The 116959-nt window shown below is 47.1% G+C and overlaps 4 protein-coding genes and 2 long non-coding RNA genes across 6 annotated transcripts; all 6 read left to right on the top strand.

Annotated features, from left to right (window-relative positions):
• The first annotated feature begins 7608 nt into the window (after positions 1-7608).
• On the top strand, positions 7609-13899 carry LOC142930585 (uncharacterized). Its single transcript, XR_012946541.1, has 3 exons — positions 7609-7779; positions 11351-11564; positions 11707-13899. It is a non-coding gene; the product is annotated as an uncharacterized LOC142930585 (long non-coding RNA).
• Positions 13900-55707: 41808 nt separating this feature from the next.
• Positions 55708-72957, top strand: LOC142930580 (protein-arginine deiminase type-2-like). Its single transcript, XM_076073441.1, has 4 exons — positions 55708-55960; positions 69092-69263; positions 70254-70326; positions 72535-72957. Exons 1-4 carry the CDS (start codon positions 55869-55871, stop codon positions 72627-72629), a joined length of 432 nt encoding a protein of 143 aa, XP_075929556.1. The 5' UTR covers positions 55708-55868; the 3' UTR covers positions 72630-72957.
• A 1236-nt stretch (positions 72958-74193) lies between these two features.
• On the top strand, positions 74194-80749 carry LOC142930579 (protein-arginine deiminase type-3-like). Its single transcript, XM_076073440.1, has 5 exons — positions 74194-75295; positions 76987-77106; positions 78374-78555; positions 79058-79161; positions 79671-80749. The coding sequence occupies exons 1-5, from the start codon at positions 75028-75030 to the stop codon at positions 79789-79791; spliced, it is 795 nt and encodes a 264-aa protein (XP_075929555.1). The 5' UTR covers positions 74194-75027; the 3' UTR covers positions 79792-80749.
• LOC142930630 (protein-arginine deiminase type-4-like) lies at positions 80258-96130 on the top strand. The gene is made up of 7 exons (XM_076073625.1): positions 80258-80356; positions 82126-82280; positions 84071-84218; positions 86686-86791; positions 87664-87746; positions 92596-92721; positions 93430-96130. The coding sequence occupies exons 1-7, from the start codon at positions 80258-80260 to the stop codon at positions 93667-93669; spliced, it is 957 nt and encodes a 318-aa protein (XP_075929740.1). The 3' UTR covers positions 93670-96130.
• A 1553-nt stretch (positions 96131-97683) lies between these two features.
• LOC142930581 (protein-arginine deiminase type-4-like) lies at positions 97684-99830 on the top strand. The gene is made up of 2 exons (XM_076073442.1): positions 97684-98198; positions 99022-99830. Exons 1-2 carry the CDS (start codon positions 98196-98198, stop codon positions 99259-99261), a joined length of 243 nt encoding a protein of 80 aa, XP_075929557.1. The 5' UTR covers positions 97684-98195; the 3' UTR covers positions 99262-99830.
• Positions 99831-108715: 8885 nt separating this feature from the next.
• On the top strand, positions 108716-115264 carry LOC142930582 (uncharacterized). Its single transcript, XR_012946540.1, has 3 exons — positions 108716-109144; positions 112716-112929; positions 113072-115264. It is a non-coding gene; the product is annotated as an uncharacterized LOC142930582 (long non-coding RNA).
• Positions 115265-116959: the final 1695 nt, after the last annotated feature.

Here is a 116959-nt window from a genome sequence, read left to right as displayed (position 1 = left end):
AAGTTTGGGGTACCACTACTTGAAAAATATACTGTACCATTGAAATTAGTTTAATGTTTAGTTCGATTTAGAACATCTTTCCAATGGTTGCTTAATTTGAAACCATCTTCTCGGTTGAATTTGTGTCTGTGTTTGTAGATCTGAATTGCCTCGTGAACAAATCTCTGATAAAAACCCTGGTATCGGAGAATTTGTTTGATTTGTACTAGGTGCCTCGGTGAATGTATATGCTCTGACTTTAACATAGCTATTTCTGTGACCAGTTACAAGCTAATCACTCAGCTATTTCAATGCTAAATTCTATGCTAATTCCTTTGTCAAGGGGTGCCTCTGCGGATGTGTATACTTTAACTTAGCTATTTCAATGAGCCATTTCAATGCTAAATTATATGCTAATTCCTTTGTCAAGGCGCTTTGTTTCTTCTCACACAGCTTAAAGGTCGTGATCTGAGCGTGGCTTTTTTCACTCCAGCGCTGTCCTCCAGACAGTCTCGTCCCTTCACCCGATGAAGGCCGCTTGTGTTGTGGCCGAAACGTCGTGATTTTTGTTATTTTATTTTTTACCTACGTGACTTTACCCAATAGAACCAAAGAGTATGGATCCTAGCAGTCACGAAAGCTTTAAATCTAGAACCCTAACAATATACAGTGTCAGTTTTAAGTTGATTACAGTGTTATCAAGTTGTACATACCTACGCATGTCTAGTTCAATTGTTTGTCAGATGCAGTTCCAACATAGTTATGCACAGCAAAGAGAAATGCAAAATCCCTCAAACACTTTTATTCAAACCAATATATTTACATAAAGTCACAAAAAGGGAGCTTGTTTACCCTCCGCAATAAAATCACATTTCAATATACCAATTATTGGGCTCTTAATAGCAATGCGTCATAGAAAACCCTGGTGAGGCTTTGTTCGCCTCTATGTCTCTCTCTCCCCGTGGGTACGTGGATTTTTCTCCGGGTCCTAGGGTTTTTCCCTCCACATTTAGAATCAACATGCGCTTAAGGAGTATTTGGCTGCTATCAATTCCCACGTGACGATCAGCCACTTCGTTGAGCTATCATTTGTGGCCAGGTCGCTTCTTAAAATAGCTACCACAGCTCAGTGGGGCCTTACCTGGTAAAATAAAAAATACAATGGTTTCTTTATCGTTTCCTCGAGTCTCATCAGGAGGTTGTGCCCTGTGTAAAAAAAACTTAGGTGTACAGTACCACGGAAGTCGATTGTCCATCAGCATGTCACTGTGCGCAGTTTATGGTGTCCGTACCGTGTGTGCTAATCCACGCATATGCATGCCCCCTCAGGGCCTGTGGCTTATAAGATTTGGCGAGAATGTCATGCGGCCACATGCACGGTTATAGCGGAGGCGGTGGCTTTACTGTGCATGCTTCACAATGGTTTATGTTTCCTAGTTACCTTCCCACGCTTCAGCATCGCTCTTGGCTAAGGGATGTCAATGTTCTGTAATTCAAGATATTTCAGGTCTTGTGTAAATTGCAAAGTGAATAGTTGATGACATTTTCTTCGCAATAAAGTGTACTTTCTAACAATGCCCAAAACCCATTCAAGTTGATTACTGATTTGCAACTTTCTGTATGTGCGATGAACTTATTTCGCACCGTATTTAGCCAATGGTGCTAATCGGAGGTGTGATTAGTGCAGAGGAATAATATCCTCTCATTCATGGATATACTGTTCTATTTGTCAGGTACAGCCCACTGAGCTATGATCTGTTCGTCAAAGGTGATTTGGCCGGGCCTGAATTACGTTTTGGTAGAAAGGCAGTTGCTCTTGATAACTGAGGGATAATTCGAATTTTTTTCGGACCAAATATCACTACAAACTGCCACTATCAACACCAGAATCGGACCCAATGGAGTGCATTGGGAAATCACCTGCTTTTTCACACACACAGGGACGAATGCAATGCTTTTGGCTTTTCTTGAAGCACTCCTGTATCAACTTACTAAAAAATGTTTTTTTTTTACCAGGTAAGGCCCACTGAGCTGTATAGCTCTTTTTCAGACGTGACCTGGCTATTACAAATGACAGCTCAACGAAGTGGCTTATCACGTGGAAATTTATAGCAGCCAGAGGACCTAGGGAAAAAATCCATGGGGAGATAGACACGCAAACTCCAAATATACAGCAGGCATCAGGGTCGGGATCGAACCCACAACCCCCTGTATACCAGGCGAGGTAGTTAACATCTCGCCACCGCAATGCCCTTGCTGTCAATTCCATAGCTACACATAAATGTTACTGAGGGGCCTTGCTGTGACTCATGCTGGTGCCCATAAGAATTTAAAGTTACGTGAATGACTGTCATATCGACTTCCGTGGGCTGATGCCCAGGTCACTCTTGCAAATGAGGCTCTATCCTAGCGTCTTCAATCCTCACGTGGTTAAACAAAATAAACTTGAGACTTGCATTCTTAAATGCAGGGAGGTTGCGATGCTGTGTTAAAGTACAAAATGGATACTGATGTCTCGTGATGGAACATCAATAGTAGAAGAATCAGGATATCATTTAGGGGAAGAGGCGCAAGAATGTGAATAATATAATTCAAATGTATAATGCGCATTCCATCCTAGGTTCCCAATGCGCAATGCATGAAAAGCAGGAAACAAAAATAAAGACAGGCCAACTGACCAAACTATAGAGGGTAGGCCACTTTAAAAAGAGATGGGTTTTCAAAGCAGACTTAAATGTCTACCGACTGCCTGATTTCAAGTGGCAAGGCGTTCCAAAGCTTGGGTGCAAAGCTAACAAAGCCGACTGACCACTAATTCCAACTGCAGCAGAAAATAACTTCAACTCGTAACGCGCCGCAGTTATTCACTCGCTCTTGAAGCGAGAGAACGTCTCGAGAAGAGCGTGCAGGAACCACAGACAAGTGGGAATGCAGCAGCAGCCAAGCAGTGAGCCGGCGCCAGCAAATGCTCAAGCTCTGGGATCCTCACTATATTGGGGAGTTGTAACTAGATTCGTGTTTAAGTAGGAGGAAACGAGCTCTTGGAGAAAACCCATATATGCACTAAACCAAAAACTAAAGTTGATTTATTTATTTTACCACTTAAGGCCCACTGAGCTGTCAGAAGCGACCTGGCTACCACAAATGATAGCTCAACGAAGTGGCTTTGTCACGTGAAAATGTAAAGCAGATAAATAGTTGATTATCGATAATCCGGCTGCTTCCAACATTATCCAGCTGTCCCGGGCCAATCCGACAAAACCGCTCCAAAGGCTGTGACCCAGTCCAGGTATCGCCACCGTGTGCATGTGTAGAGTAGTGAAATACGCGGTGCGCACAGTTAACCCAGGGCAACTGAGGGCAAACAGGTGCGCATGAGGTTTGCACGGGCAAACCGCCAGTTGTTAAGGGGCAACCAGGTGCAAACGGAGTCGACCGGTTGTGCACGCTGAGACCGGAGGTGTTGCCAGGGAGACGGGAGATACTGGTTGATTGATGGGCTGACAGGCGCTAGCCTGGCGACAGCTTAAAGAGACGCACGAGAGGTCTTGGATAATTAGCAGAGGAATTAAAATAAGGGAGTGTGCGTGAGCGGAGCGGGGGAGTTGTTGCCGGGGACCAAGTGTGAAGACATCTCGCCGCAGCCGCTCCAGCCGTCAAAGGAACCTCAACCCTTATGCCGTCGCCAGGCGGGTGATAGTGATTCCCTCACCTGGGACAGACGGGTGAGCGGGTCTGAGGGAGCGTAGGTGAGGGCAGCGGTCGAGGTGTAGAGTTGCTGTGTGTGGAGACGCTGCATGCGGAGACCCTGTGTGCGAAGTTGCTGAGAGCAGAGCTGCTGAGCGCAGGATAAGGGAGGCGAAAGGTAGATAAGAGTGGGGAGAAGTTAACCATAAGTGATCATATAGATTAGTGGTTCGTAACCTTATTGGAGGTACTGAACCCTGCAAGCTTCATCAGTGCATTCACCGAAACCTTCGTAATTGGAAAAATAAAATATGATTTCTTCAAAACATAGGTATATATTTTATTAGTGCACAAAATTAACCATGCATCAGTTGCACACAAAATCACTGTGTTCAAAGAACAAAACCAACAAAACATGAATTTCACACAAAAACATAACTCAATGAATATTTACTGCAAATCAATGTGGCTTTTGCTGTTGCCTTTCAGATACAAGTTCAGAAATGCGCGGCTTCACCTTGGCAAGTGCCACTCTCATATCATTTTCGCAACAAAGTCTGTTCCTTTTCTTAGTTTTGGTCTACCATCCTCGAAAAAGATTGCTCGCAAAGATACGTTGTAACAGTGTGAGTATCTCAAGGGCTTTCTTAGCAATTAGAGGGTATGGTACGATTTGGTGACACCAAAACGTTGAGAGCGTTGTTGTTCTGAAGAGTTGCTGTTGAAGCTGGCTCTGCTGAAGTTCAATGATTTCCTCGAGGTATTCATCGTTGACATCTGCTGTCGCAACACTAAACGTGAACGGCTGTCTCACCCATGCTGGATATGACTCTGTGGTGGGGAAGTATCCGTCGAGAGACTTTGCGAGCTCATCTAAGTGCATGGCAATTGCTTGCTTCAGCTCCCCAGGTACAGAAATGTCTCCAATTCCAGACACGTCTTCGATCTTACTTACACAGTCGTCCAGCAGGGAGAAGTTTGTGAAGTTATCATTCTCTGTTCGTCATTTCCATAAAGGGAGCTTTTTTTTAAACTCCTTCAGGTTTTCTTCCGCTTCAATGATGTTGACTCCACCACCCTGCATCTGTCGATTGAGATGATTGAGAGCATCGAAAATATCGGCCATGTACGCCAAAATGAGAACGAACTCAGAATTTTCGAAGCAATCTGCGTGACAATGTTGGTACTCTCGCAAAAACAGGACTAATTCCACACGCATGGCAAAAACACGATTCAGCACCTTTCCCCGGGATAACCACCGAACGTTAGAATGGTACAGAAGTATCTAGAATTCAGAGCCCATTTCCTTACACAGCTCTTTGAAGATGCGGTGCTTCATAGCACTATTTCGCACGTAGTTCACACACTCAACTACAATTTTTAATACTTCTGGCAGTTTTGGAGGCAAGGTTTTTGTTGCCAACGCATGCCTGTGCAGAACACAGTGCGTAACAATGATGTGTGGTGCATCGGATTTCACCAGCGCTCCAAAACCAGTGTCGTCCCAGCATGGCTGGAGCTCCGTCCGAACAAACTGCAGAAACTATATTCCACGAAAGATCGTTACAAAATAAAAAAAATATTCCTTCATCACGTCGTCTTTCATATTGCCCACGAATACAAGCTGGCTTAGATTGGAAACGTCAGTGGTCTCGTCGAGTTGGAGGCTGAATTTTATTGGGCTTGAAATCAGAACTACTTGAGCCAAGCTCTCATCGCTCATGTCGTCTTATCTTCAGCAGCTTTTCCCAGCATGATATTCGCCATCTTCAACGCAGCTGGTTTTACGAGTGTTTCACCAATGGTGTGTGGTTTGCCCTGCTTTGCGATCAGGTACGCAACTGTGATGCTGTGACGATCGGTTTGTCGATGGGTACAAAGCCGAGAACAGGCAGAGTAGCCTTTTCATCGAATCTGGCTCTCTTCACCTTGAATTCAGCGAGCGTTGTGTTCTTGTATTTCCCATCTCCATGCAGCTTTAGGAAGTGTTCCTTTAGTTTTGCCGGTGCTAGACTAGAAATGCTCAACTTGGCATTGCAAATCATGCATTGAGGACGCTGACTCCTATCACGTTCCTTTATACACGTGAATCCATATTGTACATATTCGTCCAACCACTTTCTTTTTTTGCTCGACATAGTTAGTATGAAGGGATTGAAAGATTAAAAGAAAATCACAAATGACGTAAAATCACAACAGCCACAAGTCGACTACTGAGCACACCAAGTTCCTGATCACGCAATGTGGCGTGATCAGCTGCAGCCAATGATGGCCAAGCGGAGCGTGACGTCACGACTAATACAAGTGGGCTGAATTTATTTTGTGTAACACTTGTAATCTAACACAGCGAAGAAAAATTGTGTGTTGCCAATTTTTTGACGGCTGACAAAAACGGCCCGACATTGCTAGTGCGAACCGGGCTGCTATACTGTGTGTGTCTTGACCCCTGCCGAACCCCGGAGAGTGACTCAACGAACCCCTGGGGTTCGATCGAACCCAGCTTAAGAACCACTGATATAGATAGTTATAGGAGTGCCTACAACTGGTGCAAGAATAGGTGAATAAAGTGTAAGTAGGTGACTTGTTACGTGTTGGTGTGAGTAATTTTTGAAGACACTACACATAGTTCCATTGATAGTTCCATTTATTAGGTATAGCCATGTGAGTCATTCGGCTCGTGAATCGGGTGCAACCGCAACAAACACAAAAATAAACAAGAAAACATCTTAAAGTGACTATGCGACTGTGCAAACAGAAAATGCAGGAAAAAACATCTAAATATTCCTGAAAAAGCACCGTACACCAACACTGTGTGCAAAAATCCCAGTGGGATGCAAGTCAAACAACAACAACCACAAGACAACTTAGATTAAGGCCATCAGTCTAACTCCGTACTACAATAAACAAAAACATGGCCAAACCAAAAAACGTTTTCGAAATCACCAAAACATGACACACAAAGTAGCTATGCTTGATTTCAGTGTCAAATATATACACTACATTATACACTACATACAATAATACTGCGCTCATATACATAAACCCATGTAGTCTTCGAAATTGGAGTGGTAAGTACGATACAGTAAATAGAGTAACTTTTTTTAAAGTTGGATGTTCATTTTTGTCCATTGTATGTTAATGTCTGACAATTTCATACAGTAAACAAATAAAAAAAACATATAACACCTAAAAACATGTCATACAAGAATGTGCAAAAATCATCTATTTTAAATAATTATTTAGTGATTAATTATCCGGAGTTTTTGAAAATCTGGCGTCCCCTCCCTCGTGGATAATCGATGATCGACTCTAAACGCGTGATGTTGATTTTAAATGTGGAAGGAAAAACCGGAGGGCACGGAGAAAAATCCATGCGACCACGGGGAGAGAGACACTGCAAACTCCAAATATACAGCAGGGGTCAGGGTCGGAATTGAACCCACGACCTCCTGCATACAAAGCGAGGTAGTTAATATCTCTACGGGGAGAGACACGCAAACTCCAAATATACAGCAGGGGTCAGGGTCTAACCCACGACCTCCTGTATACCAGGCGAGGTAGTTAACATCTCTACGGGAGGAGAGACACGCAAACTCCAAATATATAGCAGGGGTCAGGGTCGGGATCGAACCCACGACCTCCCGTATACCAAGCGAGGTAGTTAACATCTCTTAGCCACCGCGACGCCCTCTATCTCACACAGACGGAGCAGGTGGAGTCCACGTTTGACGGCCTCAAGGTGCACCTAGCCTGGCACAAAAGGGGCCGTGGCCATCACGGCCGCAGGAACAGCCCACGGGAGACGAAACGCCATCGATTCAAGAATCGCGATAGCGAGTCGCTCACACCGAACGCCTCGGAATCGACAGTCGACGCCGTCGAGTGGTGACGTCACGCACGTGCGACGGCCACTCGGAACGCCAAATGACATCACCGATGACCTCGAACTTCCGAGACCTGAGGGGAGTACGAGGGTCCGCGTCAAACCGCGCGTCTGGGCACATGCATCGCCGCTTTTGCGTGCCGTCACGTGAGCTCGCCAGCCGTGCGGGCTCGCACCCTGGCCACATCGAAAGCGAAGGGCGCGGGGCGAGTGACGTCACAGAGTCACAGGTAAGACGTGACGTCACGTTGTGCCCCCCCCCCCCCTAACAAACATGCCAGATTTTGATTTAAAGCTTTCGTGACTGCAGTAATTCATATTCTTAGTTTTTTCGGTAAAGTCACATTGAAGAGAAACAACAAAATAATAAAAAATATATAAAACAATAAAAAAAATCTCACGACGTTTCGACCATAACTCAAACGGTCATCTTCAGGTGTGTTGGTTTGCATAAATTTATTTTTAAACGACGCATTTATTTATTTATAAAAAAAAAGACGTTAGCGTCACGCGCAGCGATTTGGCAGTTTACCCAGGACTAGTCCATCTATATTTTGAAAAGAGGAGGGGGGAGACGAAATTTTATAATGTATGCTGTCTGAAAGCCAATGTAAGCGTGAACAATCAATTAAGAACGAAATGGTTTATCAAATCTTTCCATTTCAGTTCTTAATTGATTGTTCATGCTTACATTGGCTTTCAGACAGCATACATTATAAAATTTCGTCTCCCCCCTCCTCTTTTCAAAATATAGATGGACTAGTCCTGGGTAAACTGCCAAATCGCTGCGCGTGACGCTAACGTCTTTTTTTTTATAAATAAATAAATGCGCCGTTTAAAAAAAAATTTATGCAAACCAACACACCTGAAGATGACCGTTTGAGTTATGGTCGAAACGTCGTGAGAATTTTTTTTATTGTTTTATATATATTTTATTATTTTGTTGTTTCTCTTCAACGTGACTTTACCGAAAAAACTAAGAATATAAACATGCCAGATGTAGAGGTTTTTAACCTCTTAAAGCTTTCGGTCTAAGGGGCCGTCTCACGGCGTCACAAAAAGTCAGACCCCCCTCAAATATGACGTCACAAAGCTCTGCCCCACCCCCCAAAACCATATTTTCATTTTGAAAGTAAAACATGCTTCAAATCGCTTTAAACTATTGTCATTGTAGTGCGTATTTAATGTGGCGCTGCACTCTGATGTTGTAGGAGAAAAAAGTCTATTTAATTAAGTAGAATGTGTCTATATTTATTTAAGTTGCGCATTTTGATGTGACGTCACATTTCTCAACCCCCCCCCCCTCGTCACATCGGCACAAATGTCTGACCCCCCCCCCTAGGTGCGTGACGTCATTTATGGACGGCCCCTAAGGTCACGTTGCGGATGAACATTTACAATTTTCCCGTGACAGTTTACGAAAAAGTTTTAGGGTCATTTACATATTTGCAGCATTATAATAATTGTGGTAAGGGAGCGATTTTGACTTAAACTTTAGTGACTGCAGGAATTCATATTCTATGGTTCTTTCGTTAAAGTAACTTTTTTTGGTAAATTCACTTTTTAATCGGTAAAATCACTTTTTAATCGGTAAAATCACTTTTTAATCACTTTTTATATTTTTGCTATCTACCTGACTTACCGAAAGAACCATCGAATAATGGAGACGATGTCACGGGCTGTTGGCTGTGAAAATAAACACGATTCGGAATTACGGATAAATCCGAAATTCAGAATTGCATCCTGAGTACAGATCATTGGCGACAGCCCCAACGTTTGATAAGCTTACAATTATAAATGCTAATCTACAGCCCTTTGGCGATTCACTTCGTTATGAAGGCCGCTCCCCCCATGCAGTGTCTCTCGCGGGGGTTCTTCACCATATTTCACCACGGCTGCTCTGTGTGGGTCGATTAAGGCGCGGAGCATAGAAGTACAGTACAATGATGAATCCTGCTGCACTGTCCTCCTTTTGGCATGGTAGACACAGGGCGGCGAGACGCTGCATGAAGATCGAATAAAAATGTGTCAATAGCGAGTTTAATGCTAGAGATTCATACCTGTCAACCCCTTATCAGTGCCCTACCTTATTACAGACCAATTCAGACATTATTGATTACCCAGTGTCCTTATAAATCTCAACGTTCATCCTACAAAGTCCCATCATAAGGGAGAAACACAAACAAATAGATATTTTGTTGCCCGTATTTAAATGTCTGTATGCCGTACGGACCTGAAAACTCAATTTCCCTGTACAAGAATACGGAGAGAACTGTATGGGTTGACAGGTTTGTAGATTTAGAAGGAAAAAAAAGCAAATTTAAAGTCACGGTTATTCCGACTAATAACGTAGCCTTGTGTTACAACACGCGGTGCATGACGGGAGCCGGCACACGGGGCCACGTCACAGTGCGCGGTGCATGCTGGGGGCTGGCTGTGTGAAGCCGTTGAAGCTATGCACCAAGGCAGGGGGATTTCACACTCCGCTGGTGGTGATGTTTATTTACTGGGCCTGGCAGTTGGTTAAAAAAAAAACACATTCATTCCAACTGAGGTTGAAAGCGTTAATGCGGTTTCATTCACCGCAAGGCCACCGCGGGTGCCCTGGTGGGCCCCAGGGGCCTTAGTCCGGCACCTGACCTGCGGCCCCCACCGACGATACACAAAGAGTGAAAACACCCCCCATTGTCATCATTATCGTGCTGCTGTAAAACCCAACAATGGTTTCAAATGTGTGGTGGCCCTCACCACACTCCCGATGATGTCTTATCGGCGAAAGTGGGCCCCTCCTTCTGAAAATTACTGAAGAACACTGCCATTAATGTATTCCCTCTATTCGTCTATTTCTGTCCGTCTGTAGCGGTAAGTCTCGATAACTCCTTATCGATCCAATACGAATATATATTGCTGTGATTTGTAGTGACTCGCCCTTCAGGAAACACGGCCAGATTGATCAAATAGTTGCCTAAAACTGCACTAAATATAAAAGCCAGCTTCTCACGCATTAACAGACAATGTTCCATCCTTTGACTGCCACTCCACCAATAAAGTGGGTATCATGAACCCAACAATCTCACCTCCGATTAGCACGGTTGGCTACGTACGGTGCAAAAGAAGTTCAACATACATATAACTAGCAGCAGATCTATTAAGTGGTATCACCAATTTATCCCACAAGAACCACGTAAAAATATATAATTTACGACCGAACATCACAATGCAGGACCCTCCTAAATGTGTGTCTTGGTGATTCATTGAGGTGTTGCTGCATAAACTTCGTGCATTTGTTATAGGCCAGGTGTGTCCAAACTTTAATTCCATAAGTGTTTTCAGAATCACCACCACCTCTGTGCTACAGTCCTCACACCTCAGGCCTGCACCTCCACAACACATTACAACACAGTCGATATGGTGTCCAAGACCATTCACTAAATTATATCACGCACTCGCACAAACGAATTAACTTTAGCACTGTCATTTAATTTCAGAGCCACGGTGGTACTTTTTTATATATGTCCTCAGGTTTTTCCCTCCATGTAAAAAAAAAACATGCGTTTAAGAGTATTGGGCTGCTAGAAATGTCCACGTGATAAGCCACTGTATGAGCTCTCATTTGTGATAGCCAGGTTGCTTCTGAAAAAGAGCGTTATAGCTCAGTGGGCCTTACGTGGTAAAATAAAATATAGTTTATAGTTTAATGGTACGATGAAGGGACGCGAGTTCGTGGGCCAGATTTTGCCTCTTAAGAGCCCTGTTGTTGCAGGTGTAGATGATGGCGTTTCCACTGCCCCTTGTTCCCAGGTCGCGGATGCTGCCTCCTCACCCCTTGTCCGGCGCGGCACGTGGCGCCGTTCCCTGTCCCCAGCCGCACGCCTCGCCATCCTCCTGGGTCCCCAGAGCTTCAGCCCTGATGCGGAGTCTGCGGGACAGGAGGCACAGGGCCAAGGCAGCCATCCGTCGAATGAAACGCAACCTGACGCCAGCGTCAAAGGCGTGGACGAGGACACGCAACACGGTGCCCGACATGCTGATGGTTATGATGATGGTTATGATGGTCATGATGATGGTTATGATGATGGTTATGATGGTCATGATGATGGTTATGATGAAGGTCATGATGATGGTTATGATGGTCATGATGATGGTTATCATGGCAGGATGTGAGTGCCATGCTCATGCACCTTGACCTGAGACCGGGAGACGTGGTGCTGGAGGCCGGGTCGGGGAGTGGAGCCATGATGCTGATGCTGTCCGGTGCAGGTGACCCCTCCCGCTGCACCGTTTGATTCACCCACGTTTACCACGCCACATTTCACCATGCCGCGCTTCACCGTGGGATACTTCACCGTGCGCCGGGGGTCGGCAACCAGAATAACAAGAAGATACTTTTTTTTCCAATTCGGTAAAATAAAACCTCAATATTTCAAAAGAGCCACAATGGATGTGAATACGAGACGGTGGTCCTTAATAAATAGCGTCACGAAAACAGTCCTTAATGAGCCACAGGTTGGTGACCCCTGTCCATGGCAAACTGGGCTTCCATGGCAAACTGGACTTCCATGGTAAACTGGGTTTCCATGGCAAACTGGACTTCAATGGTCAACTGGACTTCCACGGACAGGGGCCGGCAAACAAAATAACAAGAATAGCCATTTTTTGGAATTCAGTAAAAAAACAACTCTATTTCAAGAGCCACAACACAGTCTCCGGAGCTACAGGTCTTGCCGACCTCTGGCCATGCCACACTTTATAATGCTGCATGAATAAAACGACTTTTTCTCATGTAGCCTTGAACAAACCGTTGGGGTAAGTTCTGTTGGCAAGCACCTATTAATACCTGCACAGCGTACAATGTGGTGGTGTGGTTAGCGCCAGGTCTGGTATTGTTGCCCTTCCTCAGTGCGGATTTTTGGTACATTGTATCAGGTACTCGTTTGAGGCCGACTCGCCCTAGAGGAGGCCCATATCACGTTTTGGATATCCATGGATTGTATGTTGAACTTATTTCGCACCGTACTTAGCCAACCGGGATAATCGGAGGTGCAGGGAAAGATACAACAAACTAAACACAAAATTCAGTTCTAAAGAAATGAGTTTTCAATCTAGATTTAAAGTGCAAAGCTGCAGTGGCGGCGTTAGCGATGGTCGGGAATTGATGCCACATCGCTGGCTTTGTAGGGCAGTATATAAACACACTTTTACAACTATTAAAAAATAAGAATAGGTTAAACACTTTCTGGCAATAAAACAGGTATTAAGATGTTCAAACACCAAATAGAAACCTTTTTCAAGGAATCATGTCTGCATTGTTGTGGTGAACATGTAAACAAACATGCTCTGATAATATATGCATTGTCTTTGAAACTGATTGGCCGACACCAGAGACAGCCTTCTTTAGGGCCTAGTCTCAACCAGTGTTAGGCCAGAGCAAAACGCAAAAAGAGGAACAGCACGAAGACAATGCCACTATCGGAGCATTTAAAGCTCGGGGTGAGCATCTACAAAATGGGACCTTTTTTTCCAGTATCAAAATATGAAAAACTACGAAGAGGTTTTACCCTCTCTGACACTGTTACAACTAGTAGTCAAGCCACTGATTGTATATATGAATGTTGAACTTCTTTCGCACCATACGTAATCATCTGTGCTCATCGGAGGTGCAGTGAGGGAGGGACCAGAAACTAAACACAAAAAGCAGTTCTAAAGAAATTAGTTTTCCATCTCTAAGAAATTAGATTTCAATCTAAGAAATTCGTTTTCAATTAGATTCGACTCGCAACCGCATGATGCGCATCACTTCGACATGGCCCACAAGCAATATCCGTCACTGTGAGCATCTTAGCCGCACTAATCAGGTACTAGAGGGAAATATTTTTGACCTGGCTATAGCATGGTGTTTCTAATTTTAGTCCGCTTCTGTCACAGCCAAAGGCCCTAGCAGTGACAGAACAATTTCTGATTTGCAACCCCACCTAATTTACTCCTGGTATAAGCACAACCGTTTATTATAAACGCGCTGTGCATTGTGGCAGCTGACCGTAAACGCAACGGAGGTGGGCGCACATGTCAGCAAGGTTTATAATAAACGGTTGTGCTTATACCAGGAGTAAATTAGGTGGGGTTTCAAATCAGAAATTGTTCTGTCACTGCTAGGGCCTTCAGCTGTGACAGAAGCGGACTAAAATTAGAAACACCATGTTATAGCCAGGAAAAAAATATTTCCCTCTAGTACCTGATTAGTGCGGCTAAGATGCTCACAGTGATGGATATTGCTTGTGGGCCATGTCGAAGTGATGGGTTTCACGTGGTCGCGAGCCGTATCAAATTGAAACCTCATTTCTTAGATTGAAATGTTGATTTATTAAAGATTGAAATCTAATTTCTTTAGAACTGATCTTTGTGCATTTAGTTTCTGGTCCTTTCCCCCGCACCTCCGATTTGTGCGGTTGGCGACGTATGGCGCAAAAAGAAGTTCAACATACACACGTACACACACAGAGCCCCATACTCTTCTGCGCTACATTTGCATCGGCCACAACACGCCACTTCAGTGGCAGACGGGTGACTGCGCAGCGCCGATGCGGGCGCACTCAGGACCACCTGCCCCACGTGTGCACGTGCGCTTGTGCAGCATCACGCAGGCCGTGGATGTGGCGGCCACCGTTCGGTCAGAGCGGCTGCCGGTGAGCGTCGAGCTAATGCTGGAGGTGTCCCACTGAAGCTGGGTCATCAATTCCCGCGCTGCACAGAGACGGCAGTCCCTACATGAGACCCACGCGGGTCGGCGAGCTGGACGAGGGGGACGGAGGTGAGTGTGGTGCGGCGAGGCCTCAACACCGCCCAGCCCACAGTAGCTGGGTCTGTGCCACGACCTGTGACTGAGCCGTTACCACACTGCTAATGGCACCCGGGCTTTGCTAATGATCTCCTCAGTCAACCTTCACCACGCTACCCACGGAAATTGTCATCCCATGGCTTGTCGATGAACCTTCACACCACCCACAGTAGCTGGCTCCGTGTCACGATCTGTTACTATGCCTTCACCACACTGCTCACGGTGTGGAGAGATGATGACCAATCGTCTGGATTTAAGAAGAGGTATTGAGAGTGGCTGTTTCCACGTTGGTGGGATGCGAGGGCGTGTGTTGTGCCCAGGAGGTCGCGAGGGTTTTGGGCGACAGTAACCCTTCTCCCCTCCCACGTATTTTTTAAACAGGGTTAGAGAAGCCATCGCTTCACTGGTGGGTGGTGGACGCCGCCGTGCCACTGTGGGCGGTGTGTATAAAGGGTAGGCGATCACGTCTGGTGCAGAGGCTCAGGTGAGTTGGCATCGGCAAACTTCATTGCACGTGAGTTCTTAACCATTTTACCCATCCCGAGGCGGTCTGCAAGTTGCTGGGTGCGGTGTCCCGTTTGCCGCCGAATGTCAGAACGTGCAAGCGGTTCGCCGTTAGTTTCATTTAGAGAGGCGTAGCGCTGTTGTTTTTAAAGACATTGCACTCACCGCAGAGAACCGTAGCGACACGACCGAACTCTACGATAGCTGGCGCCAAACTATGCCACATGCCCTCCCACATGACCTTGTGGGAGCCTCGGGTACGTCTTCCGACCTGAAGACGTACCTAATAAAATTATTTTCTTTAGATTTTTTCTCATTATTTCGTTCTGATGACGTACACATACGTCACCGGAATGGGAGAGGGTTAACAGTCAACATAATATTGACTGTTAAGAAACGTAAGTGTGCTCGGGCAGCAGGGCGCATCGTCATTGGCGTGGATGATGATCGGCGATCGAGACTAAAGGAGCAGCGGTTGCCAAAAAAATGGAAACGCGGCCAGGAGAGGACATCCACCACGGAGACGGAGCAAAGGAATCAGTTTGTGTGCTGGAGTTTGGGGAGTTGTTGCATCGTAGGACCTTGAGGGGTGAAAACGGCATGGAGAGATCTTAATACAGCAATGTTTAGATCATGGTCGATGATGATGTGTCAGACTCCCACCTTGCAAGGTGATGAGGTAATCGATAGCAGTACAGTCTAGAGAATTACTACTGCAAATAACGTGTGCTATGTGACTATATATTGCGTATGAGTGTATATCATATGCATGTGTATTTATCTTTGATACTTTTAAGGGTTGTGCATGTGTATTGCTGTGTTTACATGCATAGTGAGTTCAACTGAGTCACAGAAGTACTCCTTGGAGAAAACACATTAATACCAAAACAAAGGGGTAACTGCCCCTTCACCAGATAACAACCTCCGGTGGTGGACCACCAGGCTAACTACACTAATTACACCGTAACTAGCTACATGACCACCAGGCTAACTACACTAATTACACCGTAACTAGCTACATGACCACCAGGCTAACTACACTAATTACATCGTAACTAGCTACATGACCACCAGGCTAACTACACTAATTACACCGTAACTAGCTACATGACCACCAGGCTAACTACACTAATTACACCGTAACTAGCTACATGACCACCAGGCTAACTACACTAATTACACCGTAACTAGCTACATGACCACCAGGCTAACTACACTAATTACATCGTAACTAGCTACATGACCACCAGGCTAACTACACTAATTACACTGTAACTAGCTATGCGACCACCAGGCTAACTACACTAATTACATCGTAACTAGCTACATGACCACCAGGCTAACTACACTAATTACACTGTAACTAGCTATGTGACCACCAGGCTAACTGCACTTATTACACTGTATCTAGTATGTGACCACCAGGCTAACTACACTAATTACACCGTAACTAGCTACGTGACCACCAGGCTAACTGCACTAATTACATTGGGAGTAGCTACAGCGGACAGGACCCCAGCTCGCGTCCAGGTCCACGTGTTGGTGACTTTTCTCAGACGTCAAGCGTAGATCTTCAGGATAACAACAGCAACGCCGAATCCCGGTCCCTCTGGGGACCCGGCTTATATCCTCACTGGTCGTGGCTGGCTCCGCCCTTGGCCACGACCACCTTCTCGAATCCGCTCGCCGGTTTTCGACCCGACACGTGACCACCCCTAGCCCCCACCTGGGCGCCCTGTGTAGACTTTACCGGCCACGTGTCCTTCGGGGTCAACCAGAGTGCCATGGCCCTTTGTAATCCCATTCCCATGGCCGGCACTCTCACACCCTACCCTGTAGGGGTCGGCACTGCACGCAGAGCGTGGTGCCATCCATCACTGCCAGTCAGCTCTCACCGAGCCCCTCTAGGGCCGGTACTGCACCCACATAAACGTGGTGCCCACGATATCAATACATCGCACGGCGTGCCTCACTAGAGCCGGCATCACACAGTGACATCGATGATGTCACTATACATGTACAACCCCATGACCGACAAGGCATGGAAAGTTATTTTTTATAAGAACCCATTGAGAGGAGTCTGCTCTTATTCAAGAGAGCTTCGTGTGGAGTAGATGGGCTGGTGATCTGTATTTGCAGGTTCATGTCATTTGAATTTCTGTATCGTATATATTTTGTTAAGGTGAAGTTAAATGATAATGCGTGGATTGTATTTTTTTCACAGCTTTCCTCATCAAGCTGCGAAAGATACTGCCAGAATAACCACGCAAGGATGCCTTCAACCAGCGGTGGATTAACACAGGGATGCGAATTATTCTTACCGAATGTATGATGCTAATTCCTTTGCCTGAACGATGTTAATAAATATTTTGTATTACGACGTTTGTAATATGTGTGGTTTGTGTGTGACGCCCTGAGCTGATTCAGCATTGCCCAAGTATTTTGAGCTTGCAACACATAGACCTCCATTCAGTCGCACACACTCATAGGCCTACACTTGGGAGGCAAGGGTTGGTGGGGCCTGCAGTTTTAGTTGTTGCAAATCCTAAACTCACTTGCACTTTGTGGTGGTCAGGAGATAGTGCGGCTAGTGGGATTGTGAACCCATTTGTGTCTCAAACTTTAAGTCTTAACCTTTAAGTTTTAACCTCTCATAGCATGGGTTTTCTCCGAATACACCGATTCTTTCCTACATCTCTAAACAAGAAATAGACGTCCAGGAGGGGCGGGTCAGAACGGTGCAACAAACAATACAAACAAATCACTGAAGAAATTTTTTTCTATCTTACCAGGTAAAGCCAACTGAGCAATTCGCCTATTTTTCAGAAGCGACCTGGCTACAGATGATCGCTCAACAAAGTGGCTTATCACGTGGATAATTTATCAAAGCAAAATGGTCTTAAATAAATGATCGAAACTAAAAACGAAGGATTTTGGACCAAACGTCATAATTTTGCGAGGGTTTTTGTAGAGCAAGGGGGGGGATGCCTCCCAGCCGAGGCACCACCGAGTCGGGGACCCCGGTAAGAACTTCTAGACAGTCTCAAAAGCTGAGGAGGTTGGGAGGGAAAATGCACAGGCCTGCGAGAAACTAAGGTGTGTGGTGAGGGCGTGGGGCACGAATTACTTCAGTGAATTGCTGAGGCAGGACGGTGGACTGTGCTGTGTGTGCGATTCGGAACAACAGTTGATTTACCGGGACGACTCGTGTGCACCCCGTTGGTGAGATGTTAACTACCTCGCCTGGTATACAGGAGATCGTGGGTTCGACCGCGACCTTGACGCCTGCTGTGTATTTGAAGTTTGTGGTGTTTCTCTCCCCGTGATTTGTGTGGATTTTCCTTTTGATCCTCCGCTTCCCCTCCCCACATTTAGAATCAATGTGCGTTTCGAGTATTTGGCTGCTATAAATATTTACGTGATATGCCACTTCATTGAGCTATGATTTGTGATAGCCAGTTCCCTTCTGAAAAAGAGCTACATAGCTCAGTGGGCTTTACCTGGTAAAATAAAATAGTAAAATAGCCATACTCTGGTTCTTTCAGTAAAGTCACGTAGGTAAAGAAAATAAAAAAAAAGATAAAAATTAATTTTAGCTGTGATTTTCACACCTGATGATGATGATTGCTTGTGTTGCAATAGTAACGTCGTGATTTAATTTAGTTGATTTATTTTTATCTTTTATATTATTTTCTTTACCTACGTGACTTTACCGAAAGAACCAGAGCATGGATCCTTGCAGTCACGAAAACTTCAAATCTAGAATGAGTAAAATAGCCTTCAATAATAGAGTTGTTTTGGGCTTAGATCGCGTAAATATATAAAGGTGTCGTTAAACCCCGCCACCAGCCGACACAGGCAACTCTAGTAAGGGTTGTCACGTAATCAAAAAGTGCCAATTCGTCACTATTACAGCACACCGGTGTGTTGGAGAGCCAAGCCACAACATTTACAATCTGAGTACGACGTTTCGCAACTAATTACAACTAGCTTAAGTCAACTCCGTATCAGTGTCCTTTGTCGTTCCTTACATAGAGGCGTAGATGTGGTAACCACACTTCTACACTCTTGCGCAAAGTGGGGTGGGGGGGTTACTGAGGCAACGTATATTATGCGAGCCCTTTATTTGATCATGTCCTTCCTGTCTATTGTGTATTAAAATATCCGTACCAACTTTAAATAGGCTAATTTCCCCCCGTCCGCCCCCCCCCCCCCCCCCCCCCCCCACTTTGCGCAAGAGCGAAGAAGTGCAGTTACCACATCCACGCCTCTATATATTGGTCGCGAAAGTCTACGTGTTAAACTAAAATAGCCTTGTTGGCTGATGGCCCTCATTCTGTACACATCTCGGGATAATCCACTCACCGGTAATGTTCTCATCATTAGGTTTCTGGCCTGCTCGTGTCGCTGTGGATGTTGAATTGGCCGTTCGTAAATGTGTTGTTTTTGCTATCTTTGTATATTTTTTACCAATTGTGATTTATGGTCGCCACCATTAGCATTCGGCCAAAGTAATTGGCAAAGGTCGCGCTCAAAAAATTACCTCCTTCAAAGTCGAGACCATACCTGTCAACTCCGTATCAGTGTCCTACCTTATTACAGACCCATTCAGATCTTATTGGTCATCTCCGTGCCCTAGGCGCTCTGCTCCTCCCACTCAGCTTAAAAGACGCTGCAAAGCTTGGCAGTGTTCACTGAAGCATTGTCCTGCTGACAGTTCTGTTTCTTCACCTGAGGAAGGCTACTTGTGTTGTGGCCGAAACGTCTTCAGAATTTCATGTTATTCTGTTTTATTTTTGTTATTTTCTTTCCATTCTACGTGACTTTACCGAAAGAACCAAGAAGATGAATCCCTGCAGTCACGAAAGCTTTAAATCGAAACATTGCCACACCGCTCCGCACACAGCTGACGTGGCATTCTTCAGAGAGGACGCTTTAAAAATCTGCTCCTTGTTACATGCTGTCTCGCGTGAATTTGAAGCGCCATTAAAATCGATGGAAATGTTTCTACATTCGCGTAAAGTGACTTGCGTAATTGTGACTTCAAGGAGCATCATCATAGCATTTGACACACACTTTGGAACAAATTCCGTGCCCGTTAAATGCAGCTACCTTACAACATGAACTGGTCCTGGGAATCCCACTCCCTTCGCCAACGCCCGCACTGACCAGCACCATGTATGGTTTAACACCCCCCCCTCCCCCACGACTGACATGGTGAGAGAGGGGGGGCCCTCGTTACAATATGCTGTGCATTGTGGCAGCTGGCCGTAAACGCAACGGAGGTGGGCGCACATGTCAGCAAGGTTTATAATAAACGGTTGTGCTTATGTAGTGGAGTAGGAAGGTGCGTAGCACAAACAGCGTGATTACCTGATCACACAGACAGTACGGGTTATCTTGGATCAGCCTGTAGTGAAGGCGAATACAGTGCAGGTTATATTAGGGCAATTAAGCTGGGGTAGCCGTGGACGGCTGTGATTGGTTGGTGCTGTTGCTGGGGCTGGAGAGGCGTCTGGAAGTCTGGCGAGAAACAGGTGCGACGGTCACGCGGAGCGCCGTTGGGACGCGGGTTAATTAATTGGGGGTGTAATGAGAGCGGGTATAAGAGCGGGAGTTGGAGTCAACAGAGGGGAGTTGAGTTGAAGGGAGTTGAGCTTGGAGATGGGTTGAAGTTAGAGAGCTTGGGAGAGTTGGAGTGAAGAGTTGAAGGGTGGAGTTGCTGAGTGCAAAGTCGATGTGTGCGAAGTCGCTGTGTGCGAAGACGCTGTGTTCGAAATCGCTGTGTATGAAGACGCTGTGTGCGAAGTCGCTGTGTGCGAAGGCGCTGTGTGCGAAGTCGCTGTGTGCGAAGACGCTGTGTGCGTAGTCGCTGTGTGCGAAGACGCTGTGTGTGAAGACGCTGTGTGCGAAGACGCTGTGTGCGAAGTCGCTGTGTGCGGAGTTGCTGAGACGGAGTGAGAGACGAAGCAGTTAGCAGTGGAGTGAGCATAGTGACGGTAATAACGGTGAACAGAGACAAAGCAGTTAGCAGTGGAGAGAGTATAGCGAGGGTGATAGCGGAGAGCGGAGACAAGAAGTTAATAAGGAGTAAGCGAAGTAATCGTGGGGAGTGGAGAGACAAAGGCGGCGAGCGAGTCGAGTGAAGCACGGCGAGCGAGCCGTGGCAACCAGGATACTGTGGAATGTGGAGGACATGCTGAGAGTTGTAAATAAAGCAGTGTTCGAAGAAAGACAGAAGTTGTCTGAGTGAAATTGAACACTACACTTATACCGGGAGTAAATTAGGTGGAGTTTCAAATCAGAAATTGTTCTGTCACTGCTAGGGCCTTCAGCTGTGACAGAAGCGGACTAAAATTAGAAAGACCATGCTATAGCCAGGTCAAAAATATTTCCCTCTAGTATCTGATTAGTGCGGCTAAGATGCTCACAGTGACAGATATTGCTTGTGGGCCATGTCGAAGTGATGGGTCTCACGTGGTCGCGAGCCGTATCAAGTTGAAACCTAATTTCTTCAATTGAAATGTTAATTTATTAAAGATTGAAATCTATTTTCTTTAGAACAGATCTTTCTGCATTTAGTTTCTTGTCCTTTCCTCCGCACCTCCGATTTGCGCGGTTGGCGACGTACAGCGCAAAAGACGTTCAACATCCACACGTACACACACAGAGCCCCATACTCTTCTGCGCTACATTTGCATCGGCCACAACGTGCGCCACTTCCTTTGGCAGACGGGTGGCTGCGCAGCGCCAATGCGGGCGCGCTCAGGACCACCTGCCCCACGTGTGCACGTGCGCTTGTGCAGCATCACGCAGGCCATGGATGTGGCGGCTCCCGTTCGGTCGGAGCACCTGCCGGTGAGCGTCGAGCTCGCGCTGGAGGTGTCCCACCGAAGCTGGGTCATCAATTCCCGAGCTGCACAGAGACGGCAGTCCCTACATGAGACCCACGCGGGTCGGCGAGCCGGACGAGGGGACGGAGGTGAGTGTGGTGCGGCGAGGTCTCAACACCGCCCAGCCCACAGTAGCTGGGTTTGTGCCACGACCTGTGACTGAGCCGTTACCACACTGCTCATGGCACCCGGGCTTTGCTAATGACCTCCTCAGCCAGCTTTCACCATGCTACCCACGGAAACTGTCATCCCATGGCTTGTCGGTGAACCTTCACACCACCCACAGTAGCTGGCTCCGTGTCATGATCTGTTACTATGCCTTCACCACACTGCTAACGGTGTGGAGAGATGATGACCAATCGTCTGGATTTAAGAAGAGGAATTGAGAGTGGCTGTGTCCACGTTGGTGGGATGCGAGGGCGTGTGTTGTGCCCAGGAGGAGGATTTTGGGCGAGAGTAACCCTTCTCCCCTCCACTCCCACGTATTTTTTAAACAGGGTTTGAGAAGTCATCGCTGCAGAACCCGCGGCCATTCGTCTTTCTGCCAAACTCGGAGCAATATGGGCACACAGGTGGGGGAGGCGGGGGGGAGTCCGTCTACTGTGGTGGCTTTGCGCAGCGCTTGTTGGCTCGGAGGTGTTTTCACTGGTGGGTGGTGGACGCCGCCGTGCCGCTTTGGGCAGTATGTATAAAGGGTAGGCGATCACATCTGGTGCGGAGGCTTACGTGAGTTGGCATCGGCAAACTTCATTGCACATGAGTTCTTAACCATTTTACCCATCCCGAGGCGGTCTGCAAGTTGCTGGGTGCGGTATCCCATTCGCCGCCGAATGTCAGAACGTGCAAGCGGATCGGCGTTAGTTTTCAGAGAGGCGTAGCGCCGTTGTTTTTAAAGACTTTGCACTCACCGCAGAGAACCACAGCGACACGACCTAACTCTACGATAGCTGGCGCCAAACTGTGCCACACGCCCTCCCACTTGACCTTGTGGGAGCCTCGGGTACGTCTTCCGACCTGAAGACATACCTAATAAAATTATTTTCTTTTGATTTTTTATTCTGATTTCCTTCCGATGACGTACACATACGTCACCGGAATGGGAGAGGGTTAGCAGTCAACATAATATTGACTTTTAAGAAACGTAAGTCTGCTCTGGCAGCAGGACGCATCATCATTGGCGTGGACAATGACCGGCAGTCGAGACTAAAGGAGGAGCGGTTGCCAAAAAGAGAAACGCGGCCAGGAGAGGACACCCACCACGGAGACGGAGCAATGGAATCAGTTTGTGTGCTGGAGCTTGGAGAGTTGTTGCATCGTAGGACCTTGCGGGGTGAACACGGCATGGGGAGATCTTAATACAGCAATGGTTAGATCATGGTCGATGATGATGAGGTGTCAGTCTCCCACCTTGCAAGGCGATGAGGTAATCGATAGCAGTACAGTCTAACGAATTACTACTGCAAATAACGTGTGCTATGTGACTAAATATTGCGTGTGAGTGTATATCATATGCACGTGTATTTATCTTTGTTTGATACTTTTAAGGGTTGTGCATGTGTACAAGTATTGCTGTGTTTACATGCGTAGTGAGTTCAACTGAGTCGCAGATGTACTCCTTGGAGGCAACACATTAATACCAAAACAAAGGAGTAACTGCCCTTTCACCAGATAACAACCTCCGGTGGTGGACCACCAGTCTAACTACACTAACTACACCGTAACTAGATGCATGACCACCAGAATAACTACACTAACTACACCGTAACTAGCTACATGACCACCAGGCTAACTACACTAATTACACCATAACTAGCTACATGACCACCAGGCTACTACACTTATAACACCCTAACTAGCTACGTGACCACCAGGCTAACTACACTAATTACACCGTAACTAGCTACATGACCACCATTCTAACTACACTTATTACACTGGGAGTAGCTACAGTGGACACGACCCCAGCTCGGGTCCAGGTCCATGTGTTGGTGACTTTTCTCAGACGTCGAACGTAGATCTTCAGGATAACAACAGCAATGCCGAATCCCGGTCCCTCTGGGGACCCGGCTTATATCTTGACTGGTCGTGGCTGGTTCCGCCGTTGGCCACGACCACCTTCTCGAATCCTCTCGACACGTGACCACCCCTAGCCCCCACTTGGGCGCCCTGTGTAGACTTTACCGGCCACGTGTCCTTCGGGGTCAACCAGAGTGCCATGGCCCTTTATAACCCCATTCCCATGGCCGGCACTCTCACACCCTACCCTGTAGGGGTCGGCACTGTACGCAGAGCGTGGTGCCATCCAGCACTGCCAGTTAGCGCTCACCGAGCCCCTCTAGGGCCGGTACTGCACCCACATAAAAGTGGTGCCCACGATGTCAATACATCGCACGCCGTGCCTCACTAGAGCCGGCATCACACAGTGAAATCCGTGATGTCACTATACATGTACAACCCCATGACCGACAAGGCATGGAAAGTTTTTTTACAAGAACCCATTGAGGAGTCTTCTCTTAGTCAAGAGAGCTTCGTGTGGAGTAGATAGGGTGGTGATCTCTCTTTGCAGGTTCATGTTATTTTAATTTCTGTATCGTATATTTTGTTAAGGTGAAATTAAATTATGATGCGTGGATTGTATTTTTTCACAGCTTTCCTCATCAAGCTGCGAAAGATACTGCCAGTATAACCACGCGAGGATGCCTTCAACCAGCGGTGGATTAACACAGGGTTGCGAATTATTCTTACCGAATGTATGATGCTAATTCCTTTGCCTGAACGATGTTAATAAATACTTAGTATTATGACGTTTGTAAAATGTGTGGTTTGTGTGTGACGCTCTGAGCTGTTTCAGCATTGCCCAAGTATTTTGAGCTTGCAACACATAGACCTCCATTCAGTCGCACACACTCATAGGCCTACACTTGGGAGGCAAGGGTTGGTGGGGCCTGCAGTTTTAGTTGTTGTTGCAAATCCTAAACTCACTTGCACTTTGTGGTGGTCAGGAGATAGTGCGGCAATTGGGATTGTGAACCCATTTGTGTCTCAAACTTTAAGTCTTAACCTTTAAGTTTTAACCTCTCATAGCATGGGTTTTCTCCGAATACACCGATTCTTTCCTACATCTCTAAACAAGAAACAGACGTCCAGGAGGGGCGGTTCAGAACGGTGCAACAAACAATACAAACAAATTACTGAAGAAAACTATTTTTTATATCTTACCAGGTAAAGCCCACTGAGCAATTCGCCTATTTTTCAGAAGCGACCTGGCTACAGATGATCGCTCAACAAAGTGGCGTATTACGTGGATAACTTATCAAAGCAAAATGGTCTTAAATGAATGATCGAAACTAAAAACGAAAGACTTTGGACCAAACGTCATAATTCTGCGTGGGTTTTTGGAGAGCAAGGGGGGGAAGCCTCCCAGCCGAGGCACGACCGAGTCGGGGACTCCGGTAAGAACTTCTAGACAGTCTCAAAAGCTGAGGAGGTTGGGAGGGAAAATGCACAGGCTTGCGAGAAACTAAGGTGTGTGGTGAGGGCGGGGGGCACGAATTACTTCAGTGAATTGCTGAGGCAGGACGGTGGACTGTGCTGTGTGTGCGTTTCGGAACAACAGTTTATTTACCAGGACGACTCGTGTGCACCCCGGTGGTGAGATGTTAACTACCTCGCCTGGTATACAGGAGATCGTGGGTTCGACCCCGACCTTGACGCCTGCTGTGTATTTGAAGTTTGTGGTGTTTCTCTCCCCGTGATTGTGTGGATTTTCCTCCTGATCCTCCGCTCCCCCTCCCCACATTTAGAATCAACGTGCGTTTCGAGTATTTGGCTGCTATAAATGTTTACGTGATAAGCCACTTCGTTGAGCTATGATTTGTGATAGCCAGGTCGCTTCTGAAAAAGAGCTACATAGCTCAGTGGGCTTTGCCGGGTAAAATAAAATAGTAAAATAGCCATACGCTGGTTCTTTCGGTAAAGTCACGTAGGTAAAAAATAAAAGATAAAAATAAATTTTAGCTGTGATTTTCACACCTGATGATGATGATTGCTTGTGTTGCAATAGTAACGTCGTGATTTAATTTAATTGATTTATTTTTATCTTTTATATTATTTTCTTTACCTACGTGACTTTACCGAAAGATCCAGAGCATGGATCCTTGCAGTCACGAAAACTTCAAATCTAGAATGAGTAAAACAGCCTTCAATAATAGAGTTGTTTTGGGCTTAGATCGCGTAAATATATAAATGTGTCATTAAAACCCGCCACCAGCTGACACAGCCAACTCCACTAAGGGTTGTCACATAATCAAAAAGTGCAAATTCGTCACTATTACAGCACACCGGTGTGTTGGAGAGCCAAGCCAAAACATTTACAATCTGAGTACGACGTTCACCACTAATTACAACTAGCTTAAGTCTAACTTTGGCGTTCCTTACATAGAGGCGTAGATGTGGTAACCACACTTCTGTGCTCTTGCGCAAAGTGGGGTGGGGGGGGGATTACTGAGGCAACATATATTATGCGAGCCCTTTATTTGATCATGTCCTTCCTGTATATTATGTATTAAAATAGCCGTACCAACTTTCAATAGGTAATTACCCCCCCTCCGCCCCCCCAACCCCCCCCCCCCCCCCCCCACTTTGCGCAAGAGCGCAGAAGTGCGGTTACCACATCCACGCCTCTATATATTCGTCGCGAAAGCCTACGTGTTAAACCAAAAGAGCCTTGTTGGCTGATGGCCCTCATTCTATACACAACTCGGGATAATCCACTCACCGGTAATTTTCTCATCATTAGGTTTCTGGCCTGCGCGTGTCGCTGTGGATGTTGAATTGGAAGTTCGAAAATGTCTTGTTTTTGCTACCTTTGTATCTTTTTTACCAATTGTGAGTTACGGTGGCCACCGTTAACATTCGGCCAAAGAAATTGGCAAAGGTCGCTCTCAAAAAATTACCTTCTTCAAAATCAAGACCATACCTGTCAACTCCGTATCAGTGTCCTACCTTATTACAGACCAATTCAGACCTTATTGGTCATCTCCGTGCCCTAGGCGCTCTGCTCCTCCCACCCAGCTTAAAAGACGCTGCCAAGCTTGGCAGTGTTCACTGTAGAGCTGTCTTCCTGACAGTTCTGTTTCTTTACCTGAGGAAGGCTACTTTCATGTTATTATGTTTCATTTTTATTATTTTATTCCCATTGTACGTGACTTTACCGAAAGAACCAAGAAGATGAATCCCTGCAGTCACGAAAGCTTTAAATTGAAACATTGCCACACTGCTCCGCACACAGCTGACGTGGCATTCTTCAGAGAGGACGCTTTAAAAATCTGCTCCTTGTTACATGCTGTCTCGCGTGAATTTGAAGCGTCATTAAAATCGAAGGAAATGTTTCTACATTTGCGTAAAGTGACTTGCGTAATTGTGACTTCAAGGAGCATCATCATAGCATTTGATGCCACACTTTGGAACAAATTCCGTGCCCGTTAAATGCAGCTACCTTACAACATGAACTGGTCCTGGGCATCCCACTCCCTTCGCCAACGCCCGCACTGACCAGCACCATGTATGGTTTAACACACCCACGACTGACATGGTGAGAGAGGGGGGGCCCTCGTTACAATGCGCTGTGCACTGTGGCAGCTGGCCGTAAACGCAATGGAGGTGGGCGCACATGTCAGCAAGGTTTATAATAAACGGTTGTGCTTATGTAGTGGAGTAGGAAGGTGCGTAGCACAAACAGCGTGATTACCTGATCACACAGACAGTACGGGTTATCTTGGATCAGCCTGTAGTGAAGGCGAATACAGTGCAGGTTATATTAGGGCAATTAAGCTGGGGTAGCCGTGGACGGCTTTGATTGGTTGGTGCTGTTGCTGGGGCTGGAGAGGCGTCTGGAAGTCTGGCGAGAAAGAGGTGCGACGGTCACGCGGAGCGCCGTTGGGACGCGGGTTAATTAATTGGGGGTGTAATGAGAGCGGGTATAAGAGCGGGAGTCGGAGTCAACAGAGGGGAGTTGAGTTGAAGGGAGTTGAGCTTGGAGATGGGTTGAAGTTAGAGAGCTTGGGAAAGTTGGAGTGAAGAGTTGAAGGGTGGAGTTGCTGAGTGCAAAGTCGCTGTGTGCGAAGTCGCTGTTTGCGAAGACTCTGTGTTCGAAATCGCTGTGTGCGAAGACGCTGTGTGTGAAGTCGATGTGTACGAAGACGCTGTGTGCGAAGACGCTGTGTGCGAAGACGCTGTGTGTGAAGTCGCTGTGTGCGAAGACGCTGTGTTCGAAATCGCTGTGTGCGAAGGCGCTGTGTGCGAAGACGCTGAGTGCGAAGTCGCAGTGTGCGAAGACGCTGTGTGCGAAGACGCTGAGTGCGAAGTCGCAGTGTGCGAAGACGCTGTGTGCGAAGACGCTGTGTGCGAAGTTGCTGTGCGCGGAGTTGCTGAGACGGAGTTAGAGACGAAGCAGTTAGCAGTGGAGTGAGCATAGTGACGGTGATAGCGGTGAACAGAGATGAAGCAGTTAGCAGTGGAGAGAGCATAGCGAGGGTGATAGCGGAGAGCGGAGACAAGAAGTTAATAAGGAGTACGCGAAGTAGTCGTGGGGAGTGGAGAGACAAAGGTGGCGAGCGAGTCGAGTGAAGCATGGCGAGCGAGCCATGGTGACCAGGATACTGTGAAATGTGGAGGACATGCTGAGAGTTGTAAATAAAGCAGTGTTCGAAGAAAGACAGAAGTTGTCTGAGTGAAATCGAACACTACACTTATACCGGGAGTAAATTAGGTGGGGTTTCAAATCAGAAATTGTTCTGTCACTGCTAGGGCCTTCAGCTGTGACAGAAGCGGACTAAAATTAGAAAGACCATGCCATAGCCAGGTCAAAAATATTTCCCTCTTGTATCTGATTAGTGCGGCTAAGATGCTCACAGTGACAGATATTGCTTGTGGGCCATGTCGAAGTGATGGGTCTCACGTGGTCGCGAGCCGTATCAAGTTGAAACCTAATTTCTTCAATTTAAATGTTAATTTATTAAAGATTGACATCTATTTTCTTTAGAACTGATCTTTCTGCATTTAGTTTCTGGTCCTTTCCCCCGCACCTCCGATTTGCGCGGTTGGCGACGTACAGCGCAAAAGAAGTTCAACATACACACGTACACACACAGAGCCCCATACTCTTCTGCGCTACATTTGCATCGGCCACAACGTGCGCCACTTCCTTTGGCAGACGGGTGGCTGCGCAGCGCCAATGCGGGCGCGCTCAGGACCACCTGCCCCACGTGTGCACGTGCACTTGTGCAGCATCACGCAGGCCGTGGATGTGGCGACCACCGTTCGGTCGGAGCAGCTGCCGGTGAGCGTCGAGCTCATGCTGGAGGTGTCCCACCGAAGCTGGGTCATCATTCCCGCGCTGCACAGAGATGGCAGTCCCTACATGAGACCCACGCGGGTCGGCGAGCGGGACGAGGGGGACGGAGGTGAGTGTGGTGTGGCGAGGCCTCAACACCGCCCAGCCCACAGTAGCTGGGTCTGTTCCACAAACTGTGACTGAGCCGTTACCACACTGCTCATGACACCCGGGCTTTGCTAATGACCTCCTCAGCCAGCTTTCACCATGCTACCCACGGAAACTGTCATCCCATGGCTTGTCGGTGAACCTTCACACCACCCACAGTAGCTGGCTCCTTGTCATGATCTGTTACTATGCCTTCACCACACTGCTAACGGTGTGGAGAGATGATGACCAATCGTCTGGATTTAAGAAGAGGAATTGCGAGTGGATGTGTCCACGTTGGTGGGATGCGAGGGCGTGTGTTGTGCCCAGGAGGTCGCGAGGATTTTGGGCGACAGTAACCCTTCTCCCCTCCCCTCCCACGTATTTTTTAAACAGGGTTTGAGAAGCCATCGCTGCAGAAACCCGCGGCCATTCGTCTTTCGGCCAATCTCGGAGCAATATGGGCACACAGGTGGGGGGGGGGGGGGGGAGTCCGTGTACTGTGGTGGCTTTGCACAGCGCTTGTTGGCTCGGAGGTGTTTTCACTGGTGGGTGGTGGACGCCGCCGTGCCGCTTTCGGCAGTGTGTATAAAGGGTAGGCGATCACGTCTGGTGCAGAGGCTTACGTGAGTTGGCATCGGCAAACTTCATTGCACATGAGTTCTTAGCCATTTTAACCATCCCGATGCGGTCTGCAAGTTGCTGGGTGCGGTATCCCGTTCGCCGCCGAATGTCAGAACGTGCAAGCGGATCGGCGTTAGTTTTCAGAGAGGCGTAGCGCCGTTGTTTTTAAAGATTTTGCACTCACCGCAGAGAACCACAGCGACACGACCTAACTCTACGATAGCTGGCGCCAAACTGTGCCACACGCCCTCCCACTTGACCTTGTGGGAGCCTCGGGGACGTCTTCCGGCCTGAAGACATACCTGATAAAATTATTTTCTTTTGATTTTTTCTCCTGATTTCGTTCCGATGACGTACACATACGTCACCGGAATGGGAGAGAGTTAACAGTCAACATAATATTGACTTTTAAGAAATGTAAGTGTGCTCTGGCAGCAGGACGCATCATCATTGGCGTGGACGATGACCGGCAGTCGAGACTAAAGGAGGAGCGGTTGCCAAAAAGGGAAACGCGGCCAGGAGAGGACATCCACCACGGAGACGGAGCAATGGAATCAGTTTGTGTGCTGGAGCTTGGGGAGTTGTTGCATCGTAGGACCTTGAGGGGTGAAAACGGCATGGAGAGATCTTAATACAGCAATGGTTAGATCATGGTCGATGATGATGAGGTGTCAGTCTCCCACCTTGCAAGGCGATGAGGTAATCGATAGCAGTACAGTCTAACGAATTACTACTGCAAATAACGTGTGCTATGTGACTAAATATTGCGTGTGAGTGTATATCATATGCACGTGTATTTATCTCTGTTTGATACTTTTAAGGGTTGTGCATGTGTACAAGTATTGCTGTGTTTACATGCGTAGTGAGTTCAACTGAGTCGCAGACGTACTCTTTGGAGGCAACACATTAATACAAAAACAAAGGAGTAACTGCCCCTTCACCAGATAACAACCTCCGGTGGTGGACCACCAGGCTAACTACACTAACTATACCGTAACTAGATACATGACCACCAGAATAACTACACTAACTACACCGTAACTAGCTACATGACCACCAGGCTAACTACACTAATTACACCATAACTAGCTACATGACCACCAGGCTAGGACACTTATAACACCCTAACTAGCTACGTGACCACCAGGCTAACTACACTAATGACAATGTAACTAGCTACGTGACCACCAGGCTAACTACACTAATTACACCGTAACTCGCTACATGATCACTATGCTAACTACACATTACACTGGGAGTAGCTACAGTGGACACGACTCCAGCTCGTGTCCAGGTCCATGTGTTGGTGACTTATCTCAGACGTCGAACGTAGATCTTCAGGATAACAACAGCAACGCCGAATCCCGGTCCCTCTGGGGACCCGGATTATATCTTCACTGGTCGTGGCTGGCTCCGCCCTTGGCCACAACCACCTTCTCGAATCCTCTCAACACGTGACCACCCGTAGCCCCCACCTGGGCGCCCTGTGTAGACTTTACCGGCCACGTGTCATTCGGGGTCAACCAGAGTGCCATGGCCCTTTATAACCCCATTCCCATGGCCGGCACTCTCACACCCTACCCTGTAGGGGTCGGCACTGTACGCAGAGCGTGGTGCTATCCAGCACTGCCAGTCAGCGCTCACCGAGCCCCTCTAGGGCCGGTACTGCACCCACATAATCGTGGTGCCCACGATGTCAATACATCGCACGCTGTGCCTCACTAGAGCCGGCATCACACAGTGAAATCCGTGATGTCACTATCCATGTACAACCCCATGACCGACAAGGCATGGAAAGTTTTTTTACAAAAACCCATTGAGAGGAGTCTGCTCTTAGTCAAGAGAGCTTCGTGTGGAGTAGATAGGGTGGTGATCTCTATTTGCAGGTTCATGTCATTTTAATTTCTGTATCGTATATTTTGTTAAGGTGAAATTAAATTAGAATGCGTGGATTGTATTTTTTCACAGCTATCCTCATCAAGCTGCGAAAGATACTGCCAGAATAACCACGCGAGGATGCCTTCAACCAGCGGTGGATTAATACAGGGTTGCGAATTATTCTTACCGAATGTATGATGCTAATTCCTTTGCCTGAACGATGTTAATAAATATTTTGTATTATGACGTTTGTAAAATGTGTGGTTTGTGTGTGACGCTCTGAGCTGATTCAGCATTACCCAAGTATTTTGAGCTTGCAACACATAGACCTCCATTCAGTCGCACACACTCATAGGCCTACACTTGGGAGGCAAGGGTTGGTGGGGCCTGCAGTTTTAGTTGTTGTTGCAAATCCTAAACTCACTTGCACTTTGTGGTGGTCAGGAAATCACTGAAGAAATTTTTTTTTGTATCTTACCAGGTAAAGCCCACTGAACAATTCGCCTATTTTTCAGAAGCGACCTGGCTACAAATAATCGCTCAATAAAGTGGCTTATCACGTGGATAATTTATCAACGCAAAATGGTCTTAAACGAATGATCGAAACTGAAAACGAAGGACTTTGGACCAAACGTCATAATTCTGCGAGGGTTTTTGGAGAGCAAGGGGGGGAAGCCTCCCAGCTGAGGCACCACCGAGTCGGGGACCCCGGTAAGAACTTCTCGTCAGTCTCAAAAGCTGAGGAGGTTGGGAGGGAAAATGCACAGGCCTGCGAGAAACTAAGGTGTGTGGTGAGGGCGGGGGCACGAATGACTTCAGTGAATTGCTGAGGCAGGACGGTCGTCTGTGCTGTGTGTGCGTTTCGGAACAACAGTTTATTTACCTGGACGACTCGTGTGCACCCGGTGGTGAGATGTTAACTACCTCGCCTGGTATACAGGAGATTGTGGGTTCGACCCCGACCTTGACGCCTGCTGTGTATTTGAAGTTTGTGGTGTTTCTCTCCCTGTGATTGTGTGGATTTTCCTCCTGATCCTCCGCTCCCGCTCCCCACATTTAGAATCAACGTTCGTTTCGAGTATTTGGCTGCTATAAATATTTACGTGATAAGCCACTTCGTTGAGCTATGATTTGTGATAGCCAGGTCGCTTCTGAAAAAGAGCTACATAGCTCAGTGGGCTTTACCGGTTAAAATAAAATAGTAAAATAGCCATACTCTGGTTCTTTCGGTAAAGTCACGTAGGTAAAGAAAATAAAATAAAAGATAAAAATAAATTTTAGCTGTGATTTTCACACCTGATGATGATTGCTTGTATTGCAATAGTAATGTCGTGATTTAATTTAATTGATTTATTTTTATCTTTTATATTATTTTCTTTACCTACGTGACTTTACCGAAAGATCCAGAGCATGGATCCTTGCAGTCACGAAAACTTCAAATCTAGAATGAGTAAAATAGCCTTCAATAATAGAGTTGTTTTGGGCTTAGATCGCGTAAATATATAAATGTGTCGTTAAACCCCGCCACCAGCCGACACAGCCAACTCTAGTAAGGGTTGTCACGTAATCAAAACGTGCCAATTCGTCACTATTACAGCACACCGGTGTGTTGGAGAGCCAAGCCAAAACATTTACAATCTGAGTACGACGTTTCACCACTAATTAAACTAGCTTAAGTCTAACTTTGTCGTTCCTTACATAGAGGCGAAGATGTGGTAACCACACGTCTGTGCTCTTGCGCAAAGTGGGGTGGGGTGGGATTACTGAGGCAACGTATATTATGCGAGCCCTTTATTTGATCATGTCCTTCCTGTATATTGTGTATTAAAATAGCCGTACCAACTTTCAATAGGGTAATTATCCCCCCTCCGCCCCCCCCCCCTCACTTTGCGCAAGAGCGCAGAAGTGCGTTTACCACATCTACGCCTCTATATATTCGTCGCGAAAGCCTACGTGTTAAATTAAAATAGCCTTGTTGGCTGTTGGCCCTCATTCTATACACAACTCGGGATAATCCACTCAGCGGAATCTGGACTGCGCGTGTCGCTGTGGATGTTGAATTGGACGTTCGTAAATGTGTTATTTTTGCTATCTTTGCATCGTTTTACCAATTGTGAGGTAGGGTCGCCACCGTTAACATTCGGCCAAAGTAATTGGCAAAGGTCGCGCTAAAAAAATTACCTTCTTCAAAGTCAAGACCATACCTGTCCACTCTGAATCAGTGTCCTACCTTATTACAGACCAATTCAGTCCTTATTGGTCATCTCCGTGCCCTAGGCGCTCTGCTCCTCCCACCCAGCTTAAAAGACGCTGCCAAGCTTGGCAGTATTCACTGAAGCGCTGTCTTACTGATAGTTCTGTTTCTTCACCTGAGGAAGGCTACTTGTGTTGTGGCAGAAACGTCTTGAGAATTTCATGTTATTATGTTTTATTTTTATTATTTTATTTCCATTGTACGTGACTTTACCGAAAGAACCAAGAAGATGAATCCCTGCAGTCACGAAAGCTTTAAATTGAAACATTGCCACACCGCTCCGCACACAGCTGACGTGGCAATCTTCAGAGAGGACACTTAAAAAATCTGCTCCTTTTTGAAGCGTCATTAAAATCGAAGGAAATGTTTCTACATTCGCGTAAAGTGACTTGCGTAATTGTGACGTTAAGGAGCATCATCCTAGCATTTGACGCCACACTTTGGAACAAATTCCGTGCCCGTTAAATGCAGCTACCTTACAACATGAACTGGTCCTGGGCATCCCACTCCCTTCGCCAACGCCCGCACTGACCAGCACCATGTATGGTTTAACACACCCCCTCCCCCACGACTGAAATGGTGAGAGAGGGGGGGCCCTTGTTACAATGCGCTGTGCACTGTGGCAGCTGGCCGTAAACGCAATGGAGGTGGGCGCACATGTCAGCAAGGCTTACAATTAACGGTTGTGCTTATGTAGTGGAGTAGGAAGGTACGTAGCACAAACAGCGTGATTACCTGATCACACAAACAGTACGGGTTATCTTGGGTCAGCCTGTAGTGAAGGCGAATACAGTGCAGGTTATATTAGGGCAATTAAGCCAGGGTAGCCGTGGACGGCTGTGATTGGTTGGTGCTGTTGCTGGGGCTGGAGAGGCGTCTGGAAGTCTGGCGAGAAACAGGTGCGACGGTCACGCGGAGCGCCGTTGGGACGCGGGTTAATTAATTGGGGGTGTAATGAGAGCGGGTATAAGAGCGGGAGTCGGAGTCAACATAGGGGAGTTGAGTTGAAGGGAGTTGAGCTTGGAGATGGGTTGAAGTTAGAGAGCTTGGGAGAGTTGGAGTGAAGAGTTGAAGGGTGGAGTTGCTGAGTGTAAAGTCGCTGTGTGCGACGTCGCTGTGTGCGAAGTCGCTGTGTGCGAAGACGCTGTGTGCGAAGACGCTGTGTACGAAGTCGCTGTGTGCGGAGTTGCTGAGACGGAGTGAGAGACGAAGCAGTTAGCAGTGGAGTGAGCATAGTGATGGTGATAACGGTGAACAGAGACGAAGCAGTTAGCAGTGGAGAGAGCATAGCGAGGGTGATAGCAGAGAGCAAAGACAAGAAGTTAATAAGGAATAAGCGAAGTAATCATGGGGAGTGGAGAGACAAAGGTGGCGAGCGAGTCGAGTGAAGCACGGCGAGCGAGCCGTGGCGACTACGATACTGTGGAATGTGGAGGACATGCTGAGAGTTGTAAATAAAGCAGTGTTCGAAGAAAGACAGAAGTTGTCTGAGTGAAATCGAACACTACACTTATACCGGGAGTAAATTAGGTGGAGTTTCAAATCAGAAATTGTTCTGTCACTGCTAGGGCCTTCAGCTGTGACAGAAGCGGACTAAAATTAGAAAGACCATGCTATAGCCAGGTCAATAATATTTCCCTCTAGTACCTGATTAGTGCGGCTAAGATGCTCACAGTGACATATATTGCTTGTGGGCCATGTCGAAGTGATGGGTCTCACGTGGTCGCGAGCCGTATCAAGTTGAAACCTCATTTCTTAGGTTGAAATGTTAATTTATTAAAGATTGAAATAAATTTTCTTTAGAACTGATCTTTGTGCATTTAGTTTCTGGTCCTTTCCCCCGCACCTCCGATTTGCGCGGTTGGCGACATACGGCGCAAAAGAAGTTCAACATACACACGTACACACACAGAGCCCCATACTCTTCTGCGCTACATTTGCATCGGCCACAACGCGCGCCACTTCAGTGGCAGACGGGTGGCTGCGCAGCACCGATGCGGGCGCGCTCAGGACCACCTGCCCCACGTGTGCACGTGCGATTGTGCAGCATCACGCAGGCCGTGGATGTGGCGGCCACCGTTCGGTCAGAGCAGCTGCCGTTGAGCGTCGAGCTCGTGCTGGAGGTGTCCCACCGAAGCTGGGTCATCATTCCCGCGCTGCACAGAGACGGCAGTCCCTACATAAGACCCACGCGGGTCGGCGACCCGGACTAGGGGATGGAGGTGAGTGTGGTGCGGCGAGGCCTCAACACCGCCCAGCCCACAGTAGCTGGGTTTAAGCCACGACCTGTGACTGAGCCGTTACCACACTGCTCATGGCACCCGGGCTTTGCTAATGACCTCCTCAGCTAGCTTTCACCACGCTACCCTCGGAAACTGACATCCCATGGCTTGTCGGTGAACCTTCACCGCACCCATAGTAGCTGGCTCCGTGTCATGATCTCTTATTATGCCTTCACCACACTGCTCACGGTGTGGAGAGATGATGACCAATCGTCTGGATTTAAGAAGAGGAATTGAGAGTGGCTGTGTGCACGTTGGTGGGATGCGAGGGCATGTGTTGTGCCCAGGAGGTCGCGAGAATTTTGGGCGACAGTAACCCTTCTCCCCTCCCCTCCCACGTATTCTTTAAACAGGGATTGAGAAGCCATCGTTGCAGAACCCGCGGCCATTCGTCTGTCGGCCAAACTCGGAGCAATATGGGCACACAGGTGGGGTTGGGGGGGTCCGTGTACTGTGGTGGCTTTGCGCAGCACTTGTTGGCTCGGAGGTGTTTTCACTGGTGGGTGGTGGACGCCGCCGTGCCGCTTTGGGCAGTGTGTATAAAGGGTAGGCGATCACGTCTGGTGTGGAGGCTTACGTGAGTTGGCATCGGCAAACTTCATTGCACATGAGTTCTTAACCATTTTACCCATCCCGAGGCGGTCTGGAAGTTGCTGGGTGCGGTATCCCGTTCGCCGCCGAATGTCAGAACGTGCAAGCGGATCGGCGTTAGTTTTCAGAGAGGCGTAGCGCCGTTGTTTTTAAAGACTTTGCACTCACCGCAGGGAACCACAGCGACACGACCTAACTCTACGATAGCTGGCGCGAAAATGTGCCACACGCCCTCCCATTTGACCTTGTGGGAGCCTCGGGTACGTCTTTCGACCTGAAGACATACCTAATAAAATTATTTTCTTTTGATTTTTTCTTCTGATTTCGTTCCGATGACGTACACATACGTCACCGGAATGGGAGAGGGTTAACAGTTAACATAATATTGACTTTTAAGAAATGTAAGTGTGCTCTGGCAGCAGGACGCATCATCTTTGGCATGGACGATGACCGGCAGTCGAGACTAAAGGAGGAGCGGTTGCCAAAAAGGGAAACGCGGCCAGGAGAGGACATCCACCACGGAGACGGAGCAATGGAATCAGTTTGTGTGCTGGAGCTTGGGGAGTTGTTGCATCGTAGCACCTTGAGGGGTGAAAACGGCATGGAGAGATCTTAATACAGCAATGGTTAGATCATGGTCGATGATGATTAGGTGTCAGTCTCCCACCTTGCAAGGTGATGAGGTAATCGATAGCAGTACAGTCTAACGAATTACTACTGCAAATAACGTGTACTATGTGACTAAATATTGTGTGTGAGTGTATATCATATGCACGTGTATTTATCTCTGTTTGATACTTTTAAGGGTTGTGCATGTGTACAAGTATTGCTGTGTTTACATGCGTAGTGAGTTCAACTGAGTCGCAGACATACTCCTTGGAGGCAACACATTAATACCAAAACAAAGGAGTAACTGCCCCTTCACCAGATAACAACCTCCGGTGGTGGACCACCAGGCTAACTACACTAACTACACCGTAACTAGATATATGATCACCAGAATAACTACACTAATTACACCATAACTAGCTACATGACCACCAGGCTACTACACTAATAACACCCTAACTAGCTACGTGACCACCAGGCTAACTACACTAATGACAATGTAACTAGCTACGTGACCACCAGGCTAACTACACTAATTACACCGTAACTAGCTACATGACCACCATGCTAACTACACTTATTACACTGCGAGTAGCTACAGTGGACACGACCCCAGCTCGGGTCCAGGTCCATGTGTTGGTGACTTTTCTCAGACGTCGAACGTAGATCTTCAGGATAACAACAGCAACGCCGAATCCCGGTCCCTCTGGGGACCCGGCTTATATCTTCACTGGTCGTGGCTGGTTCCGCCCTTGGCCACGACCACCTTCTCGAATCCTCTCGACACGTGACCACCCCTAGCCCCCACTTGGGCGCCCTGTGTAGACTTTACCGGCCACGTGTCCTTCGGGGTCAACCAGAGTGCCATGGCCCTTTATAACCCCATTCCAATGGCCGGCACTCTCACACCCTACCCTGTAGGGGTCAGCACTGCACGCAGAGCGTGGTGCCATCCAGCACTGCCAGTCAGCGCTCACCGAGCACCTCTAGGGCCGGTACTGCACCCACATAATCGTGGTGCCCACGATGTCAATACATCGCACGCCGTGCCTCACTAGAGCCGGCATCACCAAGTGAAATCCGTGATGTCACTATACATGTACAACCCCATGACCGACAAGGCATGAAAAGTTTTTTTACAAAAACCCATTGAGAGGAGTCTGCTCTTAGTCAAGAGAGCTTCGTGTGGAGTAGATAGGGTGGTGATCTATATTTGCAGGTTCACATCATTTTTATTTCTGTATCGTATATTTTGTTAAGGTGACATTAAATTATAATGCGTGGATTGTATTTTTTCACAGCTTTCCTCATCAAGCTGCGAAAGATACTGCCAGAATAACCACGCGAGGATGCCTTCAACCAGCGTTGGATTAACGCAGGGTTGCGAATTATTCTTACCGAATGTATGATGCTAATTCCTTTGCCTGAACGATGTTAATACATATTTTGTATTATGACGTTTGTAAAATGTGTGGTTTGTGTGTGACGCTCTGAGCTGATTCAGCATTACCCAAGTATTTTGAGCTTGCAACACATAGACCTCCATTCAGTCGCACACACTCATAGGCCTACACTTGGGAGGCAAGTGTTGGTGGGGCCTGCAGATTTAGTTGTTGTTGCAAATCCTAAACTCACTTGCACTTTGTGGTGGTCAGGAGATAGTGCGGCAATTGGGATTGTGAACCCATTTGTGTCTCAAACTTTAAGTCTTAACCTTTAAGTTTTAACGTCTCATAGCATGGGTTTTCTCCGAATACACCGATTCTTTCCTACATCTCTAAACAAGAAACAGACGTCCAGAAGGGGCGGGTCAGAACGGTGCAACAAACAATACAAAAAAATCACTGAAGAAATGTTTTTGTATCTTACCAGGTAAAGCCCACTGAACAATTCGCCTATTTTTCTGAAGTGACCTGGCTACAAATAATCGCTCAATAAAGTGCCTTATCACGTGGATAATTTATCAACGCAAAATGGTCTTAAATTAATGATCGAAACTGAAAACGAAGGATTTTGGACCAAACGTCATAATTCTGCGAGGGTTTTTGGAGAGCAAGGGGGGGAAGCCTCCCAGCCGAGGCACCACCGAGTCGGGGACCCCGGTAAGAACTTCTCGTCAGTCTCAAAAGCTGAGGAGGTTGGGAGGGAAAATGCACAGGCCTGCGAGAAACTAAGGTGTGTGGTGAGGGCGGGGGCACGAATGACTTCAGTGAATTGCTGAGGAAGGACGGTGGACTGTGGTGTGTGTGCGTTTCGGAACAACAGTTTATTTACCTGGACGACTCGTGTGCACCCGGGTGGTGAGATGTTAACTCCCTCGCTTGGTATACAGGAGATTGTGGGTTCGACCCCGACCTTGACGCCTGCTGTGTATTTGAAGTTTGTGGTGCTTCTCTCCCTGTGATTGTGTGGATTTTCCTCCTGATCCTCCGCCCCCCCTCCCCACATTTAGAATCAACGTGCGTTTCGAGTATTTGGCTGCTATAAATATTTACGTGATAAGCCACTTCGTTGAGCTATGATTTGTGATAGCCAGGTTGCTTCTGAAAAAGAGCTACATAGCTCAGTGGGCTTTACCGGTTAAAATAAAATAGTAAAATAGCCATACTCTGGTTCTTTCGGTAAAGTCACGTAGGTAAAGAAAATAAAATAAAAGATAAAAATAAATTTTAGCTGTGCTTTTCACACCTGATGATGATGATTGCTTGTATTGCAATAGTAATGTCATGATTTAATTTAATTGATTTATTTTTATCTTTTATATAATTTTCTTTACCTACGTGACTTTACCGAAAGATCCAGAGCATGGATCCTTGCAGTCACGAAAACTTCAAATCTAGAATGAGTAAAATAGCCTTCAATAATAGAGTTGTTTTGGGCTTAGATTGCGTAAATATATAAATGTGTCGTTAAACCCCGCCACCAGCCGACACAGCCAACTCTAGTAAGGGTTGTCACGTAATCAAAACGTGCCAATTCGTCACTATTACAGCACACCGGTGTGTTGGAGAGCCAAGCCAAAACATTTACAATCTGAGTACGACGTTTCACCACTAATTAAACTAGCTTAAGTCTAACTTTGTCGTTCCTTACATAGAGGCGTAGATGTGGTAACCACACGTCTGTGCTCTTGCGCAAAGTGGGGTGGGGGGGGATTACTGAGGCAACGTATATTATGCGAGCCCTTTATTTGATCATGTCCTTCCTGTAAATTGTGTATTACAATAGCCGTACCAACTTTCAATAGGGTAATTACCCCCCCTGCGCCCCCCCACCCCCCCCACTTTGCGCAAGAGCGCAGAAGTGCGGTTACCACATCTACGCCTCTATATATTCGTCGCGAAAGCCTACGTGTTAAATTAAAATAGCCTTGTTGGCTGTTGGCCCTCATTCTATACACAACTCGGGATAATCCACTCACCGGTTTCTGGACTGCGCGTGTCGCTGTGGATGTTGAATTCGACGTTCGTAAATGTGTTGTTTTTGCTATCTTTGCATCGTTTTACCAATTGTGAGTTAGGGTCGCCACCGTTAACATTCGGCCAAAGTAATTGGCAAAGGTCGCGCTAAAAAAATTACCTTCTTCAAAGTCAAGACCATACCTGTCCACTCCGAATCAGTGTCCTACCTTATTACAGACCAATTCAGTCCTTATTGGTCATCTCCATGCCCTAGGCGCTCTGCTCCTCCCACCCAGCTTAAAAGACGCTGCCAAGCTTGGCAGTAGTCACTGAAGCGCTGTCTTACTGATAGTTCTGTTTCTTCACCTGAGGAAGGCTACTTGTGTTGTGGCAGAAACGTCTTGAGAATTTCATGTTATTATGTTTTATTTTTATTATTTTATTTCCATTGTACGTGACTTTACCGAAAGAACCAAGAAGATGAATCCCTGCAGTCACGAAAGCTTTAAATTGAAACATTGCCACACCGCTCCGCACACAGCTGACGTGGCATTCTTCAGAGAGGACACTTAAAAAATCTGCTCCTTGTTACATGCTGTCTCGAGTGAATTTGAAGCGTCATTAAAATCGAAGGAAATGTTTCTACATTCGCGTAAAGTGACTTGCGTAATTGTGACGTCAAGGAGCATCATCATAGCATTTGACGCCACACTTTGGAACAAATTCCGTGCCCGTTAAATGCAGCTACCTTACAACATGAACTGGTCCTGGGCATCCCACTCCCTTCGCCAACGCCCGCACTGACCAGCACCATGTATGGTTTAACACACCCCCTCCCCCACGACTGACATGGTGAGAGAGGGGGGCCCTCGTTACAATGCGCTGTGCACTGTGGCAGCTGGCCGTAAACGCAATGGAGGTGGGCGCACATGTCAGCAAGGTTTATAATAAACGGTTGTGCTTATGTAGTGGAGTAGGAAGGTACGTAGCACAAACAGCGTGATTACCTGATCACACAAACAGTACGGGTTATCTTGGGTCAGCCTGTAGTGAAGGCGAATACAGTGCAGGTTATATTAGGGCAAATAAGCCAGGGTAGCCGTGGACGGCTGTGATTGGTTGGTGCTGTTGCTGGGGCTGGAGAGGCGTCTGGAAGTCTGGCGAGAAACAGGTGCGACGGTCACGCGGAGCGCCGTTGGGACGCGGGTTAATTAATTGGGGGTGTAATGAGAGCGGGTATAAGAGCGGGAGTCGGAGTCAACAGAGGGGAGTTGAGTTGAAGGGAGTTGAGCTTGGAGATGGGTTGAAGTTAGAGAGCTTGGGAGAGTTGGAGTGAAGAGTTGAAGGGTGGAGTTGCTGAGTGCAAAGTCGCTGTGTGCGAAGTCGCTGTGTGCGAAGACGCTGTGTGCGAAGACGCTGTGTGCGAAGTCGCTGTGTGCGAAGACACTGTGTTCGAAATTGCTGTGTGTGAAGTCGCTGTGTATGAAGACGCTGTGTGCGAAGACGCTGTGTGCGAAGACGCTGTGTGCGAAGTCGCTGTGTGCGAAGACGCTGTGTGCGAAGTCGCTGTGTGCGAAGTCGCTGTGTGCGGAGTTGCTGAGACGGAGTGAGAGACGAAGCAGTTAGCAGTGGAGTGAGCATAGTGATGGTGATAACGGTGAACAGAGACGAAGCAGTTAGCAGTGGAGAGAGCATAGCGAGGGTGATAGCGGAGAGCGGAGACAAGAAGTTAATAAGGAATAAGCGAAGTAATCATGGGGAGTGGAGAGACAAAGGTGGCGAGCGAGTCGAGTGAAGCACGGCGAGCGAGCCGTGGCGACCAGGATACTGTGGAATGTGGAGGACATGCTGAGAGTTGTAAATAAAGCAGTGTTCGAAGAAAGACAGAAGTTGTCTGAGTGAAATCGAACACTACACTTATACCGGGAGTAAATTAGGTGGAGTTTCAAATCAGAAATTGTTCTGTCACTGCTAGGGCCTTCAGCTGTGACAGAAGCGGACTAAAATTAGAAAGACCATGCTATAGCCAGGTCAAAAATATTTCCCTCTAGTACCTGATTAGTGCGGCTAAGATGCTCACAGTGATAGATATTGCTTGTGGGCCATGTCGAAGTGATGGGTCTCACGTGGTCGCGAGCCGTATCAAGTTGAAACCTAATTTGTTCGATTGAAATGTTAATTTATTAAAGATTGAAATCTATTTTCTTTAGAACTGATCTTTCTGCATTTAGTTTCTGGCCCTTTCCACCGCACCTCCGATTTGCGCGGTTGGCGACGTACAGCGCAAAAGAAGTTCAACATACACACGTACACACACAGAGCTCCATACTCTTCTGCGCTACATTTGCATCGGCCACAACGTGCGCCACTTTCTTTGTCAGACGGGTGGCTGCGCGGCGCCAATGCGGGTGCGCTCAGGACCACCTGCCCCACGTGTGCACGTGCGCTTGTGCAGCATCACGCAGGCCATGGATGTGGCGGCCACCGTTCGGTCGGAGCAGCTGCCGGTGAGCGTCAAGCTCGTGCTGGAGGTGTCCCACCGAAGCTGGGTCATCAATTCCCGCGCTGCACAGAGACGGCAGCCCCTACATGAGACCCATGCAGGTCAGCGAGCCGGACGAGGGGATGGAGGTGAGTGTGGTGCAGCGAGGCCTCAACACCGCCCAGCCCACAGTAGCTGGGTTTGTGCCACGAGCTGTGACTGAGCCGTTACCACACTGCTCCTGGCACCCGGGCTTTGCTAATGACCTCCTCAGCCAGCTTTCACCATGCTACCCACGGAAACTGTCATCCCATGGCTTGTCGGTGAACCTTCACACCACTCACAGTAGCTGGCTCCGTGTCACGATCTGTTACTATGCCTTCACCACACTGCTAACGGTGTGGAGAGATGATGACCAATAGTCTGGATTTAAGAAGAGGAATTGAGAGTGGCTGCGTCCACGTTGGTGGGATGCGAGGGCGTGTGTTGTGCCCAGGAGGTCGCGAGGATTTTGGGCGACTGTAACCCTTCTCCCCTTCCCTCCCAAGTATTTTTTAAACAGGGTTTGAGAAGTCATCGCTGCAGAACCCCCGGCCATTCGTCTGTCGGCCAAACTCGGAGCAGTATCAGCGCACAAGTGGGGGGTGGGGGGGGGGTGCGTGTACTGTGGTGGCGTTGAGCGGCGCTTGTTGGCTCGGCGATGTTTTCGCGGGTGGGTGGTGGACGCCGCCGTGCCGCTGTGGGCGGTGTGTATAAAGGGTGGACGATCATGTCTGGTGCGGAGGCTCACGTGAGTTGGCATCGGTAAACTTCATTGCACGTGAGTTCTTAACCATTTTACCCATCCCGAGGCAGTCTGCAAGTTGCTGGGTGCGGTGTCCCGTTCGCCGCCGAATGTCAGAGCATGCAAGCGGTTCGCCGTTAGTTTCATTTAGAGAGGCGTAGCGCCGTTGTTTTTAAAGACATTGCACTCACCGCAGAGAACCGTAGCGACACGACCTAACTCTACGATAGCTGGCGCCAAACTGCGCCACACGCCCTTCCACATGATCTTGTGGGAGCCTCGGGTACGTCTTCCGACCTGAAGACGTATCTAATAAACTTATTTTCTTTTGATCTTTTCTTCTGATTTCGTTCCGATGACGTACACATACATCACCGGAATGGGAGAGGGTTAACAGTCAACATAATATTGACTTTTAAGAAACGTAAGTGTGCTCGGGCAGCAGGACGCATCATCATTGGCGTGGACGATGACCGGCGGTCGAGACGAAAGGAGGAGTGGTTGTCAAAAAAAGGGAAACACGGCCAGGAGAGGACATCCACCACGGAAACGGAGCAAAGGAATCAGTTTGTGTGCTGGAGCTTGGGGAGTTATTGCATCGTAGGACCTTGAGGGGTGAAAACGGCATGGAGAGATCTTAATACAGCAATGGTTACATCATGGTCGATGATAATGAGGTGTCAGAATGTTGTATATGGCCCTTTTTCCAAAATTGATATTAATAATATTTGAGGATTTTTTTTAAAATAATAACGGATAAATAAATAAGTTAACAACCTCAACGATAAGAACCGACACCCAGAATAAGCAGCTGGAGGTCGTAAAAAGCCATTAAATAATAAACGGGGGGATACAGACTCCCCCTCCCCTCACACACCACAGACTCCCCCTCCCCTCACACACCACAGGCCGCCAGGAGATAAACCATAAACTGTAATAAACAAAGAGGGAAAGGGGGAATTACTAATGAAGCCCGAGGGGAAGCTCCAGGCTTCAAAGACTCCATCTTGGAACCCCCAGACAATGAGACGCCACGCACACGCGAGGTTTAAAACTATTTTACCCTTCGTTGCTCTTAATACAACGGTTAAATTTCAGAACTTAGCAACAAATGAGTCGACATCATAACGAATCCACACACTTTACAAAATAAACAACACCAGACTATAATCTCCCTAGTGGGTTATTACTTCACATACATAATATTAACACTAACGTTATTCACCTTAAATTAAATTACATCTTGCCGTTACACGACCTTGCAAAAACCAAGGGATATGAATTCCAACAATCAAGAAACTGACCTCTTAAACTCAGGACATCAAAAATAAAATAAAATAAGTAATAACTCAAGCATAACAGGACGGATCCCTGGATTCAGATGGGGATGAAAATTAATGAAACCTAGGAAGTGCGTCGTGATGACGGTGTTATTTCACAAATCTTGGGAAACGTGAGCCAAGATGATCATTGTGCAGTATTAAACCGAGGGTTATCGAGAAGGGATGAGGCGAAATGGGTCGGGCTTACACAACTAAGATAGACTGTGTCCCATAGGGAAGGAGTCTCCCAACCGTCTTTGTCTTCCCGCAGCACGGATGGCAAGGAATGTAACACCTTGGGGAGGGCGACGGTGATCACAGGAAGGGACACAGATGGCTTGGGAGAACACACACACCGACACGTGCGGCACACCCCCCCCCCACAACGCAGAGCGAGATCAAAGAAAATCCGGTCTGTTGTAAGAAGGCGGAACCAGGGAGGAAAGGGGGGGGGGGGAATTTCTCAGGGCCTCGCAGCTTCCAGGGAGCGAAACCGGGCAGACAATCCACATAGTGGGTAACACAATATTAATGCTAACGTTGTTCACCTTAAATTGTATTACATCTTGCCGATACATGACCTTCCAAAAACCAAGGAATACGAATTCCAACTGTCAAGATGCTTACCTCTCAAACTCAAGACATCAACAAAATTAAAGTAAAGAATAATTCAAGCACAAGAGCACGGATCCCTGGATACAGACGGGGGAACGGAAATTTATAAAAACGGGGAAGTGCGTCGTGGTGACGGTGTTAAATCACAAATCTTGGGAAACATAAAACCAAATAACATTTGTGCAGTGTTAAACCAAGTGCCATCCAGAGAGAAAGAGAAACTCCCGGCCGCCTTTGTCTTCCAGCAGCACGTGATAAGAATTTTCATATGCTCGAGAGAGCATCTCCTCTTGGAAATAAAAATCAAACACCACGATGGAAAACTACTACAACATACCTTGAGTCACATACAGAATCATAACTGCAAGTGGTACGGAACCAAACTATGATAAAATAAATGTTAACTTCAAAAGCCTTAACACACCCTTTGTGCGGCGGAAAATGTCACACCGGGAGGGAAGAGCAGGACAGGAGGCTCGCCCCCTCCTCTCAGATTAATTAATGCAGAGAGTGAGATGGAGGGATGCACTTGGGGCAATCTGAAACATCTGTTTCCTTTTGATGTCTTTTATGGCTTGAGGAAGGCGAGGGGACCATGCCTTGATGAGACTAATATTACCTCAATAAATGACACACACACACGGACACACGACAATCCATACCCCACCACAAAGAGCGAAATCAAAGAGAGATCCGGTCCTTTGTGAAAAGGCAGAACCAGAGAGAGAAATTTTGGCATAAAAAGAGAGACCCGCGAGCATTGAATCAGATCAGCAACCAGCAGCAGAAGCCGGCGACCAACCTGAAGATACCAGCCAACCACCGATGCAGAAGAAGACTCATCAACTCACCCAGAATGGCGAGGCTCGCTGTTTAGCGACATGCTACGTCGTGCGAGTTCAGCACCATCAGAAGAAGTGCCGCAACGAACGAAGCATCGTTCATCGCCAGAGAGCGCGCCACCAAGCGACACCAAGCAAGAGTGTCAACTGCCAGCAGACGAGGCTGTTGTGCCAACTCGGCTCATCCAGCAGGGGAAAGAGCCTGCCCAGCTGCCCGTGAGCAAGGGTGTCAACTGCCATCGGACAAGCTGCGGCCGCCATCTGCCGACGGATCATCGCGCCGACGGCGAGCACCGTGTCAACTCGTCAACCTGCTGTGGGCCGAATTCCGGCCGACCGCGTGAAAGAAGGAAACCCCGCACTACAAGGAAACCCCACACTACAACGCATCACATGGCGTCTGCTTGACGCAAAGAATTGATCACTTGCCCACTCAACCCATTTCATACCACTCAAAACATACACGAATCACTAATAAGAAGCCTAATTATCAAGTACATGAACCATCAGCTGGCCGTGAAGGCATCGAGTGATGAGAATATGTCGTTTATAAGTACATTAATTGTTTTGTGATTTTTACTTCCAACCGCATAATTACCAATAGATTCATCGATGCAAATTAAACCTTTGAAACTTTCGCCACGAAGCTATACGCTCACAGGGAGAATATTGCGTTAAGGCGGTTTCTTTATCATACAATCTTGTCCACGAATTAATGAAAAGCTTAGCCACAGATAAGGATCTCCCATGGGAGAGCACGTACTGCCGCACACCTTATTCCAAGACATCTCGTTAATTATATAATCTTGCCGATGAATCTATTGACGTATATTTGTGCCTTTGGGGTATAATAATTGCTTTGATCGCCTTTCGCATGAATATCGTTGGATGACTTTCTAAGGACTTTTTATTCCTATGTGCCGTGAATGCTCGTGTTACTCTGAAGTAATCAATTGATCTGTTACCCAATTAACAACGTGATTATTGAGGGTTGAATGTATGTTCAATGAGGAGAACATCGCCTGGAGTACTGTGTTGACCATTTCAAGCATAACAATTTCGCATATTAAAATGTCTTTAGGTTTTGTTGGAATATTGTGCATGTCTGTTTTAAAGACTCTCCGTATCACCAACTGAGCTCGCGTTACGCGGTGAATTAATCATAGGTGCTGTTGCCAAAGTGAAACAACGCAATCATTGATGGTTGAATGTCCTACTACCTGAGGGAAAATTCCCCGATGGTACTGTGTTGATAAATCCAAGCATGAGAATTCGCATAGTATAGTGTTAAGGTTTCGTTTAGAATAAAATTGCCTAACACAGAAGTAATTGAGTGTTTCTTTCATGAGTTCATGCAAAATAATCTTAGTTATAAGAACTGTATCCTACGTTGAGATTTGAATTTGGAGACCTGACATAAACACTAATATCTAATCAGTAACTGTTAAAACAAGAATAATTGTATTATACCGATCAATAGTATGAACCTAGACAACGAAGCCGAGTTTAATCTGGCAGACTTACATCAAACCTGCATAACCTCATACGATCAATTGCATTATCCCGATTGATAATACTAACCTCGTCGGCGAGGCGGGGCCTAATTATCATAACGGCTCGTATTAGCATAATCGCACACTCGCATAAATGTATACGATTATCTCTCTAATTAGCGTAATTTATGCGCATAATTACATCAATTAACATAATTTCGGATAATTACGGATACTTCCAAATTTCATTTAACTTTTTATTATTTTCATTCAAATTTTCATACCCGTGATATACAACAAGACTCACACCTTGCAAGGTGATGAGGTAATCGATAGCAGTACAGTCTAGCGAATTACTACAGCAAATAACGTGTGCTATGTGACTATATATTGCGTGTGAGTGTATATCATATGGACATGTATTTATCTCTGATACTTTTAATGGTTGTGAATGTGTAGTATTGCTGTGTTTACATGCGTAGTGAGGTCAACTGAGTCGCAGACGTACTCCTTGGAGGCAACACATTAATACCAAAACAAAGAGGTAACTGCCCCTTCACCAGATAACAACCTCCGGTGGTGGACCACCAGGCAAACTACACTAATTACACCGTAACTAGCTACATGACCACCAGGCTAACCACACTAATTACACCGTTCTAACCTAAATGACCACCAGGCTAACCACACTAACTGCACCGTAACTAGCTACATGATCACCAGGCTGAATACACTAATTACACCGTAACTAGCTACATGACCACCAGGCTAACTACACTAACTACACCGTAACTAGCTACATGACCACCAGGCTAACTACACTAACTACACCGTAGCTAGCTATGTAATCACCAGGCTATCTACACTAAGTACACTGTACCTAGCTACATGACCACCAGGCTAACTACACTAACTACACCATAACTAGCTACGTAACCACCAGGCTAACTACACTAATTACACCGTAACTAGCTACGTGACCACCAGGCTAACTACACCGTAACCAGCTACATGACCACCAGGCTAACTACACTAAATGCACCGTAACTAGCTATGTAACCACCAGGCTAACTACACTAACTACACCATAACCAGCTACATGACCACCAGACTAACTACACCGTAACTTGCTACATGACCACCAGGCTAACCACACTAATTACACCGTACTAAGCTAAATGACCACCAGGCTAACTACACTAACTACACCGTAACTAGCTACATGACCACCAGGCTAAATACACTAATTACACCGTAACTAGCTACGTGACCACCAGGCTAACTACACTAACTACACCGTAACCAGCTACATGACCACCAGGCTAACTACACTAACTACACCATAACTAGCTATGTCACCACCAGGCTAACTACACTAATTACACCGTAACTAGCTACATGACCATCAGGCTAACCACACTAATTACACCATAACTAGCTCAATGACCACCAGGCTAACGGCACTAACTACACCGTAACTAGCTACATGACCACCAGGCTAACTGCACTAACTACACCGTAACTAGCTACGTAACCACCAGGCTAACTACACTAATTACACTATAACTAGTCGCCCTCGGCTCGGGGAGTCGGGCCGACTCGCCAGGCCAGGTCCTGGTTGTCCTCGGGGCGACCAGGGTCCTCAGCCCAGAGTGCAAACACCGAGTCGTTAGAGTGGCGCGCGTGCAAGGGGTGTATGGTGGCTACCGTGGTGCGTCGTCGTTGCATTTCCGGGGTACTGTGTATGTTAAATACCTGCACAAACAGTCGGCCCCAATCTGCATTGACCAGCGTGGCTGATCCCACAACCCTGTACCGCGTCGCCAACTCCGGGTGAGGAGTTAGCATTACCTCGCCCGATGGTCGGTGTGTGTGGGTCGGTGGAGGGTGTTGCCACTGGCACCAGCATCTCGGCGAGCGGCCCGATGGTGACGGCCGACACCAGGGTAGCGGCCACGGGTGCAAAGCGGGGGCGATTCGGCTCAGGTCCCAGGAAAGGAATCCGCTCCCCGCTGCCTTCCACGGTGGCGCATCGCTGGCGGGGCTGCACGTTGAGCCCCAGCTTTTCCAGGAGGTCTGTACCTGTGATACACTCGTGGCATAACATGCTCGAGACATAGAACTCTTGGTCACACACCTGGCGTCCGAGACGGACTTCCAGGGTGACCCTCCCCAGAAGTCCCATCCCGGCTCCACTCGCCGTGTGCACCGCGCGATCCGGGGCCTGCAGGTGGCCCACGTCAATCCCGAGCACGCTGCATTGTGTGGCGCTCACGAGTGAGGCCACCGCCCCCGTGTCCAGCAAAATCCGGGTGCACCGCCCGTTTACCTGCCCTTCTACCAGCGGCGTGGCCCCCGTGATTCCCGCAACCAGTTCCCGCAGCCAGTCGCCCGTCCTCACCGCGTCCTTGGGTGTTGTTGTCGGAATCTGGGTGGAGGTCACTCGCTCACCATTATTATTATCGTCATTTTGTGTTGGGACCGCGTCGATTGTACCCCTAGTTGGTCCACTCTCTAGGGGGCGTTGGCATTTAGCCCTGGTGCGTTTCTAGCGCGGGCGATCTGAGGACAGTCTCTCATGAGATGCCCTCGCCGGTCGCACAGATCACATGCCCGGGGGGCGGCCCCATAGGAGGCCCCTTGCCCGTCCTTTCTCTCCCCGATACGTGTCTGCCCAAGCTCTGCCCCCAATCGGGACACTCGTCCAGTTAGCCTGCCTACTGTGAAGTGCAGCTCTCCCATTTCGGACTGAATGGTCTCAACTGTAGACTGTAGTTTGGTCATGTTCCGGTTCGTTTCCTCGCATACGTGGGCCAGCTGGCCGGCTATATCTCCCATGCGGGTCTGTAGCCCTGCTACCCATCCCGGGGTTGTCTCGCGGGATCCCGGAGGCTCCCTTGCCCGGCCCCTTACCGTACTGGTGAGCCCCTCCTCCTCTTCCTCCTTTGGGAGCAGGCTCGCGATGGCGCATTCTCGTCCCAGCCCCCGGAGCTGCGCGCGTTCACTGGCAAGCTCCTCGCACTCAAGCGCGCGCTTGACAAGGGTATCAAAGGGAAGGCTTGCACTACCCACTTTGGGCTGCCACCACGTGGTGCAGGCTAAATACCAGAGGGTTTTGTCGGCAGCCAGCTCGTCAATTACCTCTGTCGCGAACTCTGGATGGGCGATCCGTGTCAGCGATCGCACGTCTTCGGCATAGTCGCGAAAGTCCTCGCCGGGTTGGCGTCGGCGCGCCTCTAAGGCCGTCTTTGCCTGTCTCACATTACACATGCCGAAGCATAGGTCGAGTTGGCGCATCAACTCTTCTAACTGGTTTGGGCGCTTGCGGGTAGAGCCTCCACAAAGTCAGCTGCCCGCCCATCTAGATTAATAGTAAGTTGCCATAACGACTGCGTGTCCGTCCAGCCATTAAGCTCTTTAGCCCCTATGATGTTGTGGGCAAACGCTTTCCATGAAGGGGTCCCCATGCCGGTAAACCCATACCTTATTTTTACGTGGAGTAACGCGCCTCTCTCCTGTGGGGATATGGGTGTTCGTACCGCTTCTGACGCCATGTTGTCGGGGAGGCTGACCTCCGACTCCTCGCTCCCTGGAGAGCCATTGCTCTCCTCTCGCGTGCTCGGGGGAGGGTTACTGCCCTCCAACCCCCCTCCCCCCCCTCATCACAGTCCTTCTTGGCATAATCCGCTGCTGGGGCATAGCCACCTGGGATCAATTCGCACACACTCCCACTCGCATGATCCTCTAAACGTTATGCACGCCGTACGCAGTCGCGCATACTCATGCACCCGCAGCCACCAAAATTCGATGCGGCTACCTGCCTGGCGCCGTGCACCAATCGCACGCGCGGGACCCGGGGTCAGGGATCAGAGGGCAGGGGCGTCACTCGTACGTGCGCAGCTGATTGGAGGAGGTGCCCCGGAGCTGGTTTAAAGGGCTGTATGAACAACCTCGCGGGTACGCCGCCCGTGCACCTCTCGCACACGCTAACCACGAGCTACACAGCTAATCTCGCATGCACGCCACCCGTCTACCTCACGCACACTTTAAGCAGAGGCGGCACAGGTGATCTCGCGTGCACGATGCCCGTCTACCTCGCGTACATGTTAACTATGAGCTACACGCAGCGGCGAGCGCACACACGGGGGTAAAATACACGCTCGTGCGCAAACACAGGATACCACAACGAGAAGGCTCACAGCACCATGCACTCCTCTCCGCATTCGCAGGGACGACACGACAAGGTTTATTGACTACTGGCGATTTATTCTCCGCGAATAACGAAGCGAAACTACCCGTGTCAGTGTGGGCTAGCAGGGCAGGTCTAACCTATCTCCCAGTGGTCTGGGACTCAATCTGTCCCGTCTCTCCCTAATCACTCTCCCTAAGGATATTCCCCTTAACCTCACCTCTCTCCTGCGTACTCACGGTTCGACTCCGAGGTGTAGGAAGCCGTGGAAAGGCGAGGCTGCACGTAGTCCTCGCTGGGAACGGGGCCTGGCTGCGCTGCGACTCGTCTCACGGACGATCCAGTGGCAGGCACGATGACTCCTCCGATCCTTGACCCCAGAAGAACACGACTGACTGCCCCTACCTTCCCTGCCCTTTTTATTGTCGTTACATCAACGATAACTTGCCGCTAATCCGCTGGCCTTTCGTCCAATCAGAAGCCTCGAATTTCCCGCTGCTCTCTAATCGGATCAGTTCTCTCTCCGACGTCCGCTTTTAACTCTTTATGCAAGCGCATTCGTCCCGCCGTTCGTTACTCCGCCCCACCCCCTACCTGCCTGCTGACCCGTGTCGAGTGTGCCCCTCTATCCGCGGCGGCTGAGCAGCCCCGTTGTGACCATGCAACTACCATCCAGGTCACGGCGCCGCGGTGCGAGCTAGCCTCGGGGGAGGTCGCCCAATTCCCTGGTCGCAGGAAACTGTGAAGATTGGAGGGCTTCCGGGTGAAAGCCTGTCGGACAGGTGACCTCCCCTCGGGGCTCTATGTGTGTGTGTGTGTTCATGTCGGGGGGTGGTGGGGGAAGCGCCGCGACGGAAGCCGGGCGGCTTTGTTGCTGCAGCACCCCCGCCGCAGGCACGGCTCCGACGGAGCGGCTTCGCTGTTGCAGTACCACTGCCGTAGGCACGGCTCCGACGGAGCGGCTTCGTTGCTCTGGCACCTACAAAGTTGCCCAAGACAGATAACGGAACTTTGTGTGCGGAACGCGAGGCGGACTGCTGCATCGCAAAACCGTGAGAGGTTGCAACAGCTTGGGCAGGCCTTGATGCAGCAGTGGATAGATCGTGGCTGATTATGATGTTTTTTGATGTGTGCATGAGTGTGGTTGTGTGTGTGTGTGTGTCGGGGAGCGGTAGTGTAGCCGTTAGTGCGCTACGCTTCGAACCTGGCGACCGGAGTTCGATTCCCGCTCATGGCCAACATCGGTGACGATTATCTGAACCGATCTTGGGCCTCCCCTAGGTCGACTCAGCCTCAAATGAGTACCTGGTGCGGTGTGTAATAAACATCGCCACTGGGGAGACAAAGGCGGCCGTGGGTGGTTCTGGCCACCCACCCCCTCGTGTGCCGTTCTGGCCTTCATAGGTGCTTGCTAACAGCACTTGCTCCAATAGTCTGTTAAGGCTAGACGGGGGATCTTTGTCCTTGTCTTTTTGTGTGTCGGGGAGCGGTAGTGCAGCGGTTAGCACGCTGCGCTACAAACCCGGCGACGCGAGTTCGATTCCCGTTCACGGCCACAGTGACGATTATCTGAACGGGTCCTGGACCTCCCCTAGGTCGACTCAGCCTCAAATTAGCACCCGGTGCCGGGTGTAAAACATCACCACTAGGGAGACAAAGGCGACCGGGTGTGGTGTTGGCCACCCACCCACTCGTGTGCCGTACCGGTCTTCAGAGGTGTTCGCTAACAGCACTTGCCCCAACAGTGTTACAGGCTATACGGGGGATATTTGCCTTTGTGTAGGGAGTACCTTTGTGTGGTCGTTTAAGGCTGTGTTTTGTGTATGGTGGCACTTCTGTTGGCTCTGTGGTTACAAGCGGAATGATGGACAAACATCATTCAATGGTCTGGATCGCGCAAAACACAAACTACTCATTAGCACCGTTGTGGAGAATATAAGAGATCAGCAGACAATGTCTCCTCCAGATGTCTGTCTCTCGACATAAAACATATAAAAGTATATTTTAAAAAAACAAATGCAACGACCTCACGGTCTTCTGGGGTTGCATAACTTCAGCATCGGCAGTGTCAGACTTGCTAGAATCAATGCTGCTCAATTGCTAGCCAGATCTCTTTTGGATAGTCCACAGGCTGATGGTTACAAAATATTTGTGAAGATTATGCAAACTGATTCACATCAATGCACAAGAGAAGTTTGGTGAATAATAAAATGTATATTTTAATTCAATCACCTTCAGTAGGTGTCTCTGACGAGCAATGATAACAAAAATACATATGTATGTTGAATTTCTATCCCACCGTACGTTGCCAAACGTGCGAATCGGAGGTGCATATACATACATACAGGACATACAAAAACAATGACCCCATGAAACGTTTTTAGAACTGCTCTTCAGATCACGTCATCTAAAAGAAAAAAAACAGTGTTGTGGAAAGCGTGTGTTTTTATACTTTTGGTTTGCTCCTTTGACTATTGGTTCTGGAGATTTAGGCTACAAAGTAACACGCACGGCATCAGTGGCATTAACAGTGCGGTGTGTGTGGCGATAACATTAGGGCTCGGTGTGTTAAGAAAGGCATGAGATCAGTGCCTTGCACTGACGTTTTGGAAAGGCAAATGTTTTTCCATCCAAACAGGTGCAGGGCAGTGGTTTTGCTTAGTCCCCGGGTTCGTTTGGGGTGCCACGGTGGTGAGATGTTATCTCCCTCGCCTGGTATGCAGCAAGTCGTGGGTTCGATCTCGATCCTGACACCTGCTGCTGTATATTTGGAGTGTGCGTGTCTCTCTCTCTCTCTCTGGTCGCGTGGATTTTTCTCCGGGTCCTTCGGGTTTTCCCTCCCCACCATCCCTACCGCCTCCCCTCCATCCTTGCCCCCTCCCCTCCCTACCTACCCCCTCCCCTCCATCTCTAACCCCTCCCATCCATCCCTACCCCCTCCCCTCCATCCCTGCCCATTCCCCTCCATCCCTGCCCCCTCCCCCACTTTCCGCCCACCACCCCTCCCACCCCTCCCAGGTACAATTACATCACCATGAACCAATAAGCACGAGGGAACCCTTCCTTATATTTCGCGCCGACAAAAAGTCGTGACTCACGACCCCCCATATAAGACGCCTGGCTATTTAAAGAGCCTTAACAAGCAGCTGATAACGTGATCCCGAGCGGCTGCTCTTCTTAGCTTGAGTTGCCCCGTCGTGTTTTGCAGGTGCAGTAGGAAGGAAGGCGTGCGGAGGACAACATGGCCAAGACTCGGACAATCTACCTGCAGCTGGACAAGGTCCTGGAGGAGGTCTTCGTCCTGGGCACTGAGCTGGTCATGGACATTTACCAGTGAGTGACGCATGGCGCTGTGTGTGTGTACCAGTGAGTGATACATGATGCTGTGTGTGTGTACCAGTGAGTGATACATGGAGCTGTGTGTGTGTACCAGTGAGTGACGCATGGAGCTGTGTGTCTACCAGTGAGTGACACATGGAGCTGTGTGTGTTACTAGTGAGTGATGCATGGAGCTTTGTGTGTGTACCAGTGAGTGATGTATGGAGCTGTGTGTGTGTACCAGTGAGTGATACATGGAGCTGTGTGTGTCACCAGTGAGTGCCGCATGGAGCTGTGTGTGTAAGTGATATATTTGAGCTGTGTGTTGAGCAGTCGTAAAGTGGTCGAACAGAGCCGGTATACACCTATAACACTGTTTTGTTGTCGTTCCCGCGCACCTCCGATTAGCGCGGTTGGCTACGTACGGTGCGAAAGAAAGTTCAACATACATATAACTGTTCCCACTCCGATGCTACGATGTTTCCGCAGAGGGAAAACTGATAGTTAACGGTGGGAGGGATGTTGTGTGACAAAGTGGTCTCATGCCGGAACTTTTTACATTTAAATTTTGACCTCTGATGTCATAAAGACATGAGTGGGCACGTCACCACACCCGGCCTTCAAGGGGAGTGTAGCTGATCAGGTATTTTCATCATGACTGCCTCCCCTAGTGGCCACCGATCCCGATAATTATGCTGGAGGTCGTGGGTTCAATCACGACTCTGACGCCTGCCGTATATTTGGAGTTCGCGTGCCTCTCTATAGAGATTTTAACTACCTCGCCTGGTATACAGGAGGTCATGGGTTCAATCCCGACTCTGACGCCTGCTGTATATTGCGTGTTTGCGTGTCTTTCTCAATAGAGATGTTAACTTCCTCGCCTGGTATACAGGAGTTCGTGGGTTCAATCCCGACCCTGACGCCTGCTGTAAATTTGGAGTTGGCATGTTCTCTGTTTCCGTGGTCGTGTGGATTTTTCTCCGGGTTCTCCAGTTTTTCCCTCCACATTTAGAAACATGCGTTTTAGAGTATTTGGCTGCTATAAATGTACACGTTGATAAGCCACTTCGTTTAGATATCAATTGTGGCCAGGTCGTTACTGAAAACGAGTTCCATATCTCAGTGGGCCTTACCTGGTTAAATAAATGTAAAAAAACGTGTCATTTTTCTCCATATGTTTACACTACATATACCAACGCCCCACATTGTCTTCATTGTTTGCCCGTCTACAGGGCGAGCAATAATAAGCGTACGCCAAGGACCGTAGTGGGATGGTAGTTGTAACAACGGCGGTGTAGCTATCGAGTGTGCAGGCATTGCCACTGCACCCGGGGGCCCACGGGCCGGAGGCACTCAGGTGCCAGCTATGAAGAGTGGTTTGCAGTTGGACAGCGTCCCCCATCGCAGTAATCTTTATCTCAACCACTATCACCGTATGTACAAATATATAATGTACAACTATATATTATAATAGCTATACGGGCAGTCCTCGGCTTACGAGCCTAATTCGTTCCTAAGACCGGTTCGTAAGTCGAACGGTTCGTAGGTAGGAACACAATAACGGATTATTTAAATGCCCATGCGGTCGGTGTTATGAAGTCTGTTACGGTTTAGCAAAACAGGAAAGCATCGTTAAACTCAATTAAGAAGAAACATTGTACATTTGCACGTAACACTGTAAAATAATACTGTGTAGTAAATCTTCATATATATAAAAGGCACAGTTGTGAATACGTGTGTCTGTTCAAAATGTTTAGCGTACTTCCCGACGTGCAACAAAATGGAAATTTGCCATGTGGGGACTTTCCAGGCTGTACACCATGCAAATATTATACAAAACACAATTTTTTTTGGGGGGGGGTGCTCAATAATGCATATATGTTTCGCACGGCAAGTGAGCTGTGACGTCAAATCTGTCACGTGATGCGCGCATGTTGAAGCGTAACGCATTGTAGTGTAGTGGTTAGCGCGCCACGCTATGAACCCGGCTACCCGAGTTCGATTCCCGCTCACGGCCACCACCGGTGACGATTATTTTAACCGGTCCTGGGCCTCCCCTAGGTCTACTCAGCCTCAAACGAGTAACTGGTGTGGTGTTTGAACATATCTCACTCTTCTAGTCTCTCCACTGCTAGCCTGCCTGTCACGCTTTGCTCTCTCTGCTGCTGGCCTACCACTACACACTCTGATAGCTTCCCACCATACACTCCGCTAGCCTCTCCACTGCTAGCCATTTACTATACACTCGGATAGCTTCTCCACTGCTAGTATCTCACTATATCTTCTGCTAGCTTCTCTACTGCTAACCTTCCACTATATACTCTGCTAGCTTATCCACCGCTAACTATACGCTCTGCTAGCTTCTCTACTGCTAGCTAGACTCTCTGCTAGCTTCTCTTGTCTTTCCTCTTCTCTTCACTCCGACCAACTCAACTCTTTCTCCCACGCTCCCGTGTATATAAATCCCTCCTCATTAACTCCTCGTGAATTAAGCAGGCGACCTGCAGTCGCCTAACGCCCGTGGCTTTCCTCGTTATCGTCTCAATCTCCCGGTCTGCCCGGCGTCTTTTCCCTGCCTGCATTTGCAGCCGGCCAAATCACTGCCATGCATCTTAAAGAGCCGCCTCCTTTCCGTTGCTCCCTCTCACCACCGCACCTGGCCGCCCCGATGCGACCTCTCAGTGTCTGTAACCCGCACACCGCTTGCAAACCCCACCCCAACCAATACACAAGTGACACCTCTCCCATAGTCCCACTTCTCCCGGTAGTGCTTGTTGTCTGACCGCTGAAGTAACTGAACTGTGGCTCATTTGAAGGCCAATTTCGACAAATTATTATCGAGGTTCCCTAACCCCCTATGCGTACGTAACATTGTCAGTAGACCCCCCATACATAAGTGTACGCATTTGGGTTAACCACCCCCTCCCCCCTCCATGCGTACGTACTAAATGGATGGCCCCCAGCGCAGCAGAGCACTAACCGCTACACTACCAGTCCAAACAAACAAAGTTCCCCCGTATAGCCGGTAAGAGACTGTAGGGGCAAGTGCTGTTAGCGAGCACCTATGAAGGCCAGAACGGTACACGAGGGGGTGGGTGGCCAGCACCACGCCCGACTGCCTTTGTCGGTGTGCTGTACCAGTGACGAATTGGTGACGTTCTATACTATTTGGTTCTATTCGGTAAAGTCACGTAGGTAAAAAAAAGAAACAACAAAAATCACGACGTTTTGGCCACAACACAAGTGGCCTTCATAAAGTGAAGGGACCGTGCTATCACGAAGACAGCGTTGGAATAAAGAAAGTCAAGCCAGGTTGCGTCCTTTAAGCTGTGTGGGATGAAACCAAACGCTTTGACAAAGGAATTAGCATAAACTGCTGATAGAACACTTAAAGTGCTGGTAGAACACTTAACACGGGGGGGGGGGGGGGAGGGGAATTTGACAATGCAAACGTTGTCTTGAAGGGAAATAAGCTGCTGTGAAAGTTTGGTATATCACTACTTGGATAAATATACTATACCATTGAAATTAGTTTAATGTTTGGTATGATTTAGAACATCTTTCCAATGATTGCTTAATTTGAAACCATCTTCTCGGTTGAAATTGTGTCTGTGTTTGTAAATTTGAATTGCCTCGTGTACAAATCTCTGATGATAACCTGTGGGTTTGCAAAGGACCTGGGTATTGGAGAACACCATATCGTGATCACCCACAGCGTTGTAACAGTGGTCAGCCACGGCAGAAGAATTCGTTCTGCCGTGTTTCAAATCTGTTTTGTGCTCGCGAATTCGGTCAGAGACATGTCGCTTTGTCTCCCCGATATAGCAATCACCACAGGTGCAGCTCAATTTGTAAACCCCGGGGTACTGTAAGTCCGGAATGACATCCTTCACGGATGGGATCAGGTCACGGATTTTGTGTACTGTATTGAACCGGACTAGGGTCTTGTGTTTGTTTAGAATTTGGAGGTCTTTTTAGTAACGCCTGGTATATATGGTAGTGTGATGGTTTTGACCAGAGATAAAGGCAACGCTACTGTTATTATGGATAAAGATTCATACAACAACAAAATCCAGAATCCGCTCAACGATGGAAGTTACTCAAAAATAAAAAATGACCCCACTAATAGCCTAGCGATAAAAACCAACAAGATCATCACAAGTTCGACCTCCCTAATCGACCCAACTAAACGTCCCTCCCTAAAACCTTCTGCTGCAAGACCCCCTAGATTCTATGGTCTTCCCAAGATTCATAAAGAAGGCACCCCACTTCGACCCATCGTATCCACGATCAACTCTCCTACCTATAAACTAGCCCGTTTTCTGTCAGATACCTTGCTGCCTTTCACTGGCAAGACCGCCTCAGCAGTACTTAACTCAGCCCAATTGGTCTCTATGGTCAAAGACGTTGTACTGTCCCCTGACGATATCCTTGTCAGCTTCGATGTGGTCTCTTTGTTCACCAAGGTCCCAGTACCTGATACCATTGAAATAATTGAAAATTTGGTCCAACATGGACTAGACCCCGACACACCTGCACTGGTTAGGCACTGCCTCAACAATACCTACTTTACTTGGAATGGCTCCTTCTACAAACAAAATGAGGGTACCCCCATGGGATCCCCCTTATCACCAGTGATAGCCAATATTTTGATGGAGAAATTTGAATCAGACGCCATCCAGACTTCCACCCTCAGACCTTCCCTGTGGAAGAGATATGTGGATGACACTTTCGTCATTTGGCCACATGGCCTCCCAGCTCTGAACCTTTTCCTACACCACATCAATTCCAGACATCCCGCCATCAAATTCACCATGGAAGTGGAGAAAGATGGCAAGCTACCGTTCTTAGATGTTCTGTTTGAGAGGAGACCTGATGGCTCATTGGGGCATTCTGTCTACAGGAAACCCACCCACACAGATTCCTACTTAAAACCTGATTCCCACCACCACCCAGCCCAAAATAATTCTCTCATCAAAACTTTATACCATAGGGCTCATTGCATTTCGGACCAACACCACCTGACCAGTGAATTAAAACATGTACACCTGGCCCTCAAAAGGAATGGTTACTCTGACCGTACCATCCGCCAAGCTGTCTCTCCCTCCATACAGATACAACCACTTGATACTCCGGTCAAAACCATCACACTTCCATATATATCAGGCGTTACTAAAAAGATTTCCAAAATTCTAAACAAACACAAGATCCAGGTCCAGTTCAATACAGTACACAAAATTCGTGATCTGATCCCATCCGTGAAGGATGTCATTCCTGATTTACAGTACCCCGGGGTTTACAAATTGAGTTGTACCTGCGGTGATTGCTACATCGGTGAGACAAAGCGACATGTCTCTGACCGAATTCGCGAGCACAAATCAGATTTGAAACACGGCAAAACGAATTCTTCTGCCGTGGCTGATCACTGTTACAACGCTGTGGGGGATCACGATATAATTTTCTCCGATACCAAGGTTCCTTGCAAACCCACGGGCTTTTATCAGAGATTTGTTCATGAAGCAATTCAGATCTACAAACACAGACACAATTTCAACCGAGAAGATGGTTTCAAATTAAGCAATCATTGGAAAGATGTTCTAAATCATACCAAACATTAAACTAATTTCAATGATACAGTATATTTATCCCAGTAGTGATATACCAAACTTTCACAGCAGGTTATTTCCCTTCAAGACAACGTTTGCATTGTGAAATTCCCCTCCCCACCCCCCCCCCCCCCCCCCGTGTTAAGTGTTCTATCAGCACTTTAAGTGTTCTATCAGCACTTTATGCTAATTCCTTTGTCAAAGCGTTTGGTTTCCTCCCACACAGCTTAAAGGACGCGACCTGGCTTGACTTGCTTTATTCCAACGTTGTCTTCGTGACAGCACGGTTCCTTCACCTGATGAAGGCCACTTGTGTTGTGGCCGAAACGTCGTGATTTTTGTTGTTTTATTTTTTTTACCTACGTGGCTTTACCGAATAAAACCAAAGAGTATGGATCCTTGCAGTCACGAAAGCTTCAAATCTAGAATTGGCCACGTTCTATTTACGTGACAACCCTTACTAGTTGGCTGTGTTGGGCGGTCGCGGGTTTTAATGACACAACATTTATATTTTTACGCGATCTAACCCCAAAAAAACTATTATGGATGATATTGGTCGCAAAAGCCTACTACGTGTTAAATAATTGCTATAATAAGCGGCGCTATATAAATCTAGATACCTTAAGATCAGACATTCCGTTCACCAGCTGCCGTACCAACCACGCTACACCACGAAATAATCACTAAAATAAACACTATTTAAAACGCAGCACATATTTCACAAATCGGACTCAAAGTCCGATCGAGAGCTCAAGAGACGCGAGTCGCGAGTGTGTGGTTATGGGTAGGTGCCCTGGACATACGTGCGATGGACTTCTTTCGCACCGTACGTAGCCAGCCGCGTTAATCGGATGTGCGTTGGATACATCCTTCCTCCTGAGCACTAATCTGGAGATGTGTTGTTGAGAACTATGGCAGTGGAGTTCACCTTCACAGCACTCTTTGCTTGGGTAGGAGCTCATTGTGGGGACTGGTGACGCAGTGGTTTGTTTCACCGCATAAATGAAACCGCTTATCTGAGTTTGATTCCCAGCGACAGCTAACGTCAGTGGTGAGTAATCATAACTCTACCGGTCCTGGTTCCCGCCCTTCTTTTTTAAATTAACCTGCACTCACAAGTGTGGCAAGATGTGGTCAAACAATCACCATGATTGACAGGGCCTGGGGCGGGCCCTTATTTGGTAGTGACTTAATTTAACGAGTTGTAGCAGAAGTCTCTCTCGCGGGAAAGCAGAGGTGATAGATGTGCACAACATAATAGAAAATGTGGGTGGGTGGGGGGGAGTTAGTGGGTGGGAGGGGGGGAGTTATTGGGTGGGTGGGTTTGGATGCATGGATTTTGGTGGGTTTGGGTGAGTGGATGGGTGGGTTTGGGTGGGTGTGGAGTCTTTTGGCGCTTGAACATGTAGAGGTGTGTGAAAGGAATGTTCGGTGACCACCCTGAGGGGGTCTTCCGACGGGGGAGAGTGGGAGAGTGTATATATGGATGGGGGTGGGGGCAAGAGGGGGCAGGGAGGAAGTAATCAGCATTCTCGGGGGGAGATCAGGTGTATCGTGGAAGGTGGGTGAGAAAGGAACGCGCCCTATAAACCATACTAACATCCACGTGGCTTTGCGTTTTGGGATGACAACCTCTCCTCTATTCTGGGACCTTCTTATCTCAACTGGTGGCGGTGGGGGGTTCCCCCTCTCCCTTGGCCGCTCCCCGTCTCCCACCCTCCCAGGGCCTCTCCACCTTTCCTCTCATTTAAAAATGTTTGACGCGATTCTTGCTGTCCCTAAAAAACAAAGGCCCGCCGCAGAACGTTGGGGGCGACAAAAAAAAAACAACCGCTTCGCAAATATTATGCCCACGCGTCCCGGTCAACGAGGGGGGCAGGGGGACACTTTACTCTAATTTTAAACTTCGGCGGTCAGAGGGGGGATACCCTGACCTTATATACCGTTTCATTGCCTTGTAGGACAATGTGTTCATTGCCCGCGTGAGCTAGCAGGGTGTAACGCCTTTGCCCCCATGGGAGATGGTGGCTGGCGGGGGGTCATGGTCTTTCCAGTTTTACAAGGATGGTTTTCCTGGGCAATGATGGTGAACGCTTGGAGTAGGGCGTGCTGGTGTTTTGAAAGGGTTACTCGGTTTCAAGCCCCCCCCCCCCCCCACAGGGAAGTTTCAATCGATGGAGAGAGGTTGTTGCCACATTTGTCAAATGTCACCTTCTGGTATAAATTTGGGATGCCCGGGCATGACCAAAACCGCGCGTAAGTGGGTTTGTATTGTGCCTGGGGTACATGCTAGACAGTCAGGAGGGGTTTGCTGTGAATTTTGCCCTTTCTTTTGTCATGTATGTGCCATGCATGAATTTTAACTGTAAGAGTTTTGAGCGGTATTGATCTTGGGCCGGATTCTCGGGGCTTTCCAGATTTAGGACAATTTCAGCAGTGTGATGTCGGGGAATAGAAGGTTTCTTCTGTTCCATAGTTTCAGAATTGCTGATCTGGTCCCAGCACCTTCCTTGCCTAGCAAACGGTAAGCCTCCGATAATCTATATGTGGGCCTTGGCTCTTCCAGACAGTCTATGATAGGGCGGTGGCGGGGGGGGGGGGCGTCTAGGTTTCTGTCAGGGGCTTTGTTTTGGCGTCCCTGATCTAATACAGTAGTCCCTCGGTTAACGGTGACATCGGTTAACGTTTTTTTTTAATCGGTTGACATTTCGTCTCCCATAGGACCCCCGTGGTTTTGACTGATGTTAACATTTTGATTAACGGTAACGTTTACGTTATGCACGCGGGGCGCCAAATTCGGCTAATCCGAGCGCTCGTAAGTGGGCAGAGCTTACCTCAGCCAATCAGCGACGCCCATTTATGAGCTTTTAGACCTCGACTGGCTTTGTTTACATGACGTTTTCTGTTTTGGCGTGGAAACGTCTCTCTTGCAGACTTATTTTTCAACTTATAAGTGAATTAAATGCACAGTTATTTCGATTGCCAGTAATTTTCATGGAACGGATGAAACAGTTAGCCAAGGGAGTACTGTACTATTATCTTAAGATATCTATTGTTTGCTTATGTAGCCAGTAAAGGCTTATACTATGGGATTTGCACATAATTGTGCACTCAGAGGTGTTTTGCAGCTGTTAGGATGTTTACATTCACAGCCAAATCAGTGACTGATAACCAAGGAATGTAAATGTGATCGTAAAAATGATTTATGGAAGATACGGGTAACATTCGGTGAGGTATCGCGTTTAAAGTAGGTCTTACCTTTATACCTCCACTGGCACCTGCCATCTCCTCGCCATAGCTGCTGCTGCTGCTTGAGACCGTCATCACCTCTCAACTTAACTACTGCAACTCTCTTCTCGTTGTACGTACACATGTATGTCGAGCTTCTTTCACACCACATGAAAGCCAAACCGTGCTAATCGGAGGCGTATGACGTCGCTAAATCTACAAACTCCATCAAACTTAATGCACAACACCCTGTAAACAATGCGACATCACCCCCAATTCGGATCGATTCCTGGCATCACACTCGATACCTCTAAGATACTCCGTGGACTTTCCTACCTCGCCCCTCTCTCTTAGCCCACTTTACTCCCCCTCGAGTGCTCTCTGCTCCAGAAACGAGGGCTTTCTGTCCGAACCCCTAAATAAACTTTCATGGAATGGGAGGGCACTCGTTTACTTTGCTGCTGCCCCCCCGCCTCCCCGTGGCAGCCTTCACGTGGTCCACCCTGTTGAGCGAGAAATCACAACGAGTGCCATCAACAAGGCGACCGAATATCGATGATCATCGATCTCCTTGTCTCCAGAGCAACAACACGAGCCTCCATGATTTGGAATTATTTTATTTTTCCCATCCAAACCGCCGTCACCGCTGCCCGGATTTGTCAGGGCTAGAGGCCTTCCTCATTTGCCGAAACGAATATCTCTCTCTCCCAAAAAAGTGTGTTCATTTGACCATCTACCGTAAGATCATTTGTGACCTGAGGAATTTAACCCCTCTGCCTGCCAACATTTTTTTTATCTCCCCCACCCCCCCCCCCCCCCCAAAAAAGCTCTGTACATGTACATGTCGTCCCCATACTTGTACAACACCTTGAGCCATGGTCACATTTATACGCTTTGTTAATCCAAGTAGAATTTTGTTGTACTGTTGAAACAACGCTGCAAGTCGCTTAAATCCCCCCCCACCAACCCCCCCACCTCTGTCCACTCAACAGCATAAATGGGTGCAACACCGTCTGTCAGCAGCTCACGTGTGGTGGGGTAAGGGGCCGTCCATGAATGACGTCACGCACTTGGGGGGAGGGTCAGACATTTGTGACGATGTGTGACGAGGGGGGGGGGGGTGAGAAATGTGACGTCACATCAAAATGCGCAACTTTAAATAAATATAGAATTGTTATAACAACACTACTTGTTATAACAACACTCCTACAACATCAGAGTGCAGCACAACATTAAATACGCACTACAATGTCAATAGTTTAAAGAGATTTGAAGCATGTTTTATTTTCAAAATGGAAATATGGTTTGGGGGGGGGCAGAGCTTTGTGACGTCATATTTGAGGGAGGGGTCTGACTTTTTGTGACGCCGTGTGATGAGGGGGGGGGGTTAAAAATCATCCAAAATTATGGACGGCCCCTAAAGTGTGGGTACTCCCGTGCTCTTCCAAGATGTCTGCCCATCGTGGAAGAGAAGCCCACGTGCCCTCGAGTGGAGAGGTCCTGTCGTCAGCAGCGGTCAGAATCAGAAACTTTATTATCCTGGAGGAATCCGATGAGCTAAAAACCATTCTTTTTTCACAGATATCCAGGAGAAATCAAATGCAGTGTGAGTAAAGCGAATGCAGGGCAGCATCAACTTTGCACGAACGCAATTCGTATATACCCAGGGCTCGGCAACTTTTCAAAAAAGAAGAGACATTTTTGTTTTGTCTTTGACCAATATAGTTCGAGAGCCGTTCGCACTCTGAGCTCCTTGTTACACACAAACACAGCAGCAGGTATACAGGCAGATGACAACCACATTGTGACTTAACCAAAATAGGTGATGGAATAAACTGCGTCTATTTAGTTTTTGTCCCCCTTAATGACACTTTAACAATACAGTTTGACTTTTGTACATTTCGCCATCGTCTAGATATTCTAAAGTGACCCATTCCCTGCCATACTTAATAAATTATCTTTACGTTCAATTAAGTTTAAGGCCTACTGTCTATTTTACGGCCGCCCGCAAGGGGGAAGCCAAAGAGCCACCACATGCGACTCCGGAGCCACAGGTTGCCAACCCCCCCTGGTATAACCCATGGCGCTTGGCCATCTGCAATGATTCCAATCGTCCGCACATCCCCAGTGATTTGTACACGCTGTAGATGTAGCAACTCGCAGAGAACATTCTGGTTCAGAAGTGCCCATCAATGGCCGCACCACAGATTTGTTTGGGTTGTCGGTGGGCACTTCTGAACCGGAATTTTCTTTGTCGCCAGCAGCGGTCAGAATTGGAATCTTTATTATGCTGGAGGAATCCGATGAGCTATAAAGCTCTTTTTTCACAGATGTTCAGGAGAAAGTACATGCTTGTGCGAGGAAAGTTAAATGCAGGGCAGCACCAACTTTGCATAAATGCATTTCCTATAACCCATGGCGTTTGGCCATCTGCTCTTATTCCAATCATTCGCATATCCCCAACGAATTGTACATGCTGCAGATGTAGCGACTCACAGAGAACATTCTGGTTCAGACGTGACCACCAACAGCCGGCGGAGTTTACAACCAAACGATTTGTGGCTCGTTTCATCATCTTGTGTCTCTCGTGCGCGTGTGCAACAGTGAGGAAGGGGTCGGCGACGAAGTGCCCTTGGCTAAAGGTTCAAAACGCACTGGTCACCACATAAGAGACACAACTCAATAACTGTGCAAGTTTACCTGTGCCTATGGTTCGGTGCCCAGGGCTCCCTCTCCAGATGCGATTGCTTTGCCCTACAGCTACGCAGAGTGGTGTTGTTTCCCGAGGCCCATTCATTGCTATGTTCTATGTTTATGTACTGTATGTTGAACTTCTTTAGCGGCGTACGTAGCCTACCGTGCTAATCAGAGGTGCGGGGGAAGGACGACCCACTGCACAAGCAGCATTGATTAATATGGACTGGGACTTGGGGTGGGGGGGTACTTTGGTGTCTGATTCACGCTGCTGTCACAGAGCGTTGCCAAAAACAAAAAAAGGTCACACGTTGCAATGGGGAAATGGGGGGTAAGCAGTTTGCAAGCAGAACAAATTGACCGATCGAATGCGAGCCCTAGCCTTAAACCATAACCAACTAGGCAGTCAACCACAAGTACTAACCTTAGGTGCACACAACCTATGCATGCATACACATATATACAAAGACAAATATGGCCTCTGTAGCCTTTACCAGTTTGTTGGGGGGCAAGTGCTGTTGGTAACCACCTCACGAAGACCATCATGGCACACTAGAGTTAACTATTAATTTTTATTTTATTTTACCAGATCAGACCCACTGAGCTGCATAGCTCTTTTTCAGAAGCGACCTGACCACAAATAATAGATCAACAAAGTATCAATCACGTGGAAATGTATCATAGTCAAATACTCTAAACGCATGTTTCTAAATGCAGCTCAGAGTTATGTTGACTTAACAATGGTTGGTGGCTGTCACACAAACCTGCTTTGCATGTGTCTGAACTGATAATTATCAATTATAATTGAGATAAAGTGGCCACCCAAACGGCTGCATTAAATGTGCTAAGACATCCTATATAGAGTGTACATACTGCCAAAAATGAGTTTCACAACTCCCGTGGAGAAGGCAGTGGTGGCAGATCAGCTCACATGCTGGTGCAGGAGGGACTGTGGCAATGCAGTGCCACGATGGGACGGTGAGGCCATCATCCAGCAGTGGATAGGTAATGTCTGACGATGCAATCCGAGAGATAAATTGAACGCAATTTGCCATGTTGTTGCAACTGATCCAGTAGGGGCTATTTTGAGTGTAAACGACAACCCGTGTGTAGGACATTTAATTTCTGAAAATTCTGATAGACTATGTGTATTCAAAACAGTACAGGGGATGTTTTTTTCGTGAGAACTCTTGCTTATACGCGCGCCACAGTGGCGAGATGTTAACTTCCTCGCCTAGTATACGGGAGGACGTGGGTTCAATCCCGACCCTGACACCTGCTGCATATTTAGAGTTTGTGGTGTCTCTCTCCCCGTGGTCGTGTGTTTTTTTTTCAGGGCCATCCGGTATCTGGCTGCTATAAATATCCACGTGACGATAAGCCACTTCATTGAGCTATCATTTCTGACCAGGTCCCTTCTAGAAAAGAGCTATATATATAGCTCAGTGGGGGGCCTTACATGGTAAAATAAAACAATTGTTTAGCTCAGTATCATATTTTGGCAATGCAGCAGATTTTGTTTAGGATTTTACCATTCAAACTAATGCCAAGGAGTAACGCGTTTGGGATGCTGTACATTCAAATTGCCCTACCCCCCCCCCCCCTTGCCCATTCCTAGTGTGGCACCGCCGGGGGCAGAGAGCTTCTCTGTGAGTGCCAGCGTGGACGTCACGTGCTGGGTGAGCACGCCGTTCAGGTCGGCGGCCAACGACGCACGCGGCCGCGTGGCCGTGGGGACCCAGGTGCACGCTCAGGTGCTCACGCCCAGCCAGGAGGTTGGTGACAAGAAGGTGAGAGCATTACGCTGCGTGTGCATGCGTGCATGTGCGCGTTTGTGTGCGTGTGCGTGCACATTATGGGGGCACGGCTGGTGCATTTGCCAGTCATCTCAGTCGGTCAACTCATGGCACCTGGGTCTGTGGCGCAGTAGTTAACGCACCACGCTACGAACCCGGCGACCTGAGTTCGATTCTCGCTCACGGCCAACACCCATGACGATTAATGATCTCAACCGGTCCTGGACCTCCCCGAGGCCGACTCAGCCTCAAATGATTACCTGATGCAGTGTATAAAAACATTGCCACTGAGGAGACAAAGGCGGCCAAGCGTGGTGTTACCACCCACCCCGTCTTTGCCTTGCCGACCTTCATAGGTGCTCGTCAATAGCACTTGCCCCAATAGTCTGTTAAAGGCTATATGGGGAATCTTTGTCTAAATTCGTCCACCACTACCCTTTATAACCATTAATACTGATTCATCTGCCACTACAGTGAGGGCACTTAATCACTACCACGAGCAACAACACCACCACTGTATCTGCCACTGGATCCATTTACTCTCCACCGTGACCGACATTGATATCCCTGCCACACCGCTCTCATCCGTCCAAGTGCACAGGACCATTAGAACCAACACTCCTACCACCGGCCACTGCCGCAATCATCACGATTGCATTCACGGGATATGCCCAGGCAAAATGAGTATTCAGAAGAAGGATGGATGCTATTTATTCAACATATCAGAAATACAATGGAATAATTATATGTGATGGCAATAGAACAGGTGTTAAGATGTTCAAACACCAAATAGATACCTATTTCAAGGAATCAAGTCTGCATTAACCACACATACTTGCAAACAAACATGCTCTGATAATATATACATTGTCTTTGAAACAGAGTGGCCTACACCAGAGATGAGGGTTTTGTTAATTCAGGTCTCAACTACCCCCCCCCCCCACACCGCGCGGGGTACTCATCCTCTTTGGGTTTTGATTGCAGATGTCCGTGACCTTTTACGGAGAAAAGGCTGACGTTGCCCTGGCCAAAGCTCGAGTTTACCTGACGGCCATTGGTGAGATGTGGTCGCTGAGTGTCGTCACTTCTGCGTTGTGTCCTTGTGCGAGTGACAACGAGCGTGATACTTTTAAAAAAATCAAAATTCAGGACCTACGGAACGCGAAAATATGATTCAATAACAATAACACCCAACACCAACCATGATATGAGCCCCTATCTAATATGTGGAATTCTAAACCCAAAGCCTAAAACATTATTCTTGACACGCAAGCCAACTAACATGAGCTCCTCATCTTAATAACTAATAAAGTAGAGTCATACAGTGGTGTTTCTTTCCATTCAATCCCGGATTCACTCTGATAGTCACCCAGAGCTTTTCGGCGATATCGGGTAATGACAGAACTGTGACGTCACTTCCTGTGATGTCACACCGTAATGAAATGGCGACGGGGGGGGGGGGGGGCATTGAGCATGTAGTATCTAGAGTGGCGTTATCCAATTACCTTAGCAATCGATTATTCTAGCAAATTCTGTGCCATTTGGATAAGACAAAAATAGTTTATGTTAAAATAATCATTCTCACGTCTGTTTTCCACACGTTGATACTGAACAGAAGGTAATGGGTGGGGCGTGGTGACTCAAGAAAAGTCGGCAATGTCACGCTGGCCATGGCTTGTGGGGATGGTTTTCTCCCTTAAGGATGGGGGAACAGTCACCATTTTAAATGGGCCTGAGTAATCAAGTACCAAAACATAATCGTTGGTTACAATTTTTCATCAATTAATTGACTTAATCGGCTGCCCGTTCCAGCTCAAACAATAGCATACAATGAACTGCCTCATATACGCTACTTTATTTGCCATTATTCCTGTTATCTCTGCTTTGAAGCCAATTTGCAATTCATCTGGTTGTCCAAAGATCCCTTATTCCTGTATTTTAATTAACTTTTGGTTAAGTGGAAGAATGTGAACAACAGCTGTGTAACTCAAACAGATGTCTTTTTTTTTAAACATTGGTTTTCTTGATGAGGAGATGCACGCGAAGGTTTTGAAGCGTTGAATCTTTTCAAGCTCATCTCTCCTCTGTTGCCTGTTCTCTTCTTCATCCCGCCCCTCGCCCCTCCACTTCTTCTCATTCCTATCCCCACACGTCTGTGATACCTACGTTCTCCTCTTTTGTGGTCACTCATTCCTCAACTCGTGCACGCCCCTGCCATCTCAATCATGATATTCTGTCTCTCAGTTGTAAGCTCTGTCAAGTGCCTTGAGTGAAGGTGCTCTCTATAAATATAAAATTAGATGAGGTGTGATTGACATCATGCAATGTTCACAAAGCATTCATGTGTCTGTCCACAGGAGTTAATTAGGCGTCTGATCGTGGTTGAAGGTGGTTTAAACAAATCGTGAACTTCAGAGATTGTACTCAATTTATGAATGCACCTACGTCACTAGTTGTGGAATATGAAGTAAATAAACCATGGTCTGTTTCAACGCGTAAAATACCAACACAATATGCTCTGTCAGTCTGAGAGCCTTTTGTGTTTTAAACTGAAACTAAACTTTTTATGTTATTTTACCAGGAAAGGCCCATTGTGCTATATTGCTTTTTTTCAGAAATGACCTGGCCACAAATGGTAGCTCAACGAAGTGGCTTTCCATCATGTGGAAATGTAAAGCAGCCAAAATACTCTAGACGTGTGACGTTGATTCTAAATGTGGAAGGAAAAACCGGAGGACCCGGAGAAAATTCCATGGAACCACAGGGAGAACACGCACACTCAAAATATACAGCAGGCATCAGGGTCGGGGTCAAACCCACGACCTCCTGTATACCAGGCAAGTTGGTTAAGCCAGTAAGAACTAAACAGGTTTCAACTTTTAGTGCCACTTAAAGTTAATAATTGTTCCTGCAACGTTACAGTGCTTAGTAAGTAGTGCTTTTGTAATTCAGATGCACTGTGTGACCGTCATAGTATAATTAGCATAGGAATAATGTAGTTTACAATATTTTTAAAATATCAAATAAAACACATCATTACTTTAAGGACATTTGACTGAAGTTCATTGTTTACATCAAAAAGGTGTGGTCAAGGCATAACAATTCAATATAGTTTGGGACGGACATGGACAGAATTATTCCCTTATATTTAATAGAGAGGAAAAGAGGAACAGAGGAAGTTCGTTGACCTGGACTCGAAAGTGAGATATTTAAGCTTTGGCCGTGCGATGGTGACGATGCTGTTGTTGTTGTTGTTCGATTACAGGCCTCTCCCTGGATGTGGACTCTGATCGAGATGGCATCGTAGAGCAAAACCACCCTAACAAGGTAAAGCGCCTGGCAAGGAGTGTGTGCGCTTAACCTCCGAGTCATCGTCGTTGATCCTGAGCCCCCTGTATTTTTCTTCTCCCCACGTACCTCCACCCTGTGTCACACCTCCTCCCTCTTGTCTGCGCATCTCCTGCATCGCCGCTCCCTCTGCCTGGCTGCTGCAGAGCACACTCATCCATTGTCCTCTGTAGCCTCCTCAACCACCTTTCGCCTTCCCCAGATGGGGAGAATGACGATGATCCGAAATGCCAGGACTCTGCACACAGAAAGAGACCAACGTTACCCTTCATACTCCGATCCCTTCACTGGCACACCCTCTGTCCTGAATAAACGTAAAGAGATCACCCCCCTCCCCAACCCCCTTCCCCTCCTATCCCCTCCTCGTCCCTATCTTTCCCCCATTACCCTCTTCCCCTCCCCGTATAAACAATAATGTCCCCCCCCTCCCCCCGCGGGCGTTCCCCACCTGTGTGGGGTAGTGTGCCCAGTTTTTTCCGCACTTCGCTAGGCCCCTGTCGCGCCGAAAACTCGGGGCTGCTGTTTGCAGAATTTCTGTTCTACCCCCCCCCTCCCAACTGCATTTTGGTGATCAGCGCTTTGTATGGGGCTCGCGTTAATCTGTTTTTTGTTGCATTGGGTGCAATTGTGAACGATCGCCATATCAGACATTAGTACATCTATAATGCAGGTTTTTTACAGTTACAATAAAGATATGAATGTCGTTAAAGCCGCCACCGCCACGAACCCAAAAAACACCTGTATTATGGATGATGTTGGTCGTGAAAGCCTACATGTTAAACATTAGTACATCTAATTGCCATTATCATTGGTTCACTACAGCTCAAAGATTCAGTCCCTACAAGGCGTGTGGTGACATTAGAAAATTTCCCATGTGTCTGTGCTCGGCATTTGAAGGCCTGAAGACCGGAATTGGTGACTTTGCCGACAATGTGTTAATCAGGGAGGCAGTTCCAGATCCGGACAGCAGAGTGAGGAAGAAGGGAGCTTCTGTCCAGAGAGCATGCTCTGGCAACTCGGGGCGGGAGGTCGGGAAGGGCTTGGCAGGGTTGTTAACAATATAAAAAAATAGAGGTCACCTCTGTTTCTCTGCAAGGGCTCACTCCTGCCTACTCCCTTCTCGTTTCATCTCACCCTGTCCACTCCCTCTCACATGCTCGTGGTTTTCTGTCAAAGCCCAGCTAGGTGGACGGCCGCACACTATCCTCTTCTGCCCCCGTCATCGGTGGCGAGATGCTAACTCCTTTGCCTGGTATACAGGAGGTCGTGGGTTCGATCCCGACCCTGACGCCTGCTGTATATTTGGAGTTTGCGTCTTTCTCACTCTGCTTTCTCCCTCCACATTTATAATCGACTTGTGTTTGGAGTATTTTGCTGCTATAAATTTCCACACGATAAGGCACTGCGTTGAGCTACCATTTGTGGCCAGGTTGCATCTGAAAAATAAGTAAATACCTCGGTAAGTTTTACCTGGTAAGATAAAAAAAAATACTTATTGGTATGTTTTTTTACTTTACACTCCTATCGTGTTTTCCTATTGTTTGTTAGCTCATCGGATTCCTCCAGTATAAATACACCTTTTTTGTATAGTTTTATAGTTCATAGGTCATTTACGAGTAATTTTAATTGGTAAGTTTGGACCGTGACGCCGGCACACGTGGTCCACTCCGTTTCGAATCACGTCACGGGATCTCGAATGTCCACCACTGTGAAGCAGACGGCCCATTTTGTCTCTGGTTGATACACCCCGCGGCGTCATCCAGGGCGGCCCCTGGGCTCGAACCGCGCTCGTCTGCAACAAGCGGCAAAGGCGCGAGTGCTCAGCCCGTGTCGTCATCCCCAGAGCGTGGCCGCAGTCTTCGCTCACTGGAGGGTGGCGGTGTGGGGGGGCGTTGTAGAAGCTTCGACGGTTGTCGCTCTGTGCCCGTGGTGCTGGGCGGTGGTGCAGTAACGGTTTTGCGCTATGCCTCGCAACGAACCCGGCTACACGGATTTTATTCTTGCTCACGGCCACCAATGCCGGTGACAATTATCTGAACCGATCCTGGGCCTCCCCTAGGTCGACTCAGCCTCAAATGGGTACCTGGTGTGGCATGTAGTAAACATTGCCACTGGGGGCAACAAAGGCAGCCGGTGTGTGGTGCTGGCCATCCACCCCCTTGTGTGCCGTTACAGTCTTTATAGGTGCTACTCGGGAAAAGTACTTGCCCCAACAATCTGTTTAAGGCTATATGGGGGATCTCTATCTCTGTGGTCCTGAGCGGTAGTGTAATGGTTAGAGCGCTGTTCTTTGAACCCACTGTGACTGCCACCAACACCAGTCTGAACTGGTCCTGGACCTCCCCAAGGTCGACTCGGCTTCAAATAAGTACCCGGTGCGGCGCGTAAACATCACCACTGGGCAAGACAAATGCGGCTGGGGCATGATGCTGGCCACCCACCCCCTCATGTGTCGTGCCGGCCCTTCACAGGTGCTGCACGCAACAACAGCGCTTGCCTTGATAGTATTGTTAAGGCTACATGGGGGGGATCTTTGTCTTTTTCTCTGTGGCGCGTGAAGGCGACGTGGAAGTGGGGACCCAACGGGCATGGCGCCATTCTTCTGGTGAACTGCGACAAGGAGACGGACTCCACCCCAAAACCCGACAACGAGGACCGCTACCTACAGGGGGCAGCAGGTGCGCGGTCGCCACTCCATGAACTAAAAATTGATAAACTAAACGAATTTTTATTTTAACAAGCAAGGCCCCACTGAGCTGTATATAACTTCTTTTTCAGAAGCGACCTGGCATTCACAAATGACGGCTCGACGAAGGTGGCTTGTCATCACGTGGACATTTACAGCAGCCAAATACTCTAAACGCGTGACGTTGATTTAAAATGTTTGAGGGAAAAACCGGAGGATCCGGAAAAAAATCCACAGGCGACCACGGGGAGAGAGAGAGAGAGACATGCAAACTCCAATCTCCACCTCACGCCGCTTCGCTTTCTCCGTGCTCCTCATTGACGACTTGCTGAGCGTTTTTATTCTTTAATAATACAAATGCACAAAAAATGTGTGACGTGTGACATGCGTAAACGCCCTCTAGATCAGTGGTTCTCAACCTTCGATTGGCGACTTCTGTGACCCCCTTGTTGAATTTTGTTTCATACGAGCACAAGCTCCTTGCCCGACTAAACATGGTTCTGAGAAATAAATGTATGAATAATGGACATCAATATTTGAACCAGTTGTTCATTTCGTGAGGTATCCTAACTAGCTAGTAACTGCAAGTGCATAAAAGAAGATAATTAAATGGACGCTGTGCAACGCGCGAGGTAATTTGTTCGCGCTCGCTGGTTATCTTGGAAACCCACATTGTTTACGATCGGTGAGTTTAGAAAGGTCTTTCATATCGTTTTGGGTTACCATATGGATATAAATTTCATCTTGGTTATTTTATATTGGCAGACTCATCTAAGATTATTTACAAAATGACTCTCATTGATAAATCACCTCAGGTACCCCCTACACGTGCAGTAGCTACTACACGTGCAGTAGCTACTACACGTGCAGTAGCTACACGTGCAGTAGCTACACGTGCAGTAGCTACACGTGCAGTAGCTACACGTGCAGTAGCTACACGTGCAGTAGCTACACGTGCAGTAGCTACACGTGCAGTAGCTACACGTGCATTAGCTACGGGCCCCGCACTTTCAAGGGCCCCGCGCTAAATGCTTTGAAGCTATCAATTCCAATTCAGTGATTCTCTATTATTATAGTACTATACCGACTTCAACTTTTATGAATGACTGGGTGTTTAAAGGTTAGCGATTTGTCGTATTTGGCTGTATAGCAAACTAAAAAATACAATGACTTTACTATGCAAGTAAAAATATTGTGTTTTCATATTTAGGGCCCCTTTATAACATATGCTACAGGCCCCGCACTAGCTTAATCTGGCACTGCTTGTACCCCCGAGTACCCCCCGGTATGAGAACCACTGCTTTAGAAGGGCTCCCCCTAGAGGGGCGAGAGGCCTTGGGTGTCGACGAAGCGTCGCGGGAGCCATGTTGCGGTGCCCACAAAAGTGGAGGGAAACTGGGAGGAGGGAAGACCAGGAAGGAGGTTGGGTAGATGCAGTGGAGAAAGAGAGGAATGAGAAGAGGGAATGAGATCGAGTGAAGCTGCGATGCTGGCTTCAGAAAGAGCTGACGAGTTATGATCGCCGTGTTATTAATGGGCTGACGGGTGATGATCGCTGTGTCACTAATGAGTTGACGGGTGATGATCACCGTGTCACTGAGCTGACGGGTGATAATCACTGTGTCACTAATGAGCTGATGGGTGATGATCGCTATGCCGCCGCATGTGACCATCCCCCGACAGACCTGCAGGACATGTCGCCCATGCTGGTTCGTACCCGAGGTCCCGCCAAGCTGCCGCCCGGCTACAGCCTCCAGCTGCACACCCTCGAGTCGCAGCACGCCGGCGTCTTCCACGTACCTGGTGAGAGGCCCATCGACCCAACGGAGCACTGCGCCACAGTGGCTAAGAGATGTTAACTACTTCATCTGGTATACAGGATACAGGAGGTCGTGGGCTCAAACCCAACCCTGACGCCTGTCTATAATCACTTTGCACGGTGGCTAGGAGATGTTAACAACCTCGCTGGGTATACAGGAGTTCGTGGGTAAGATCCCGACCCTGACTTCTCTATATTTGGAGTTTGCATGTCTCTCTTCCCGTGGCTGCGTCGATTTTTCTCCGGGTCCTCCGGTTTTTTTTCCCTCTGCATTTAGCATCAAGGTGTATTTAAAGAGAGATACGGTCCGCCAGTTCATTCCTTACGACTCACGACTTCACTTCATACATTCTGTAGCTGCGTTGCTATCTCCTGGTTACCTGGCATCTCAAGCCTATGGTAGCTGGTATCCTGAGGCAGTCCTCAATCCAAATACAAGAAATCCTCACTAAGCGCGAGTTCTGGATTTGCAAGTTTCGCATATTCGCGAGTTTCTAAATGTATCCATTTTTCCCTCTTCGCGACCCGCCAGACTCAGTATTCGCGAGTGTGCGTAGTGCCTACAGACCATCGACACTAGGGAGGTGAGCACAGAATGTTACTACATTTGAAACTGTCTGCAAAGATCAGGTATGCCCTCTCGGCTGCCCACATAGTCCTCACGTCTTGCAGTAATCCCGCTCTAAACTCACTCTTGTGGATTTTTTTACTTCATATACGTACTTATACCAAATGTATAAACGAGTCGACTGTCTGGTCCATTAAAAAGAACGCGAATGCAATCAGGGAGAGTGTTGCGGCTTGCGCTCCCCAGTGCTGAACTGATAACAGCTGTGCTGCGTTGTTATCAAACCCCTGTATCTCCCGAGGAGATCACCACCACCACCACCTCTATCATTGTCAAATCATCATCATTATGAAAGGAAATTAAAAAAACGTCGTACTTCTGAATGTTATTTATTTATTGTATTCATAGTTATTTAACACTTACCATTTCCTCCCTATGTTCACTCGTTCCAGGAACTTCACCCCACTTTTCCCCCACTGGAGCAAAGGTTTTTCTGCATTCGCGAGCATTTTCAACAACGTAATCCTCGCAGATAGAAAAGGTTTTAATTCACTCTCCAGTCTGAATCCTACTCTTGATTCTGAGATCGGACAACCATCACAAGCTTGTAAACGTGACGGGGGATATGTCAAGTGAAGGACACTCGCTGGTTGACACGTTGTCGGTGCCTCGGTGGTGTTGAGATCTGAGCAAGGTGATAGGCACGGAGAGCCATTCGCTGGGGCCGGGCAAGTCGAGCTACTTGTTCGAGTACCCGGGTCGTGGCGGAGAGGTTAAACTCTTCGTGGAGGGGCTAAGCTTCCCGGACGGCGACTTCAACGGATTTGTTCTCTTCCACCTCAGCCTCCTCCAGAGCATCCTGCCGGTGAGTGGGCAGCAGAACCAGCAGCAGCAACCGGGCAGCATCTATCCCCGTGCATCCATCTTTCTTGTCGAGGAGCATAAACCATCACGCAGACTCCGGTCATCCTTGCAGCAGTCGGCTTTTTGTCTGCCCATCGAACGTTGCGATTTATTTTCTATCCAGGTGTCTGGACACATCTTGACATCAGTGATCCATCTATGGGAAGTGAAGTGGGATAGGCTATTCTGGCAAATGGCGCATGATGCTGGATGTAATTACCAGTGAAACGTCATAATCAAATTGTAAATGTTGTGGATTTACTCTCCAACACACCGGTGGGCTGAAGTTGGAACTAATTGGCGTTTGTTTACATGACACATCCCTTACCAATTGGCTGTGTCGGGTGGTGGAGGGTTACAACACATTTATTGTTATGCGATCTAACCCAAAACCATCATTATGAACATTATGGGTTAGGTTGTTTTGTGACGCTATAGTATTATTATTTTCTCGCTTTTGCCAGGGCAAACAGAGCACACCGATTTTCACCGACAGCGTGGTTTTTCGTGTGGCTCCGTGGATCATGACTCCAAATACCCAGCCGGCGCTGGAGGTCTTCATGTCAAGGTATCTGGGGAGTAGGGATACGTTCCCGATTTTTATGTTAATCCCAAAAATAAATTAAACCGGGCCTAGATGCGGTGGCGTGTGATGCGTGGTGTATCCTCTCTGCATGGTGAGCGGTTGCATGGTTCTGTGGTTGCGTGGTTGTGTGTTTGCGTGGTTGTGTGCTCACCTCAGGGTTAGTAGGGAGTGGAAGTGTAGCAGTTTAGTGCGCTGTGCTACAAACCCGGCAACCCAGGTTCGATTCCCGTTCACAGCCAACACCAGTGATAGCGAATATTTTTACCGGTCCTGGACCTCCCCTAGGTCGACTATGCCTCAAAGGAGTAGCTGGTGCAATGTGTAAACGTCACCACTAGGGAGATAAAGGTGTGTGGAAGAGTGTGTGTTGGTGTAGTGCTGGCCACCCACCCCCTCGTGTGCTGTGCCGGCCTTCATCGGTGCTCGCTAACAGCACTTGCCCCTACAGTCTGTTAAGGCTATACGGGGGAACTTTGTCTTTGTCACCCCAGGGTCGACTCGAATGCGGTGTTCATAAAGCAGATGACCACCCTCGCTCACCTGGCCGGGTGCACGCCAATTGAAATACAGGTCAATATGGACGTGTGGATGCAGGTGAGTGTCAGTGTGTAAGAGAGAGTACTGAGGTGTGTGGGGAGCCGTAGAGTAGCGGTTAGCGTGCTGTGCTACTAACCCAGTGACCTGAGTTCAATTCTCATTCATAGTGGTAAGCACACAGGGTGAGCTCATCTGTCGAAGATGATTAGCATCTCATAATGCTTTAGTTCTGATGGAGCAGTGGTGCAGTGGTGCAGTGGTGAGAGCACTGGGTTATGAACCCGGCGACCCAAGTTCGATTTCCTGATGACAGCTAACATCAGTGGTGAGTGATATCCGAACTGGTCCTAGGGCCCACCCTTCAGCCTGCACTCCACCTGCACGGTGAAGTATGGTCAAACAAACCAAACGTCTTAGTGCGACGTTGGGAGGCCTTAATCCGCCGGTGGATTCACTCGCTACCAACGCTGCTCCATTCACTCAGCGAGGTTTCGTGGGGGTGGGGTAATTGACGTTTCTCTTTGTTCACGCGCAGGACGAGATGGAGTTTGGCTACTGCGAGTGTCCCACCAAGGTCATACCGGTCGTGTTCGACTCCCCGCGGGACCACGAACTTAAGGCTGTGCCGATCCTTCTAACGGTAACCGCGTCGACCCCACCCAGCCCTTGCTGGCTACGCTTCCATGGCAGAAAGCGATGCACACTGCCTCGCGAATCGCGGATTAAAAAGCATACAGGGTGTCCGAAAAATAATAGACCAAAAATAATGTTGAGTAGTTTTATTGTTATTCGAGGTACTGACATTAATTTAATATGGCTTAGGAGTTTTTAGTTTATTCAAAATGTTATGGTATTGATTAGATATTATCGGATTATTAATAAACTTCCACGTCGTCCATCATTTACTATGATCAATAATTCACTATAATCAAACTAATTCAGTGTTCAAACCCTGAGAAAACATTTTCCAACACAGCTGTAGGGGATGGATGATGACACAGCAACATCAACAACAGTAACATGTTTAAGCTCTTCAAGGTCGCTTGGTTTGCTAGTTGTAGACTTTATTTCAAAAATCGCAGAGATAAAAAAAAATCGAATGGCGTTAAGTTGGGCGAACGGGTGGACTTATCATGGTATATCAGAAAATTGGGTTTCTCCTGAAACAGGAAGACGGTACCAGTCATGTAATGTTTACGTTCTGCACGCGGGGTGCAGAACGTAAACATTACCATCAATCAACATGTTAACGTCAGTCGGAACCATAGGGGTCCTATAGGAGGTGAAACGTGAACCGATTAAAAAACATTAAACATACCTGTCAACCCATACGGTTTACCCGTATTCTTGTACAGGGAAATTAAGTTTTCAGGTCCATACGGCGTACAGCCGTTTCCATGCGGGCAAAATTTTGTTTCTATTTGTTTGTGTTTCGCCCTTTATAAGGGCACGGGGTGACCAATACTGTCTGAATTGGTCTGAAATAAGGTAGGCACTGATAACAGGTTGATAGGTATACTTAATCGATGTCAGTGTTAACGAGGGACTACTGTATACATCATCCAGTAACCCATTCACAGGAATTGCTTGTTACCCACGAAATGCATCGTATCCTCCTATACACAGGGGGGAGTATGGTGAGGACAAAAAGAAAGGGAGCAATGGGAAGGTCGTGCGGAGGAGAGTAGAGTGAGATGAGAGGGGAGCAGCAGGAGGGGGCGTGGAGGGGAACCGAGGGGATGATGAGAGAGGATGGAGTGAGACGGGGCATGCAGGGATGAGTCCGTGGAGGCAATTGGACATGGCGAGAGTCATGTTCACTGCGTTCCTAAAAAATAAACCTTTTTTATTGTACTGGGGTAAGACTTACTGAGCAATTATAGCTCTTTTTCAAATCGTGAACTTTTCAGAGACTGTACTCAATTTATTATGCACCTATGTCACTAGTTGTGGGTAATAATGTAAATGAACCATGGTCTGTTTCAACGTGTAAAATTCCAACAGATTACAGCCCTTCAGTCTGTGAGCCTTTCATGTTTTAAAACTAAAACCAACATTTTTATTTTATTTTACCAGGTAAGGCCCACTGAGCTATATGACTCTTTTTCGGAAGCAACCTGGCCACAAATTATAGCTCAACGAAGTGGCTTATCACGTGGATAATTTATCAAAGCAAAATGGTCTTAAATGAATGATCGAAACTAAAAACGAAGGACTTTGGACCAAACATCATAATTCTGCAAGGGTTTTTGGAGAGCAAGGGGGGGAAGCCTCCCAGCCGAGGCACCACCGAGTCGGGGACCCCGGTAAGAACTTCTCGACAGTCTCAAAAGCTGACCTCCAGCATACCAGGCGAGGTAGTTAATATCTCGCCACCATGGTGTTTCTCTGCCCTGGCCGGCGTCTCAGGGCAAGGACTTTGGCTATGTGACGCGGAAGACACGGAGAGGCGAATGGGTGAACAGCCTGGACTCGTTCGGAAACCTTGAGGTGTCGCCCCCCGTCATCGTGAGGGGCAAGAAATATCCACTCGGGCGCATCATCATCGGCAGCGCCTTCCCCGGGTGAGTCTGCTGGGTGTCTCACTCCCTCTCTCATTCTGGGGGTCGCCGCATGGAATGATTCACCTCCCCCCCTCTCCCCCCGAACCTCTTCAATAACTCGATGAATATTCAGTCGGCGGTCGCGATTTGATTCAAGAGCCGATTCTTCTTCAGTCATTATTTTTCGTCATGTTTTCAGAAAGTAAGGAAGAAATCGACTGCCTTGCTGCATTAAAAAAAAATCTTCCGCATTAAGGCCATTCCACACCAATGTCAATCACAGGGGGTTGTTTCCACCATCCTTCACGTTTGGTGAGTGGGAATGGGCCAGGCCCGGTTCAGGTTAACGCTCTTTAACCGATGTTGAACATGGCCGGGATTCAAACTCGGGTTGGCTGGTTCATCTCGCAATGCACCTCCTCACCCCAGCTCCACCCCCTCCACTTCCACTTCATTTGGGCTTAATTTTTTTCACGTTTATTCTATCTCATTTGTACGGTTATCTTCACCCCCCTCTCCCCCTCCCCATTAGCCCACTTGTAAAAATAGCTTTCTCATTTGCACAAACCTTAATTAGTTCAAGTATATAGTGGACCACTGTAGCCCTCGCCCTCTTCAATGGGAGACAATGACAAAGCTGCCTCCTCCCGAAGCACTCTCGTCGTGGCGAGTGGACATCGAAAATTGCTCTTGCGCAAGACTGGAATTCACATGAAAGCACATTTGGACGTGCGCTCGCCGTTGAATGCAACAATTGTATTGGAATCGGCGATTCCTCAAACACCCATCGTCAAGAAAAAACTGCAACAAATGAGACAGAGAAATAAATGAGAAAATACAAACGAGGTACCATCTACACAAAAAACGGGCGAGTTTGGTCACGATGCTGAATCGTGACAATTTACCAACATCGCTGGACCGACACCTTCTCTGGTGCCGTCACAGGGAAGGCACTGCCGATAAGCCAGAGGAGTCCAGGTGTTGTATATAGGTGTGCACATTTAATTTCTTTCGCACCGTACGTTAGCCAGCCGTGCTAATCGGAGGTGTGGGGGAAGGACAACAAACTAATCAAAGATTGAAGTTCAGATGCAAACTTTTCAGGTTTATAGATCATTTACATTTGAGATTGCAGGATCAACTAAGTACAAAAATCAGTTTTAAAGAATGTTTTTTCAATTTCGATTTGAAAGGGCATAACTCTAGTGGCTTCCTGAGAGCAAAAAAAATATATAGCCATGTGACCACTAGCATATGAACAACTTGTACACACCTAGCAGCATATCGTGCGATATTTTTTAAATTAACATGGCATACCGCTCAATACCAAACCTTAACATAACAACACTGTATAGTATGATTCCGAATCATAACCGAACTCGGCAGAAAGCCAGAAAACGTAAAGAATGAGCTCATTAAGCAGCTCGCACACACACACAGACAAGAGGGGAACGGTCATGAAACAGCTTCATAATTGAGATGTAACGATTTATGATACAAAGTGGGGGAAAATTGAAGATGGAGGGATGGGGGGGCCCAATTAATTATTTTCACCAGGGCCCAAGCCAACCACGCCGCCGCTGCACCAATCACTCTAAGAGTGGCGGGACTACAGGCACGTGCCACGCACCACCTCGAGCTCAAATGGGTCCCTCGTTCGCAGGATCGTCCCATTCACCGCATTCCCTCTCCACCTCCTGTCCCCTTATCCCCCTGACTCCGTCGCCCGCCGTTGTCGCCCAGGTGTGACATCCCGACCCGCCCTGACCCGCCGCGCCCCGCTTGTCTCGTATGTGGTCCCGTCCCTGCAGAGAGCGCGCGGGGCGCAAAATGGCCCGCGCCGTGCGCGAGTTCCTGTTCGCGCAGCAGGTGCAGGCGCCCGTTGAGCTCTACAGCGACTGGCTCAGCGTGGGCCACGTCGACGAGTTCATGAGCTTCGTGCCGGCGCCCGACCGCAAGGTTTGGCGTGATGGTGAACTGTCCTCCGATTACACGGGAGATGATGGTGGTTGTTGCGATTTAGAAAGTGGTGGTGTAGTTTAGGTGACGGTTAGGAGGACAGGCGGGAGAGGTTAAGGGGGGGGGGGGTTGGGGTAGGTCTGGTAGTAGCTGGGGGGTGGGGGACAGGGAGGCGCCACGGTGGCAAGATTTTAACTACCTTACCTGGTGTAGAGAAGGTAGTGGATTTCATACTGACCCTGACGCCTGCTGTATATTTGGAGTTTGCATGTTCTTCCTGTGGTCGCGAGGATTTGTCTCCGGGTCCTTCACGTTTAGAATCAATATGCTTTTAAAGCATTTGGCTGCAATAAATGCCCATGTGATTAGCCACTAATGAAAAAGCACTACATAGCTCTGTGGGCCTCACCTGGTAAAATAATGGTTTAATTTAATTTTAGGTTAGTTTAGTAGCAGCAGCAGTAGTAGATTGGACTGGGGAGAAGAGATGGGATTTAAGGGAGGAGCGGCAGCTGGTTGTTCTGGCAACGATGATTGTTCCGCATGCAGTGGGAGTTTGTTCCCAGTGAAGGGGAGCCAGAAGGGACAAGGAACGAGAGAGCGAGGCTGGGTGCAGGATGGTGAGGGCGGCACGGAGAGGGACCGCAGAGACTGGGAGCATAGAGGATAGGATGTAACAGAGGAGTAAGAGACGAGAGAAGCAAGACGAGGGTGGGGCAGGACCATGGATGGATTTTTAAACTCGAGCAGTGGTTCCCAACCTGGTGGGGTGGGGGTCCCGTGGAAAAAAAGATAAATAATAACATCCTCACCGAGGAAATGCACAATTTCAAATAACTAGTGGTTGCAGCGTGTGGTGTTCCGCTAAATATTTGGAGGTTGGGAAAGAGGGTTGGGAACCGCTGGCGTGGAGTACCGCTGGCCTCGAGTACGGGCCGCTTCCAAAAAACGTTAACACTTAAATGGGACTATCGTTTTTAATGAAACAATAACGGATAAGGTACTGTAACATGATACCAAAATGTAATGTTAATAGCTTAAAAATGTGAAAGTCTCCACTTGTTCGCAATCATTGTCAACACATGCCTGGAATCATCTCCAGGTGGTCTTCAGAGCCTGGAGGCACATTTCTTGTGGCATTGTTGCAAATTCTCAGACGTGTTAAACATTTTTTTAAGCACCCTGTATATTCGAGCACACGTGCATGCACAATGTCTATATACATGCGTTGTTTATTTTGTTGTTATTATTGTGGTTGCTAAGCACAGGCCCAAAATGCCAAGGGGTGAGCAAACAAACAGCACTATTGAAGGTATACCATAGTCTCATCATTATAAAAGACTCGCAAGGTCCGATGCACTCTAAACATGTGCCCAGTGTCAATAAAGTTATATTGGTCACACACACGAAAACTGAATAATAAGATGCACCTGGAAATGTTGTTTTAAAGTACGGGGAGAAAAAAACTGTCTCTTATAATCTGGAGAATATGCAAATAGATGACCATTGATCTTTTTTTACTTGAACAAGATAATAAGATCTTTAAAAAGGAAATAATAGGAGGGTTTGTGTGAGATTTAGAAAAATCAATTAGAAGACAGATTTTTTTAAAATAATCATTTAAGCGGCATGCATTTTCCAATGGCAGCTGTCAGGCATCCGGCCTTCAAGACGCGCGACACTCAGAATCATAATCTGAATTATTTTTATTGGAAGAATCCGATGAGCTACAAAGCTCTTTTTCACAAAGATGTCCAGAGTGACGACCTCGGTGATGACGAGTGACGGCGTCATCAGTGGCGCAAGGTGGCCGCAGGGCTTCCAGTGGGGGGCTGATATTGCTCGCACATCGGATGAGAGATGCGGAAACATTACCAAAGGAACTAAGGCTGAAGATTGGAAGGAAAAATAAAGATGGAAAATGAGATTGTGGGATGAGATGCAGTTTGGGGGAATGCCCGAGATGGAGGTGGCAAAGAGATCGTGAAGAGTGGAAGACGCGGGTGGGAGGCCCCTGCCCAACGGCGGGGCTGCTAACGATCTTTGTCTGTTTGTGTTGTTGTGTGTTGTGTTGTTGTTGTCGTTGTTGTACGCGATGTGTTTGTGTTGATGTCGTTGTCATTGTGTGTTTGTGTTGTTGTACGGTGTTGTCGTTGTGTACGATATGTTTGTGTTGCTGTGCATTGTGCGGTGTTATTGTCGTTGTGTGTGATGCGTTTGTGCTGCCGTGCATTGTGTTGTGCTTTGTGTGGTGTTGTTATTGCCGTTGTTCATCGTGTTTGTGTTGTTGTTGTCGTTGTGTGCGATGTGTTTGTGTTGCTGTGCATTGTGTTGTGTTGTCATTGTGTGTGACGTGTTTGTGTTACGGTGAATTGTATTGTGCTTTGCGTGGTGTTATTATTGTCGTGTTCTACGTGTTTGTGTTGTTGTTGTGTGCGATTTGCTTGTGGTGCCGTGCGACACACAGGGGTTCCGGCTGCTGCTCGCGAGCCCCAACGCGTGTCTCCGTCTCCTCAAGGAGCTGCACCAGCAGGGCCACGGCCAGAGGCGCCTCTTTGAGAGCTGCCCAGACGGTGAGCTCGTCACTAAATGTGCAGGTTGAAGATTTATAAACATCGACGCTGAAGCTGCAGTTGGCAGCGCAAGATCCTAGGTATTAAATGAAGCGGTGTCCCGCACATTGGACGACTACGTATTTGTGTTTAGCTTTAATGTGCAGGTACATATTCGTCTTCTGCTAGTTGAGGGCATCTGAAAGCAGGCAAAATGGAAACGTGGTGGATTGGGCCTTAGGCCTTTCCTAGACTGTATTCTAATACTGATAAAAGTTCTGGGTCATGATTGACTAGAAGAGAAAAATGAGGCACCGACCCTTTTGTAAAGACTTCCATCTGGTGAGTTGCAAAGAAAGAAAAAATACGTTTTGGGAAAATATCCTTGCCTTTCCAAGAAATATAACTGTAAAGCACCAAACATTGGATGGCATTATAAAGTCAGGGCTGCCACATGTCTTGGGTTTCAGTTGGACAATCAGGAAATTGGCATCTCTCTTTGGGTGGCAGCGATTGATTTGCACCGAGAACTGGTACCGGTTTTGCATTGAACAGAATCCGTAATACGGATTTTTTGGGTTCGATCGCGTAAATATAAATGTATCGTTAAAACCGCCACCACCCGACGTAGCCAATTATTGAGGTTTGTCACGTAAACAGAACATGCCAATTTGTTACTAGCACAGCACACCGGTGTGTTGGAGAGCAAATCCACAACATTTACAATCTGAGTATGACGTTTCACCATTGCTAGTTGTAGTTACTGCTAGTTGTAATTACAACAGGCAGTAATGCTAGTTGTAGTCAATGCTGTAAGCAATGAAACCTAACCTCTGACCTCCCACATCTCCTCTATCGCGATCACCCTCTTCCCATCTATGATCCCCCCACAGTTGTCTCATCCTTGGAGCGCAAGATGAAGATTCAGGACATCCTCGATGACATAAACATCACGACTGAAAACAATAATGTGCAGGTACAGTATTCACCCAGAGGTGGACCTGTTCTCACCGATACCCAGAGATAACCACACACTGATACCCAGAGATAACCACACACACACACTGATAGCCAGAGATAACCACACACTGATACCCATAAATAACCACACACACATACTGATACCCAGAGATAACCACACACACACACTGGTACCCAGAGATAACCACACACACACACACTGATACCCAGAGATAACCACACACACACACTTATACCCAGAGATAACCAAACACACACACACTGATACCCAGAGATAACCACACACACACACTTATACCCAGAGATAACCACACACACACACACTGATACCCAGAGATAACCAGACACACACACACACTGATACCCAGAGATAACCACACACACACACACTGATACCCAGAGATAACCACACACACACACTGATACCCAGAGATAACCACACACACACACTGATACCCAGAGATAACCACACACACACACTGATACCCAGAGATAACCACACACACACTGATACCCAGAGATAACCACACACACACTGATACCCAGAGATAACCACACACACACACTGATACCCAGAGATAACCACACCCACACACACTGATACCCAGAGATAACCACACACTCGCACACTGATACCCAGAGATAACCACAGACACTCACACACTGATATCCAGAGATAACCACACACACACACACTGATACCCAGAGATAACCATACACACACTGATACCCAGAGATAACCACACACGCACACACTGATACCCAGAGATAAGCACACACACACACGATTTTAGGGTGTCCTTCAAACACCTGCCTCGTGCAGGGGGTGGGATTCATTCGTGTTCAGAAATTCCTCGTTTACACGGTAGATGCATTCCTGAAAAGTGCTGCGTTCAGTGTAAATGCATTAAGTGAGGAATTAACCGACTGAATCACGTTTATATAATTAACTCATCCGATGGTAGGACATACAACTAATTTGAGGGTACGCCGTCGCGTTACTGTATTGTTCCGCGTTACTGTATCATACCGCTTAGTCGCGCGACTCAAGAAAGTAGTTCGTCGTCGACCGCTCAGGAACCACGTTATAACGGGGCGTGGTCCACGTTATAATGGGGAGCGGCCAACGTTATAACTGAGAGCAGCCAGCGTTGTTGCATGGCGCGTTCCGCTTGTGTGCGAGAGTGCTCCCTCGCAGAACTCTCGTAGCGAGGAACGCGCTGTGTGAACACGCGTTAAGCGAGGACTTCACCGTATATCCGTTTCATGAGCAAAAGCCTATTCTAGATTTTAAGTTTTCGTGACTGCAAGGATCCATATTCTTTGGTTCTTTCGGTAAAGTCACGTAGATAAAAAAATTAAATAAAACAACAATAAAAACAACTAAATTAAATCACGACGTTTCTGGCGCAACACAAGCGCCCGTCATCAGGTGGGACACAACAGTTAGAAACAACTGCTGAACTGGGCAAGAAATCTGCAGTGAAACAAGACGCTATATAAATAAGAGAGGGGTGGGAGGAGCCAAGGAGGAGATACAGAGTGGGGGGGGTGGGGGTGCGTGGGGTAGGGCGTAGGAAGATCAAAGAGAGGAAAGGGAAGACACTAACATGCTGAACATGCTGCAATGGACAACATGACACTAAACATGCTGAGCCCTCAAAGGCTTAGGACACATCCAAACAGACGTTGCTGGAGCTGAAATTGCCACTATCCTCAAAAATTCTAAGAAACCCATTAGCAACATTGGCAAAAATGAGCGCTCTGAACTCGTAAATTTGAAAAAGAGGGATGAGATAGTCATCCTCTCGGCCGACAAGGGCAATGCCACTGTCATCATGGATATAACCACATACAACAACAAAATCCAGGGCCTACTCAATGATGGCAGCTACTCCAAAATCAATAGAGATCTGACTAACAGCCTAACTACTAAAACCAACAAGAAAATTACCAGTTCGACTTCCCTAATCGAACCAGTCAAACGGCTCTCCCTAAAACCCTCGGCTGCTAGACCACCCAGATTCTATGGTTTTCCCAAGATCCATAAAGAAGGTACCCCATTGCAGCCCATCGTGTCCACGATCAACTTACCTACCTACAAACTAGCCCGTTTTCTGCCGGATACTTTACTTCCCTTTACTGGCAAGACCACTTCAGCTGTACTTAATTCAACTCACTTGGTCTCTCTAATCAAGGACATTTCACTGTCCCCTGATGATGTCCTCGTCAGCTTTGATGTGGTCTCTCCATTTACCAAGGTTCCAGTGCCTGACACTTAGGCCTCGGCAAGGTAAGGTAATTTACCCTTTTTACCGGGTAAAAGAGTAAAGGTGTCGACATGCCAACGGGTAAGGTAAAGGGTAGGGTTAAAGGTAGCTCGGAAGAATTACCCAGTAGGGTAACGGTAGCGCGAAGTATTACCCGGTAAATACGGTGCCTTGTTTACCACTAAAAGCTCCGTGGCGCAGTCCGTGGCCTCCATTTAATTAGTAATATTAAAAAAAAACTTTCTTAAAAACACGCTTTTATGAAATGTATGAGTAATTGCAGAACTCCACGACTCCAGGAAGTGGCCCCGAAGCTTGCCGTAACGTAAGGGACCGTGGCCAATTACAGCCAACGTCAGTTGACTGTGGACAATTAGACCCAAGCCGAAACATAACATAAAAAATGTTTAAAACTTATATATATATTTTAATGATAGAATATAGTATTGTCATCAGTATGACATAAGTATATCAAGTTTGCAGTCGATACCACATTGGGAAGTGGGTTAAAATTTAGTTACAAGATTTGAGGACAACAACAGTGAGTTAAAATAAAGCGTGTAAAATTGTAATCATCGAGAGTATTCTCTATGAATAAAGCACTCTACCTAGCATTTACCTGTTATAAACCTTTTTCATGTGTAGTACCCCAGTAATTACCCTGTAATCGGGTAATTTGTATGGGGTAAGGGTAAAAAGTGGGGTAAGGGTAAAAGGTAGGGTAAAGGTAGGCTCGTTGTTTTAACCTTTTACCTTACCTTGCCGAGGCCTACTGACACCATAGCAATAATTGAACACTTTGTCCAACATGGACTGAACCCTGATGTCCCTGTGCTGGTTAGGCACTGCCTCATCAACACTTACTTCACCTGGAATGGTACTTTCTACAAACAAAATGAGGATACCCCATGGGTCCCCCTTGTCACCAGTGATAGCCAATGTTTTCATGGAGAAATTTGAAACAGACGCCATCCAGACATCCACCCTATGTCGTTCCCTGTGGAAGAGATATGTGGATGACACTTTCGTCATTTGGCAACATGGCCTACCAGCATTTAACCAATTTCTTGACCACATTAACTCCATACACCCATCAATCAAATTCACCATGGAAGTGGAGAAGGATGGCAAGCTACCATTCTTGGATGTTCTGTTTGAGAGGAGGTCCCATGGCTCTTTGGGACATTCTGTCTAAAGGAATGCCACCCACACAGACTCCTATCTGAAGCCTGATTCCCACCACCATCCGGCACAGAAGAATTCCCTCATCAAAACACTGATCCATAGGGCCGACTGCATCTCTGACCAACACCACCTGGTCAATGAATTAGAACATGTACACATGGCCCTTAAGATGAATGGATACTCGGTCCGTAGTATCCGCAAAGTTGTATCTCCTACCATGGAGAAACAACCCCCTAAGACTCCGATCAAAACCATCACGTTACCATACATAGATGGCGTTACCAAAAAGGTTGCCAAAATCTTAAACAAAACACAAGATCCAGGTCCGATTTAGTACAGTACACAAAATCCGTGATCTAATCTCATCTGTGAAGGATGTCATTCCTGACTTGCAATACCCTGGAATCTACAAACTAAGTTGCATCTGTGGTGATCGTTACATTGGCGAAACGAAACGTCATGTTTCTGACCGTGTCCGCGAGCACAAGTCAGATCTGAAACACGGAAAAACCAATTCCTCCGCAGTTGCTGATCACTGCTATAATGCTGTGGGCTCTCATGATATTGTTTTTTCCGAGACCAAGGTACTCTGCAAACCATCTGGCTACTATGAAAGGTTTGTTCATGAAGCCATCCAGATACACAAACATAGACATAACTTTAACTGAGATGATGGATACAAATTGAGCAATCATTGGAAATATGTTATTAATCAGGTAAAATCATAACTACATGATGTTGTTGTCCATTGCGGCATGTTTAGTGTCATGTTGTCCATTGCAGCATGTTTAGTGTCTTCCCTTTTCTCTCTTTGATCTTCCTATGCCCTACCCCCCGCCCCACGCACCCCCCACCCCCCACCCCCCCACCTTGGCTCCTCCCACCCCTCTCTTATTTATATAGCGTCTTGTTTCACTGCAGTTAGATGTTTCTAACTGTTGTGTTCCACCTGATGACGGGCGCTTGTGTTGCGCCCAAAACGTCGTGATTTAATTTAGTTGTTTTTATTTTTGTTTTATTTTATTCTATTATTACCTACGTGACTTTACCGAAAGAACCAAAGAATACAAAAGCCTATTGTTTCCATAAGGCCAAAGACAGCCCCATTTGATGGCTTTGAATGCTACTTTTTATCGTTCGTTATTATTAATACTACATGCATATAAAAAATAATTGACGTCAAAGTTAGTGAGAGAAAAAGAAAATCGCCACTGAAATCGCCAAAAATCACGCGCCAATTTTGTAAGGCACAAAGACAAAGATCCCCCATATAGCCTTAACGGCCTTTTGGGGCAAGTGCTGTTAGCGAGCACCTGTGAAGAAATGCACACACACACGCGCGCACACACACGCACACGTGCGTATTAATGGCAACGACTGTGGTGGCAGCGCTGCATTGACTGGAACCGCGACGTGCTCAAGAGGGAGCTGGGCCTGGAGGAGGCGGACATCATCGACCTCCCCGTGCTCTTCTTCCTCAACGAGAGCAAGGCCGAGGCCTACTTCCCCGACGTGGTGCGTGTGGATGCTCTGTTACCAAAGCTCCACTCTTTAACTGTTTAACTATTTTTTTATTTTACCAGGTAAGGCCCACTGATCTATATAGCTCTTTTTCAGAAGTGACCTGTCCATCACAAATAGTTTGAGGACCATTGAGATTAGAAGCTTAATTTTTTTATTATTATTTTTAATAGTATATACAGGAAAAGCTCTGCAATTCGGCACTTTACCATCCAGAATGCTCCATTAAACCGGCATCTGTTAGAAATGGCAATATCCGAATTTTGTTTACGATAGCCATCCGGCATCTTGCCGTGCCCTTCTCTTAGATCTGTTTATTTCACGATGCTGCCAAGTGGTCACACTAGTGGCAGTCTCAGTTGTAAACATTCACCATCCACCACTGCCATCGCATTGTGCTTGCGCTGTATCGTGACTTCAGCCACAGGAAACTCATTTCCTTAGAACTGCTTGTTGTTGTGTTTAGTTTGTTGTCTTTACCCCGCACCTCCCATTAGCACTGTTGGCTACACACGGTGCGAAATAAGTTCACCGTACATACATACTTTGTATACTGTACCCTAAACTACCCCACTCCTCTATGACCAACTTGGAATACTCTACAACTGACTGCTAAGAACCTCTGCAAAATAGTATATTATTCCTTATATCATCGTTAAAATGCAGGCTTATTAATTTCTCCCGTGCCATTCCGTGGCCCAGGTGAACATGGTGGTGCTCAACAAGCAACTGGGCATCCCAAAGCCATTCTGGCCGCACGTGGACGGGCAGTGCCCACTGGAGAGACGCGTGCGCTCCCTGCTCGAGCCCCTGGGCCTCGCTTGCCACTTCATCGACGACCTGAAGACCTACCACCTCAATCAGGGCGAGGTGCACTGCGGCTCCAACACTCGCCGCTCACCCTTCGCCGGCGTCCGCTGGTGGGACGTGGACCCCCTGTGAGACCCGTCAAGCCCCTGGGCGTGAAGACGACAGCCCACGTCATGCCGATGGCCCGTCCTCCGCTGGATCGTCCGAGCCAAGCCAGTGCGAGGCCCGCATGTGTTATTGTGCATATAATTATAATAACACACATTACAACTAATTACTAATCTACAACTCATTACTAATCATAACCATTGACTGATTACCAATCGATTTTATAATTACAATACCCCCCCCCTCCCGCCTGAAATCACTGCACCTGAATGAGTTAAATGATGACGTCACCCTGCTGCTCTATTTAACACCGGGAGAAAGTGAGGGCTTTACCATTCTGGCGAATTGCCCGATGAAGCTGGATGTAATTACCAGCGAAACGTCGTACTCAAATTTTAAATGATGTTGATTCACTCGTCAACACACCGGTGGGCTAAAGTAGTAAACTATTTGTCCTTTGTAAACGTGACACATTTTTTACTGTTTGGCCATGTCGGGTGGTAGAGGGTTACGACACATTTATACATAACGCGATCTAACCCAAAAACCTTTATTATGAATAATATTGGTCACGAAAGCCTACGTGTTAAACTGATGGTACAGGTGGTTGGTTTTCCCACTGTGCTGAGCCACAACCAAAGCATAATTTCCTGGGCTAACAAAGTATCTGAATCTAGCTCGGGCCCAAACAGGGTCAGGGTCAATGATTCACAAAGAGTTTTGCTTGGGTTAGGTCACGTAAATATAAATGCGTTGATTAACCCGCCACCATCCGACGCAGCCAATTTGTAAGAATTGTATGTTGAACTTCTTTCGCACCATACGTAGCCAACCGTGCTTATCGGAGGTGTCGGGGAAGGACCACAAACGAAACACGAAAAGCAGTTCTAAAGAAATGAGTGTTCCATCCAGATTATAACGTAAACAAAACGTGTCAATTTGTTACTACTACAGCACACCGGTTGTGTGTTGGGAGAGTAAATCCACAATTTACTATTTTTACTCTTTGCCACATCAATGTGCTGAAGCAGCAACTAATTGGCATGTTTTGTTGATGTGACAAACCTCGCCAATTGGCTGTCGGGTGGTGGCAGGCTGAATTACACATTTATATCTAACACGTAGCCTACTACTACGTGTTAAACAGGGCTAATGATTCGTTCATCATGTGCGACGCTAGTCGGCACACTGTGGTGAGGACACGGCGTCATCACATTGTCTACCTGTGTCTCGACTTGCTCGTTGTGCTTGTTGCCGGTGGCATGGCTCGGCTGGTTGCAGTGGAAAAGCAACCCAAGCAACCTCCCGAGTGCCACCAGGGCTGGCTCGGTACAGCCCTGGCATGTCTTGGCTGGTGCAGTGGAAAAACAACCCAGCACCTCTCGAGTCACACCAGGGTTGGCTCGGCACAGCTCTGGCATAGCTTGCTCAGCTGGTTCAATTCAGGCAACTGCCTTGTGAGTATTAATCCAGGCTGTAATCACGTATGGTGATTTGATTATTTCAGGCAGGTAACTCGTGCCAGCTCTTAAGGACTAAAAACAAATAGTAGGCTTGTCGAAGGGCGTTATCTAAGCCAAGTAACTCTTGCAGCAGACTTTTGCCTTATCATTGCAAACATTGTGTAGGGAAAGGCATTTAAGAAAACTGTGGCTGGTATGATGTTCGTGCCTATTCAGGCCTATTCATCCCCCAATTGACTTGCGAATCCTTTGAGATCGAAGGATAACTAGAGCCCCAAGGATCAACTTAACTCTGACATCCAGTTTTGCATTGGATAAGAAAAGTTTAAATTAGAAAAACATGTAACGAGTGTGCGTCACTCGAATTGGCCGTGGCAACAATGATTTAGATTAATGTGAAGAATAGTTTTACATGGCTTTTAAACTTTACAAAATTTTATCATAATTTCCCTGTTTGCATCATGTCTGAGACGAAGTATCCATTGGGATGTCTCATTCAGCAGTGCAACCAACCCCCCCTTGTGTAATGGTATGGCTCACTGAAGAGGATATAGCAGCGCTACCTCTGAGACAGCTGGAAGTGACCTCTGGCTCCACGTGTCAGAGGGAGGAATTTTCTCACCCGCTCTGCCACGTGAGACTTAATGTTCATTGCATGAGCGTCAAACTTTCAGAGTTGGGAATTTAGCTTAAATTAAAAGCGCAGAGTTTCTTGACAATATCCGCCTGCGAATGTACTCCGGTTTACAGGAGATATTGATTCAAAATGCTTCTCTTCTACGTGTCTCGGCATCGAAAAGACGTCGGCGCCAGGTTCGACCACAGGCCACCAAGTCATGTGATTCGCTTTGCTTTTTAATGTACCTTCCATGGACCAAAATCAGTAGTACATTTATGAGAAGTGCCTCATTTCCAGGTGCATTTCTCTTTTATATTTTATTAATCGCCACTGCAAATTGATGTGGTTAAAATATTGGTGTTTGATTGATGTTGCACTGCTTTCAATAAATTGTTTAAACGTGTTCTTTGTTCTTGACTTTCTGTGGCCAGGTCGCTTCTGAAAAAGAGCTATTTACCTGGTAAAATCTTTTTTTTAGTTTAGAATAGTTCACTAATTTGAAACTGAAATGCGCTGGCAGTGGCTTCGCCATCATCATCATCGCCTCTCCACCAGATGGGCACACACAGCTCATTCGGGTCACCCCTTATGGGGATGCTACGATATAAAGTACGATGTCATGTCCACGATAATCACACTGTCCGTTTAACAAAAATATAATTTCCGTCGCTCGTGCCGTATACTGGGCTCTTGTTTAATAAAAATGATAAAATATATCATCACAGTAAGTCCTCGTTTAAGGCGGTAGATGCGTTCCTGATAAGTGCTGCTTCAAACTAAAAACTAGTTTTAAGCGAAAAACTATTTCCACACTAAAAATGTAAACAACAGTTTGGCGAGATATGATGTGCACACGGGGAGTAACATGGCGGGATAAATAACTGAGGCTACACCGCCGTGTTACTGTATCATTCCGCGTACTGTATCACACCATTCAGCCATGCAGCTCAAGAAAGTAGTTCGACGTCGACTGCTCAGAAAACCGCGTTATAACGGCGCTCATTCCATGTTATAACGGCGCTCATGCCATGTTATAACGGCGCTCATGCCGTGTTATAATGGGAGCATTCAGCATTATAACGCCGCTCATTCTGCGTGATAATGGGAGCATTCCGCTTTATAATGGGAGCGTTCTGCGTTATAACGGGAGTGTTCCGCGTTATAACGGTGCGCATTCCGCATTTGAGGGTGCAAGAGGGATTTTAGTGTTTTACATTCATTAGACATGTTATCATTAGGTTATTTTTTGTAACACCGATATCTTCAATTACATATGTTAAATATAAGTTGATCATTAAATCAATAGCAATATCACTAAAATGTATTTTTTCCTGGCTAAAGCCACAACCATAGGATGTAAGTTTTAGTACTCGAATTATAAATGTGAGTTTACTCTTCAACACATCGGCGTGCTGAACTAGTAACCAATTGGCATATTTTGTTTGCGTGACAAACCTTACTAATTGGCTGTCGGGTGGTGGCGGGTTTAACGACATGTATATTTACGCAATCTAATCCAACAAAAAACCTCTCATGGATATTGGCCGTGGAAGCTCTACTACGTGTTAAACACACTGATACCTGTCGCTACGATCCACTTCACCTCGTCTGACCCCAACCGTTATGTACACAGAGGTAACGCTGCACTGCCCCTTTGATACCTCGTGGCAATGCAGGTTACCGAACAGTGAGTAGTTAACACCTCTACACTATCATCACGAGTGATTGCCCTCCCAGCCGCTGTACAGATATACGATGATCCCTCGATTAACGATGTTAACTGGGTCCACGAAAACCATCGTTACTTGACATCATGAATCGAATATAGGAAATACACGTTGAAGGCTTAATTTGTTAAAAGACGACCAGAAGTTGATCTTTTTCACCCTAAAAATATAGGTTATAATATTTAAACACGCAATTTTAATAAATACACGTTGTAGGAACACATTAGAGCATTAATATGAATAGAAAAATGGATAAATAATGAATAGAGCATACAATAAAATGTCATACCTTTGGCTAAGAACATGGATAGCGGTTTAAGGGGTTGTTGGAGCTGAGGTTGGCTGAGTCCACTTGGGACCGCTCCGATTGGCCGAAATGGGCGGCCGTGTGATATCGTAAAACCGTATCGTTCATTGAAAATGTATCGTTAATAGAAATGGGACTATGGGAGGCGGATTGTTAATCGATGGAATCATAGACCGAGGGACCACTGAACGTACGCAGCGGTGGAGACAGCGCCGTTAACAGCTTGCTGGGGTTGGGGAGGCACCTGCCACACAGCCTTGAAGCGACGCGATCCCCGGCTCCCCATTTATCTGTCCTGTGTGTGGTGGCAGCGCTGCATCGACTGGAACCGTGACGTGCTCAAGAGGGAGCTGGGCCTGGAGGAGGCGGACATTATCGAGCTCCCCGTGCTCTTCTTCCTCAACTAGAGCAAGGCCGAGGCCTACTTCTCCAACATGGTGCGTGTGGCTGCCCTCATTGTCGTTGTTGCTGCTGCAATGTTGCGTGGCAAACCTCGGGTTCACGTCCCCTGCGACCGGTCGAGAATGCAAAACGCGACGGAAGCCGTGCGCTTGGCGAGCGATAACAGCCTCGCCACCACAGGTGCAAGTTAACACGTAGTAGTAGCAGAGCTTTCACGACCAATATTGTCCATAATAAGAGGTTTTTTGGGTTAGATCGCATAAATATAAATGTCGTCAAATCCGCCACCACCCGACACAGCCAATATATCTTATATTTACATAGCGCTGTTATCTACAGCGCTTTACAAGGATTATGAGTGGTACAATTCGGGTAACGAAAAGTGATTTGGCGGATAGGGTTTGGGGTATGGGGAGGGCGGTTTGTGAGTACCGGAATTATGGGGGTGCTAAGGGATGGAGGGAAGGATGGGCCTGGGAGAAGAGGTGGGTCTTGAGGGAGGAGCGGAAACTAGAGAGGGTGCTTGCTTAATTAGTAAGGTTCAGTACGTAAACAAAACATGCCAATTCGTTAGGAGTTCAGCACACCGGTGTTTTGGAGAGTTAAACCCACAACATTTACAATGAGTACGATGTTTCACCAATAATTACAATTAGCATCATAAGGGGACGGCCAGAATTGGCGAAACGTCGTATTCTTTATTGTGGAAAGGTGAACACGGCAAAGACGTTTCTAACAAACCGTTATAAACTGCGAGACACTCAGCCGATTAGTGCGGTTGGCTACATACGCTGCTAACAAAGTTAAACATACACACGTGAAAAAAAATTCACCTCTTGCACGTGTTACGACTCGCAGGTGAACATGGTGGTGCTGAACAAGGAGCTGGCCATCCCCAAGCCGTTTGGTCCGATCATCGACGAGCAGTGCGCCCTCGAGACCAGCGTGTGTTCGCTGATCGAGCCCCTCGGCCTGCGCTGCTCCTTCGTGGACGACCTCCTGTCGCACCACGTGAAGAAGGGCGAGGTCCACTGCGGCTCCAACACGCGCCGAGCGCACTTCGCCGCCACGCATTGGTGGGATGTGGGCCCCCTGTGAGGCCCCAGCCACCACGTACCCACGGGGTCGGGACGGTGCCCGCGAGGGCCACCGCCGTACTGACGGAGAGTTTTGCTGCGTACGTTTTCGCGTTTTTATTGTGCTTCATAGCCCTCTCTCTATGTCTGTGGTTTTTTTTATGGTTGCACTGCGCATTGTTGGGCACGATGTCTCCGACGTTTTCTGGGAACTTCTTCAGTTTCACGAGAGCTCCTGAAGAAGCCGAACGTGTACGTGTGTTAGCCGACCGTGCTAATCGGTGGTACAGGGGAAGGACAACAAACATGGTACAAGAACATGGTATGACCCGAAAACACATTGGAAAGAGGGAGATTTGCCAATTTTGGACAGGTCCAAGCAGTCGCTTAAAAGGTCCCCAGCTACCGTACGTGTACAATGAAATCCTGATGAACATGCATTTTTTAAAATCTACAAAATAAACGGACATATGTTTGTTTCACTAATGAGCAGCTTACTGTGCTGTTTGGAACAATATTTGCCAGAAGCACGTGTTTAAGTGGGTGAGCGTCAATATGGTTTCGGGTGAATAAAATGAAGCTCATCTTTCACTTGCCCTCCTGTGCTCCATTTAGCCTGCTCATTACAATGTGTATGGATTGCCTCATATAGGCAAGAGGTCTCCATGAACACTGTGGGGTGGGTCCCTTCACCATAACCCAGCGACATGATGCAAAAGCAATCGCTGTATGTTGCCGTAGTGGATTTTGAGGTAACGAACTCCAGTATTAAACAGCCTATAGGCAGAGCAACCAAGATGTAATTCTAATGTGGTGATGTAGACCTATTATTATTTACGTATAATCCACCATGAAAGCAATTTTTTTAAGTGATACTGTGTTGAGTTGCATTCATCAATAAGTCATGTGACGTACGGTGAATTGGACACGACGCATTGAGTGTAGAGTTGGGGGGGGTGGTTGGAACGCTTTACACATTTGCTACGGCAAATGATGTCCGTGCAAAAATATATATTTCCGAACTCAAACTGTCTTTCCTCAGCTGTCCATTAAGTTTCAGTTTATTTTGCATGACCCTGTGAGTCAAGAAGCTCTCGAATCGTGTTTCATCAACAAAAACAACACCACCACTTCCTCCGACATATGCAACAAGTGACGGTAAAAATAAACCAATAATAAACAATAACACATAAGCGAAGTAAAAAAATAGATAGAAAATTATAATCGCAATATACAAATTATCTTCATTTTTTTTCAATTATGTATCTCTAAAAACACGCATTTTTAATCTGTCATATTAATTGTAATGTAGACTGAGCCTAAAACACGATGGCATTATATTAAGGAATAAAAAACACAGCATCCATAACGTAGTGTAAACAACGCACAGAAAGTGGTCTCTTAAGGCAAATAATATTTATGCCTCATCTAACTAAGAAACACTGGCAGTTCCACAGATTAAGCAACCTCAGACAATTCATAAACACCCTAACAATACTCTTTGGTTCTATTGGGTAAAGTCACGTAGGTAAAAAATAAAATAACAAAAATCACGACGTTTCGGCCACAACACAAGCGGCCTTCATCAGGTGAAGGGACGAGACTGTCTGGAGGACAGCGCTGGAGTGAAAAAAGCCATGCTCAGATCGCAACCTTTAAGCTGTGTGAGAAGAAACAAAGCGCCTTGACAAAGGAATTAGCATATAATTTAGCATTGAAATGGCTCATTGAAATATCTAAGTTAAAGTATATACATCCGCAGAGGCACCCCTTGACAAAGGAATTAGCATAGAATTTAGCATTGAAATAGCTGAGTGATTAGCTTGTAACTGGTCACAGAAATAGCTATGTTAAAGTCAGAGCATATACATTCACCGAGGCACCTAGTACAAATCAAACAGGAGAATTCAGCGAAATACAACCACGCCCAGACCGCGGACCTTTAAACTGTGTGCGAGCAAACAAGGTGTCCTGACAAAGAAATTAGCATAAAAATTAGCATTTGATTGGCCGATTTTAGAAAAGAGGTGGTGTACGTGCCGGTGGACTTGCCGTTTGGCGCGGGGGGGGGGGGAGGAGTTTACCTATTGATCGTGTGAAAAGGGAATTTATAAGAGCTGCGAAAGTTTGGGGTACCACTACTTGAAAAATATACTGTACCATTGAAATTAGTTTAATGTTTAGTTCGATTTAGAACATCTTTCCAATGGTTGCTTAATTTGAAACCATCTTCTCGGTTGAATTTGTGTCTGTGTTTGTAGATCTGAATTGCCTCGTGAACAAATCTCTGATAAAAACCCTGGTATCGGAGAATTTGTTTGATTTGTACTAGGTGCCTCGGTGAATGTATATGCTCTGACTTTAACATAGCTATTTCTGTGACCAGTTACAAGCTAATCACTCAGCTATTTCAATGCTAAATTCTATGCTAATTCCTTTGTCAAGGGGTGCCTCTGCGGATGTGTATACTTTAACTTAGCTATTTCAATGAGCCATTTCAATGCTAAATTATATGCTAATTCCTTTGTCAAGGCGCTTTGTTTCTTCTCACACAGCTTAAAGGTCGTGATCTGAGCGTGGCTTTTTTCACTCCAGCGCTGTCCTCCAGACAGTCTCGTCCCTTCACCCGATGAAGGCCGCTTGTGTTGTGGCCGAAACGTCGTGATTTTTGTTATTTTATTTTTTACCTACGTGACTTTACCCAATAGAACCAAAGAGTATGGATCCTAGCAGTCACGAAAGCTTTAAATCTAGAACCCTAACAATATACAGTGTCAGTTTTAAGTTGATTACAGTGTTATCAAGTTGTACATACCTACGCATGTCTAGTTCAATTGTTTGTCAGATGCAGTTCCAACATAGTTATGCACAGCAAAGAGAAATGCAAAATCCCTCAAACACTTTTATTCAAACCAATATATTTACATAAAGTCACAAAAAGGGAGCTTGTTTACCCTCCGCAATAAAATCACATTTCAATATACCAATTATTGGGCTCTTAATAGCAATGCGTCATAGAAAACCCTGGTGAGGCTTTGTTCGCCTCTATGTCTCTCTCTCCCCGTGGGTACGTGGATTTTTCTCCGGGTCCTAGGGTTTTTCCCTCCACATTTAGAATCAACATGCGCTTAAGGAGTATTTGGCTGCTATCAATTCCCACGTGACGATCAGCCACTTCGTTGAGCTATCATTTGTGGCCAGGTCGCTTCTTAAAATAGCTACCACAGCTCAGTGGGGCCTTACCTGGTAAAATAAAAAATACAATGGTTTCTTTATCGTTTCCTCGAGTCTCATCAGGAGGTTGTGCCCTGTGTAAAAAAAACTTAGGTGTACAGTACCACGGAAGTCGATTGTCCATCAGCATGTCACTGTGCGCAGTTTATGGTGTCCGTACCGTGTGTGCTAATCCACGCATATGCATGCCCCCTCAGGGCCTGTGGCTTATAAGATTTGGCGAGAATGTCATGCGGCCACATGCACGGTTATAGCGGAGGCGGTGGCTTTACTGTGCATGCTTCACAATGGTTTATGTTTCCTAGTTACCTTCCCACGCTTCAGCATCGCTCTTGGCTAAGGGATGTCAATGTTCTGTAATTCAAGATATTTCAGGTCTTGTGTAAATTGCAAAGTGAATAGTTGATGACATTTTCTTCGCAATAAAGTGTACTTTCTAACAATGCCCAAAACCCATTCAAGTTGATTACTGATTTGCAACTTTCTGTATGTGCGATGAACTTATTTCGCACCGTATTTAGCCAATGGTGCTAATCGGAGGTGTGATTAGTGCAGAGGAATAATATCCTCTCATTCATGGATATACTGTTCTATTTGTCAGGTACAGCCCACTGAGCTATGATCTGTTCGTCAAAGGTGATTTGGCCGGGCCTGAATTACGTTTTGGTAGAAAGGCAGTTGCTCTTGATAACTGAGGGATAATTCGAATTTTTTTCGGACCAAATATCACTACAAACTGCCACTATCAACACCAGAATCGGACCCAATGGAGTGCATTGGGAAATCACCTGCTTTTTCACACACACAGGGACGAATGCAATGCTTTTGGCTTTTCTTGAAGCACTCCTGTATCAACTTACTAAAAAATGTTTTTTTTTTACCAGGTAAGGCCCACTGAGCTGTATAGCTCTTTTTCAGACGTGACCTGGCTATTACAAATGACAGCTCAACGAAGTGGCTTATCACGTGGAAATTTATAGCAGCCAGAGGACCTAGGGAAAAAATCCATGGGGAGATAGACACGCAAACTCCAAATATACAGCAGGCATCAGGGTCGGGATCGAACCCACAACCCCCTGTATACCAGGCGAGGTAGTTAACATCTCGCCACCGCAATGCCCTTGCTGTCAATTCCATAGCTACACATAAATGTTACTGAGGGGCCTTGCTGTGACTCATGCTGGTGCCCATAAGAATTTAAAGTTACGTGAATGACTGTCATATCGACTTCCGTGGGCTGATGCCCAGGTCACTCTTGCAAATGAGGCTCTATCCTAGCGTCTTCAATCCTCATGTGGTTAAACAAAATAAACTTGAGACTTGCATTCTTAAATGCAGGGAGGTTGCGATGCTGTGTTAAAGTACAAAATGGATACTGATGTCTCGTGATGGAACATCAATAGTAGAAGAATCAGGATATCATTTAGGGGAAGAGGCGCAAGAATGTGAATAATATAATTCAAATGTATAATGCGCATTCCATCCTAGGTTCCCAATGCGCAATGCATGAAAAGCAGGAAACAAAAATAAAGACAGGCCAACTGACCAAACTATAGAGGGTAGGCCACTTTAAAAAGAGATGGGTTTTCAAAGCAGACTTAAATGTCTACCGACTGCCTGATTTCAAGTGGCAAGGCGTTCCAAAGCTTGGGTGCAAAGCTAACAAAGCCGACTGACCACTAATTCCAACTGCAGCAGAAAATAACTTCAACTCGTAACGCGCCGCAGTTATTCACTCGCTCTTGAAGCGAGAGAACGTCTCGAGAAGAGCGTGCAGGAACCACAGACAAGTGGGAATGCAGCAGCAGCCAAGCAGTGAGCCGGCGCCAGCAAATGCTCAAGCTCTGGGATCCTCACTATATTGGGGAGTTGTAACTAGATTCGTGTTTAAGTAGGAGGAAACGAGCTCTTGGAGAAAACCCATATATGCACTAAACCAAAAACTAAAGTTGATTTATTTATTTTACCACTTAAGGCCCACTGAGCTGTCAGAAGCGACCTGGCTACCACAAATGATAGCTCAACGAAGTGGCTTTGTCACGTGAAAATGTAAAGCAGATAAATAGTTGATTATCGATAATCCGGCTGCTTCCAACATTATCCAGCTGTCCCGGGCCAATCCGACAAAACCGCTCCAAAGGCTGTGACCCAGTCCAGGTATCGCCACCGTGTGCATGTGTAGAGTAGTGAAATACGCGGTGCGCACAGTTAACCCAGGGCAACTGAGGGCAAACAGGTGCGCATGAGGTTTGCACGGGCAAACCGCCAGTTGTTAAGGGGCAACCAGGTGCAAACGGAGTCGACCGGTTGTGCACGCTGAGACCGGAGGTGTTGCCAGGGAGACGGGAGATACTGGTTGATTGATGGGCTGACAGGCGCTAGCCTGGCGACAGCTTAAAGAGACGCACGAGAGGTCTTGGATAATTAGCAGAGGAATTAAAATAAGGGAGTGTGCGTGAGCGGAGCGGGGGAGTTGTTGCCGGGGACCAAGTGTGAAGACATCTCGCCGCAGCCGCTCCAGCCGTCAAAGGAACCTCAACCCTTATGCCGTCGCCAGGCGGGTGATAGTGATTCCCTCACCTGGGACAGACGGGTGAGCGGGTCTGAGGGAGCGTAGGTGAGGGCAGCGGTCGAGGTGTAGAGTTGCTGTGTGTGGAGACGCTGCATGCGGAGACCCTGTGTGCGAAGTTGCTGAGAGCAGAGCTGCTGAGCGCAGGATAAGGGAGGCGAAAGGTAGATAAGAGTGGGGAGAAGTTAACCATAAGTGATCATATAGATTAGTGGTTCGTAACCTTATTGGAGGTACTGAACCCTGCAAGCTTCATCAGTGCATTCACCGAAACCTTCGTAATTGGAAAAATAAAATATGATTTCTTCAAAACATAGGTATATATTTTATTAGTGCACAAAATTAACCATGCATCAGTTGCACACAAAATCACTGTGTTCAAAGAACAAAACCAACAAAACATGAATTTCACACAAAAACATAACTCAGTGAATATTTACTGCAAATCAATGTGGCTTTTGCTGTTGCCTTTCAGATACAAGTTCAGAAATGCGCGGCTTCACCTTGGCAAGTGCCACTCTCATATCATTTTCGCAACAAAGTCTGTTCCTTTTCTTAGTTTTGGTCTACCATCCTCGAAAAAGATTGCTCGCAAAGATACGTTGTAACAGTGTGAGTATCTCAAGGGCTTTCTTAGCAATTAGAGGGTATGGTACGATTTGGTGACACCAAAACGTTGAGAGCGTTGTTGTTCTGAAGAGTTGCTGTTGAAGCTGGCTCTGCTGAAGTTCAATGATTTCCTCGAGGTATTCATCGTTGACATCTGCTGTCGCAACACTAAACGTGAACGGCTGTCTCACCCATGCTGGATATGACTCTGTGGTGGGGAAGTATCCGTCGAGAGACTTTGCGAGCTCATCTAAGTGCATGGCAATTGCTTGCTTCAGCTCCCCAGGTACAGAAATGTCTCCAATTCCAGACACGTCTTCGATCTTACTTACACAGTCGTCCAGCAGGGAGAAGTTTGTGAAGTTATCATTCTCTGTTCGTCATTTCCATAAAGGGAGCTTTTTTTTAAACTCCTTCAGGTTTTCTTCCGCTTCAATGATGTTGACTCCACCACCCTGCATCTGTCGATTGAGATGATTGAGAGCATCGAAAATATCGGCCATGTACGCCAAAATGAGAACGAACTCAGAATTTTCGAAGCAATCTGCATGACAATGTTGGTACTCTCGCAAAAACAGGACTAATTCCACACGCATGGCAAAAACACGATTCAGCACCTTTCCCCGGGATAACCACCGAACGTTAGAATGGTACAGAAGTATCTAGAATTCAGAGCCCATTTCCTTACACAGCTCTTTGAAGATGCGGTGCTTCATAGCACTATTTCGCACGTAGTTCACACACTCAACTACAATTTTTAATACTTCTGGCAGTTTTGGAGGCAAGGTTTTTGTTGCCAACGCATGCCTGTGCAGAACACAGTGCGTAACAATGATGTGTGGTGCATCGGATTTCACCAGCGCTCCAAAACCAGTGTCGTCCCAGCATGGCTGGAGCTCCGTCCGAACAAACTGCAGAAACTATATTCCACGAAAGATCGTTACAAAATAAAAAAAATATTCCTTCATCACGTCGTCTTTCATATTGCCCACGAATACAAGCTGGCTTAGATTGGAAACGTCAGTGGTCTCGTCGAGTTGGAGGCTGAATTTTATTGGGCTTGAAATCAGAACTACTTGAGCCAAGCTCTCATCGCTCATGTCGTCTTATCTTCAGCAGCTTTTCCCAGCATGATATTCGCCATCTTCAACGCAGCTGGTTTTACGAGTGTTTCACCAATGGTGTGTGGTTTGCCCTGCTTTGCGATCAGGTACGCAACTGTGATGCTGTGACGATCGGTTTGTCGATGGGTACAAAGCCGAGAACAGGCAGAGTAGCCTTTTCATCGAATCTGGCTCTCTTCACCTTGAATTCAGCGAGCGTTGTGTTCTTGTATTTCCCATCTCCATGCAGCTTTAGGAAGTGTTCCTTTAGTTTTGCCGGTGCTAGACTAGAAATGCTCAACTTGGCATTGCAAATCATGCATTGAGGACGCTGACTCCTATCACGTTCCTTTATACACGTGAATCCATATTGTACATATTCGTCCAACCACTTTCTTTTTTTGCTCGACATAGTTAGTATGAAGGGATTGAAAGATTAAAAGAAAATCACAAATGACGTAAAATCACAACAGCCACAAGTCGACTACTGAGCACACCAAGTTCCTGATCACGCAATGTGGCGTGATCAGCTGCAGCCAATGATGGCCAAGCGGAGCGTGACGTCACGACTAATACAAGTGGGCTGAATTTATTTTGTGTAACACTTGTAATCTAACACAGCGAAGAAAAATTGTGTGTTGCCAATTTTTTGACGGCTGACAAAAACGGCCCGACATTGCTAGTGCGAACCGGGCTGCTATACTGTGTGTGTCTTGACCCCTGCCGAACCCCGGAGAGTGACTCAACGAACCCCTGGGGTTCGATCGAACCCAGCTTAAGAACCACTGATATAGATAGTTATAGGAGTGCCTACAACTGGTGCAAGAATAGGTGAATAAAGTGTAAGTAGGTGACTTGTTACGTGTTGGTGTGAGTAATTTTTGAAGACACTACACATAGTTCCATTGATAGTTCCATTTATTAGGTATAGCCATGTGAGTCATTCGGCTCGTGAATCGGGTGCAACCGCAACAAACACAAAAATAAACAAGAAAACATCTTAAAGTGACTATGCGACTGTGCAAACAGAAAATGCAGGAAAAAACATCTAAATATTCCTGAAAAAGCACCGTACACCAACACTGTGTGCAAAAATCCCAGTGGGATGCAAGTCAAACAACAACAACAACCACAAGACAACTTAGATTAAGGCCATCAGTCTAACTCCGTACTACAATAAACAAAAACATGGCCAAACCAAAAAACGTTTTCGAAATCACCAAAACATGACACACAAAGTAGCTATGCTTGATTTCAGTGTCAAATATATACACTACATTATACACTACATACAATAATACTGCGCTCATATACATAAACCCATGTAGTCTTCGAAATTGGAGTGGTAAGTACGATACAGTAAATAGAGTAACTTTTTTTAAAGTTGGATGTTCATTTTTGTCCATTGTATGTTAATGTCTGACAATTTCATACAGTAAACAAATAAAAAAAACATATAACACCTAAAAACATGTCATACAAGAATGTGCAAAAATCATCTATTTTAAATAATTATTTAGTGATTAATTATCCGGAGTTTTTGAAAATCTGGCGTCCCCTCCCTCGTGGATAATCGATGATCGACTCTAAACGCGTGATGTTGATTTTAAATGTGGAAGGAAAAACCGGAGGGCACGGAGAAAAATCCATGCGACCACGGGGAGAGAGACACTGCAAACTCCAAATATACAGCAGGGGTCAGGGTCGGAATTGAACCCACGACCTCCTGCATACAAAGCGAGGTAGTTAATATCTCTACGGGGAGAGACACGCAAACTCCAAATATACAGCAGGGGTCAGGGTCTAACCCACGACCTCCTGTATACCAGGCGAGGTAGTTAACATCTCTACGGGAGGAGAGACACGCAAACTCCAAATATATAGCAGGGGTCAGGGTCGGGATCGAACCCACGACCTCCCGTATACCAAGCGAGGTAGTTAACATCTCTTAGCCACCGCGACGCCCTCTATCTCACACAGACGGAGCAGGTGGAGTCCACGTTTGACGGCCTCAAGGTGCACCTAGCCTGGCACAAAAGGGGCCGTGGCCATCACGGCCGCAGGAACAGCCCACGGGAGACGAAACGCCATCGATTCAAGAATCGCGATAGCGAATCGCTCACACCGAACGCCTCGGAATCGACAGTCGACGCCGTCGAGTGGTGACGTCACGCACGTGCGACGGCCACTCGGAACGCCAAATGACATCACCGATGACCTCGAACTTCCGAGACCTGAGGGGACTACGAGGGTCCGCGTCAAACCGCGCGTCTGGGCACATGCATCGCCGCTTTTGCGTGCCGTCACGTGAGCTCGCCAGCCGTGCGGGCTCGCACCCTGGCCACATCGAAAGCGAAGGGCGCGGGGCGAGTGACGTCACAGAGTCACAGGTAAGACGTGACGTCACGTTGTGCCCCCCCCCCCCTAACAAACATGCCAGATTTTGATTTAAAGCTTTCGTGACTGCAGTAATTCATATTCTTAGTTTTTTCGGTAAAGTCACATTGAAGAGAAACAACAAAATAATAAAATATATATAAAACAATAAAAAAAATTCTCACGACGTTTCGACCATAACTCAAACGGTCATCTTCAGGTGTGTTGGTTTTCATAAATGTATTTTTAAACGGCGCATTTATTTATTTATAAAAAAAAGACGTTAGCGTCACGCGCAGCGATTTGGCAGTTTACCCAGGACTAGTCCATCTATATTTTGAAAAGAGGAGGGGGGAGACGAAATTTTATAATGTATGCTGTCTGAAAGCCAATGTAAGCGTGAACAATCAATTAAGAACGAAATGGTTTATCAAATCTTTCCATTTCAGTTCTTAATTGATTGTTCACGCTTACATTGGCTTTCAGACAGCATACATTATAAAATTTCGTCTCCCCCCTCCTCTTTTCAAAATATAGATGGACTAGTCCTGGGTAAACTGCCAAATCGCTGCGCGTGACGCTAACGTCCTTTTTTTTATAAATAAATAAATGCGCCGTTTAAAAATAAATTTATGCAAACCAACACACCTGAAGATGACCGTTTGAGTTATGGTCGAAACGTCGTGAGAATTTTTTTTATTGTTTTATATATATTTTATTATTTTGTTGTTTCTCTTCAACGTGACTTTACCGAAAAAACTAAGAATATAAACATGCCAGATGTAGAGGTTTTTAACCTCTTAAAGCTTTCGGTCTAAGGGGCCGTCTCACGGCGTCACAAAAAGTCAGACCCCCCTCAAATATGACGTCACAAAGCTCTGCCCCACCCCCCAAAACCATATTTTCATTTTGAAAGTAAAACATGCTTCAAATCGCTTTAAACTATTGTCATTGTAGTGCGTATTTAATGTGGCGCTGCACTCTGATGTTGTAGGAGAAAAAAGTCTATTTAATTAAGTAGAATGTGTCTATATTTATTTAAGTTGCGCATTTTGATGTGACGTCACATTTCTCAACCCCCCCCCCCTCGTCACATCGGCACAAATGTCTGACCCCCCCCCCCTAGGTGCGTGACGTCATTTATGGACGGCCCCTAAGGTCACGTTGCGGATGAACATTTACAATTTTCCCGTGACAGTTTACGAAAAAGTTTTAGGGTCATTTACATATTTGCAGCATTATAATAATTGTGGTAAGGGAGCGATTTTGACTTAAACTTTAGTGACTGCAGGAATTCATATTCTATGGTTCTTTCGTTAAAGTAACTTTTTTTGGTAAATTCACTTTTTAATCGGTAAAATCACTTTTTAATCGGTAAAATCACTTTTTAATCACTTTTTATATTTTTGCTATCTACCTGACTTACCGAAAGAACCATAGAATAATGGAGACGATGTCACGGGCTGTTGGCTGTGAAAATAAACACGATTCGGAATTACGGATAAATCCGAAATTCAGAATTGCATCCTGAGTACAGATCATTGGCGACAGCCCCAACGTTTGATAAGCTTACAATTATAAATGCTAATCTACAGCCCTTTGGCGATTCACTTCGTTATGAAGGCCGCTCCCCCCATGCAGTGTCTCTCGCGGGGGTTCTTCACCATATTTCACCACGGCTGCTCTGTGTGGGTCGATTAAGGCGCGGAGCATAGAAGTACAGTACAATGATGAATCCTGCTGCACTGTCCTCCTTTTGGCATGGTAGACACAGGGCGGCGAGACGCTGCATGAAGATCGAATAAAAATGTGTCAATAGCGAGTTTAATGCTAGAGATTCATACCTGTCAACCCCTTATCAGTGCCCTACCTTATTACAGACCAATTCAGACATTATTGATTACCCAGTGTCCTTATAAATCTCAACGTTCATCCTACAAAGTCCCATCATAAGGGAGAAACACAAACAAATAGATATTTTGTTGCCCGTATTTAAATGTCTGTATGCCGTACGGACCTGAAAACTCAATTTCCCTGTACAAGAATACGGAGAGAACTGTATGGGTTGACAGGTTTGTAGATTTAGAAGGAAAAAAAAGCAAATTTAAAGTCACGGTTATTCCGACTAATAACGTAGCCTTGTGTTACAACACGCGGTGCATGACGGGAGCCGGCACACGGGGCCACGTCACAGTGCGCGGTGCATGCTGGGGGCTGGCTGTGTGAAGCCGTTGAAGCTATGCACCAAGGCAGGGGGATTTCACACTCCGCTGGTGGTGATGTTTATTTACTGGGCCTGGCAGTTGGTTAAAAAAAAAACACATTCATTCCAACTGAGGTTGAAAGCGTTAATGCGGTTTCATTCACCGCAAGGCCACCGCGGGTGCCCTGGTGGGCCCCAGGGGCCTTAGTCCGGCACCTGACCTGCGGCCCCCACCGACGATACACAAAGAGTGAAAACACCCCCCATTGTCATCATTATCGTGCTGCTGTAAAACCCAACAATGGTTTCAAATGTGTGGTGGCCCTCACCACACTCCCGATGATGTCTTATCGGCGAAAGTGGGCCCCTCCTTCTGAAAATTACTGAAGAACACTGCCATTAATGTATTCCCTCTATTCGTCTATTTCTGTCCGTCTGTAGCGGTAAGTCTCGATAACTCCTTATCGATCCAATACGAATATATATTGCTGTGATTTGTAGTGACTCGCCCTTCAGGAAACACGGCCAGATTGATCAAATAGTTGCCTAAAACTGCACTAAATATAAAAGCCAGCTTCTCACGCATTAACAGACAATGTTCCATCCTTTGACTGCCACTCCACCAATAAAGTGGGTATCATGAACCCAACAATCTCACCTCCGATTAGCACGGTTGGCTACGTACGGTGCAAAAGAAGTTCAACATACATATAACTAGCAGCAGATCTATTAAGTGGTATCACCAATTTATCCCACAAGAACCACGTAAAAATATATAATTTACGACCGAACATCACAATGCAGGACCCTCCTAAATGTGTGTCTTGGTGATTCATTGAGGTGTTGCTGCATAAACTTCGTGCATTTGTTATAGGCCAGGTGTGTCCAAACTTTAATTCCATAAGTGTTTTCAGAATCACCACCACCTCTGTGCTACAGTCCTCACACCTCAGGCCTGCACCTCCACAACACATTACAACACAGTCGATATGGTGTCCAAGACCATTCACTAAATTATATCACGCACTCGCACAAACGAATTAACTTTAGCACTGTCATTTAATTTCAGAGCCACGGTGGTACTTTTTTATATATGTCCTCAGGTTTTTCCCTCCATGTAAAAAAAAAACATGCGTTTAAGAGTATTGGGCTGCTAGAAATGTCCACGTGATAAGCCACTGTATGAGCTCTCATTTGTGATAGCCAGGTTGCTTCTGAAAAAGAGCGTTATAGCTCAGTGGGCCTTACGTGGTAAAATAAAATATAGTTTATAGTTTAATGGTACGATGAAGGGATGCGAGTTCGTGGGCCAGATTTTGCCTCTTAAGAGCCCTGTTGTTGCAGGTGTACATGATGGCGTTTCCACTGCCCCTTGTTCCCAGGTCGCGGATGCTGCCTCCTCACCCCTTGTCCGGCGCGGCACGTGGCGCCGTTCCCTGTCCCCAGCCGCACGCCTCGCCATCCTCCTGGGTCCCCAGAGCTTCAGCCCTGATGCGGAGTCTGCGGGACAGGAGGCACAGGGCCAAGGCAGCCATCCGTCGAATGAAACGCAACCTGACGCCAGCGTCAAAGGCGTGGACGAGGACACGCAACACGGTGCCCGACATGCTGATGGTTATGATGATGGTTATGATGGTCATGATGATGGTTATGATGATGGTTATGATGGTCATGATGATGGTTATGATGAAGGTCATGATGATGGTTATGATGGTCATGATGATGGTTATCATGGCAGGATGTGAGTGCCATGCTCATGCACCTTGACCTGAGACCGGGAGACGTGGTGCTGGAGGCCGGGTCGGGGAGTGGAGCCATGATGCTGATGCTGTCCGGTGCAGGTGACCCCTCCCGCTGCACCGTTTGATTCACCCACGTTTACCACGCCACATTTCACCATGCCGCGCTTCACCGTGGGATACTTCACCGTGCGCCGGGGGTCGGCAACCAGAATAACAAGAAGATACTTTTTTTTCCAATTCGGTAAAATAAAACCTCAATATTTCAAAAGAGCCACAATGGATGTGAATACGAGACGGTGGTCCTTAATAAATAGCGTCACGAAAACAGTCCTTAATGAGCCACAGGTTGGTGACCCCTGTCCATGGCAAACTGGGCTTCCATGGCAAACTGGACTTCCATGGTAAACTGGGTTTCCATGGCAAACTGGACTTCAATGGTCAACTGGACTTCCACGGACAGGGGCCGGCAAACAAAATAACAAGAATAGCCATTTTTTGGAATTCAGTAAAAAAACAACTCTATTTCAAGAGCCACAACACAGTCTCCGGAGCTACAGGTCTTGCCGACCTCTGGCCATGCCACACTTTATAATGCTGCATGAATAAAACGACTTTTTCTCATGTAGCCTTGAACAAACCGTTGGGGTAAGTTCTGTTGGCAAGCACCTATTAATACCTGCACAGCGTACAATGTGGTGGTGTGGTTAGCGCCAGGTCTGGTATTGTTGCCCTTCCTCAGTGCGGATTTTTGGTACATTGTATCAGGTACTCGTTTGAGGCCGACTCGCCCTAGAGGAGGCCCATATCACGTTTTGGATATCCATGGATTGTATGTTGAACTTATTTCGCACCGTACTTAGCCAACCGGGATAATCGGAGGTGCAGGGAAAGATACAACAAACTAAACACAAAATTCAGTTCTAAAGAAATTAGTTTTCAATCTAGATTTAAAGTGCAAAGCTGCAGTGGCGGCGTTAGCGATGGTCGGGAATTGATGCCACATCGCTGGCTTTGTAGGGCAGTATATAAACACACTTTTACAACTATTAAAAAATAAGAATAGGTTAAACACTTTCTGGCAATAAAACAGGTATTAAGATGTTCAAACACCAAATAGAAACCTTTTTCAAGGAATCATGTCTGCATTGTTGTGGTGAACATGTAAACAAACATGCTCTGATAATATATGCATTGTCTTTGAAACTGATTGGCCGACACCAGAGACAGCCTTCTTTAGGGCCTAGTCTCAACCAGTGTTAGGCCAGAGCAAAACGCAAAAAGAGGAACAGCACGAAGACAATGCCACTATCGGAGCATTTAAAGCTCGGGGTGAGCATCTACAAAATGGGACCTTTTTTTCCAGTATCAAAATATGAAAAACTACGAAGAGGTTTTACCCTCTCTGACACTGTTACAACTCGTAGTCAAGCCACTGATTGTATATATGAATGTTGAACTTCTTTCGCACCATACGTAATCATCTGTGCTCATCGGAGGTGCAGTGAGGGAGGGACCAGAAACTAAACACAAAAAGCAGTTCTAAAGAAATTAGTTTTCCATCTCTAAGAAATTAGATTTCAATCTAAGAAATTCGTTTTCAATTAGATTCGACTCGCAACCGCATGATGCGCATCACTTCGACATGGCCCACAAGCAATATCCGTCACTGTGAGCATCTTAGCCGCACTAATCAGGTACTAGAGGGAAATATTTTTGACCTGGCTATAGCATGGTGTTTCTAATTTTAGTCCGCTTCTGTCACAGCCAAAGGCCCTAGCAGTGACAGAACAATTTCTGATTTGCAACCCCACCTAATTTACTCCTGGTATAAGCACAACCGTTTATTATAAACGCGCTGTGCATTGTGGCAGCTGACCGTAAACGCAACGGAGGTGGGCGCACATGTCAGCAAGGTTTATAATAAACGGTTGTGCTTATACCAGGAGTAAATTAGGTGGGGTTTCAAATCAGAAATTGTTCTGTCACTGCTAGGGCCTTCAGCTGTGACAGAAGCGGACTAAAATTAGAAACACCATGTTATAGCCAGGAAAAAAATATTTCCCTCTAGTACCTGATTAGTGCGGCTAAGATGCTCACAGTGATGGATATTGCTTGTGGGCCATGTCGAAGTGATGGGTTTCACGTGGTCGCGAGCCGTATCAAATTGAAACCTCATTTCTTAGATTGAAATGTTGATTTATTAAAGATTGAAATCTAATTTCTTTAGAACTGATCTTTGTGCATTTAGTTTCTGGTCCTTTCCCCCGCACCTCCGATTTGTGCGGTTGGCGACGTATGGCGCAAAAAGAAGTTCAACATACACACGTACACACACAGAGCCCCATACTCTTCTGCGCTACATTTGCATCGGCCACAACACGCCACTTCAGTGGCAGACGGGTGACTGCGCAGCGCCGATGCGGGCGCACTCAGGACCACCTGCCCCACGTGTGCACGTGCGCTTGTGCAGCATCACGCAGGCCGTGGATGTGGCGGCCACCGTTCGGTCAGAGCGGCTGCCGGTGAGCGTCGAGCTAATGCTGGAGGTGTCCCACTGAAGCTGGGTCATCAATTCCCGCGCTGCACAGAGACGGCAGTCCCTACATGAGACCCACGCGGGTCGGCGAGCTGGACGAGGGGGACGGAGGTGAGTGTGGTGCGGCGAGGCCTCAACACCGCCCAGCCCACAGTAGCTGGGTCTGTGCCACGACCTGTGACTGAGCCGTTACCACACTGCTAATGGCACCCGGGCTTTGCTAATGATCTCCTCAGCCAACCTTCACCACGCTACCCACGGAAATTGTCATCCCATGGCTTGTCGATGAACCTTCACACCACCCACAGTAGCTGGCTCCGTGTCACGATCTGTTACTATGCCTTCACCACACTGCTCACGGTGTGGAGAGATGATGACCAATCGTCTGGATTTAAGAAGAGGTATTGAGAGTGGCTGTGTCCACGTTGGTGGGATGCGAGGGCGTGTGTTGTGCCCAGGAGGTCGCGAGGGTTTTGGGCGACAGTAACCCTTCTCCCCTCCCACGTATTTTTTAAACAGGGTTAGAGAAGCCATCGCTTCACTGGTGGGTGGTGGACGCCGCCGTGCCACTGTGGGCGGTGTGTATAAAGGGTAGGCGATCACGTCTGGTGCAGAGGCTCAGGTGAGTTGGCATCGGCAAACTTCATTGCACGTGAGTTCTTAACCATTTTACCCATCCCGAGGCGGTCTGCAAGTTGCTGGTTGCGGTGTCCCGTTCGCCGCCGAATGTCAGAACGTGCAAGCGGTTCGCCGTTAGTTTCATTTAGAGAGGCGTAGCGCTGTTGTTTTTAAAGACATTGCACTCACCGCAGAGAACCGTAGCGACACGACCGAACTCTACGATAGCTGGCGCCAAACTATGCCACATGCCCTCCCACATGACCTTGTGGGAGCCTCGGGTACGTCTTCCGACCTGAAGACGTACCTAATAAAATTATTTTCTTTAGATTTTTTCTCATTATTTCGTTCTGATGACGTACACATACGTCACCGGAATGGGAGAGGGTTAACAGTCAACATAATATTGACTGTTAAGAAACGTAAGTGTGCTCGGGCAGCAGGGCGCATCGTCATTGGCGTGGATGATGATCGGCGATCGAGACTAAAGGAGCAGCGGTTGCCAAAAAAATGGAAACGCGGCCAGGAGAGGACATCCACCACGGAGATGGAGCAAAGGAATCAGTTTGTGTGCTGGAGTTTGGGGAGTTGTTGCATCGTAGGACCTTGAGGGGTGAAAACGGCATGGAGAGATCTTAATACAGCAATGTTTAGATCATGGTCGATGATGATGTGTCAGACTCCCACCTTGCAAGGTGATGAGGTAATCGATAGCAGTACAGTCTAGAGA

This window comes from Petromyzon marinus, chromosome 42, assembly GCF_048934315.1.
Source record: "Petromyzon marinus isolate PM22_M1 ecotype Great Lakes invasive population chromosome 42, UKy_Petmar_22M1.pri1.0, whole genome shotgun sequence".
Lineage (NCBI taxonomy): Eukaryota > Metazoa > Chordata > Hyperoartia > Petromyzontiformes > Petromyzontidae > Petromyzon > Petromyzon marinus.
Note: the sequence above shows the minus strand (reverse complement) of the source record. Positions and strands in the feature narration are given on the sequence as shown.

What these genes read in the sequence shown, in the direction of transcription:
- LOC142930579 (XM_076073440.1), top strand. Translation starts at nt 75,028, where the DNA reads ATGCGGCTGGGGCATGATGCTGGCCACCCACCCCCTCATGTGTCGTGC. An exon ending in CTACCTACAGGGGGCAGCAG is followed by an intron (nt 75,296 to 76,986) that starts GTGCGCGGTCGC and finishes ATCCCCCGACAG; the next exon opens with ACCTGCAGGACATGTCGCCC. An exon ending in TCCTCCAGAGCATCCTGCCG is followed by an intron (nt 78,556 to 79,057) that starts GTGAGTGGGCAG and finishes CGCTTTTGCCAG; the next exon opens with GGCAAACAGAGCACACCGAT.
- LOC142930630 (XM_076073625.1), top strand. Translation starts at nt 80,258, where the DNA reads ATGGAGTTTGGCTACTGCGAGTGTCCCACCAAGGTCATACCGGTCGTG. An exon ending in CTGTGCCGATCCTTCTAACG is followed by an intron (nt 80,357 to 82,125) that starts GTAACCGCGTCG and finishes CCGGCGTCTCAG; the next exon opens with GGCAAGGACTTTGGCTATGT. An exon ending in CTTTGAGAGCTGCCCAGACG is followed by an intron (nt 86,792 to 87,663) that starts GTGAGCTCGTCA and finishes ATCCCCCCACAG; the next exon opens with TTGTCTCATCCTTGGAGCGC.
- LOC142930580 (XM_076073441.1), top strand. Translation starts at nt 55,869, where the DNA reads ATGGCCAAGACTCGGACAATCTACCTGCAGCTGGACAAGGTCCTGGAG. An exon ending in CTGGTCATGGACATTTACCA is followed by an intron (nt 55,961 to 69,091) that starts GTGAGTGACGCA and finishes GCCCATTCCTAG; the next exon opens with TGTGGCACCGCCGGGGGCAG. An exon ending in AGTTTACCTGACGGCCATTG is followed by an intron (nt 70,327 to 72,534) that starts GTGAGATGTGGT and finishes GTTCGATTACAG; the next exon opens with GCCTCTCCCTGGATGTGGAC.